The 144179-nt window shown below is 39.1% G+C and overlaps 1 protein-coding gene across 2 annotated transcripts; it reads left to right on the top strand.

Moving 5' to 3' along the window:
- The first annotated feature begins 27490 nt into the window (after positions 1–27490).
- GNAL (G protein subunit alpha L) lies at positions 27491–142974 on the top strand. Of its 2 annotated transcripts, none has more exons than XM_026699404.2 (12): positions 27491–28167; positions 92690–92762; positions 93479–93533; positions 93652–93771; positions 123761–123858; positions 137403–137457; positions 137924–137997; positions 139014–139072; positions 139304–139424; positions 139895–140025; positions 140697–140764; positions 141395–142974. In XM_026699404.2, exons 1-12 carry the CDS (start codon positions 27612–27614, stop codon positions 141539–141541), a joined length of 1557 nt encoding a protein of 518 aa, XP_026555189.1. In that variant the 5' UTR covers positions 27491–27611; the 3' UTR covers positions 141542–142974. The 2 variants fall into 2 exon arrangements, with proteins under 2 accessions (XP_026555189.1, XP_026555190.1); XM_026699405.2 differs by lacking the exon at positions 27491–28167 and adding an exon at positions 91923–92398.
- The last annotated feature ends 1205 nt before the right edge of the window (positions 142975–144179 follow it).

The following is a 144179-nucleotide window of genomic DNA, read 5'->3' as shown; positions in this document are numbered from 1 at the left end:
TCACTTATAGAATATCTATAGTACTTTGGGGTGGGTTGGAACTTAAGTTAACTTTTAACTGAAAGCACAGATTCAGTGATTATCTGGACAAGTGCCTGAAGAAAATATTTTGCCATATTCTATATACAGTACTTACAACACAGACTACATGCTTCAAATTTTCAAGTAATTTACTTTTCCAATATTTATGATGTTCTTTTTGTCTAATGACAGAACACACCAGTAAAGTATCTGCTGTTGTTTTAGAATTGCTGTGACCTTGAGTTTTGATGATTGAAAGCAACATTTAAGATCAATAAAAGAGTGGATAGCCAGTTATTATAACTTAGAGAAGGTAATCAATATATCTTAAGTGAGGTCTCCATTTATCTGCTTTATTTAAAATACTAGTAAGAATACAAGCCTATAAAAAAACTCAAATAGAAATATACCTTGATGCATTGCATTAAACACGATGTTACGCAGAAAGAAGAAAGAAGTGTTTGTAACAAAACAGAGTTTCTAATTAATGCAATAAAATACTGTACTATAATGACAGAATCATTCAGTCAATAAAAGGAAATTCCTTGCTGGCTACATACGATCCTCTCATCCTAGACTTTTCCCCTTTGTTTTCTAAATTAATAAGCGATACTTTTATAAAGAGAAAAGATTCACCTTGTATTTTACACTATGTCCTCTTTTTGTAACTACTACTGATGCGTTGCAGGTCCCACTGCCGGGATGAATTAGTCAGCTGACGACCTGCACCCAGGCACACTGTCCGGGCGGGCTCCTCTTAGTGGCAAAGATGACAGCGACACAAAGGTTTCTTTTGGTGAGAGGAAGCCCAGATAGTACTACGCACCTCTCTTTTATTGTGCAGCAAGCAGGGGGGAGGTTATGTTACACATGAGGAAGTTAGACAGGAATAGGGAATATTGCCATATATGGCTACACCTTATGCTATAGCCAACTCACGTTTTACACGTTGCTGTTCCATAGTGTCGCCCTATATGTGTATTGTATGTGTATTGGGTTTTCTGTGTACGTGACTTCCTACTGATGTGTCATGATATTGCAACATCTCCTCTGTTTTTTATTATTTTGAGACCTCTCTATTCTTATGCTGCAAGATCTAGTCCTCCTCCGAGTCCAAGTCCTGCCGGCATATTAGAATGCGAGGGCCGTCTCCTTTTTCTGGGTATTCATCTTCGTTCTCCTCCGAGTCCGAAGTGAATGCCAGTAGAGACCTTTTTTCTGCTGGAGTGTTGATCTCGGACCTTATTCTTACAAGCATGTTTATGTTGGTAATCTCAGTATCAATAATGGCCAGTCGTTTTTTGAGGAATTGCATTATTTTCCCAAATACACAAGGGCCCATGGCGCACAGCAATAGGAGCAATATTAATGGTCTGGCAATTGAGGAAAGAAGTGTTGTGAGCCATGGGGAGAAATTAAACATATTATGGAACCAAGTGTTACCTGCTTCCCTTTCCTTTTTGCGTATTTCCAGCCGCTCTTTTAGTTTATCTAATGAATCTTGTACTAGGCCGGTATGATCGGCATAGAAACAACATTCTTCTTTTAATGCTACACATAGCCCTCCTTCTTTTAAAAACAACAGATCAAGGCCCCTTCTATTTTGCAAAACAACTTCTGATAAGGATGTAAGAGATGTTTTAAGGTGAGAAATAGACTGTTCGAGAAGTTCGAGATCTTTGTCTATATCAGCACGCAAAGTATTGGTATTGATTATTACTAACTGCTAGACCGGCAATTCCCGTAGCAGCACCTGTAGCTCCTAGTCCTAGTAATACAGCAAGGGTAAGGGTGGTGACTACCTCTCTCTTAGGGCGAGCAAAATTGGTGTTATCCTGCAGAAAGGTTTGGCCGGAGTGGTAAGTTATTTTTGGGACTATCGAAACGAGAACACAGTAACCATTCCTTTGAGTGATGGTGGGGCCGTGAGCAAAAGCGGTGAGGCCAGTGTCACAGGCCCACCATGAATTGTTGTCCAGAACAAAATACAAGTTCTGAAAAACAGTAGTGAAATTCCCACCGGTATTCCAAAGTGCCCTTGAAGTACCATTGAGCCATAAGTAATTCTGGTTACAATGATGACTTGTGGTGTTAGGTACATTTCCCAGGCAGTATCCTGTCCCTATAATGTTACCAATGGTTTGAGTACCTTGTGACCAACAACAAGATGAAGGTGAGTTTTGGGCAGTGAAATTGGTGGTGCTACCAACGGCCTCATAGTAAGGGGGGCCTGCGTTAAGACACAGCCAACAATCATTGGTAATTGCAGGGTTGCTGGCATTGAGGAGGAGGTAACTAGAGTTTATCAACCCTAGCAAAGGTTGGGGAACTGTATGGCCTGGATGATATTCTACCAGGGATATGTTTCTATTGGGACCTACTTGGATAGCTGGCCACTCAATGACGAGTTTTATGGTAAAGGTATTGCCATAGTCGTACCCATCAGCATAGATCCGGATTCCCCAGGTAAGACCTGCCTCCCACCGTGTAGTCAGCCTTTTCCCTCCCACTGAAAACAAAATATACATGGGATTACATGGAGTCCATGTGCCCCCTGAGGGGCAAATAGCCTGATGCCAAGAACCATTTTGGAAGGCAAAGATATAATCATCTTTGATTGGTGGCGACCAGGAGATAGAACCGGTGGAGAGACATGACCAAGCGGCACAGAAGGCGTCTGCGGGGCCTCCGCAAACGCGAATATTCTCGCGAGTCTGCTTATGTCCGGGGCAAATATAAAATTGATAGCGATGGACGAATCCCGGAGAAGGTGTGGGTATCTCGGTTGTGCTGGTGTAGGCGGTGAGGCCTACCAATATCTGTCCGACGTCAGCTTTGAGGGTAGGCCACCAGGTATATGGGTGAGTGATGTTGCTGATGGAAAATAAGACACGATCGTAGGCATCATATATTGTCCAAGTTTGTTTCACTGGATGGTGTAGATTGAGGGGATTTGCAGGCAACGTTTGTAGGAAAAAGGAAGAAAATAATGCAGTGAAGAAGAGGAGGCAGTTATTCATCATGGAGCTTCAGCCAGTGGAGATCCAGAGGGTCTGCGTTGGGTTGTGGCTGATCAGGTGGGGAGGTGTGGCAAGGGCGCACACAGCGACCAGGAATCCAGAGAACTTTTTCAGGTAACTGAATTGCAGCGTAGCCTCGCCCCCCAGGTGATAAGTTCAGCAGGACCCTTCCAAGCTGGATCTGGGAGTTGCCTGTAATAGACAAGTGGTCTTGCAGTGGGGAGAGAGGGTTTAGTGAAATGACGAGACACAGCAGACGAGGGAGGGTTTCCAGTGAGGTTAAAGAAATTAAGAGTATACAAACAGACATTTAACAGATTTTGCAGTGTTGGGAGGTTGGGGGGGCTAATCCCTTTTGACCCCGTGTACCGATCAAGGGCTTGTTTAAGCGTTTGGTTTGCCCTTTCTACAATAGCTTGACCTTGGCTATTGAAAGGGATTCCAAATTTGTGGTTAATGGACCAATGATGGCAAAACTCCGAAAAGGCGGAGCTTGTGTAGGCAGGTCCATTATCCATTTTTAGTATTTTTGGACATCCCAACACTGAAAAGGTTCGAATACAGTGGTTGATTACCTGTTTTGCATTTTCGCCCCTTTGGGGCGTGGCCAATATGAATCCTGAATAAGTATCAATGGTAACATGAAGATATTTCCATGGGGCAAAAGGAGGGTATTGAGTAACATCCATTTGCCACGTATCACATGCCTGAAGTCCCCTGGGGTTAACCCCTTGAGGGATAGCTTTCGCTTGGAGACTGCATGTGGGGCATTGTTGGATGATAGCAATTGCTTCAGCCATGGTAATGCCAAATTGTTTGACCAGAGCCTTTTTATTTTGGTGAAAATAAGCATGGCTTTCTCCTGCCGTTAAGGGGGCAGGTTGTGTTTGAGCAGCAAAAACCTGTTGGCAAGCAGTATCGGCTCTGACATTTCCCTCGGAGAGGTAACCCGGAAGGTGCTGGTGGCTCCGAATGTGAGCAATAAAAAAGGATGTTGACGAGCAGTAATGAGCTGCTGTAAGCAAGAGAACAGTTTTAAAAGGGAAGTCTCCACGGAGGGGGAAAGATAAGAGCCATATATGTGAAATACTACTTGAGTGACATACAAGCTGTCAGAGATAAGATTGATTGGGATGTGAGGAAATTTTTCCAAGGCTAAGATGACGGCCACTAATTCTGCTTTTTGGGCTGAGGTCTGAAGAGTTGTACGACAGGAATGCCATTGGCCATCTTCCAGCCAAGTACAGGCACCAATGGTCTTGGAACCATCAGTAAAGATGGTCAAAGCTTCAGAGAGAGGTTGTGTGGAGAGGGGTGAAGGAAAAGTGATGGGTACGGTCTTTATAATTTGAATGCGAGGATCAGCTGGCAAATGACACGATACTGATCCAACCCAATCAGCTAATGCGTATTGGAGATCCTCTGAATTTTGAAAGAGCTGTTCCCAAGTATGTAGTTTGAGAGGAACATATACAGTGCTGGGTTCTATACCCATGAGGGCTTCAATAGTCAGGGTGGAGTTAGGAATAATCTGTGAAGGGAGTTAGGAATAATCTGTGAAGGGACAGGAAATCCCTGCTGTGAAGGGACAGGAAATGCTACTGTCAGAGGAAGGGTGACGACAGATCCAGGATCCTCATAGACAATGGATTCGGATAGAAGGACTGGCAAGGAAGTAGGTACAGCCTTTGGAGTGGGGCTAGCTGTTGGCCCCGAAACTAGTTTTCTAGCTGTTGCTGAGCCGGGCGGGGATTGGTGCGGCACTGGCTGGCCCAATGGAAACCGTTGCGGCAGCGCGGGCACACAGTTTTTGGTTTGGAACCGGGGGGCTGGCCACGCCCATGAGGGGCGCCGCCGCCACCCGGAGCACAACACTGTGAATGAAAATGGCCAGGCTTCCCGCAATTATAACAATTTCCCTTCAGGCGAGAGGTGGACAAAGCAAGAGTAGAAGAAAGAACTGAAGCTAAAGCCGCAGTGCGGTGAGATTCCGTGCCTACTTCCTGGCACGCGCAAATATAATCTGCAAGATTTTGAGTTGGCAAGGCTTGAAGGGGCTTGAGAATTTTCTGACAGTCCACATTAGCATTAGCAACGGCTAAACACATGAGAAGTTCGCTCTGAGCGGCAATATTATCCACCTGCCTGCTAATGGCATCTGTGAGACGATCAATAAAGGAGATATAGGGTTCAGAGGGCCCTTGAAGGATAGAAGTAAAGGAGTGGGTAGGTTGCGAGGTGTTAGGGAGCCGCTTGAAGGCGTTTAGCGCAGCTTCCCTCATAATTGGTACCCCCCCCCCGTTCCCATAGTGATCTCTTGCGTGGGGTTTTGCACCATACCTTGGCATAAGAGATGATCAAGAGTAACTCCTGCTGGTAGACCGGCTGCAGCAGCAGCGTTAATACTGAGGCGAAATTCATTGTGCCAGGTGGCAAGCGAAGCGGGAGAGAGAAGCATAGAAGCAATAGCTTTCCACTCTGAAGCAAGAACCAGATGATGCGTAGAAATGTTGGCTAAAAGTTGGCGGGTATACGGGGAGTCGATGCCATACTTAGAAGCAGCAGTTTTTAATTCTTTTAACAAAGTCCACTCCAATGGGGTATAATGAGGGACAGGATTACCCCCAGCAGCGGGGGTTTGAAGAATCATAGGGAAACAAGAAAGATCATCCGCAGATAGCTTTCCTTCCGCCAAAGCCGATTGAAAGGCATTACGGACAGGAGGATCTGTCGCCGCGGCAGAAGGAGGCAACGGAGAAGAGGGGTTCAGAGAAGAGTCAAGGGGTGGGGTGGAGTAGGGTGGAGGTGCCGAGGCAGTAACAGGACAGAGTTCAGCGGAAGGTGGGTCTGAGGAAGACTGGATAGAATCATCGGGAAAGAGAATATTAAGGGCGGCCATAACGGCACGCCAAGAACAAATAATCTGAGCGGAGCCCTGGGTGGTTCATGCATCCATTTCCCCATCCGTTCCCAAGAGGAACGTTTAAGAGTGCCTTCCGCGGGATACGCGGGGCAGTGTTGTTGGACATAACTCAAAAAATCATCCAAATACTTTTTTGACAGAGGATATACATTTGTGCCGTTAGCCTTCTGCAAATAATTTGCCTTCTTCACTAAAGCGAGAAGTTCATCCCTATGCTTGAGTTGAACTTGAGAAAGTGAGGAGCCCATACTTACGATGCACGAGCCTATTCCAGGTGCGTAGTACAGGAGTGAAGGAAGCGCATTCCTAGACAAGAATCACGCTTTGTCGGGGACGTATCGTTGAGACGATCACGTCGGGGTCACCAGTTGATGCGTTGCGGGTCCCACTGCCGGGATGAATTAGTCAGCTGACGACCTGCACCCAGGCAGACTGTCCGGGCGGGCTCCTCTTAGTGGCAAAGATGACAGCGACACAAAGGTTTCTTTTGGTGAGAGGAAGCCCAGATAGTACTACGCACCTCTCTTTTATTGTGCAGCAAGCAGGGGGGAGGTTATGTTACACATGAGGAAGTTAGACAGGAATAGGGAATATTGCCATATATGGCTACACCTTATGCTATAGCCAACTCACGTTTTACACGTTGCTGTTCCATAGTGTCGCCCTATATGTGTATTGTATGTGTATTGGGTTTTCTGTGTATGTGACTTCCTACTGATGTGTCATGATATTGCAACATACTACAGGTAACTGTAGCACTCATTTAACAACCATTCAAAGTTACAATAGCACTGAAAAATGCAATCTACAACCAGTCCTCATACTTACAATTGTTACAGCATCCCTATGATCAAGTGACCAACATTTGGGCACTTGACTACCAGTATGTATTTATAATTATTGCAGCATCCTGGGGTCATGTGATCTTCCTAGATGGCCTCCAATTAGCAAAGTTAGTGTGGAAGCTGTATTTGCATAATGACTGCATGATTCGCTTAACAACTGATGTGAGACATTTAAAACCATGGCAAAAAGTTGTAAAATCAGGTGCAACTCACTTAACAACTGCCTTACTTGGTAACCGACATTCTGGTACCAATGATGGCCATAAGTTGAGGACCACCTATATGGAAGAGATTGTTTCATTTATGGAAGTTCTTATTTGCCACCTTCTGGCATGAGAGAGAGTGAGAAAGAGAGCAGGGAGGTGCTTTTGCAAGCTGTGAGGGCTATAATTCTTCACCTTGGTTATTATCTTTAATAATGCTGAAATAAGGGTAAGAATAGTAATACATAACCACCACTATAAAATAATGTGGTTAAGCCTGGATTCACAACTTAACTTCTGCTGCTGACGTCAATCTTTCTCTGCTCAGATTTCAATGAGGACTGGAGGTTAAGCATCAATTTTATTCAAAAGTATCTTTGGAGCCAGACTTTTTCAGAACTTATCATACACATTATGTAAATGGGAGGATTTGTCATTTAATTGTTGCTTGGTCAGCCTTTTTCAAAAATTCAGGTCCTAATTGTTACATTCAACATTTCAAGACTCACCACACTAATATTAAACAAGTATCTCAGCTTGTGAAAATTATTTCTTTGCACCACACGTACAGCCAGTTTTCATGAAAGTTTACTATATTTGAACTGCAGCACGTTTATAAATTTCCAATATGTACACTACATCTTACTATATAGGAAAATGTAAAAGAATGAGTTTACAACCTTCATATAGTAGCTCAAATAAATAATGCATTATAGGCTATCTCAAATACCTGGAAAGCAATTTGTCTTACTTGAATGTTGAATGTCTATAGAAGCTTTTAGATCCGTTAATGCATTAATCTTTAATTAGCTGAAAAATGTTATGTTGAGAGAGTTACAGATGTATAATTCACATGCAACAGCATGATGGCATAACCATGATATATTGATTTGGGTCCTGGATTGAACTTGCAGAGAAGTAGAATATAAAAGTTAACCACAATAAGGACAATTCAGCAAATATAGGCCTGAACACTCAAGTGATCTAGCTCAAAAGTACAACTCTAATGGAGCTTGCCCATTAGGGTCAAAGGTCGAAACAAAGTTAAATAGATTGCCTCAAGTAATAACCAACCCTCCCTGTTCTCCCTAGTGCATTCATTAAATGTGCATTGGTCATTATGAGGGGATGGGGGGACATTCTGGGAGGCTTAATGCAAACACTAACCCACCTGCCTCAGGCCTCCCTCACCCTTAGATAGGTGGCCGTGGCACAGCTTGCCAGCAAGAAACAATGGAGAAGGAAAACACTGGGCACACCTGCCTTTCCCAATTTTGCCTCTGTCCTTCCTCCTGCCAAAGTGCCCTGCCTTTCTGGGACAAAAAAAAAAGAACCAGTTTTTTTAGGAGCCTTTTGAAGCTTTCTCTGCTAATCAGCTGTCCATGGGGAGGCTGCAAAGCTCTCCTGCCTCTCTAGGCTTTGCATAAAAGGCAGCTTCAGGATGAAGTTCCCAAACCTTTCCCTTCCTTAACGCCCCACTCCTTCCCTTAGAAAGTAAAATTTCTTCAGTTAAAAAAAACAAACACAAAAAAGCTAGGAGGGATGGGCTTCTTGATTTTCCCATCCCACCACAATTAGATGCTAAAACTAAATTCTCCTTCTCCCCTTCAAATGATATCCTTTTTAAAAACCTTTCATTGACTGCAGGCTGAAGAGCAGAGGAACCAAACAAGCAAGGAAAGAGCATCTTTCTGCAACTGTTTTACCCTGAAATTTTTAAAAAAAGTCATCTCTAAAAGTTGTGCCACAAAATGGAGGATGCTAAGTCTTTGCAAGCCTTAGCTGTCCATTTGACTGCCTCTAAAGTGCAGCTAGGATTTAAAGGCTAGAGTCGCTAGACTGTATATTTCCCTCTACAGACCATTCATTTAAATGGATGAAAGTTTAAAACTATGAGCTTTACCTATTGGATTTCAAAATGGAATAGAATGGAATTTTACTGTAGTGAAGTATGCATTCTAATTCATTCTAACTATTTAGAATAAGTTATTATGGCAAAGAATATATCTTTTTCATTTCTCTTGTATATTTCCACTACTTGTTTGTACAATGCAATACATAATGTCACAATGTCAGAATCAATTACCTATATTTATAGAAAGAAATAGTGGGTGGGTTGTAAAATTGATATCCCCACCCTAAACATTTACTATAATCCTTAGAATTTGGGAAAAGTTCTTCAATTAATAGAGTTGAATAAGGTATAAATTAAATTAATCTCTATTAAGTTATTATGGAGCTAAATGTACTGATTTTTTTCTCAGGGCACATTGCTCCCCATCTAATATTAAATTATAATCCCTTAACAGGGATGGGATACAACAGGGTTAACTACCGGTTTGGGATTTATGAGGTTCCCTGCCCACTGTGAGCCGCGCACTTGTAAATCGTCATTAGCATGCTGAGTGCCAAGAAGCAGCCTTTGAAACAGCCCTCTTTTCTTGTTTTTTTGACTGCAGCTGTGCCTCTTTTGGCAGCTGAAGTTGAAAAATCAGGAAATAAAGATCAGGTAAGAGCCCGGGTGCCCCCCCCCCCAAAAAAAACGTCTGGTTCTATGTCTGCTGCTCTTCAGAGCTACCAGTTCTACAGAGGTGGACAGAACTGGTAGAAACCCACCCCTGCTTAACAAACTAGATACATGAATGTCAAAGTTCTCAGCGTATATGAGATTGAACCTTTTTACAGATAAAATGTTATGAGTGTTACAGCCTTAAGGTTTTTTATCCTACCTTTATTATTGTTCATAAATAATTTAAGGTAGTGAACATACTTCATTCCTTCTCTTCTTTTCCTTACAGACTCACTGCGAAGTGAGTTTGACTGAGAGAAAGTGACTGGCCCAAAATCACCCAGGGCTTTCATGTATAAAAGGGATTTAAAACTCAAGTTTCCTTCTCTCTAGCCTGGTGCCTTATGCATTAGAACAGACTTCACTAGAAAATTTGTAGTTTTTATGTTTTTAGAGCATAAAAAAAACAGTGTATGCATCAACTGTAATCTTGAACAAAATTTATTGAGTATACGATTATATAAATCATTTGCATGAATAATACAAACTTGGAGCTATTAACATATCTGCATTTTGGTATAATCTGTTTGGAAGTGAATGTTAACCAGTACTAATTAAATTCTTAATATTGAACCCAGTGTGCTTTCTTTTATGTCAAGCCATTTGAAAAATATGTTTTTCTTGTGCACAAACTTTGGTGCAGTATGTTTTACAAGGTCTTTCTCAAGACCTTTGAATGACCTACTGAAGTTAATATGCTACAGCCGGTTTCTATGTTCTCATATTTTAACATGAGACACTGCTATCTCATGCATTGAAATTAGCAGAACAATACTGCTCCCAAACGGAGAAGAATATTTTAAGCTCTATTTTATTACTTAAAATTTGCATACAAAACAACCCTGTGTTTTATCTTCTATTAGGCTCACCAGCCCTTGGTACTGCTACAAATGGGACAGGGCCTTTTTGTTCAATCTAGTAAGCAAGTAAGACTGTTTTAGTCAGTATGAAGCCAGTTTTTTGAAAAAAAACCTACACACTAGAGAAACTTTTTCCTACCTCCAAACAGATTGACTAGAACATTTTTTGATATTTCCTTTTAGCTGACCAAGATTCTTTGCACTGAGAAGAATATTTTTAATAAGCTGAGTACAGTAAAAGTATCTCACTTTTGATAGGATTTTCTTAAGCCAATTAGATTAAAGTTGCCATAAAACCATGACCAGCTTAAATATGAGCAGTAAATGCAGTTGGAGCCTTAAACATGATAAGTTGTTTAAGGAAAAATCTTAACCTAAATACTTAAAAATAAAACCAACTGTAAAGCATTATTTCTTTTAATGATTGTATCAGTGGTGGGTTTCAAATTTTTTTACTACCAGTTCTGTGGGCATGGCTTCGTGGGCGTGGCAGGGGAAGGATATTGTAAAATCTCCATTCCCTTCTGTTATATCGGGGAGGACCGTTCAAGAACGGAGGCAAGACTCAGATAGTAACTAAAACTCTTTATTTGTGACTTCAGATCTGAGCAACTAACCCCAGCCGCAGCAGCCCCTTATATAGGGCTGGCTGCGGCTAGGCAGCCAATGAAGGCAATTTGAGTTTGCCGCTCTTGGCAGGGCCAATCACGGCAGCCCGTTTACTGGCCAATCGCATCAGTCTATGGCGACCAATCACGATCGTCTTTCAGCGGGCCAATCAGATTTGCAGGCTACGAGCCTGCTAGTCCGGAACACCTTCCCATTCCTAAGGGAAGGTTACTGCAAAATCCCATTCTCTCCCCACCCCACTAACCTGCTTTCCAGCTCCGTTCTCCTGCGCAGAGCAACAAAAGAAGATCCAGCTGATCAGCTGGGACTTGGGAAGCAGATAATAGATGTAAGTGGGGCCAGTCAGAGGTGGTATTTGCCAGTTCTCCAAACTACACAAAATTTCCGCTACTGGTTCTCCAGCACTGGTCAGAACCTGCTGAATACCACCTCTGGATTGTATGGGCTTGAACATTACAGAGCAATGTATAATACTTTAAATTGTGCATGTGTATTTGCAATCAAAAAGTTTTCTACGAATACTACTTTCAATATTTCAAATATTTAGATAGCTAAATAGGTAAATCTGTAGATTTCAGTTCATTTCATTTCAGTGCATAGTTTTGTCTCATTTGGAATAAAAGATTTTGCAAATGTCTGAAACCTGGAAGTCTCTATATATTGTACTGTAGAAAGATGCAGTTCTGAATTTATTGGGAAGAACTTTTTTTCTCTGGAGCTCTGTTGGCATTGGGACAAGATAAGCCAGTTTAATATTAAAAAGAAAAAGATCCTTTATGTAAAAACAGGGAATAGCAAAGTGCCCCCAACAACAACAGTATATCTAACAAGATTTCTAGATGAGCTAACAATTGCCAAATATTGAAGAGCTTCTCATTTCTCCAATTTAATATTTTTTTCATCAGCAATTCTCAAAGTATGTATAGAAAGATCTACTACTGAGAAATATTCTGCCCATGGGCTCTGGAGCCATTAAATCTTTTGAACTACTCCCGGTAATATTGCAATTTCAGTAGAGATCTTTATTGGAATCTGTTATTTTCCAATATTCTGTCCACATAGGATTAATCCTATGTTTCTCCTATTAGATAAAATCCCAAAATAACATAAACAGATTAATAAATTTGCATTAGTAACATTCTAAACATGGCTCTACTGTAGTTAGTAAAAACACAGATAAAGAAAAAAACAACACAGCATCACAATTTCTTTTTGTTCTACTTCTCACTCTCAATTACATAAAATCTGAGCTATTAAGTCAAACTAGATAAAGACTATACCCATGTATCTATATATCTTTTTAACAACCTTTTCTTAGTGAAGTATTAGACTATATAAAACTTAAACAAATGCTTGTGTTAGAAGTGGATTTACACAACACTATTATGTATGATCCCAAAATTTGTAGAATTTATAGAATTAGTAATTAATTTTAATCTTATAGTTTTTTAACTTGGATTTCAGTACGATATTACTGATTTTATATTTCTGTTGAAACCTCGAGTTCGTCAAAGATCATAATAAATATTTGAGATTGAAGCAGTCTAACTCAGTTGAAAAGCTTCCCTGCGGGGAAAAAAAGAGGAGGAAAGTTTCAGTTTTACAGAAGTTGGAATCATAACTTATTGGATTATAAAAGCTCAGGTTTGAGTGACAAATGAAGTGCTGCAATAATATTTTTATGGAAGGTCAAACATTTACATAAACAACTGTAACTAAATTCCCAGAAATTTTCAGAGGCAGAAATACAGACGAAATGAAAAAAAGAGAAGCTGTTTATTTGATAAAGAATCAATCCTTTATGCCACTAGCCACAGCAGATGGAAATTCAAGAAGTTGCAATCCACTACATCTGGAGGTCAGCAAGTTTCCCTCAATTTATTTTAATACAGAATTTATTTTATGTTACGTTATTATTTAAGGCTGCCCAAATCCAAATGCTTGGGATTCATGAAACACAGTTTAAATAAAAGGAGTTCATTCATTGTAAACCATTTGTGCAGATATGAAAAACGGCTATTGCAAATCTGAAACAATGCTTCAAATGCAGTGATAGGAATGCTTCTGGGGCATTGTGTTTCTGCTATATAATCCTGTTGCTTCAGGTACTTCATTGGTTGCTATTGTATTTTCAAGGACAATTCAAGGTGCTGGTATCAGCTGTAAAGCCCATCAAGTTTGCAGATGGGATATCTGCAAGACTGCCTTTCTGAGATAGGCCAAATGGACAGAAAACCATCCTAAGGGAGGGAGAAGTGGACATCCTATCTGGGTGCTCTTCTCCTTTGGGACAGCTCCTCTCCTCCCACTCAGCAAAACTAATCCTCATTTCTCTGCCTTCCTATCATCTTCTGAAGACCTATTTCAGAAGGTTTCTGGAGACAATTTGATGTCAGTGCTGTTAGTGAATCGTTCCTAATTTTGTTGATTGACTGCATGTTGTTGCTATATAACAAAATTGTATTCTTATAAAAATACAGGTTAATTATTGACTCCTGTAAATAAACAGAAATTGGAATTAGAGTCAGCAGAATTAGACTGCAATATTGCATGCATTCTAACCACTGCTCACTCATGGCTCTAAGTAGCAGCCCCAATGAGAAGAGGAAATGCCAGCCAGTGCTAGAACTCAAATCTAAGCTGGACAGCCATTTATCTGAAATGGTATAGGGTCTCTTGCTCAAGGAGTGGGTTGGACTAAAAGATCTCCAAGGTCCCTTCCAATTCTATTATCCTATGCTCTGTGGTCTAAACTGCTAAATAGCAGACTGAAACCTAAACTGCCAGTGTTTTCAGAAATGCTACTTCTTCAACACAGAGGGACAATTAGTTCAGCAGTTTCAAGGCATCACTGACATGATTATACCAAAAAGAGGAATATAGACTTGTTAGGTGCTGAGGGACAAGAGTTGACCTGCCTCATGGTCTTGACCCATCCCACAGACAGGGGCTTCACTTGAATTGAAATGGAAGCGCACTGCTGAGGGAAGAACAGTTAGCCAAGACTGCATTGAAATCTGAGCATTGTGAAGCCAATCGGGGCAAAAATCTTGGGGTCACAGTAAATGTTGACTTTCTGGTAGCTATGAAAAAGGCAAATTCTACACGCATATCTTTAGGAACAGGGCTTAAAAAATAAAATTGCAAACACTGTAATGCCCTTATAAAAATATCCAGTATGTCTTTGTTCTTTGTACAATTTTAGACACACATATTTGCAGAACAGATAAAACAGAGCTGGAAGAATTGCAAAAAAGAGATGATGGACTTAACAAACCATTCAAATATCTGTTATAAGAAAGACCTCAAATATTTGGGAATCTTTAACTTAGAAAAACCATAACCAAGAGGAAACATAACTGAGATAAAGGCATGGATAGAATGCATACATATTTCTTAAAACACTAGGTTCTTGATTGAGGGGACTTTGCAGTATTTTAAAAAATACTGGAGCACCAAGGCTACAGTACAAAATTTGTTTTTCCAAAGGAATTATATAGTCAGTAAATCTCAATAAGCAAGTATTGTTATTATTCCCATTTAACAATTTTTCTAATAACTGTTTCTAACATGAATAAACTGCAAAAGAAAGGTATATGCGCATTTGAGGGAAAGACACTCTGCAGTGGTTTACAGTATGCAGCAAGAATTAATTCTGGTGATTTAAAGGCCAACAGCTCCATCTTAAGGTCCAAATAATTATAGTTTGCTTTTAATAATGTTCAGGGATGTTTATGGAGATTCTCAGTCATCCAGATCACGGTTGTCCCAAAGGTGCTTTTTCAAGAAGCAACTGGATTTCTTGTTTTTCTTTGAAGATGCTTTTCTTCAAAGATGCTTTTCATCCAGAAGCTTCTTTAGCTCTGACTGGATAGTGAGGAATTCAAGGATTTATATTTCTTCAGACAGCTGGTCATTTGCATTCTTTTAGAGAGTCGCTGTGGCCCCTTGAAGGTTTATCTGTGTCTTCAGGATTACAGAGTAGTGCAAATGGGTGTGGAGTCTTCTTAGAATTGCTAAAAGGACTGTGTTATAGATGGAGATAGATTATGTCATATCCCTCCCACTCTGTTGAGAGAAGGCTGTTCAGTTTTGACATGGATGGGCTCTTTGACCCCTCTTTCAAACCAGCAGTCCTCTCTGTCCAAAATGGGACGTTGCTGTCTTCAAAAGAATGGCCTTTATCTTTTAAATGCAGGTGGACTGCTGAATCTTGTCCTGATGAGTTTGTTCTCCTATGTTGTGTCATGCGTTTATGAAATAGCTATATATGTCTCACCGCATTGTATTGCATATAGACTGCTCAGTTTGTGTCTGGGTGTTTTATCCTTGGGTTGGACAAGCTTCTGCCTTGATGTATTCTTGGGTTTAAAGTGTACACATAAGTTGTGTTGGCTGAAGGTCCTCCTGAGCTTTTCATGTTCAGAAATCTTAAAACTGTTTTAATCTTTGCCTGATGTTACTTACCTCCTTTTCTCTCAAATTACTGGTAAAAACAAACAAATAAATAGCCGACCCATGATGTGAATAATGCTTTGATAGCTGATAATTTGATGGATACAGATATATATACAGTTCTATAGAGATTCAGATATAAAGGCAATGCATAATCCATGTGAAATATCAGTCAGAGATGCCTCAAAGTAGATAATGTCTTTTCCTGTACTACTGCAGCTGCCCTTTTGGACCCCAAGAAAATAGATTTTGGTTTAGGTGTTCCTGATAGGTGCTACATGTACACTCACATATACTGTACTATGAATCATATTCTGCCCTATGAATCTAAATTGTGCAACCAGAAAAGATATCACTTTGCTTTTCAGTCAGCACAAACCAGTCAAAACCATTAAGACAGCCCTTCTTCAACCAAACATAGTATAACCTATCCTTCTGGCAACCATTGCAAGCCTTTTCACTCTAGCCAACATCAGAAATTGTTAAATATCTTCAACTGGGTTCTGGAAAAGGCAATGAATCCATGTCAGATCCTATAACACATGTCTTACTGATGTTCCAGTGAACATTAGGCCATAATTAGCAGAGATTATGGCTTGAATGATAATAGTGGAAAGGTCTAATCAAATATAGAAGCTGATAGATTTGCTCATCAAACATTTTTATGCTTTTATTACTTCCACAAAATCTTTTGCTGATGGTCGTTTTCCAAGCAGTTTTAGACATTTTTATCCAGGTCAAAAGATAAACTTCAGTTAAGTCTTGGTAGTACACAATTACACTTCTCAAGGCACTTGTAGATAAAAATGACCACTAACTCATAAGCCACTTTCATTTATTAAAAGTATCAGGGCCATTATTGTTCCATTCACTTAGAAAAACTTCAGTTGTAATGATAGTTCAATCTCTCCGCAAAGTTGGTACTCTGTAATTGTGGAACTTGTAAAATTTGCAGCCTCTTTTGATTCAAGAAATTGTATGGGTAGGTCCCATTTACTGACTATTCATTCAGCTATTGCTGAATTTATGATGTGTGATGACCCATAGTCTCTCAAAATAACCCAAAACCCAAAACATATATTAAAGTCCAATAAAGCCTTCAACTTAAGTTCACTGTTTTATTAGGCATAGTTTAAAGTCACAAAAGTAAATAATGAGGCAAACAGAAAACCAAAACAAACCACATTGATGAGAGTTCTGAAGCAAGCCGAGATAACTAATCATAAACTCCAGAAAAATAACCGAGAAAAATCCATGGGAAGAACACCAGCAAAGACAAACCTCTTTCAAGGTAAACACTAATTGACTCCAGCAATTCTAACTACCTGCAAACCACAAGGAGGATCATGGTAATCTCCTCTTCAGTAGACTTCACTTTTCCCTGATCCTCTCCTCACTGTGTGACCTAGGATGGATAGGGGATGGGCCTGGATCCTCCTCTGACTGCTCAGCCAGCCTCTGCCCTTCCCCAGCCTCCTCCACCACCTCTGGAGCCACACTCCCACTCCCTGTTGGCTGTTCCTCCTCTTCCTCAGAGTCAGACTCCACCAGGGGCATGACACTATGATGCTGAAAATAGAGACTTATAGCCAGTCCTCAAAACTTCAGCCATTATAGTACATGTTCACATGATCATAATTTGTGGCTTGGCAACTGGCATGCCTTTTACAAAGCTTACCTGATTGCCATTTGCAACTTTCACAGCTGACTTCCAACAAGCAAAATCAGTAGGGAAGCTGGCGGGAAGTCACAAGTCACATGACATCATGCTTCACCACCATGGAACTTAGTAACAGAATTGCTGGTCCTTAATACAGTCATTAAGAGAGGACTACCTGCACCTAAGAAATCTTTCTTATAATCAAGCACAAATGATTTACTTTCAGAAGGGAGCAAGACTTAGATCAGCGGTCGCCAACTGGTGGGCCACGAGAAAATTTTGGTGGGCCATGGAGAAATCTTACCCCCAGCATACCTCCACAAAGCAATTAATCCAGGCTGCGCAGAAACACAAGGTTGCTCAGCCCACATGGCCCGTGGGAACCCTCCCTGCCCACTCACTCCTTACCCAGCAAACTTGTCTGTTAAGTTGCTATTTTTCCTTTTTCCAACCATCATCTGTTCTGCTGTGCCGGGACATTTAGATTAAGTAGGAAGCAGGAAAAGGTTGGATTTCTTGCTTTCTAGCTAAGCACAGCTGAACCTCCCTTAGGACTGAAGGTTTGCTTACAAGCAAATTCAGTGCAGACTCACGGCAAACAAATTTGAGAGACTGAGCTAGCTGATGGCAGATAGATAGATTACTGAATGATTCTGTGAGCAACTCAGTCTGCCTGCTTTGCCTGATTTGGGGTAAAAGTTGCTCTTTTTTTATAAAAAAAAATTCAATATTTACATGCATGGTGTGTTGTGCGTTAATTTTATGAGTTTGCTTGCCAGCAAATTTTATGTGACAGACTGAGCTAGCCAATGGCAGATAGATAGATCTCTGAATGAATCTGTGATTCTGTGAGCAACTCAATCTGCCTGCTTTGCCTGATTTTGGGTAAAAGTTGCTCTTTTTTATAAAAAAAATCAAAATTCAGAACCGGTTAGTGGTCCCTGGGATCTAAAATTATGAGTTTGGTGGTCCCTGAGGTCCAAAAGGTTGGCGATCCCTGGCTTAGATCATGCTGCTACAACTTCCATTTGGACTTTTTGCTGTCCCTGCAGATTCCCTTGTTTAGGATTTTCATTTCCAAAACAGCCAAAACATTTGTATGTAATCATTCTTTTTGTTTTTGATGTTAAAAGATGATTGAGGCTTGTACATGAACAGAAAAAACAAATATATCCCAAACATCTCAGTTGTCCTAGAATGCTCATTAACTATAACTGGGAATGAAAGCGGAATGAATTATCTTGAAAGGTATCGTGACTTATTGAAACATTACTTAAGTGTATACTGCCTAGCAGTAGCACGTGGCAGATCCAATTTCTTCTCCCTTGTTCTGTAGCTGAAAACTGGGTCTAGTCATTCCATAACAATAAAATGTGAGGAAAGCAGTGGCTGAAACCAAACCCACCTCCCCGACAAAGTAAATCTCAACATGCTCCACAAATACAGAGTACCAACTTGGGGGGAAAATGAGTAGAAAAGTAGCGGCTTCCTCACTCTAGCAGCAGGAGACCTCTCTGGTGCAATATTTTGTTGCAAGCCTCACTGTAATGATATATCTATTATGCAAGCTTGATAGTTGAATAGCTAAGGCCATTATATACCTGCCACTAAATATCTGAATGGAAAATATGAGATGATGCAGACAAACTATAAATATTAAAAGCACTATTGTTAAGTTCACCTGTTATTAGGCAAAATATGGTGCCTGTCTCTAGTAACTAGATATGACTATCCTGGAACAGTAGCAGAATTAATCATGTCATGTTAATTATTGCATTTTCATTGTCAGGAGGAGTTCTTGTAAGATTTTCTGACTCAAGTGCCAGAATAACTGTACTAGCTTTTGGTTGTACCTTCATCTGGTGGCAAGTCAGTAAAAATATCAACCCAGTGTGCAGCTACTAGAGAAGGGAAGGCAAATTCTGTGCTAAGACTTAATGGACAATAATACAACCAAGACAGTAATATTCCAAAATAAATTTATGATGTGTCTTTAAATATTATATAGACTTCTAGTCATATTTCAGAAGGCTGTTGTTTATCTGGAATTATACAGAAAAGGGCAAGCAAATGACGGTGGGGAACGGTAGGGAGAAATCTGAATCACTGGTACCCACTTTTAATTTTAAAGCAACACTCATTTTTTTCCAATGAGGTTTCAATTTTATATATCTACCTCTATATCTATACACATACACACACACACATATTCAGCATTCAGGTTAAATAAATATGAGGGGAGAATTAACAGCATTATCTCATCGCTTTGCCAACTTGGAAACAGTCTGTTTCACCATTTTCTATCTATACTGGGGATACCTGCCCTGCATATATAGGTTTTGCATGAGGACAATGAGATTTTCTGGGATTCGTGTTTTTCTAAGCACATTCCATGCTTGACCTAATCCACATCACTGAAGGTCTTTCTATTATCAATGAAGCATATATGGACTTCAGTTTCTATATTCTTTTGGCCAATACCTAGTGTGCCGCAACAATAATATCTCGTGCACCTTGGCCCTTTTCAAAAGCCAGTTTGAACATTCGCCATCTCTTTTGCCATACATGGCTCCAATTTGCATCGGAGGATCCTAAATATTATTTTGCTAGCATGTGAAATTAAGGATATTGTACAATACTTGGCACACTGTCTTAAGTATCCTTGTTTGTTAATATAGATTGACCTCTTCCAATTGATTGGGCATTGGTTGTGATCCAGATTGGGAGAATGTGATTGTCTTGTAGCTTAGTACTGTTGATGCTATATCTTTATATGGTACTTATTATAAAAGCAATGCCATTCTTTGTTTTTCGTGTCCTGAGTAAGAATCAGTGTGACCTTATGACTGAAAGCTATTACCATATAGTAAATCAAAAGATTACATTGAGGCAGCTTCACATATAACTTTCAGCAGAAGTTTCTATAAACAATAGCTGTAGAAACCTAAATCAATGCAGTGACTGACATAATCAATATATAAAAGACTTAGAGGAAGACAAATGAAATGTTCAACTCTTTTATAGGACAAATAAGCATACTAATATCAAATGATATAACCAATCAAACAGAATGGTGCAAGGACTAACATTTGTTCAGATAATTGTTTGACTAATCATATTAAGGGTTTATTTAATATGGCTTATTATGTCCAGTAGCTTTCCATCCATCTAATCATACTTTCCATACATTTTCAAGAATTCCCCAATTAAACCTAAGTATCAATCTTTCATCCCTTGAAAACCAACCCCCAAATTCTTGATTATGCTTGCTTGTGCTTCCCAACAGCAAGGCTTTGTAGATCGGATGGAGTACTTTAATGGAAAGATACTCCTTCAGTCCAAATACCAGAGCCACAAAGCAGTTTGATTTTGGGTATGTCAAGCGTGACCTAGCTTAAATAGCAAAAATGTCCATTATTGAAGATCAAGCAATTCTCCCAGACAAAATAAGTTTAGCAATCTTTTTGTATCTGAGACATCTAAACAGCAAAGCATGAAGATAATGGACACACATTTCTTTTTCATTACAATACTCTGCTACTGTCTTCTTGAACTGTGGTGATACAGAGACACTGGGGGCCTAATCCCTGTTGTAACTGCTGATGTTTTATAAAGCACAATGCTAAGGAATAGATTGGTCTCTGTATATTGGAGAATTGCCACATTGTTTGTAGAAAAAATAAAAGTAATGGCAAGTGTAATAAGTACAGAACTAAAATCAACTCCCACATCTATATTTGGAACTCATTAAGGAGAGTTGTAATAGAATAATGTTCACTAATCCATAAACGGAATTCCCATGAAATGTTTCCTGTTTTTGTTGGCTCTATTCCCTGGGCCCTGGTTCTGATCTCAAAAAGAATGAGCCATGTGACAAATGTAACTAAACTTTTACCAGCAAATACCGGAAGCCAGCCTTCATTTGAGAAAGATGGCCTTTCTAAAACCCAAATAATTTACTTCCACATCCTATAAAGTAACAGATACAATAAAGCCTCTAAATTGCATTCCCCAATTACAGAAATCGGAACAGAAAAGATGCTAACGGCTAAACAAAGTCATAGGGATATCATTCCTTCCTTGGCTTTGTACAGTACCTTGGTTTTGTGGGCAGTGAGGCTGACATTCGCATACAACTGGTTTCCTGAGACAATTACACAGATGCTAGCAGTTTTATTCCAACTATTAATATGAATGGGGATTTTGCATAAGTGCCCTTTTCCCAATTACCCATCATCAAATTCTTATTGGTTTGCTCTAAATGCTACAGAGAATTCTCACATTTTGGGGTTGATGGCCACTCATTGTAAGCACTCTCCCAAAAAGTCTTTATATGTAAACATATCCATAAGAGTTGGAACCACAGTGTTTAGAGAGCTCAAACTCACATAAAGGCCTTGATGTGTATGCAAAGGCTCCCTACCACGTTTATATTGTATCCATGGAAACTAGCTCTTCGGTGATATGCATGATTTGGAGAAGAGGATGTCTGCTCATTGTTCTTTCCATGTTGAATACTTCTCCACCATAACATTATACTGTGAGAAGATACGAAGAAGACCTGACTGTGTATAGATATTTTCTACTTTCTGTCACTGTGTCACACTTCACCACTGCTGGGAAACAAATTTCACTTTTCCTAAAATCCTAATTTTCTATGTACATGTGCATAGAAAATCAGTTTTCTGATGAATGGAACCATTTAAGACAAAACAAAAATATGACCTTGCAGTGTCCAGCTGACATAGCAGAAGGGCAGGAAGTAACCTCAGATTTACTATATTGCAGTATGTAATTACCTAATGAATATGTATGCATGCATCATTTCCCCCTCCTTTCTGAAATGTATAAATGACCACAATTCAGCCCATAATTTCTGCTGCTAAGCAAGGTAGTTGTTAAGAGAGTTGTGCTTCATTTTACAACCTATTTGCCACAGTTGTTAAGTGAATCACTGCAGTTATTAAATGAATAATGCAGTTGTTAAGCAAATCTGGCTTCCCCATTGACTTTGCTTGTTGGGGGCCAGGTGAGGTGGTTATAAGAAATGATCACATGTCCCCAGGACAGTGTGTTTGTTATGAATGCATGTCACTTGCCAAGCACCCTAATTTGGATCATGTGACCATGGGGAAGCTGCAGCACTTGTAAATGTGAGAACTGGTCATAGTCTCCTCCAAATCAAACCTGATTCCAGATGAGTTCATTAACACTTCCAAACAGTTCCTATGGCCGCAATGTCCTGTGATTACTGCTGCCTTCTTCCAGATTGTTATCCAATATGTCAGCCTAGTCTAGAATCCATTATTAGCCAGACCCAACTCTGGTTAACTTTTCAAACTCTTGTTACAATGGGTTAAGTACTGACATGGCTGCAAATAGGCTTCATATGTTTTGCCTCAAAACTCATTTTTAATATCTGACCTAAGATGTAAACTTTATAAGAATAAGCCTACAGAGGTTTTTTTTAAATATTATTTCTGGTCAAGGATAATTTGAAGAAAATGAAGAACCTGTAAAAGGCATGAGACTTTAACCAGAAAATGATTTTTATTTTACTGATTTACCAAGATAGATTTCTAATTTTCAGAGCCCACTAGGTGACAAAGGGCTCATCATACTCCCTTTATCAATCCAACCTACTTAATATATAGTGATAAATTGAAAAGATAGAGTATATATACTATGTAACTTCCAGTTTAGTGAAGGAAGATATAAATCCAATGAACAAATTAAATATATGATGTTCAATCTGCTAATTTCCTCTGAATTATATTTCTGATTTGTTTGAACAGATCATGTGTTTCATAATTTTAAAAAGATCTGTCCAAAATACCTTTATTTGGAGTTAAACCTCATACATTTATGTACATTTTATAGGGAGTGTGTTTAAAATGGCAGTCTAAAAAATTAGGAATGTTAGTGTACATTGTTAACATTAATCAATAGTAACTTATTTTTTTAAAAAATGGGATTATTTTGTAAAAATATATTCTGATTTTAAGAAGAATGGGCAAAAATTTCCAGGAAGTCAAACAAAGATATGGTTCGTGCGGAACAGGCATTTTTTAGCTATAAAATAAGTTGGGCAGTAGAAGGAATCATGAAAAAACACATCACCAAACATTCAAGTAACTGCAAAAATATATAGGTTTTGCAGGTAGTCCTAGACTTACAACCATTCTTTTAGTGACCAAAGTTACAATGGCACTGAAAAAAATGACTTGTGACCTGTTTTCACACTTACGACCATTGCAGCATCCCCAATGGTCACATGATCAAAATTCGCTTGGCAATTGACATATATTTATGACAATTGCACTCTTCTGGGATTGTGTGATCACTGTCTGTAACCTTCCCAGTCGTCCTTTGATAACCAATATCAACGAGGGAAACTATTGTAAGATTCACTTAACAACAGCAGTGATTCACAACAACTGTAGCTAAAAATCATAAAATGGGCAAAATACACTTAACAATTGCCTTGCTTAGCAATGGGAAAAAATAGAAAAAATAATAAAAAATAAAGTTGACAGAAGCAGTATTTTTACTAACCTGCTTTAACAAATAAACAAGCTCAAGTTTTAATTAAACCTTTTATAGTTGGACTGTAAAGAATTTATAGGAAACATGTAGTTATAAAATAGCAATTAAAACAAGTCAACTGAGTAAAATCACTGTTATGTACTGTTAGTCTTTGAGGATTGCAGAATTTTTCTTTCAATCAAGCGTGCATGATATAAATTTCCACTTCAGCACAAATTCAATATTAGTGTAAAGTTTATCCTCTTTTAATTTAAGTAATTCATCTGAAAAAACAATCTAGACCTGAAACTTTTGAGGGAAATTTTGCACTAGTCTTTATATTTACTGGAGCACACAGCAATAATTCACAATTAAGTAAAACAAATTGTGCATTGAAATATATTGCTTTATTGGGTCAGAGTAAATAAATCTGATTCTTCTGAGAAAAATATGGGAGGAAATATGTCTTCTCCAGAAAAAATAATCAAATATAAAATCTGGGTGGGCTTAATGGTATGTTGATACATTCATATGTTATGCATGCATACCTATAATTCACACAACAAATGAGTGTATTTCATGTATATGATAAAAACTTCCATAAATATCCCTTAAATCTGAGATGCCCAAACATGCCAGGAGATATATGCCTGGATCCCTGCCTCACCTCTTTAAGAAAAGTAGTTTTTAATAATTGGAAGTTGGTCTGCTACATAGCAAAGTAATAGTGCCAACATGGTTTCTTTATTTCTAAGACCATCCAAATAGCCCAGGTGAATTCTGTTAGAAATTATAAATATTGATGTATTTGGAAGTATGTGCATTTGTCCAAAGGGCAAAAACAAACAAAAGAACATTTTAAAGAGTGAGCTGGCCTGCTGGGTGACTTTTAGTGCAGTTTCTCAGTTTTGACAATTTTAAGATGGGAGGACTCCAATTATCCAATTACAGAACCCACACACACACAATTTAAAATGGCTAAAGTTGAGTAACAATGTTCTAGTATATCAGTGCTTCATAACTGGTTGTGTCTCAAGAAAAACATTTGCTGAGAAATGTCCCACGGGTTGAAGGAGATATTATGGATGAAAAGGAAACTAAATGCTGGATCTGAACCACTTAAAATTTTTCTGGAGAAAAACAGATCTTGAGATCACCCATACATACACCTGACAGCTGTTTTTTGTCTGAATATATGGCAGAAACTGATGTTTTTGCAGTCTCTTGCAAATAGCTGAGAATCACAAGTTTCACCAAGCTTGTAGCCAGTAATGGAGCCTTTAATGGACTTGAAGGTTAGACCAAATCTCATATTTTGATCAATATGGAGTTTACCTGTTGTTTTTTTGAAGGTGGGGCGGGTGTTACTGCTTGTTTAAAACCTTCAGTCTGTTCTGGTCCTATTTGCTGGGTAGTTTTTCTTCAATTTTCTAAGAAAGATGGTTTTAAATTTTAATATTTTCTTTAATATACGCAAAAGAAAGATTACAATGTTGATTTTAGACAGTTTTTAAACAGTTAAAGGGTTTAGATGGACTTTTCTATAGTTAAATAAGGACTTTGGAGTTATTTAAAAGAATTTAATTTTTAATTTAAATTAAGAATCTAATTAAAGAATACGTTCCTGTGGAAAATGTCTATGAAAACAACTGATAAGACGACTTTGAAGGTTAGATACTAGAGGGCAATAGAAGACAAAAATATCAATGGCTACCTTAAGGGAGATCTAAGATGAAAGGGGCAAAGATATAATCATAAAGTTACCTGTTATTATAGAATTGGAAGTCATTGTTATATAAAATTTCAACTGAAAAAAATAAAATTGATTTGAATGTGGATTTTTAAATGATTGTCAATAAGAAAGAGATGGAAGTAATATGAAACTGAATGATGATTTAAATATTACAAAATACATGCAAATATTAAACCAGAAGAACGATGTAATTTCCCTACAAGAGATTTAGCAAAAGACTTGCTTAAGTTTCAAATATTTCATAAGAACGAGCAAGAATATGAACTGATGTGGATTACTTTCTTTTATTGGAATTACAAACAGTGCTTGTCAAAAATATCAATGATTCTGAGAAGGGACAAAGACAATACAAGAAAGCAGATGTTAGTTTTTTGGGGGAACTAAATATTATTGGGAGGAAAAAATACAAAACCGTATTTTTGGTAACATTTAATGGATTTTTGTTGATTAGGATTGCATGAGGAAGTGTTCAAGATTTTGCTTATTTGAAGAGAGGAAACAGAATAGATAGCAAATGGAGAAGTTTGAATAGAAAGGCAGATATAAATTAATAGGAGGGATTCAAATTGGGTTAGTAGATATAATTTGTAAAAGTTACATTGTTATTTCTGACAACCCTTAATGAATATTTGCTAATTAAGATGGAGAGATGAGGCTTTACAGGTTGGTTTATAGAGAATGGAGTGAGGATATAGGTTGAAGATATGCTTGGCTTTAGTTTTAGAGATAGCAATAATTTTTTTTCCCACTTTGATCCATGTTGAGATGGAAGGTGGGGTTTCTTTTCTTTTTTCTCCTTCTTCTGGATGTTTTTATTTCTAAGCTTTTTACTTTTATTTTTTTAATATATTTTTATTTTATGTAGATATTATTTGTATGATGTACTCTTCAATAACATTAATAAAAAATATTCGTTACATCTCCTTTATTAATTGGTGAATCAGTGAGTCCTATCTGAATTTCCTAAGTGACCAATCAAACCCAAACTATCATAGTCCATGGTCTTAAAATCTGTCAGTGTTCATGTCTGACTTTGATTGACACTTATTTAACATTACTTGAATAAGCACTATTAGAAGAGAAAACATAAACTGAGAATGACTTATTTGTTTATACATAGTACTGTTGATCAAAGCTAGAACAGTACCTAGGGTTCATCACTTCTACCACTAAAAGATCTTTACTGAAAATATTTAAAAGCTGGCAGCACTTGCAAAAATTCACACCAAGTATCATTTTTTACGTTCCTGGAATCTATGAAAGAAGTATAATATTAGCAGTTCTAAATCAGTATTAGACTATCTATAAATTGATTGAGAATTCTGGGCGTGCTAATTGTATATACATGAAAGACAACGGGTGAGAAAATCATGGGGGGGGGAACCGTAGGAAATACTTTGTTGGGGGGGAGGAATAAGATTAAGCAATTCACAGGTCTCATTTGATAAAAGGAAGTAAAGGGGCAACATTGTAAATCTGTTTATTCTTCCTATGATTTGTTGGCTGGGAAGGGCCACAGAGTGGAATAATTGCCTATGAAAGGGGCAGCCTTTAAGCGTGGAAGAAAGGCAAGGTTGTCCGCCTCTGCGACTATCTCATGGAGCCAACTGCTTTCTATATAGATAACAGCTCCGTCTCTGCGGGATAACACCATTTGGCCTACTAGTTTCGCGTGCCCGCGCGTTTTGTGTGTGTGTGCGTGTGTGTCTACACGCGTGAAGGACCACCCTTCCTTGAACGAGAGCTCTGCGCGCGAGTTAACTACGCACATGTGTACACATCAGGTCTCCCCTCCAATTCTACCGTAGCTTTTAGCTACGCGTTGGATACGCACCGGCGTATTTACGGTAAGGTGGAGTGGACCCGACGGTGGCTTCGTGTCAGGTGATCTGAGACGAGGAACTACCACTGCCGCCGCCCAACCAAGACCGCCGCAGCCGCTCCTGCTCTTGTCCGGAGGAGAGGAGAGGAAAATGCAAAATGGCCCAGCAGAAGCTGCAGCGGGCTTATGAGGAGGGGCTGCCAGGCGCACCCCCACCCGCCCGGCCCTGACGCGCGGGGACAACGCTAACCGTTGAGTCCCTCCTTTCCCGCCGCTAGTCCAGACGTGCGCCCACTTCCTTCGCTCCCCGAAGGGCCATCCAGACATGGGGCTCTGCTACAGCCTGCGTCCGCGGCTCTTTGGCGAACCTGGCACAGCAGCAGCAGCAGCAGGCGGCGGCTCCATCTCCAGCGCTGCTGCCACGACCACCTCGGAGACAGAACAACAGCCATCGCCCACGGCAGAACCCTCGGCCCGGCCGCCGCCGCCGCTCCTGCCCGGAGCCCAGACCGGGAGAACCAAAGGCAGAAGCGCAGCGAAAGGAAGCGGCAGCAACAGCATCAGCGGCGAGAGTGAAGGAGCCGCTGGAAAGCCGCGCGCCGGGGAGGCGGACGGGCCGCTCCTGCTCCTGCAGAACGGAGAAGGGAACGGGGCGGCTCCCCGGGAGAAAGAACGGGAATCGCCGCAGGGGCCGCCGGCATTTCAGGCCAAGCCCGCAGCTGGCAAACAACAGCCTCTGGCGCTGCAGAGACCCTGGGAGAAGGGGCGCTTGGAGGAGCGGGAGGCGGAGAAGGAAGCGAGGCGAGTTAGCAAGAGCATTGACCGGGCGCTCAAGGAACAGAAGCGGGAATACAAGCAAACGCATCGCCTGCTGCTGTTGGGTACGTACTACCCCCGCCTTGCCTCGCTTAGCGCACAGGTGGCGCTGGCTGCTTCCAAAGATGACACATGACAGTGTAAAAAATAAAATCAGCGGGTGGCTGAATTGGGGGGGGGGGTGATTTGCTTTGTGATAGGATGGTATTTAAACCCAAATTGCCTGCTCTGGCGCGGTCCACACTTTGAACAAAGCACGTTGCTTGCCATGCCTCGCCGAGTCGAAACTGCATTCTCGGGATTCATGCAGTTCTTCAATCATGTAATCTTCCAGCCTTGTCCCCCCCACTTATTGTGTATTATTTCCGGGTCTCCAGTTTCTTTCCCCTCCAAATGACCTGATGCTTTTATTTCTGTCCGGCTAGAAAAATGGTATTATAGGATGAACCTGTAGGTGTCCTAACCCAGTAGCACAAGAGAAAAGATGTTCCAGTATAAAGGTCACCATAGCTCATATACTTTTATGTTAACAATCCAAGATTGTAAGCGTAAAGGTATATGAGCTATGACGAGTTTTTCATCAGAAATGTACAGAATCCCTGTGTTGTCATTTTGAGAATATGAACAGATCTGATTGTTAATAAGAACAGGGTTGTTTTTAAGTGTAATATCTTAAATATATTTTTCATCACAATTGGTGATGCCCCTTTGAGAAAAGGTGTTATGCGTTTATCAGGATAACTGAACCATGGAAATGTTAATATATTAATGGAATAAATAAGAAAAATAATACTCCTATTTATTGTAGAAACGTGAGGAATTGATGAGCCTAAAAGAACTCAAACTAAGATTTAAACCAAATCTGTCCAGTGTTTTGGACCTCATCCCCTAAAAGGACTTTGTACTACAGGGGGATGAAAATGTAGCCCTTGTCTACAACTCATTAAGGCAGCCATATTTTTCCTTCAGGTTCACTTAACAGCTGTCACAACCTAAAAAGAGAAATACTGGTAAAGGTAATTCAGTATTCTTTGTTAATTGGTTCTGAGAGGCACAATGAAATACCAAAAGCTGAGTACTAAACAAAATTTTCCCATAAAGAATAATGAGTCACAAGGAAGCCGACACTGACAAGTTCTAACTTGTGCATCAAGTACCAAACAAACAATGAGTACTGGGACAGAGCATTTTTGCATCAAAATGCTCTGAGTACTAAATTTGATGAGTTTCAAAGTAGTTGACTACCAAGATATCACTGTGGTTGCTTAAAGAGCACCGTACTAAAGGTACAATGCTTGCAGTGCTGTACATTCCAAAGCATTTTTTCCAAATTATTTCCAAAGAACTAAGCAGCCCTTATTATAGCAGATTTTTTACATAATATATTTAAAGTGATATAAAGCATTTAAAAGCATTATAGAGGACTGGAGAATCCATGTATGTCCAATTGTTTTAATAATCCTCAGGTTAAAACAGGGGTGTCAAACTCACAACCCTCAGGCTGTATGCATCATATGCTGGCCCTGCCCCCGCCTGTTTTAGCGAAGAGGAAAAAAAGTACTGATACGTCACGTGATGATGCCATGATGCTGTGAGTTTGACACCCCTGGGTTAAACTATGTAATCAATCAGTTCAAATCATTTGAATACTTAGCAGTTGAAAATAGTTTTCTAGTACTGCTTTTGAGAGGAATCGTTCCTTTCAGGGCATCAAATGGCTATCATTGGTTTGCTTCCTACGAGCAATTTGCAACTCCCACAAAATTGACAAGAAACCTGACCTACTTGGAGATGCCTCCTCCTTTTCCTCCTCCTAGTCCTCCTTTTATGTGTTGTAATTACATAATAGGCAAAGACGTTTTTTTAATGAGGACTTTCATCAAAGTAGTAAGGGTAAAAGAGACTTAATTTTCTGAGTATAGAAATCATCCAGTATTTTAAAGTTATAAAGGTAAGCTATTTTTCTATAATTAGTTTGCTGATACATTTTAATTAATAATTAAACTCTCTAGGAAGCTCATTATGCATGCTGCTTTTACAGCATGAATGCTACAGGGACAGTTAAATGAAGCATCTGATTTCCCTGAAGAAATAATCTGCAATCACATGTGTTTGATTTGTTCATTTTAAGTATAGTGAATCAGTGGCTGTGCATTCCAAAATAAGATCAGATCAGACATCTTTCATACTCATTACTCTAATGAAAAATACTTAAAATTACATATCATTTTTTGTTCTCCAAAATTCCATCATATGTCTAAAAGAAATAAACGAATTAAAATACTTTTAATTTGTTATGGTGCAGAACCATAATTGTTTCTAAATAACGGTCTCTGTGACTCGCTGGACATAATCCTGCATTATTGGGGGCAGTAAGGGAGCAAATAGAATCCTTACAGCAGATTTTGGAGTGACAGTGACAATTTCAAATGCAATTTTCAACACAAGTGAAAGATATTAAAAATGGAGACAATAGCTGCTTTGGATAAATAGTGAAGTACGTGACAGAGCCAGGAGTGTCAAACACGTGGTATCACAGTGGCATCATGTGACTTATCGGGACTTTCTTCCCCTTTGCTAAACTGGGCAGGGGCGGGGCCAACATGTGATGCATAAGTCCCGTGGGCCACAAGTTTGACACCCCTGTGATAGAGCTAGCAAGGAGGAATTGAACTGAAGTAAATAGTTGGAGAGGTAAAGAGCTGTTCGCGTGTGTAATTAAGAGTTGCCCCAAGGTAACTAACCAAATCTAATTCTAAAAGCGAATGACTCCTTAAGATTGTGGGGGGAGAACACCTCCTAAGTGAGTATTGAAACAAGACTGCAGTCAGTCATCAGTAAAATACATCTCATAAGCTGGAGCAAAAGTATGTGTTAAATTGTCTCTTCAGAACTCATGTGTTTATCTGAAGTGTGGGTCCTCTTCCACACAGGGATTCTGCTATGAAGGCCATCTAAGACAATTAATAAATGCTATTATACTATGCTGTCATCTGCTGCTCTTTACTCCTTGTACTCTGTCATGAGATTTGTGTGGCTATGGTCAGAAGGACCAGTCATTTTAAAAATGGAAGATTTAGAGGCCAGAATTGGGAAATAGTGGGGAGGTTCACTGAGGAATGGATTCAGTTCAGAGGTGGTATTCAACAGGTTCTGACCAGTTCTGGAGTAGAGGAAATTTTGGGTAGTTCAGAGAGCCAGCAAATACTGACTCTGACTGGAGTTTTTACAGTATCCTTCCCCTGCCACACCCACCAAGCCACATCCACAGAACTGGTAGTAAAAAAATTTGAATCCCACCACTGATTCAGTTGAATATGGTAATCCTTAGGTGTGAAATGCAATACTGTAAAATAGATGTTGACATCTACTCACGCTCCAAGACTCCTATTAACTCTCCATTATGGATTCAAATCCTCCAAATCTGTGTCAAAGGATTGAGGGGGACCTCTGGAGGAGGCTTTGAGGGTATGAAAACTTACAAGGAGAAAGGTAGATTGTTTTTCTTCTTCTCTGGGTACATAGTTGGCTTCCATTCTCATAAGTATGCCATTGGATTCTACCCTAGTTGATGTTACTTTAAGATTGCTCTGGAATGTGATTGTGCTCATTGCTTTATTGCTCTGGATTGTGTGTCTGGGTGGAGCCATTTTAATTTCTTAAGGTAGGTATTTGGGGAACGGAATTCACTATTAGCTTAGATGATGATCTGAAAGAATAGCAGTACATACAGTGTAAAGAATGTTTTACATTTTTAAATGTCTATGGTCATGGTTGTCCCAAAGATGTTTTTTCAACTGGACTTTCTGGTATTTCTTCTTTTCTTTGAAGACGTTTCTCTTCTCTACCAAGAATCTTGTTCAGCTCTGACTAGATAGTGGGGAATGATTTTTAGATAGTAGAATAAGGATTATTTTATACTTTGTCTGATAAATTATCCAATGAAGAAAAATTGAGGGAGAACAGTATGAGGTATTTAAGTCCACACAGCATAAAGTGCATTGCCTTTGGATCATATCTATAGTTAGCCATTCATTTACTCTGGGAATAGTCCTCTCCCTTCACTGGGTGCCTCTGTAAACACTCTTGCCAAAGTTGAATCTTGTAAATTTTAATTAAACTTTTCCAGGAAAGGAGCTACCTTCTAAAGCCTACCTACAGTTTGCTTACATTATTTCATGAATTTTATTTCCATGGATAGATACATATTTTAACTAACAATTTAAATAAATATAAAACAAACATTTATCTGTTCACTTGTTGCCTTAAACACATTATTTTGCACAAAATATGTACAGATTTAACTAATTTCTAAAAAAAAATCAGTTCCGAGAAAATAATTAAACTACATGCTAATCCTGCATTGTTTTTCTGTTGTTTACAAAGAAATGTATTTTACTTAGAGTATGACATAGATTATTCTTAAAAACTGTTGTGAATTAAAGTATGCAACCTATTCTTACAGGTGTTAACGATATCGTGGGATAGTACGTATCTCATTGACTTCCTCATGTTCACGTAGTAAAAAAGGAAAATGCTCAGTGAACATAATTAACTTGAAAAAACTGTAATCTCTCAAGTACATTTTATTCTAAAAAGAAACCAAACTGTACATTTTTGCAAGCAATTTTTGCATGTGTGTTTTATGATAATTTGCTGGAATTCCAATTTCATATTGTAGGACTTATGTTAAGTCAGTCGATCAGTCCCAAGAAGAGATGCAAGGCAGTGACTGGTTTAAGCTCTTTTTATTAAGTTGAATCTGGCCGCCGGCTGAGTGTGCGGCGGCTTATATTGAACTGGTGCCGGGCGTCGCGGCCAATGACAGCTCGGCCAATCGCGGTTGCTTCGTAACGGTCAATCAGTGCCGCGCACTCGACCAATCCAGTTGCTGTGCGTATAGCCAATCAGATGTGCAGGTTTACAAGAATGCAAATATATATACAGAACACCCCTCCCCTCTTGGTTCGGTCCTACATGACGTAGTCCCATAAGTAGGCGGGGCTCCGTACTTGCCTACTGGACCTGCACAGGTTAGTTGTCTCTTGGCCGCCGGCCGGTTCGGTCGGCGTCTGTGTTGCTCTCTGCCTCGTCGATGGAACCGCCTGGAAGGGTGAGTCGGGCCTCTCGCCGCAGCTCCCTCCTGGTCTACCTGGGCTGGTCGAGCTGCTGGCTTCGCTGCTCCTGCTTGGGCTCCCCGGGCTGGTCGAGCTGGCTTAGCTGCTTCTTCCAGGTGAGGCTATGAGTGGGTCGTCTCCTGGTGCTTCAGTTGGTGAGTATTCCTGGTTTCTTTTTTGCTGGGGTTGTTTGTTTTGTTTTTCAGGGTTTTCCCTCCCCTCTTGGTTGGTGCTTTGGTGTTCCCGCTCTGCTCCTGGTTCTCTATTTCTGTGCGATTGCGTGTTGGTTGTATTTCCCGCTGTCGTTCTCGATCTTAGCTGATCGATGTGTTGTTTCCATGCTCGCCCGTTGTTCGTTAGTAACCGGTACGAGCGGGGACCCGTTACCAGGGTTATCGTTGCCGGTATCCAGAGTGGGTCCCCTGTGAAGTTCTTTGCATATACCGCGTCTCCTGGTATGAACGTTCGGTGCTTGCTGGAGGAGCCGGAGGGTTTTTCTGGGTTGTATGTGGGGTGCAGCCGGTCAAGTGGTGATCGCAGTTTTCTCCCCATAAGCAGCTCTGCTGGGCTCTTGTTCGTTGTTGTGTTCGGGGTTATGTGTTGTATGAATAGCATCCTGTTGATTTTGTCCTGTATTTCCCCGGTTTCGATTGTGGCTGAGGATGGCCTCGACGCCGAAAGGTGATGCATCACATGTTACTGTTAGTGGTAGTGTCTCACTGTAATGGATGAGAACAGTGTCTGATGTGAGTAGGTCTTTTGTTCGGTTGAATGCGTTTTCCTCTCGCCTTCCCCAGTTCCAGGTGGCTGTCTTGTCGAGCAGTCTATGCAGCGGTTCCGCCGCGGTTGCCTTTTGGGGCAGGAAAACATTATAGAAGTTAATCAACCCCAAAAACGCCTGCAATTTGGTTTTATTTCTTGGTCTAGGGGCTTCCTTGATGGCCCTGATTTTTTTTTCTGTTGGGTGGATCCCGTGCTGGTCTAGGAGGTACCCTAGGAACTCGACTCTTTCTGTGCGCAGCTGGCATTTCTCTTTCTTGACTTTTAGCCCTGCGTCTTTGAACCTTTGAAGCACCTCCCTCAGGCGACTTTCCAGTTGTTTTTGGTCAGCCGCTGACACCAACACATCGTCAAAATAGGGCACTACCCCCTTGATGCCTTGGAGTAGCATCTCCATTAAACTTTGGAAAACCCCTGGGGCTACGCTGACTCTGAACTGGAGCCTCTTGCAGCGGAAGGCCCTGCGGTGGGTGACTATGGTCTGTGCCTCTGCGGTTTCCTCGTTGACCAGCAGTTGCTGATAAGCTTGTGCCAGGTCGAGTTTGGCGAAAATCTTGCCTCCCCCCAGTGAGTGCAGAAGGTGCTGTACCACTGGGACGGGGTAAGCGCTTTGTTGCAGCACGCGGTTGAGGGTGGCCTTATAGTCACCACAAATTCTCACTGACCCGTCTGATTTTACCAGGGTGACTATGGGGGTCTCCCACCTGGCATGGTCCGTTGGCTCGAGTACTCCTTGTTTGATGAGCTTATTTAATTGCTCATCGATCTTGGGTCTGAGTGCAAAGGGTACTCGCCGGGGTTTGAGGCGGATTGGGGCAATGCTAGGGTCTAGGTTGAAGGTTATCGGGGGCCCTCGGTACTTGCCTAGGCTGCCATCGAAAACCTCCTGGAAGTCCTTTGCAAGCTGCTCCTCCCAGTCCGTCTCGGCGATATGGTTGGTGCCCGTCACCTCTATGCCCAGTGGCGCGAACCATTGTAGTCCCAAGAGGCTAGGGCGGTCCTTCTCCACGATGGTTAAGGGGAGTATCTCGGTGCGCCCCTTGAAAGTAATTTTAAAAGGTCCGATTCCTACCACGGGGATGCGGTTCCCCTGGTAGTCCTTGAGGATGAGTTTCTGGCTCTCCAGCTTGCGCCGATGGATGGTTGGCACCAAACGCTTGATTTCCCACCATGCAACCATGGAGAGGTAGGATCCGGAATCCACCTCCATTTTGCATGGTCGGTCTTCAATGCCCACCTCCACTTGGACCTTCTGGCCATCCCAGTTTGAAGAATGGCCGATAACGACCGTCTGGTGGGTTTCTTCTCGTTGGGCCTCGTTGAAATGCCTGTTTCTTCCTTCCCGGCTCCATCAGCTCTCGGTGTTTTGGTCTCTGTTCCTCGGGGGGGTGCCGTCTCATCTCCGCAGGCTGCTGTCTCAACGCTGGGGGCTGTGGTTCCATTTGAACTGGCACACTTTGGCGATGTGGCCCCGTTTCTTGCAGTGCCGGCATATTGCGTCAGGGAAACGGCATTCCGACAATGGATGATCGCCGGCGCATTGGAACCTCGACTTTCGGCTTCGCCGCTCACATCGGTCTCGTTCCGTCTGGAGCTGGTGGATGTCTTCCTCTTTGTCCTCGGAGTCGGTGAGGGAGTCAAGATCGCCGTGTTGTGTGGAGGTGGTTGCTCGGCGGCTGGTCTCGGTCTGCCTCTGGGGGGTCGGGGTCATCTCAGCTGTTGCGGGGTGATCCGTGGTGCTCGTTTGCCGCATTTGGACCGCCAATTTCCTTGTTGCCTCCGCTGCTGTGGCCTCGGCGAGGGCGTTGGTGAGGGATATGTCACCCCTCGCCATGAGCTGGCTTTGTAGGATGGGGTCTTTGAGGCTGAGGACGACAAGGCCTCGCAGGGCTTCGTCCAGGTCGGTGAACACGCACAGGCCCCCGAGGTCCTGTAGATCAGCCGTGAAGTCGCTGATGCTCTCACCCTCCTTCTGATCCCGCCGGTAGAAATCGTGCCGGCAGATGAGGGTGGGCACAGCGGGTGTGTAGTGGCTTCGCAGTAAAGGCTCGAGGTCAGCCCAGTCCATCGCCTTTACGTCGAGGGGCTTGGCGAGGGCCTTCGCCATCTTGAACACTGCGGGCCCGCAGTGGGTCAGGAATACGGCCCTCTTCTTCTGCCCATTTGTGTCTTTCAAGTTGCTGCTTTCTAAGAACATGAGGAATCTATCGATGTAGGATTCCCAGTCCTCGGCAGCTTGGTTGAAGGGTGCGGGTGGCGCGGTGCTGCTGGCCATGTTGCCGGTCGCCTTTCCGTGTGCCACGTGCGATGTGGGTCTTGCTTCAGTATCCCACCTTCGTCACCAGTGTTAAGTCAATCGATCGGTCCCAAGAAGAGACACAAGGCAGTGACTGGTTTATGCTCTTTTTATTAAGTTGAATCTGGCCTCCGGCTGAGTGTGCGGTGGTTTATATTGAACTGGTGCCGGGCGTCGCGCGGTTGCTTCGTAATGGCCAATCAGTGCCACGCGCTCGACCAATCCGGTTGCTGTGTGTATAGCCAATCAGATGTGCAGGTTTACAAGAATGCAAAGATATATATAGAACATATTATTTAGGCCAGATCTAATTTCTGTTCTCAGCGTACTCGTTTCTTCTACCTGGTAGTACAATATTTGAAATTTTCTTGATTCCGAGCTGGCAGACCTTATTTCTGCCATGCTCCTTGGCTGGAGGATGCTTAGCTACAATAAAGCCTCAAACTTAGCAAATCCTGACATAAGTTTCATTGTAGGAACAGGATGAATTGAAAAACACCCAACCCACACTACAGTTTAGTGCAGCGGTCTCCAATCAGTGGGCTGCAGCCCACTGGTGGGCCATGAGAAAATTTTGGTGGACCACAGAGAAATCTCACCCCCAGAGCACCCCCCCAAAGCAATTAATCCAGGCTGTGCAGAAACACAAGGCTGCACCACCCACATGGCCCGCGGGAACCCTCCCCACTGACTCACTCCTTACCCGGTAAACTTGCCTGTTAAATTGCTATTTTTCCTTTTTCTGACCATCTTCTGTTCTGCTGTGCTGGGAGATTTACATTAGCTAGGAAGCAGGAAATGGTTGGATTTCTTGCTTTCTAGCTAGTTTTTAGACCTTCGGCTCAGCACCTCCCTTAGGACTGAAGGTTTGCTTGCAAGCAAATTCAGTGCAGACTCACAGCAAGCTAATTTGAGAGACTGAGCTAGCCGATGGCAGATAGATAGATTACTGAATGATTCTGTGAGCAACTCAAGCTGCTTGCTTTGCCTGATTTTGGGTAAAAGTTGCTCTTTTTTAAAAATAAAAAATTCAATATTTACATGCATGTTGTGTTGTGAGTTAATTTTATGAATTTGCTTGCAAGCAAGTTTTATGTGACAGACTGAGCTAGCCAATGGCAGATAGATAGATCTCTGAATGAATCTGTGATTCTGTGAGCAACTCAATCTGCCTGCCTGCTTTGCCTGATTTTGGGTAAAACTTGCTCTTTTTTTATAAAAAATTCAATATTTATATAAATATTTATAATATTTACATACAAGCCATGCCCAGCCAGTCCCATGATCACCAAACCACACCCACAAATTAGGCCACGCCCACAGAACCTGTTAGTGGTCCCTGAGATCTAAAAATGAGTTTGGTGGTCCTTGAAATCCAAAAGGTTGGCGACCCCTGGTTTAGTGACATGACTAAACCAATCAAAATTGCCTCATTTTTGAAGACATAATCTAAACTTCATCTTATAATTGTTTGTTATATTCTGAGAAATCTGGGAGTCATGGGGCTTTGGCAGAAATAAATTGCATTACACATAAAATAATAGAGTGGAATCTTCAATTTTCTGCCCTGAGATGTATTTATAACTTTAGAAATATATTGCAGAAGGCTACTCGTAGCCATTTCATCTATAAAATACATACAGGGCACATAACTAATAAAATAGTATCATTTAGCTGAATCTTATCTGCCATCACTTATAGTACCTATCCTGAAAGGTTATTTCAGTTACTCCTTTTTATCATTTCATTCTCCTTTTTTCTAGGCAAGCGTGTAGACATTAAAAGTAAGTTATATTACCCTTTTTTTTAAAAAAAAAAGAATTCTTATGTGGCCATTTGGGAGTAAAGATGATGCTGAAGGTTGGCCAGTTTTGTTCTAATGTAGGAGGTTATGTGGTGTCAAAAACCTGACAAACATGAGGGGAAATGGGCACTTATAAATCCATTCTTTATATTGTACTGGTAGTACAATAATATTTTGACAATAATATTTTAAAAGGAACTTGCCAGTCATGTGACAACTTTATCCATAAGTATGCAATAAATACTAGTCAAAATGCCAGATAACACTTAAAGTTCCTGAAGATATCACGTAATTTTACATAGCCTTCTTGCTCTAGAACATGGGTGTCCAATTCACCACATCACGTTGCCATCACATTTTCCCATTAGCAGAGCTGGGATGGGCATGGCCTGCTCATGACACATCAAGCCTGCGGGCCACCAATTTGACACCCCTACTCTAGAATGAAGATGGCCTTCTAAGCTTTTTCAGAGGACATGTCAAGGTGCCGCTGCCTGTATTTCATCATTTCCTGGCTGCGGAGAAAGTCTGAGGCTGTCTTTAGGTGCCTGTTCTAGATGTTGTGGTTTTGGTCTTATTCTTTCTACCGATGTTAAATGTAGACATTGCAAGATCCACTGGGGCAAAAAATATGATTTGAAACAATATATATGTCAACTCATAAAATGTTTCTATGATCTTTTAGAGTTGCCAACAGAAAGGGAGAGAGGAGCAATGTGGCAGCTTGCAAACCGAAACTGTATTCTATAAATGTTTTCAAAGATAATAACTAGGTGACCGAAGTTTCTGCCACGCAAAATTCTAACTGGAGACATGATTGATGATTCTTGGCTATGGATGTGTCCCATTGGAGAATATAAATTACGATATACCCAAGGGGTGGGGGAAAACTAGGGTTAAGGATAACAATGAATGATATGTCTCAGAGTTGGCTACACCCAGGCAGTGCCGGACCTTTTAATTCCCAATAAAGCCTTTTGAAGTTTTGGAAGTTTGGCTTGAGGCACATAATTTAAATGGGGTTAAGTGCCAGAATCCTGACAACTAGCCGACTCTGATAATATCCTGACAATATTATGTTAGCAGACTTGTGGCTCCAATTTGTTTCAGTAGAACCATTTCCACCTAGTCCCTGACCTGTTCTAGTCTTCTGTGAGGACTATAATCACTTATGAGTTGATATGATTGTCATCTGGTTAACCTAAAGCAGCAATGGTGAACCTATGACACGTGTCAAAGTGACACACTATGATCCAGTCCACATGCAGCAAGCTATCAGGCTGCATGATTTCCTGAAGGCTTTGGAATAAGAGAGAGCAGAGCAAAGAAACAGGTAGCGGCTGTGTCCAGGAAAGTCTTTGCATGGCTTCATCTGGTGTGTCGGTTGCTTTCTTTTCTGATTCAGGGAACCCTTCAATGCTGCAGTGGGACTGCCCTTGAAAGACCACCCAGAAGATTTGTTTGGTACAGAATGCAGCAGTGTAGGCAGAGATGGTCACACTTTATTATGTCCATGCAGCACTTCTGCTCTGCAAACTGTTTGCTAGTTAGTTATGATTCCTGGTCATTACTTATAGAACTTCTAAATGGTAATAGGGGTCCACTTACATGAGTGCATTACTCTCATAGTATTTCCTCTGCCAATTCAATTTTTCAGGATCGCCATGCTTTTAATTAAACAATCCCATTTATTAGGACCTCAAAATCCAGAGATCTCCTAGATGGCAACGGGCTGAGACTGCTGAAGTTAGGCAGTTTTGCCAGGAGCCTGGTATCCAAGAAGGTGACAGCAGCAAGCATGCACACATGCATGGCCCGCAACTGGCAGAAGGCTTCAACTGCTCGAGCCTGGCAGCTAGGTAGGCAGTGGGAACATGTATGCATGCATGAACCCTGGCTAGCAGCAGGCTGAGACTAAAGTGGGGTAGGCCTGCCAGAAGCCCAGTGGCCAGGAGGGTAGTAGCTAGGTGTCAGTGGCGAGCCCATCGCCAACTGTGGTATGGGGTTTGAACCAGGCTGGTGGAAACAAGCCCTAGAAAGGGGAAGCAAGGTGAACAAGATGAAGGTTACCTGGCAGCAGCTGTAGCAGGTATGCATTGGTGGAAGAGAGTAGCCTCTTCTTCTTGGTCAGCACTATTCAGGGTACCAAAAGGTCAGAGTTGATGGAGAGATGGGTTTGGGTAGTTGAAATGGGGACAGTTTGTGCAAGGTAGGAAACATGATTTTGGGATACTGCACTGGTCATAAATGTGAGAACTGATCATAAGTGCATTTTCAGCACTGTCAGAACTTCAAATGGTCACTGAGGACTGCCTGGATGTGCTATGTCAGGCCTGTCAAACTGGTGGCCTGTGGGTAAAGAACATCCTGATAGGGCATGATACGGTCTGCGATGCGATTGGGTTTGACACCCCTGTGCTATATAATACAAATATCTGGAGTTAGGCTTTTGGAGGGGTATGAAAAAGGATGTCTGCTGAAATAATTTAGTGAAAGAGAATGTGAGTGAGGAAAGATACATATTTGGGAATTCATTGTTGCACAACTGAGGATGAAAGATGTCTATAGTGAGAAAAATAGGGCTTCTAAAAGGTAGTTTCATCAAGAAAATGGTGAAAGAATTTGGGAGGAAACTGAAGTGAAGGAACACAGAATACAGAATTTTAGAAATATGTATGAGAAATATAGTAATATGTCAAAGAACTGAATTAAATAGAACATAGACTCACATGGCTGGAAGGGACCTCAGAGGTCTTCTAGTCCAGGGATTGCCAACCTTTTGGACCTCAGGGACCAACAAACTCATAATTTTAAATCCCAGGAAACACTAACCGGTTCTGTGGGCATGGCCTAATTTGTGGGTGTGGCTTGGTGATCATGTGACTGGCTGGGCATGGCTTGTACGTAAATATTGTAAATATTTATATAAATATTGATTTTTTTATTTAAAAAAGAGCAACTTTTACCCAAAATCAGGCAAAGCAGGCAGGCAGATTAAGTTGCTCACAGAATCACAGATTCATTCAGAAATCTATCTATCTGCCATTGGCTAGCTGAGTCTGTCACATAAAATTTGCTTTCAAGCGAACTCACAAAATTAACTCACAACATACCATGTATGTAAATGTTGAACTTTTTATTTAAAAAAATCAACTTTTACCCCAAATCAGGCAAAGCAGACAGGCAGATTGAGTTGCTCACAGAATCATTCAATGATCTATCTATCTGCCATCGGCTAGCTCAGCCTCTCAAATTTGCTTGCTGTGAGTCGCCACTAAATAACAGAACCTTCAGTCCTAAGGGAGGTTCGGCTGTGCTTAAAAGCAGAGCTGAAGATCTAAAGACTAGCTAGAAAGCAAGAAATCCAACCATTTCCTGCTTCTTAGCTAATCTAAATCTCCTGGCACAACAGAACAGATGATGGTTGAAAAAGGAAAAATAGCAATTTAGCAGGCAAGTTTGCCAGGTAAGGAGTGAGTGGACGGGGAGGGTTCCCGCGGGCCATGTGGGCTGCGCAGCCTTGTGTTTTTGCGCACTTGGATTAATTGCTTTGGGGGGTGCTCTGGGGGTGAGATTTCTCTGTGGCCCACCAAAATTTTCTCATGGCCCACCAGTGCGCCATGGCCCACCGGTTGGTGACCACTGTTCTAGTCCAATCCTCTACTCCAGTGGTTCTCAACCTGTGGGTCACAACCCCTTTGGGGGTTGAACAACCCTTTCACAGGGGTCGCCTAAGACGGGGTCCCCAACCACCGGTCCCTGGACCGGTACCAGTCCGTGGAACAATTTCTACCGGGCCGCCGGTTTGCTGGGCGCCGCCATCTTGTTTTGATGAAAAAGTGCTTCTGGTGAGCTTTTCCGGGTAGAAAGCGGCGTTTGGGTGCTGAAAGAATCCTTGCGCCTTAGTTTCATCGAGGGGGGGGGCGGCTTCGAACAAAACTAAGGTGCGAGGATTCTTTCAGCACGCATGGCAAGGAGAGCCGAGCGACTGTGGATACGGTTGGTCAGACAGATATATTAGTATCCAAGATAAATTTCATGTAAGGAAATGATATAGATTGGGACAATGTTGAAAAATAGTCATTATCAATGTATTCATGCTGCAAAACAACCTGTCTAATATTAAGTACATTAATATCCTGCCTTTCCCACAGGAAATCAAGGCAAATTACATTGGGCTCTCCTTCCATTTTATCCCCGCCAAAACACCAAGGTGGAAGACTGATTTAAGATAAAGTGATTAGCCCAAAATCATATCAGTAACCTAGTCTAACAGCTTAACTTTAAGCTTTAAAGTAGCCTTGAAAAACCTCCTAAGTTTTTTTCACATTGGTTAGGGGGTAGATTGTAATAATTTGTTATATCTACTCAAAGTCCTGCATGAAATTTATTAGTTGTCTAGAGCTATAAGCCACATTTTAATTAACATTCCTTTAAATGTTTTTGTGCCTTTAAACTGTTAACGTTTTAAAATTTATTAGGAAGCAATAAAATGGGCTGCACACACTTTTTGAAATGACTAAAATCAGTTTCTGTACCCATGGTGATAAAGCTTGAATAGTTATCCCCAGTTACTTCTTTTCATTTTTAACAACAACCCCCAGCCATTTCATTATAAAAATGGAAAGAACAAAATTAGAGTGCAGTGCAATCATCTACATGCCAACACAGAAAAAAGCCACACCAAACTCAGTGTTTTTTACTCCCACAAAAATAAAAATAGGGTTAAAAGAAAATAAATTAATTTAAGTCTCCCCTTGCTGGAACAGAATATTATTTTTAGGATTATTAAAAAGAGGTAATCATCTGAAATTAATTTTTACTTTCATTGTGTTGCTTCACACTTTGCTTTTCAGAAACAATAAAATGATGTAAGGACCCGGCCATTAACATTTCTGACAGCTTTTGCTAAACATGATATACTTATAATGAAAGCTATCCAAAGATAGGGAGTGGGGTGGAATTATTTATTTACAGATTAACAGTGCTGGAAGGGACCTTGTAGGTCATCTAACCCAACCCCCCGCCCAAACAGGAGACCCTACACCATTTCTGACAGATTGCTGTCCAGTCTCTTCTTGAAAGTCTCAAGTAATGGGACTACCACAACTTCTGAGGGCAAGCTGTTCCATTGGCTGATTGTTCTCACTGTCAGAAAAATTATCCTTATTTCCAGGTTGAATCTCTCCTTGTTCAGTTTCCATCCATTATTCTTTATCTGGCCTTCAGTTGCTTTGGAGATTGACCCCCTCCTCTCTGTGGCAGCCACTCAAATATTGGGACACTGCTATTATGTCTCCCCTGGTCCTTCTCTTCATTAAATTAGCCATGCCCAATTCCTATAACTGTTCATCATAGGTTTTAGTCTCCAGTCCCCTAATCATCCTGGGTGCTCTTCTGTGCACTCTTTCTAGAGTCTCGACTCTCAATATCTTTTTTATAGTGTAGTGACCAAAACTGGATGCAGTACTCTAGGTGTGGTCTTATTAAGGCTTTATAGAGTGGTGTTAGTATCTCACTTGATCTTGATTGTATCCATCTGTTAATACAATTTAGGATTGCGTTGGCTTTTTTGGCCGCCGCCGCACATTTATTTAATGTTTTTCTGTCCTCCTGCAATCAACACCACCTCAGTGGTTTATATAGAATACAAAATCAATTAAACTATCCAGGGTGCAAACTTCCATCAAAACAATAAAATAGCATCACTAAAAATAAGAATACAAACAAAAGAAATGACATGATCAGGGGAAGTCTCTCTGAAACAGTTCCATCTTTATTATTTTCCAAAATATTAACAAAGAGGATTATCGTAGTTTGATCTCTGCTCAGCACTCCTATTTAAAAGGAGTACTTTCTCACTTCAATCCCCAGAATCTGCTGAAAATGTGGAAAATGATGTTCACATGTTCAGGTTCCACTTTATTTCTGCTTGTAGCTAATTATGAATTCCAGCACCACTGAAAGTCATCTCTTTCGTGTGCATACGCAGAGACGTGTGGCACACAGGGGAATGGTGTGCGCATTCACAGAGACACATGGCACATGGGGATCGCAAGTGCATGTGCAGAGACATGCAGCACGGGGTCACGCGCGCATGTGCAGGGGGCATGGGGGGCTCCCGCATGCATTGTCTTCTGGGTGCCCGCACGTGAACACAATTTTTGGCACAGGATCCCAAAAGGGTTAGCCACCAGTTTGTATATAGGGAGATGAGAAGTGGAGAAAGCACACAGCCTGGGGGGAGGGAGGGGCTGTGCTTCACCTGATGCTTCCTGTCTGTTAGAAAGCTTATGATCTACTTATAAGTGTGTTCAGGTACTGCTAGCTAGTTTGGTTAAGTTAGAAGAATGTCTGGAATGATGGTATTGAATGCTGAACTGAAGCCTACAAAGAGGACCCTTGTGTAGGTATTTGGAGATTCAAGGTGTTGTACGATGTCATGCGGAGCTATATTAACAGCAGCATCTATCAATCTACTTGCTCAATATGTAAACTGCATGGGATCTAACAGAGGATCCGTGATGGTGTTCATGTGGGACAACACTAGCCTTTCAAAGGTTTTCATAACTACAGATGTTAGAGCAACTGGTCTGTAGTCATTCAGTTCCCTAATGGAGGGCTTCTTTGGCACTGGGATGATAGTAGAGCATTTGAAGCAAGAAGGAACATAGCACATCACTAGTGATTTATTGAAGATTTGGGTGAAGATGGGGGCCAATTGGTCAGCACAGACTTTTAATCAAGAAGGAATTATTGTGTCTGGCCCTGGTGCTTTTCCTGGCTTTTGTCTGTGAAATAGATCTTGCACTTCTTTTTCTGTGATCACCAGCAAAAGAATTTTATTATGTCTAATTAGATATACTCCAAAGAATTCTCCCCTCCCACTTTCCCAGGCTCACTTGTGGCAGCGTGGGAGCATCGGATCTCAATATGGCATCCAAACCTGACACAGAGGTTGTGAACCCAGTGGATTGGGGCCAGTTGTAGGAGGCTTGGCTGTTGTTGGTGTGTTTGAGATGGGGGTTGTAGAGATAGGTGGCTGTAGTTTCCTTTCAAACCTGCAGTAAAACACATTCAGGTCATCTGTTGATTGGGGGAAGAAGGCTTGCTGTAACATCCATGTTTTCAATACCACAGTATGCATTAATATATCTGTAAGATGCATGGGGAGTTTACCATTTATATGTATTTGCATGATGCATGAAAAGCATTTTTGAACGCTACCAAATAAAACAGTTTAATCTATGATATTAAGCTAGTTTGCTTATATTGTATGCATTTAGTTTGCTTCATTAATTAGATCCTGATGGTGGCAGCACTTGTTAAGATACTTATATTCCCACTTGGATAAATGCTAATGTAATGTTCTATTACTCAGAAATGTAGATAAACTAAAAATCCTCCAAATGTGAATAAGGGTACTTTTCTTTTCTTTTTTTGAACCATTACTGTCACCCTGAAGATTTAATTAGAATTTCTAGCTAAGGAGGTATAATGTGAGCACTAAAATATGTTATGTAATATTAGCATAACCTTGGAGTTTTGATCCATAAAACCACATTCATTTTTGTTTTTGTTTTTTTTAAGAATTGTAGTTGCGAAGGTAAGAAACAATATTTTTGAATGCAGACTATTTGATGAACTAAGTAAACATAAGATTAGCTATGAAAACAGCCATGAGGCCTATTTTTTACCAAATGTTTGTCCAGGAAAGCTTAAGATACCTGGATAGCGAAAGTGCAGGACAGATACATATGTCCTGCGTGCTAGACAAATAAGCCAGTTGGGCATCTTTAAAATGGTATTTCCTTTAATACTCTTTCAGTTTAAGAAGAAGAAAAAGAGGCAGTCCGTCATGGAATTAGATCCCAACCTGTTAGGAATTTTAAAATTTAATTAAATTGTATTTATATAATATAATTTATTGCCAAGTAATACAGATCTTTTATTATAGGTATCAAATGTCATCCTTTGTACTACTTAGTAACTTATCTGCAATTTTGTGTTAACTACACTTGCTGGACACTTTTCAAAGGGAACCTCCATATAAAACATGCCACAGCAGTGAAGACAAGGTGTGACCAAAACACAGGTAATTATTGCCAAATCCATGCAGCTGAGGAACAGTCACTGCCCATTAATTGCATTTGTGAAAATACACCCTTTGCCACAGCCACCACCTATACATCACATAAAAAATAAACAGAGAGCACTCCCAAACTGTTTCCTTGCTCTTTTATGAGGAGTGCAACCATTCCAGAACAGAATCTCAGTTCCCAAGTCTATTTTTTATTGTTGAAGAGCATTTCCATTTTATTTGGATTTGATTTCAGGCTGTTCTCCGTCATCCAAGAAGGATCAAACCTAGGTAAATTTTACAGGTGCTGGTTGCTTCCTTAGAGATGAATGATACGGAGCAGAAGAACTTGGTGTCATATTAATAGGATCCTATTCTAAGGTTCTAATTGACTTTTATGTTTCTGTAAATTTTGATCAATCTTGAGTGGCAAGATAGAACTATCAAAGGTTGCTTTGCTGTGCGTTCATCAATAGATTGGGATTACTGCAAAATAGAACTGTGCTGTGCTATCCTATTTTAAATTTGGTTTGTATTCAAAACATTTTTTTATTTTTTTATTTTTTATTTTTATTAATTTTATTAAACAAAATTAAAAATAATAGGTACAGCAAAACTCATCTTGCACCCAATCTGCCTGCCACAAATCTGCAATGATGCTAGTAGATAGACCCTTGAAGCTGGCATGTTATTCCCAGCATTCCTGGGAACTCCCAGGATTCAGGTCTTCACTGAGGTTTATCCTTGGAGAGATACTGAGAACTTGTAGAGTTGCATGAAATCTATGTCTAAGTGCTTTTTGCTACTCTTATTTGTATTATATTATAATCATATTAAAATAGCAATAAAATACATGTTATAACTAATTAACTAACACATTATAATAGCGTAATATGAGGCAAACAGCATTTCTGTATTTTGTCATCATAACTTCTCTAAGTAACCATAACCTTTTGAGAAAGAATTTACTATGAATGATAAATCAATCTTAAAACTAAGGAACATATTAGAAACCAATGATATACCTACTTAATATACTGTGATGTACTGCATAAGCTTGAGGAAAGGGGATGTGCCCGACTAATCAGCAGTTATTGAAATAATTACTTGCAATTATTGTTGCCCAGGGCGAAACACCAAATATTGAAAGCATCTTACCCCCAACAATCTGGGTCATTCTTTTACTGACCTCTGAAGGATGGAAGGCTGAGTCAACCTTGAGCCTGTCAAGACTGAATTCCTGGCAGTGGGCAGAGTCAACCTGCAGTACTGCAATCTAACCACTGTGCCACCACAGCTCTTATAGGTTTATCCTTGTTCAGTTCTCTAATTTAATGTTTTACATTTTAATATAATTTTTGTTTTACTCCATAATGTAGTCCTATTTCCCTGAAGGTAAATGTAGCAAAGCACTTTTCCCCTTATATCATGTAATACTGTTGCTGTAAAAGTCGAGGTAATTCAGGTATTATTTAACAGATTTAACAGATAATCAGAATTGGAAGGGACCTTGTAGGTCATCTAGTCCAACCCCCTGCCCAAGCGGGAGATCCTACACCATTTTTACCAGTTGCTCCAGTGGTTACAGTCAGAAGTTCAGTTCATCTCGTCTGGAGCTAGAGATGATTGATTTGGAAATAATTTGGAGCTTCACCTCTTTTTCATAAGCTATAAATAAGGTTAACTACCTTTGTTTTAATAATTTCCCTTTGGATACATTATTAAAATTGTTTCTTTATTCAACAATACTGTGCAAACACCAGTGTAGTGCTTAACAATCTGTTACAATACACATTCATTTGGTTTTTCAAGAATGCAGCCGATATTTAAACAGAGATGTTGCATGATAGATAGTTGCATTTATTTTATTAAAATAATATTTGTGCTGATGTGATTTTGTATAGTCTTCAATATAAATAGATTATTTTTACTATCAAGGTTTTTTATAGATAAATATTATTAATAAAAAGTGGCAAGAATTGGGCTGTATAAAAAGAGCACCTAGAGTTTTTCAGTATATTTTAGTCCTTGTAAACAAATTTCTGGCAGTTGATTTCTAAAAAAGATTAATAGTTTAATATGGCTTTTTGACCTGACTCCCCTTATCAACACCATTTTCTCTCATCTAAGTTTGTCTATCCACATGTAAAATTTCAGAATCCAGTCCAAAATTCTACATTTGGAATCTACTCAGCTGTAGATAAACATCTCTTCATAGCATCACAATATTGTCATAAGACCAAAATTGTACAAACACCGATGATATAGGAGTTACTTGGAGAAAACTTATCAATTCTTTCAGAATTGGTACAGTGTTGTGATTCACATTCTCAATTTATTTATTTGAAATTCTCCTTTTTCTTTCTAGGGGAGCTGAAAACCATTTAAAATTGGATAATGAAAACAATTCTGAATAAAAATTAAAAAAACATAAAAATATCAAAATTTAAAGAAAATTCACTTTAAAAAACAGAAATGCAAAATAAAACCAATCTAAAACATAGCTACAAATGAGTGTGTGGACAAGCAGATATTCGGTTGTTTTCTGAAGAAAGACAGTATTGAGCCAAGTTTCCCTAGAAAGAGAAAGATTCATGTTTGATGTGCTGCCAAAAAAAAAAAAATCTACTCGCCGCTGCACTGCGATCTAAATCCAACAATGGAAACATAAGCTGGGCTTCCCTAGATGATCTGAGTGCATGAGTTGTATGATGTTGGGCAAAAACATTTTTTAGATACAGTAATTGAGACATATAACATTAAACAGATGGATGTGAATCTTAAATTGGGTTATAAGCAACCAGTACAATACTTTCAGGATTCATTGTTAAAATATACCACTTATTATTCCAATCAGAATTGTACCCTTCTAGCACCTTGTCCAAAGTTTGACAATATTTTTAAGAGCTGCACACCTTCCTATAAATAATTCATCCAAAAGGTAAGATCATCAGTACATGCTGAAATCTTTTAAAATTTCTATATATTATTCTAATGAAAAGCCTATGAGAGAATGCCCAGGTACCTGTGAATCTCATTTGTTGAAAGGTATCTCAGCTTTTTAAAAACGTCTTCCTTAGTTTTGGAAATTCCAAAGCTATTGTACATGTCCCGATTCTCTCCTTAACCCTAGACTAAAGACATGCTAAATGATAACACTATTTAACACAATGTTTTATTTAAAAACAAATATATGTATTGTGCACTGTATTGACTTTTCGTGTTCTGTATCATGTTAATTTCCAGCATACTCTGTTGATATTCCTATCAATTACAGTAGTTTTAGGTTCTTTTTCTCTTTTGTGTATTTGTTTCCAGAGTTATTTTTCCCAATACTGAATCAGGTATTTTGTAGTCAGCGCAGTATAATGCCATCTTTTCTTTAGAGAACTTTCTGATTTCAGATTAAACAGTGTACTCCATTGTAAAGCAAAGATCTCAAAGTAATGGAAGTGCATTGTTGTGCAAGACAGATGCTGCTGCTATTCCGTTGCTGGGTAACAGGTGCTTGGTTACATAGTTGATGATAGTCATACATTCTCTATCTCTTTCTCTCTCTCTCCCTGTCTCTTTCACCATTTCATTTCTAGTATGTAAGATTTATGAATATAATTGACATGATCTCAGTGGCAATTTGCAGGCCTATAATCATTTTAAAACTCAGACTTTGCTCAGGTTAAATGTAGCTAGCTGTAAGTGATAATAGTCTGAGAGCTTTTGCTATTGCACTGTTGACACTATGTTGGTATAAATTTAAAGCAAGTAAAAGCAAGAAAGAGAGCAATCCTTTTTTCTCCTATCCCCTATGTTTCAAATTGCAGTAAGGAGAAAAATAAGATAGTTCAAATAAAATTTCATTCATTTTTATTATAGAATATAGACAAGATATATTTTATTATAGAATATAGACAACATATTTATTGTAGAATATGTTCAAGCAAAAATATGCATGCATTCATTAATTTAACTTTTACTTTCACTCAATTGCATTTTAAGACTTTTCAGAGTATAGCTTAAGATGTAGTCAGAATTAGAGATGATAGTATGTTTGATAATTAGGAAGCACATGCCAAGTAGAGTTCCCAAAATAGAACAAGTGTGATTGTTTTCATTTACTTCGGTTACATTAGTACATAATCTAAATATTGATATATTAAATATTTACTGTTACAACAATACTTCACTGCTTGATCAGCTGGCCAAGAATGTGCACATTCCTTTGCCTTGGGTGTTCATTTTTTGTTATATGAAATCAGAATGAACATGTATTTGTTTATAATTTTGATGATTAGTTTGACTACTTTTAATGACTTTTATAGCTACATTTCGTGTACGTGCAGTTTTATGCTTGTGCAGTGACATTTTCTTGTAAATCCTGACCTCCTTGGTACTCTTCAGTTAATAGATAGTTGCAATTTGGAGTCAGCACATACACACACAAACAAACATTTTTGTGTTCTTAACCACTCTTTTTTATTCTTTCCTTATTGTATTAATTGATAAACTGATATTCATTGATAAATGTATTTCCATTAATTACACTTAGAATATTTTTTCCAATTATGGATTAATTTGTTAGAGATTCATAAAAAAGGCTCACAGTTCAGACCACAGTGTACAGTAAGTAGGAACAAAGCTAAGTAATTGTAGCATCATACACATGGGATAAATATTGAAGATAAAATAACATCTAATTAAGAAAATAAAATGTTTTTTCTGATGTATAAAAATATAGCCTATCAGTCTGCCTTGCTATATGTTGCTTTAGCTTTAACTAATCAATAGACAAACTTTAGGGTCATTTTTTCTCCTACACATAATATAGGCTCGTGCCATTTAGTGTCTCCTCACAACTCTCGGAGGACCCCAATGAAGCTGTCACCTCTTCTCCATCCACACTGCGACGAGAGTCCAGGAATGGGTATGACTCCTCCCTTTGATGTCATTGAGCTCAGTCTGCCACTATATAAAAAGCCAGCCCCTAGCTGGCTCCCCAGCTTTTGACTCGGCTTCTTGTCACAAGATCTAGTGTCTCTGGATAGGAAAAAGAAAAAAAAAAAGCTAAAATAACAGCTAAATCAGCAGAAAGAAGAGATAAAAGCTTCGACACAGCTCCCGGGGCTGTGGTTGAGCTGTGGAGAGCAGGGATCTGTTCCACAAAGAGAGTGGGGATCTGTTTTCCTGCAGCGTTGAGACTTCAGCGCTGCCCTTCTTTGAAGCTGCAAGCTCAGGGAGCACTCTGCGAGCTTCCCACGCAGTTTCCCCGGCGCTTTTCAAACAACTGCTCCACACCTGGTTTTTAGAGCTCAGTTTCACTGCCTCAGCTGACAGCAAGATAAGTGGTTTTTGATCGCTCAGGGCCTGTAGAGAGCTTGAAGAGCAAGTGAAGCAGCGAAGCCTTTTGGGGGCCAGCGCATGTGGTAGTCGGCCATTTTGAGTAGCAATTGGCCATTTTGTTTATAGGAGTGACCATTACTGGGGCCTCACAGCTGCACCTGCTTGCCTGGCCCACGCAACAGGCGACACTCTCACAGGAGAACGTTCCCTCCTCGTCAGGAACAACGGCCAGAGGCTGCAAACAGATAACAGCGAACTTCCAGTAAACGGCTCTTGCGAGTGGGAGGAGGTCGTTCATTCCAACGCTCTAAGTGAATGCCCTTTCTCCCTCCCATTGGAGGTTGTTTGGCCTTCTTCACCTCCAGATGGGAGGAGTTGACATCAGATGCCTGGGTGCTCAGAATGGTGAGGTCAGGTCTCGGACTTGAGTTCCTCTCCCCAACCCCACAACTTTTTGTTTGCTGTCCATTATCTCAGGACAATTCCAAGCGGGCTCTTATGGAATCGACCATCCAACACCTTGTGGCCATACAACCAGTTCCAGAAGATCAACGAGGGGTAGGCTTCTACTCTTGGCTCTTTGTGATCCCAAAAGTCTTGGGGGTGGTGAGCCATTCTCGACTTTTTGAACAGATTTATCCCATACAGGTGTTTTAAGATGCAAACCTTGCATTCAATTCTAGAGAGTGTTCGGGAGGGCAACCTCTTCTCTTCCATTGACCTCACAGAGGCATTCCTCCATGTTCCTATCTGGCCTCATCACTGCCAGTTTCTTCGTTTCTGTTACCAGACTATGCATTTCCAGTAAAGGGCACTGCCATTTGGGCTTTCATCGGTCCTCAGGGTCTTTACCAAGATCTTGGCAGCTTTGAGCAATTCTGTGAGGGTCCAGTGTTAACTGGATGATATCCTGATTCAGTCGACATTGATTCGCTCTGCCCATCGCGACCTCCACACATTGCAGTTCCTGCAGGACCATGGTTTTTCTATCAACTTCAAGAAGAGCCATCTCTTTCCAATGACCAGGCTTCATCTCGGTGCAATCATCGATACATCTCTCTGAGGTTTTTCTCTCCCTGGATCGCGGAGAGAGCCTCAATGATTTAATCGTCCAGATTCAACGGCAGCACAAGGTCACCTTGTCTCACCTGTCCAAGCTCCTCAGGAAAATGATTTCCTGCATTGGCATCGTCCCATGGGCCCACCTCCATGCCCAAGCTCTTCAATGTTCTCCCTCGAGCTGCTCGGATCATCCAGAGAGTGGGAGGTGCTCCAGTCTGCGTCTGTGTAGGCTGAGCTTAATTATTGAGGAACGCTCCGCCCTCTGTCACGTGGTCCCTTGTAGCGTTCCCCAGTTTATGCTCAGCCTTCGCAGAGTTAGGCTGTGTGTTTTGATTGTGCTTCCCACTCTTGGCTGATTCAAGCAGGATAATATTTCAGTTACAGGTTTGATTTCAGTTATTATTTCCTTAGCCTCTGCGCATCTGTGGGGGTCTTGAGACTTAGGGGTGTGCGTTTTCGCCCCCAGGGGGCTGAGCGGGCGGCTTAGCAGTGCTTAGCGCTAACACCCCCCCCACACTCTGCTGTTTATTTTCTTTCCGTTCCTGCCTTGCTGTCCTTGTGCCTCTCTAGAGGTCCGGAGCCTTTTTATTCTGGTTTTTCCCCCACTAACGCCAATCACCCAGACAGAGGCGATTTCAGCACCCGCCCTGAGCCACCCGCTTCATTTTTTTGCTTTCGATTTCCAGGCGGCCGCCGTTTTGGGCGCCGCCTCGTGGCCGGGCGACATTTTACAGGCCTCCTATTGCTGCGACGTTCTGCTGGCCCTAGACTTAGGCTCCCAGGCCTAGTAGGGTTGATCTCTCTATCTCCCTCTCCCAGAAGGAAAAAAAGCTGTCCTTTACTTATTATTTGTTGGTGTAAGTGTTGGCTCCCGCAGCAGAACTCAGGGCGGGGAATTAGAAAAGCAGCCACTCCCTCCCTGAGGGGGGGCAAGCTGCCTGAGGCCTTGTATTGCTGCCGTTGATTTGGCTGATTGGCTTCTCTTCCTTTTACCAACTGCCAGGTTGTTATTCAGTCTAATAAAGAATATCTTCATATTTCCTTACATTGGTAATCCAATCTCATTCAATGGCATTTATTCTCTCTCAGATTTGCTTAGAGACTTAGCTTCCATCACTGTCCCTGCAGTGTGTTTTCCTGGATCCTTATCCCGGTGGGATATAATTGTACATTAAAAGTCTATATCTGTGGCAGTTTTTTTAAAAAATTTTTTTCCTTTTTTGGTCATATTTTCAGATTATTCATTGCAAATTCCAAAAGGGGGCGCGGGCCAGTTTCTGGATACCCGGCCTTATCCAGGTCGTATCCTAGGCGTGCCAACCGCCTGTACACATATGTATATTTATATATATTCATATTGATACTTCTGTTGTTTCACCATGGCAGATGATAACCCTAACTCCCGCCATTCTTTGAAGGCGAAATCTAAGTCCCATCATGTGCGCAGACAGGCTAAGGAAACCTCCCAGGAGACTTCTAAGGCCTCTCAAAGGGATGCCTTAAGGCGTCATAAGGCACTAGAGAGGGAGTTCGATAGGCGCTCTAGGTGACTCAACCATCACCTCCAGCCGCCCTTCTACTTCCAGGCACCCCCCAGTTTGTTCCCTCTCTCCAGGCATAGCTCATCCCAGGAGTCTCACGCCCCTAGACCAGCTACCAGCCGGATGCCTGAAGCAACCTTCACTCCCACGGCCTCTGGCCTAAGACAGGAGGACCCGCCCACGATCGAGATGCCTGAGTACATGAGAACTTGGATGGAGCAGGCTATTCGACAGGGGATAGCTCAAGGCATGAAGCAGATGGCCGGATCAAGCCTTCCTCAGACGGCTCCCGCGCAAGAGCCGGTGCCAACTAGGTCCATGCCCACCCTGGACCCTGCTCCTGGTCAGGTACCCTCCCGGGGGGCCAGCCCTCTTCCAGAAAGGGAACCAGAGGAGGGAATGGAAATTTTAGACCAATACAGGGAGGAGGACCTTGAATGGGGATCCACCTTCCATGGGGAACCCTTTTCAGATTTAGACCCAATGGAAGCAGAGTTGTCGGATGACGAGGGCCTTACCCCCGACCAGCCTTCCTTTGTGGGGTTATTCAAGCCCCACATGTTCAAGTCCATCTTGTTCAAGGCCAAGAACACCTTGGGCCTGGCCACTCAACTTCCCCCTGTCCCCCTCTCCGCTGGGGAGGAACCAGAGGACGCAATGTTCAAGCAGCCCGTGGTGGCCGAGGATGTGATTCCCGCTCCTCCCATTTTCCACGATCTGGTTTCCAACCAACTGGGTTTTACGGGGGCTCCTCCGGCCCCATCCACACAGGATAAGAGGTTCTTTAACCTCGAACCGAGTTTCTGCTCCCTCCTCAATACCCCGGAGGTGGACGAGCCCGTTGTTGGTCTCGCCTCTTCCTCCTCCCCGAGTGATCCCCTGGAGGCCCTCAAACCCGAGGATAGGAGGTCTGAATTGGCCTTGTGTCGGGCTTATCTAGCCGACACCTGGGCAATTAGATCGGCCACCGCAGCCTCCTTCTTTACCAGGTCCTCTATCCGGTGGCTCCGTCAACTGAAATCCCACATCCCTCCATCCAATATATGGGCGCTTCAGGACATAGCCAAAATCACAGCGGTGGCAGAGTTCTCAGCTGACGCCACGTACCATTCGGTTAAATTCACTTCTTGGGTGTTAGCGTCCCAGGTCACTGCCCGCCGCCTGCTCTGGCTCAAACCATGGCAGGCGGACGTGAAGAACAAGGTCAAGCTGGCCTCCACCCCGATTAAAGGGGAGAAGCTCTTTGGGCCGGCCCTGGACCCTCTCTTGGCCAAAACTAGGGGAAAGAAGAAATTCCTTCCTCCTCTTTTTCCTCCTCTTTTTCGGAGGCCTGACTCCCGAGCCCCTCAGTCCTTTCGAAGAGGATTCTCCTGGTCCTTCTACCAGTCCCCCTTCCCCCCCAGGTACCCGAGACCTCCCTCGTATAGAGCATCATATTCCCAGGATCGTTCCGACTCAAGCGATCGAAATAGGAGGGGTGGAGGATTTAAGTGTCCCTTCAGGGATTCCGGGGGGGAGACCCTTCCGGCACTCCAAATGAATCCTGTCTCTTTCCCCCCCATTGGTGGTCGGCTGAGACATTTCGCCGACCTGTGGGATTCTACCACTTCCGACAAATGGGTCAGGGACTCCATCAGGTTTGGACTCGCTCTGGAGTTCAACTCTCAACCTCCCGAGTTCTTCATGTCATCTCCCCCCTCTAGGGACCCCTCCAAATGCAAATTAATGGATTCGGCCATCCATCACTTACTCTCCATCCAGGCCATCCAGCCAGGCATACCTCCACATCCCAATTCGGACTTCCCACTCTAAATTCCTTAGATTCTGTTACAATCACCATCATTTCCAGTATGTGGCCCTTCCCTTTGGATTAGCCTCCGCTCCCAGAGTTTTCACTAAGATCCTCGCGGCCCTGGCAGCTCGCTTAAGGGACTGCCCGGTCCATCTCCACTGCTATCTGGATGATATCCTCATCCTGTCCCATTCACAATCCCAAGCAGTGCTGGACACCAAGCTACCCTCTCCGCCGTCCACGCCCATGGTTTCCTGGTCAACCAAAAAAAAGAGCCAACTGGTCCCTTCTACCCGAATTGCCCACTTGGGGGCCATCATTGACACGGTGCAGGAAAAAGTGTTCCTTTCTCCGGAAAGTCTCCAGGGTATTCGAAATTCAATTCAGGTTATTCGACGATCAAAGAGGGCTTCTCTATTAGAATTGTCTAAATTACTGGGAAAAATGGTTTCATGCATCTCTACTATTCCTTGGGCCCGTCTTCATACCAGGTCCCTGCAGTGGCTCCTGCTTCCGTTTCAAAGGTCCGACAGAAGCAATTCAAAATCCTCCATCAAGGTACCTCCAAAGGTCCTCTCGTCTCTCCTCTGGTGGACCAACCCTGCCATCAACAGGGGTCATCTCTTCAAAGATCCCCAGCGTCTCGTCATCACCACAGACGCCAGCCTGAGCGGCTGGGGCGCTCACATCCAGTCCCTTACAGCACAGGGCAAATGGTCCCATGCAGAGCGGGCCTGCAGCATAAACTGGCTGGAGCTCCACGCCATCCACCTGGCCCTGTGCCACTTCCTGCCTCAGGTACGCGGGCGGCACGTCCTTATTCTCACGGACAACGTTACCGCCAAGGCCCATGTCAATAGCCAAGGCGGGACCCAGTCTATTCGGTTGATGAGAGAGGCCGAGAGACTCTGCCGTTGGGCAGAGCGTCACCTACTCTCGATCAAAGCAGAACACATTTCGGGGGACTCAAACACCCGAGCGGACTGGTTAAGCAGGGCCACCGTGGACCAGTCCAAGTGGCGCATTCATCCATCCCTTTTCAGGGAGGCGACCATGATCTTCGGTCTCCCGTTAGTGGACCTCTTTGCATCCCCCCGCAACACCCAGCTCCCTCGGTTCTTCTCCAGATTCCCTTCCCCCGGGGCCGAGAATCATGACGCACTTCGCTGTCCGTGGCCCCCGGGACTCCTGTACGCCTTCCCCCCCGTTTGCTTTACTTCCCAGAGTCATTCAGAAACTGAGCCAGGAGAAGGCAGATCTGATTTTAGTGGCCCCCTATTGGCCCAGGCGACCATGGTTTGCGGACCTCCGCAACCTTTCGGTGTCTCCCCCGTGGAGAATCCCTCTGGACAGGATCTCCCTGTCTCAGGGGCCCATTCAACATCCGGAGACCCAATGGCTCCAACTAACGGTGTGGAGGTTGAGCAGGAAAAGTTGAGGAAGGAGAATTTATCTGACCAGGTCATTAACACGATCCTGGCCGCCAGACGGCCTTCAACCAATCGGATATACGATGCCACTTGGGTCAGCTTCTGCGGGTGGTGCCATTCATCCATGGTCAACCCGCTCTCGCCTTCGGTGGCCCAGATTCTGAATTTTCTCCAGGATGGGCTCAAAAAAGGTCTCTCACCTAATACCCTGAGACACCAGGTAGCGGCCCTCTCAACCGTCGTCTCTGGCGACAATCTGGGTCCCCTCTCTCACCATCCCCGTATCAGGGCCTTCCTAAGGGGGGCTACTAACCTCCATCCCCCTGTTGTGCACCGGTACCCCACTTGGGACCTTAACAAGGTCCTGGTGGCCCTCACCAAACCTCCTTTCGAGCGTATTAGAGAATCCTCTCTCCAAATTTTGACCTTTAAGGCAGTATTCCTGGTGGCAATTACCTCGGCTCGCCGAATTTCGGAGATTGCTGCACTTTTGGTGAGAAAGGACCTCTGTCTCTTCCATTCCGATCGGGTGGTCCTACGCCCCGACCCAACCTTCTTGCCCAAGGTCAATTCAGCCTTCCACAGGGCTCAGGAGCTTACACTCCCGAACTTTTGTCCCAATCCTTCGCGGGAAAGGGAGAAACGATGGCACACCCTAGATGTGAGGTGGGCCCTCCGCATATACATTAACCACACACAACCCTTTAGAAGGTCAGAGTCTTTATTTCTCTCCTTCCAGCCCAAGTCCTTAGGCCACAAGGTGTCCCCTTCCACCATCGGGCAATGGATCAGAGCCACCATCGCCAAGGCTTATTCGTCTCAGGCCTTGCCAGTTCCCAGTGGGGTTACGGCGCATTCCACCAGGAGTGTGGCCACCTCTGCGGCCTGGGCCACCCAGGCTCCAATCTCAGACATTTGTCGGGCCGCCACCTGGGCTTCCCCCTCCCCTTTCATTAGGCACTATAAGATTGACATCTTTGCGTCAGCTGAGGCCTCATTTGGTAGACGAGTCCTCCAGCGGGTCATCGAGGACCCAGGGGAGCCTCCACCCCAGACGGATTCCCTCCCGTAGGACAGCCAAGCTTTGGTATGTCCCACTCTCTGGATGATCCGAGCAGCTCGAGGGAGAATGGGCGTTGGTCTTACCTGACACGCCATTTCTAGTCAAGCTGCGAGGATCATCCAGCCCCACCCTTTTTTACTTTTTTCCGTCTGGGGGAACCTTGTTTCAGCCAATGATACTTTAAGTCTAGTTAGATGAGAGTTAGACGACTTTCCTCCTCTCTCGACTTCGCATAAACTGGGGAACGCTACAAGGGACCACGTGACAGAGGGCGGAGCGTTCCTCAATAATTAAGCTCAGCTTACACAGATGCAGACTGGAGCACCTCCCACTCTCTGGATGATCCTCGCAGCTCGACTAGAAATGGCGTGTCAGGTAAGACCAACGCCCATTTTCTTCTGCCTTTTCAATGGGCAGGAACGAGCCACACTTCCATCAGGGTCCAGGTACCGCCACAGATCTTTCGCTCCTTCTGATGGTGGCAGTCTCCAGCTGTCCTGAAAGGTCATCCGTTCAAGGAACTGAACAGAATCCTACTCACCACAGATGCCAGTCTTCAGGGCTGGGGAGCCCATCTAGCAGGCGAGATAGCCCAGGGACGTTGGTCTCAGGTAGAGAGGGCCTGCCTCATAAATTGGCTAGAACTCTGAAACAGCCCTGAAACATTTCTGGTGCCACATGTTAGTCATGACAGACAATGTGGCCACCAAGGCATGTGTAAACAGACAGGGGGACCAGGTCCAGGGCGTTGATGAGGAAAGCAGAACGCCTGGGGCGGTGGGCAGAGAGACACCTTTCCATCAGGGCAGACCACATCTCGGGGGTCGACAACACCCAGGCTGACTGGCTGAGTTGGTCCAAGGTCAATCAATTGGAGTGGAGTCTCCATCTATCCTTGTTCCTAGATCTGTCTTGCAGGTTCGGTCCACCTGCAGCAGACCTCTTCGCTACTCCCCAAAATGCACAGGTAAGCAGGTTCTTCACCAGATTTCCAACCCAGGGAGCCGAGGGGACTAACGCACTTCAGAGCAGATGGCCCCCAGGTCTCCTCTATGCCTTCCCCCTCTTCCCGTCATTCAGAAGATGTTGGAGGAAAAGGCAGAGCTAATACTCCTGGCACCTCATTGGCCCTGGAAAGCCTGGTTCACCAATCTGGTGAATCTGTCTGTAGCCTAGTCATGGAGGATCCTGACTAACAGGATCTTGCTCCACCAGGGAGTCTTGTTCCACCTGGACTCTCAGTGGTTCCACTTGACCATATGGTGCTTGAGCAGCAACATCTGAGGGATTCTAATCTCCCTGACAGAGTGACAGAGACCATCCAGGCTTCCCTTAAGTCTTCTACCACTCGCATCTATGATGCCACTTGGAAGGTCTTCGGTAATTGATGTTCTAAGACAGCTCGAGATCCTCTTGGCATCTGTTGCAGAGGTGTTAATGTTCCTTCAAGATGGGTTAGATCAAGGTCTCGCACCTAACACTCTCCACTGTCAGGTGGTGATCCTATCATCTGTATTGTCCTGGGAAAATTACCCCTCCTTCAGTTCGCAGGTTTTTGAAGGGGGCTTCTAATCTGCCCCCCACAATGCACAGATATCCCACCTGGGACCTAACTAAAGTTTTGCAAGCTGTTACGGGACCTCCGTTTGAACCTCTCCAATCTGTGTTGCTTCAATTTTTGACCATCAAGGTAGTTTTTGTAGTGACCATTACATCAGCCAGGAACTGAACTAGTGGCTCTGTCAGTTAGACAAGACTTGTGTATCTTTTATGAGAACAGGGTGGTTCTAAGGCTAGATCCTACCTTTGTGCTTAAAATAAATACTTGGTTTCATCAGGCACAAGACATAGTGGTATCAGATTTCTGTCCCAAGCCTCCCCATGAGTTGGAGCATAAGTGGCATACATTGGATGTAAGGAGGGCCCTACATATTTACATCAAACGTATGGCGGCCTTTTGGAGAACTGAAGCCATGTTTGTGACCTTCCAACCAACTTCCTTGGGGAACAAGGCTTCTTTCTGTAGATACCATAGATAGATGGATCAGGACATGTATTTCCAAGGCCTACCAGACCTTGTCCCTTCCGGTGCCCAAGAAACTAACAGCCCACTCCACCAGAAGTGCTGCAACTTCGGCCACATGGGCCATTCAGGCCTCTCTGGAGGAGATCTGCAAGGGCAGCTACGTGGGTGTCTCTGTCGCCATTTATACAGCATTATCGCCTGGATTCCTTTGCCTCTGCTGAAGCAGCATTTGGATGAAGAGTGCTTCACAATCGGAGTGTGTGGACCAGATGATGGCCCTCCTGTGGACATGAAGGCTTTGGTATATCCCATTCCTGGACTCCCGTTGCAGCATGGATGAGAATGGGCATTGGTATAATTACCTGAGAATACTCTTTCTATCTACGCTGCAAGAGAATCCAGCCCCACCCTAATGCGTCTGGTCTGGGTGGGGTGTGTGTGAATTAATTTCATTATTTTTCTTCCAGAGACATGTTACATCTGTCAAGCATCTTCGCTTAAAAGCTGGGGAGTCAGCTAGGGGCTGGCTTTTTATATAGTGGCAGACTCAGCTCAATGACATCAGAAGGAGGAGTCATATCCATTAGCGTAGATTGAAAGGGCGTACTCAGGTTATTATACCAACACCCATTTCTGAACTGCAAAACCGCCTGCCACTTTGCTGGGAGAGAGGCAATAAGAGAGCAGCAGAAAACTGTATCCCTGTTCCAGAGTGTCCCAAGGGCCCCCTCCTTCCATAGAAGAAATAGGCTCACCTGTTGACTACTAGTGACCCCAGCCCAGCCCTACCTTGCCAGCAGTCATCTCAGTCACTCCCTTGGTCTTCCCATGCTGGCCACCACCATTAAAAGATTTCAGATTTTGGTCTCCGTTCCAAAGCAGCCAATGGCTACTCGCCCTCAGGCCTTGATGCCAGCCGATTGGGCACAGGGGCCTGAGAGAGGCGAGAAAGAGGATGTGTCAGAAGGCGTGGTATTGAATCAGTCTCAACTTTGCTAAATTTCAATTTCACAGAAATTATAGGTCTTGCATTTGGGATTCTATTTAGTAAGTTAGCTTATTTGAGAGCAAGTTGATTCAAAAAATGTTGCTCTGCAATAATCATTTTACCCAACCAAAGGTTACAAAGTATCAAACAGACACAAATGCTTTAGTGTAGTAAGTATATAGATAACAAATGCGTAGTTAAATATTTTTCCAAGTTTTTTCTTCTTCATTTGAGGAAAAGCTCTTGCTTTCAGGGTTTGCTTGTTCCCAAGGAAAAATAACATTTTAAGGAGATTTGTGCAGTCCATGAGGAGGCGGAAAAATGTCTGTATCTGTCTTTAATCATACATGACACTGCTCATCTGTGGCCTCTGATTTCCCATGCACTAATTAAATCCCAAAGAAAGATTTTGTGAGGGAAGTCTTCCCACAGAACTGCTTCATATAAGGAGCAAAAGTAATCAGGGAAGCTGATAGAGATGTATAACAGAAAAGGAAGAATCCTTCAAGAATTGGAGGATAGATTTAGGATAACATTAATAAGCTCAAAGTTAATCTCAAAGCTTATTTCTCTGAGCGCTTCTATTCTATAAAGAACCCATCTAGGCATGCAGAAAAAGTTATAATGAAGATGCCCCATCTTGGAGACCAGTAGTACTTATCATTATTCTTTTTTTAAATAAAAAAAATTATTAAAGTTTTTCAAAACACATAAAAACTAATAAAGCGCAGCAGTAATGAGAGAAATAAGAAGAAAAGCAAAAGTGCAGAAAAAAGAACCAAAAAGAAAAATAGAAAGAAGATTTCAGTTGCAACAAATATGATAAGTACCTTTACAAAATTCTCTCTTACACTGTTCATTAACCAAGTTTGCATAGCCACCCATCTTACAAAAAGTGACTCTGAGTGGTATACCATAAAATGACAGATATAAACACTACAAATATAAAGAGATAAAAATCCATATTTAATTGATAAATATTATAAAAACAAATAATACAAACCTTAGAGAAAGGAAAAAAAATGGCCACCAACAGAGCCATTGAACCATGTCGGTGATTCTCTGGGAGCCCCAATCCTAATAATAGATCCAGGTTTTGAGGAACTTCTGGAATATAAAAAGGGATGGAGCTAATCTAATCTTTGGGGAAGGGGAGAAGGGATATTCCAAAAAGTGAGAGCCACAGCAGAGAAGGCATGTCTTCTGGGATCCACCAAGTGTAGCTTCCAATCTAATGGTACCTGCAGCATGCCAGATCTAATAGGGTGGACTAATGGGGTAACTGGGGAGAGGCAGTCCTTCAGATACTCGGTCTCATCCTCTGAAAGTCTTTAAAAGTTAAAAGCAGCATCCTGATTTGTTCCCAGAAACAAACTGGCAACCAATGCATCTTGCAGAAAAAAATGTATAACGTATTGTTCTGGAAGTGCACATAACTGACTGCACCGCTGCATTCTGTACCATCTGAAGTTTCCAGGTACTCTTCAAGGACAGGCCCACGTAGAACATATTGCAGTAGTCCAATCTGAGGGTGATTAGTGCCTGAGTGACTGTAAGCATACCCTGGCTACATACAGGTGTTAGAGAGGAGAGGAGAAAGCATCTAACCCAGCTGCACATCACATTGTAAAAACCAAGAGCAGGATAAGCTTTGTAGGATAAGCAGGATAAGCATGTAGGATAAGCTTTTTCTGCGGTCACCCTTAAAGTGTCATGCTCTGGCTGAGGAATCATCCTCAGATAAGGAAGGTTACCATGACAAGTTAGGGAGCCAAGTAAAGAAAGCTCAAACTGAGACAACACATATGCTCCAACTGAACAGTGAACCCTGGTTCAACTGACTCAGATTTCACCAAATATTCAGTTGGATGCAGGCTGGGCATTTTACTTGTTCATTTATTCAAGAAAATGCCTGTACAATGCTGGAACAATTCTATGTGATCGGCCAATCTTCTGTCCTTGCACCATTTTTTAAATAGGACACTTTGGACACTTCAGCCTTGCCTGACAGTTCTGTTTGCTTGCCTCTTGTACTTTGGTTTTCAATGACAGATCCAATTTCTTGTGAATGTGGACTCTGTGTATGTGGGAATGGAAGTGAGCAGGAAGAGCCATAGAATGGACAATCACCATAGTCCACAGAAGGAGAGGAGTATATGGAAAGCAATTCAAAAGAAATCTATCCAGAGAGGGAAAATACTTTTCACACATGAAGATCCTGTTAATGTAGCAGTTGTGCTCCTTGACTGGAGTACCTCAAAGGGCTAAGACCCTATCTTAAGCCTTTGATTTTGCCTGATGGTTTTATTATTTGAATTGCTTGAATTGTTTCTAGCCTCCAGCTAGAACAGCAATTCCCAACCTTTGTAGCTTGTCAGCCTGGCAGGGAGGAGAGGGAGAGAGGAACCAGGCTGCACGAGTGGCAGGCCAGCACACACACACACACATGCAGCTCAACTTGTGCAAGTTTTGGGCTAGTTTACATGCACATGCGGCCGCAGCTCAAATTGCACAAATTGACCTGCATGTGCACTGGCCTGCAACTTGCATGGCCCGAATGTGAATAGGCCACAGCCCGATTGTGGGCTACAGTCTGGGGGTTGGGGACCTCTGAACTAAAAGGCCAGATCATAGGATGTGAAGTACATTTCCTTGAGAGTACTGTTTGGTCTGCACTCTGTCCTTAGATCTGACAGACAAGATGCTAGGCATTAAGTTTCTCCCATCAGAGCATCCAGAAGTGGGAAGGTGCTTCAGTCTCTTCTGGAAAGACTGGGCTTAAAACTCCAGGATGCTCCTCCTCCTCCACGGGACACCTCCTCAGCGTCCCCCAGTTTTAGCTCAGCCTTCGTGGTAAGAGGTTGTGCACTCCCTGACTGGAACGGTTTCTGATTTAGCTAGTCAAGATTCAGGTTTGCTCTTGGGTTAATTCGGCCTGCAAATTTTTCCCCTATTAATCTGGCAATTTCAAGGCTTGTGGCTCTATTAGGTTATCCCCCCAATCAGTTGAGAGCAGCTCTTTGTGACTGACGGAGACTGCCACTTCGCAGGCAGTCTGAGACGGCCGCTTCAGGCAATTAGCCTATCTAATTCCCCGATCGTCTTATCTTTGCGATCTTGCTGGAACGCTCGCAGCCGTAGCTCACTTCTCCTTACAGGATCATTTGTCTGACATTTTAGAGAGTCAGCAGCAACGGCTCATTACACTGCTCAGGCATTTAACATCGGAGATTCTGCCTTCCTGCCATTTTAAACGGCTGGCTTCAAGTTCGCGCCTAAATATTACAGGCGCCATTCCCCGCTGGATTCCCTTCTTGGGGACCGGGGCGAGTACTTTCCCACTCCACTTTTCTGGGATTATTTCTCTCTTAGCCTGCTGGCGTTGGATAAGCAGGCTAGTCCTTAAACGGGATGTTTTTTTTCCCTCTTGCAATTGCTTTTGAATTGTTACATTGGAGCGAAGCCTCAAGTGCCATTTCAAACAGCGGGACGTTTTTGACAGGAAAGGATCCATCCAGGACCTGTATAGCTGGTTTCCCTTGTTGGGGACCAGGGATCCTGAATATTTCTTGCTTGGAGCGCTTGGGGGGGTTCCTTTGCTGGGGACCCTTAGATACTGTTTTTCCATATATACGGGCTTACATATAGATGTAGGCATATGTATATATGTGTGTGTTTGTATATAGAGATATATATATATATATAGACTTACACTCCCGGAGAAGCGCTCTACTTTCAACCACATGGGTAGGCATCACCCCTAAGTACAAATATTAATAACAATAATAACAACAACAACAATAATAATAATAATATTTTTTTAAAAAAAAATTAAGTTAGAGACACGAGATTCAGTACTCCACAATGGAAGGTGACAACGTCTTCCGCTCCAAGCCAAATAAGTCCCAAGATAAGTCAGTGGGCCCCAAAAAGGCCTCTAAGGCGGTGGATAAGGATGCCCATAGATGGCACCAAGCCTTGGAAAGGCAGTTGCGGAAACGGGCCAGGGAGGCGGACAAGATGGCTATGACACAACAATTGGATCAGGGCCCAAGTACATTGTTGGGGCCCTTGGACTTATCCACCCAGCCTAGACAGGCTATTTCTGGACAGCCTCCCATAGGCATATCTCCTCCAATGAGCACTGCCCGGTGAATCCCAGAGGCAACCTTTACCCCTACAGCCGCCAGTTTAAGACAGGAGGAGGGATTACCTGAGACTATTCCCATCGAAATGAGGCAGTGATGGAGATGGCCATACAAAGGGGCATTGCGGCTGGAGTTCAGCAATCCATCCGGACCAGACACTTTTCGGCTACTTTGGAAGTGGGATCCCTGTCTGCTCAATCCTTTGCGCATATGGGACATCATCAAACTAAGGCATTCCCCAATATCCCTGACATACCAGTCCAGCATCTTCAGGAAGAGGTGGAATTAAATGACCAGGATGTACCCATGGAGGTGGGGTTGATCCATCAGATGGACTTGGGGTTGTCAGAGGCTGACCCACTAGAACGAGGAATGTTGGATGATGAAGGCCTCATTCCGGACCAACCTACCTTTTCTGGCCTTTTTCATCTGCACCTCTTTAAATCTTTACTGTTCAAAGCAAAGAACACTGCTAAACTAGGCACATCAAGCCCTCATCCATTGTCAACAGGGTCTCAGGATGAATCCGAGGATCTAATATTCTCACAACCGGCTAATGAGGCAGAAACTATTCATGTCCCTCGTATGTTTGCTGAATTAGTACAAAATCAGTGGGCATCAACAGCATCCTACCCAGCCCCAACAGGGTGCGATAAACGATATTATAATTTGACACCAGAGTTTTCAAGTTTTCTCAAAACGCCAGAGGTGGATGAGCCCATTGTGGCACTGCCCTCTTCTTCAACCTTTCCCAACAAGGATGAGGAAGCCCTGAGACCGGAGGAAAAGAGAGCAGAGTTGGCACTCCATAGGGCACATGTTTCTGACGCCTGGGCCATTAGGGCAGCTACAGCTGCGTCCTTTTTTTTTTTTACACGGTCCTCCCTACGATGGCTCTTCCACTTGAGGGGTATATTGCTGGCGTCAAATGTCAGAGCCCACCAGGACATTGCTAAGATTATTGCAGCGGCAGAATTCTCCGTCGACGCCACATTTAATGCAGTCAAATTCTCGTCTAGAGCCATAGCATCTCACGTATCAGCATGGAAACTGCTATGGCTCAGACATTGGCAGGCGGATACCAAACATAAATGCAAGCATCAGCCCCAATATCGTGGGATAAATTATTTGGCAGTGTCTTGGAGCCCCTGCCTATTGAGAATAGAAACAAGAAAGAAGTGCTTCCCCCTCTTTTTCAGAGGTCTGAAAACAGAACGCCCCAGTCGTTTCAAAGGGGTTCCTTTCAGCCCTACTATCAAGGCCCATACGTTCCCAGATCGCACAGAACATCAGGCTACAGACCCAGTTTTAGACAGGATAGGTCGAATCTTCTGACAGAGGTCAGCGGGGAGGCCAAAACAGAAGAAACCCCAGAGGTACCGGAGGTCAATTTTTTCATCGCCCCAAGTGAGTCCTTGACAGCAGCTCCCATTGGAGGGAGGCTAAAATTGTTTGCTGATCAATGGGACAGATCCACCTCTGATGCGTGGGTCAGGGACTCTGTTAGTTTTGGTTTGGTGCTAGAGTTTCAATCCTCCCCTCCGAACTTTTTCATTAGGAGCCCTAGGTCCACGGACCCCATTAAGAGAGTGTTGATGCAGGAGGCTATCAATCATCTTCTGCATATTCGGACCATTAGAGAAGCCCCATCTAAACAACAGGGTCAAGGCTGTTACTCTCTATTATTTGTGGTCCCAAAGAGTTCGGGGGGCTGGAGGGCAGTTCTGGACCTCAAACGTCTGAACAGATCATTGGTTTATCGAAAATTCAAAATGACTACTCTCCAATCCATTCTGCTCAGCATCAGAGAGAATGATATCCTGACCTCTACAGATCTGACAGAGGCTTATTTACATATACCAATAAGACCTGCTCACTACAAATATCTTAGATTTTGCTATTGTGATCGGCACTACGAATATATCACCCTACCATTCAGTCTGGCTCCCTAGGACTTTTACCAAGGTCCTAGCGGCTTTGGCTGCCTCCCTCAGGATCAAATCTATTCATTTACAATGTTATCTGGATGATATTTTAATTTTGTCATCTTCCAGACATCAAGCAAATTTGGATACGAAGATTACTCTGGAGACCCTTCAAGGTCATGGCTTTTCCATAAATTGGGATAAAAGCCATTTGATCCCTTCAACTAGGTTAGTTCATTTAGGGGCAGTGATAGATACCGTGGAGGGCAAGATTTTTCTCTCTCAGGACAGGTTGAATAGTATCCAGTCTTTGGCCAGAGAGATCGGAGCCTTAAAGAGGGTTTCCCTGGCAGTTCTCTCTCAACTGTTAGGGAAACTGATTTGTTGTATTTCAATTGTGCTTTGGGCTTGATTCCATTCTAGAGATCTGCAATGGTTCCTGCTACCTTTCCAGCAATCTGGAAGAGCCACTTCCAACGTCCAGATAAAGGTACCCCACAATGTTCTCCGATCGCTCTGCTGGTGATCGGAAAACATGATAAACAAGGGGTCTCCTTTCAAGGAACCTTGAAGGGCAACAATCACAACCGATGCCAGCCTGGTAGGATGGGGAGCTCACTTCCAATCCCACACTGCACAGGGAAGTTGGACTATTTCTGAACAATCACAAAGCATCAGCCTGTTGGAGCTGCGGGCAGTTCATCTGGTGTTACGCAGTTTTCTACCCCTTTTCCAATCATGCCACGTTCTGGTCTTGACAGACAATATCACAACCAAGGCCCATGTAAACAGACAGGGGAGTACCCACTCCAAACTTCTGATGCTGGAGACGGCAAGATTGTTCAAGTGGGCCGAGGCCAATCTGTTTTCGCTCAAGGCAGAGCAGGGGCCTTAAACACACAAGTAGACTGGCTCAGCAGAACCACAATAGATCAGACAGAGTGGCGCCTACACCCGTCTTTCTTTCAGGAAGCAGTGCGGAGGTTGGGCAACCGGTGATCGATCTATTTGCCTCTCCCCTCAACGCCTAATTGCCCCAGTATATTTCAAGGTACCTGACTCAGGGGGAAGAGGCCGTCAATGCCTTGTGATGTCACTGGCCTCCCGGACTTCTATATGCATTTCCTCCACTCCCTGTAATACCCAGGTTGATCCAGAAGTTATTGGAGGAACGAGCAGAATTGATATTGGTCGCCCCTTATTGGCCCAGGCAAATGTGGTTCGCGGACTTACAGGACCTGTCGAGAGAACAACCTTGGAAAATTCCACCGTCAAGGGTTTCCCTCTCGCAAGGGTCGGTACTTCACCTGGACCCACAATGGCTCAGCCTAGCCATATGGAGGTTGAGCGGAGCCTTTTAAGGACCCAACAGATTTCAGAGGATGCCATTGCCACCATACAAGCATCCAGACAGTCCTCTACAAATTGTATATACGAGGCCACGTGGTCCGCTTTCTGTCGCTGGTGCTGGGGGCCTAAGATCGACCCAACTGCCCCATCAATAGGATAATTATTGGACTTTTTACAGGAGGGGTTGGCCAAGGGCCTATCTCCAAATACTTTATACAGACAGGTGGCAGCCTTAGCCTCGATGATATCCTGGGGTGACCTTCGTTCCATAGCGCACCATCCACATGTCCGCAGCTTTCTTAAGGGTGCTGCAAACTTATGACCTCCTGTAATTCACTGCTATCCCACTTGGGAGCTCAACAAGCTTTTAACTGCACTTACAACTGGCCCGTTCGAGCCTTTAAGAACCGCTAGTCTCAAATTCCTGACATATAAGGTGGTCTTCTTAATTGTGATCACATCAGCAAGGAGGATTTCCGAGTTGGCAGCATTGTTGATGAGAAAGGACCTGTACATGTTTCATGCGGACAGAGCGGTTCTCAGATTGGATCCATCATTCATCCCTAAAGTAAATTCAGCCTTCCACAGAGTGCAGGAGTTGGTGCTTCCAAATTTTTATCCGAAACCATCTCATAGACTGGAGCATCAATGGCATCGACTTGACGTTCGAAGGGTGTTAAGCATCTATCTAGACCTCACGGCAGCATTTCGAAAATCTGAGGCTCTATTCCTATCCTTCAACCCATCCACTTTAGGACAAAGGGTGTCATCGACGACCATTGGTAGATGGTTGAGAGCCACCATAGCTAAGTTACAAATGCCAGTCCATCTCAGTTCCTAAGGGCATTACAGCCCACTCAACAAGGAGTGCGGCAACATCAGCACAAGGGCCACTCGGGCTTCCATAGACGAAATCTGCAGAGCGGCGACTTGGGCTTCGCCATCGCCCTTTGTCAGAAATTATAAAATTGATGTCTACGCCTCAGCGGACGCTTCATTTGGCAGAAGAGTCCTGCAGAGGGTCCATGGAGTTTAGGAATGGATTTTGATCCAGATGGAGTCCCTCCCTAAGGACAGGCCAAGCTTTGGTATGTCCCACTTCTGGATGCTCTGAACAGCTCATGGGAGAAAGGGCATTGGTACTTACCTGATATGCCCGTTCTCTGTGAGCTGTGAAGATCATTCAGCCCCACCCATTTCTTTCCGTCTGGTGGGGTTCCGTTCTGGTCAGGGATCTAGATCAGGTGATGAATCCCAGACTTTGGCACTCAGTCTTCGCAAAACTGGGGGACGCTGAGGAGGTGTCCCATGGAGGAGGAGGAGCGTCCCTGAGTTTTAAGCCCAGCCTCTCCAGAAGGGACTGAAGCACCTTCCCACTTCTGGATGCTTTTCACAGCTCACAGAGAACGGGTGTATCAGGTAATCACCAACGCCCTTTTTAATTTCATTGAAATCATTTTCCAGTTTTCATTTTGCAGTGTATATTTTAATTATTAGCTATTTTGAATATTTGATTGAATAGAAAAACAATGAAAATAAAATCTAGTAATGTAAAGAATAGACTATTATGTGCTCCATGTGAACAGATGTTACATCTTCTCTGTGTTTAGCATTACCTAAATACTTGTTTTTCTAGCTTATAAAAGCTGTGACAGGGTTTTTTATTTTTCAATCAGGTGGGCACATTTGGAATTTTGAGACAGCTATGATGGATATAGTCAGTCACAAGACCTTCATTTCTCAGAAAAACAAATCTAATGAGGCTAAGTGTCAAGCAGCTTATCTAATTACTTGAATATTTGAATCTAAATTCTCTCCATTTATCCCAATACTCTCCCAAACACATGCTGTAACAAACAATATTTCCACTAAAAAATGTCCACTTCTTCTCTTATTTCTTCATCTTTTCTAGGTTGTTTTTTTCCTCATTTTCACTGTCAGTTCTCTTTTCCTAACCACTTCTGTCTTTAACTTTGTCCATGTCATCTTGCTCTCCTCATCCTAGTCTTGGTCTCCCTACTTCCTGTTCCCATTTCTTCAAGCCTGTCCAAACCCTCAAAATTGGCAGCAATAATCAACTCCAGGTATCCCATTTGTTCCTATTGTTGATTGAGCCATCTCTTTGTCAAACAGTTGGGAACAGTTCAAAGCAAAATATTGTCAGCAATTATTTTGCATTATCTGAATGCCTGTTGATCCATCTGGGGACCAAGACAATCCCAAGAACAGAAAGAACGTTTGAGACATGGACTTTACTTCTAAAGCTCATTTTAGAATACTTTTTTTAAAAAGTAAAACCCACAGAGATTAGCAGGGTGCTTCTCAGAAACAAGGGGGAAATGTTTTTGCAGCTGCAGCACCATATAGCTCTTAATTATTTAAAGTTGTTATCATTACATTCTTCTATATTTGTTCCTCATGCTGGAATCACAAGATGAACAAATAATTATATATTTTTTTTAAAAAAATTATTTATTGTATTACTGTTAACAGCAGTGGTATACAAGGAACATTTATATGGTGCAAGTTTATTAATGACTGGATTAGTGCTTGTTTTTTCTGCCACCAATTTTGTAGTACCAATTAATAAGAAAGTTGCTAAACAGTTCATAAAGAGGTGATTGTGCATCCAATTCTTAATCTCAGAAATCTTTCAATTAGAGAAGGGAAAGCAGCACCTTTTAATAAAATCATAACATCTGGGAGGGAGGAAGAACTGTATGTGCAATGCTGAGCTGTGTTGTAAGAAAAGTGAAGTCCTGGTACTAAAAGCCAAAAAAACAACAACACCCCCCTCCCCACTACCCATGCTTTCATTACTTACAGTTTGCGGAGCATGTTGACTCAGAGAAAGTCTTCAGACAATTTGTTTGTTGTGCTTCCATCATCACGGGTCTATTAGATCATTTTAATTGAAAAAAACCTACTTTGTTATGCTGGCATCTTTCCAGTAATTGTTCATGCTAGTGCCAAAACCCCCTCTTTTCCTGTAACAGAAATGTCTACTGGATTCTATTGTTGGAATGGATCAGATATAACAGGTTATATCTGTTAACCTTAGACCTGTATACTTCCAGGGTTTGATTCTGGAATCAGATCCTTTGCAAGTCAGGAGTAAAGCATACTTTTATATTAAATGAAATCACTTTATCAGGTTTTTTTAGAACTTATACAGGAAGTTTAAATAGTTTCTTCAGAATTGGGGGTAGTTGTTAAAAGTCTTGCAGTTCAGTTCCTTTCCATTTACTGTAGTCAGAGAATTAGGAAATTCTGTTTTGTTAGGAAGTTTTTAAAAACAAATTCAGGCAGTATTTTTTTTTTCTTGTATTCATATTATTTAGTTTGCATTTATCCTTTGTTAAAGACTTCTCTAACAGAGAAAATGATCTTTATGGGTATGTGTGTGTGTGGAACCCAGGAAGTTTAATTGCCCTAGCAAGAAGAAACAAATCCCTTAAAAGATCAGATTTCTCTCAAGTTCAATTTTCCCATTTTGACTACTGTTAAAATAGAGTGCTAATGTTTTTATGTCGTTCTGAAGAATTACCCCTTTGTTAGTGATTATTTTTTAATTCAAGTTTTATTTAATCCCAAAAGATTAAATAAAGTTTTGATTTTAATGGGTAAAAATATTTCAGAAATATTATTTTTGTATAAATTTCATTTAGTCCCATCCTGACATGATGAGAAATGATTTTAAGTTAACATTTGCAAGTGTATCAGAAACATAACCATGTAATACAATCTGGAAATCAAATAATTGAATTACTACCTAAGATAGGATTTATTGTATGAATTTCAGTTTGTTCTCTTTCTTTCCCTTCTCTTTCTTCCCTATACAATTAAAAAGTTCTGTGGACAACTACTTGCTCTGTGCAGGAGTCCAAATTATAACATTCCCAACATATGCTTATGTGCCCAACATCTCTGTGGGTAATTGGCCTGCCAAAATTCTCCCCTGAAGATTTTGTCTATTAGATTTACCTGTTGCTTTCATTTGAGAATCTCTTAGACAGAAAGTGCTATGTAAAGGCTTAAAGCCAGCCTCGACTTAACAACCATTAGTGACTAAAGTTGCAATGGCACTGAAGGAAGTAACTTATGATTGGTTTTCACCCTTACGACCTTTGCAGCATCCCTGTTGAGGTAATTCCCCGTTAGGAGAATGAGTGCATACAGGGAGACGTATTGAGAGTAGTGTTTGAATAATACACACACAGCACGCAGATACACTGAACTGTAAATGTAGGTTCTTACTTTCAATAGCAAAGTTCAAACACAGTCCAAAGTCATTCACAGGTAAGGCAGTCAGTGTTCAATTCAGGGATAATCCAATAACAAAGTCCAGTATCAAAAAACAGTTCAGTAACAGACTTACATCAAATCCAGGAATAACAGTTAATTAGAAGGAACGCCAATGCTCTCCAACAGAAGGAAAAAGAGACTCAGACTAAGACAACCCAGGTTTCTGGCTCCATCTTATGGCTGTTTGAGAAACCACACCCAATTACACTTTTAATATTCCCTTAAAGAGTCAGGATTAAAATGTCTATCCTGGTTTATATATTTCCAACCCAAATAACTGTTCGGTGACTTATATTCCTAACAATGCCCATGGTTCATGATCAAAATTTGGGTTCTTAGCAACCTGACTGTATTTATGACAGTTGCAATGTTCTAAAGTCATGTGATCACTATTTGTAAACTTCTCAGTTGGCTTCCAACAAGAAAAAAATCAATGGGGCAAAACCAGATTCACGTAACAACCACAGTAATTTGCTTAACAACTGGCAAAAAAGGTCATAAATATGGATGACAGGACTCCGACATGCACCCCATTCAAGTCATAAGTCTCTAGTCACATCTAAAAAATATTGATTTATTAGGAGTTAGCATGTCGGTGTTTCCTGGTTGCAGCAGACTCTGACACATCATTCACTTCACCCTTGACCCTGGTCTTCCCCCCCCATGTATATTTTCCAATGAGACACAACCATATCCAAGAATCATGCTCTCCAGTAATAATTTTGCATGCCAGAAGCTTCAGTTGCCAAAGCGATTATCTCAGGCATTTAAGGAATGCGCTGCTTTCCCCCCCTCCCTTTCTGCTGACAACTAAAAAGACCAAAGAAGTATTCTTTAGTTGACACTGGGCACAACTCACTTAACTGACTTGCTTAGCAACAGAAATTTTGGGCCAATTGTGGTCGTAAGTCAAGGACTACCTGTGCCATAACAATCATCTGCCTAGGAGGGATTCCATACAAAATTGTTATTTTCTATGATGGAAGACGTATTGGATGAAGGCTATTGGGCAAGTATGGTGCCCTGTTTCCTGACATTATTGGTATGCCACATGGATAGTGCTGATCTCCTCTGATCAATTGCAGATATGATAGAAGAGCTTATCTAACAATTCCTGAATTAAGCGCAGTAAATAGCAGATATGCCTCTAAAATGGCAAAAACTTGTACAAAATGAGGAAGTGGTGACTAATCATTCTTCCGTGAGAACATGGAAAATGGAAATGAATTGGGAGCAAAGTTAATAATTGTTCCTACTTCCTTGCTTTTTAAAGAAAAGCCTGCATTTCTATAAACAGACCTCTGTCTCAAGTTGTGTGAATTAAAGAATAAAGTTAAGTAGATACGTTAAAAAAAATTCTGCTGGATTAAAAAAAATAGTTACAAAAGTTAAAATGCTGTAATTTGTCATAATGTATACCACAAAGCTGTATGCAAGTATGGAATGTTTGCATATTTACACAGTTCACAACCAGCTGCAATACAGTGTAATATAGTCCTTTATACAACTCTATTGTTTGGTATTCAAATAGGAAAATAAGCATATTGTATTTAAGCTATTTGTAATGTACTTTTTTCATTGTATATAATTCCTAGGGCCTAGAATAGAGAAATACGCATGAAGTAGTGGTAGGGAAACATTGGAGCATAATGAAAATGCATATAGATAATGAATCACTTGAACACTATCATCAAACATGTATTTAAAAAATTAAAAATATAAAAAAGTGTAGGCACTAGTTTAAGAAAAAAATAATGCTTTAAAATTAGCTACTCTGTAGAGAGATGATATCCTTTTTTGTTTGAATTCTAGAGATTAGAATATAAAATAGTTGCATTGCTTTTAAAGATGAATATTTTATACATAAGTTTAGCAATGTATTCCAGAAAAAAGAATATGCATTGGAGAAGTTTTAAAACATTTATCTTATCATAGTTTTCTTATAATGAGAACAATGCTATACAAATACTTGCTTTTGGGCATTTGAAACAAAACATTATGAAAGGAATGGGAAATATTAGAAGAGGAGGTTTGGGACTCAAAAAACAGTGAGAATGATAAAGTATAGATTTAATTTCCATATTCCAGAAAAATGATTGGAAGAATTCTTAAGAAGTAACCTAGGATAAAGTTATATTTAAGTGTATTAACTATATTACATCTGTGCATATATACATATGTACAATTGTTATGGTTGCCTTTTTTTTTTTACAAATTAAATAGTTTTCTCCGTGGCCACATAAAATGTTGACGTTGAGAATACATTTTTGAGGTGGTCTAATGGTTAACCTGAAACTTTGGATGGTTTCTTTCTATCTGGGGGCCTTAGTTCATGCTTCCCTGGTATTTGGTGAGCTAAATCTATATAGTAATAGGATTATCACAAGAATGTATAGATTTTTCTCCCCTTTACATTACTGTATATTCAGATTGGTTATTATAAATGGGAAAAGTCAAAAGTGCCTCAATAAAAATTATAACATTTACACATACATGCACTTACAGTTAAATTTAAGACTAAATTAAAATCTTTCCCAGCTTGAATTTTTTTTAATTCATAAATTTTTTTAAATGTAATACGTTGAAATTTAAGACTGGGAAAAATACCTCTTATCCATGAAATTGTCTGGATGCCTTTGAGGCAATATTTTCATCAAAGGCCAAAGAGTTATTTTAATTTGAACACTAAATATAAAATCAATTTAGCCAGATTTTGTAGGATTATTCAGGTACATTACATTCTTTGGTTTTTGCCACAAAGCAAAAGTTAAACTATAGATTTTGATTGTCATATTTTTACAGCTAGGGAGAGCAGTCATTTTCAGCATCCCTGGCACAACGAACACTTAAAATGTCCCTCTGTTCAATCCATAGTTGTATTTTGAGATTGATTTCAAGCTGTTCCAGATATCATAATCTCTTAGTTAGAGTAATGTATACTGCCCTGAGTTGCTCTGTGAGCGAGATGGGCAGTCTCCAGATTTGATAAATAAATAAATGAAAGAAAGAAAGAATGAGAAGAACTATGCTGGTGTTTCATTTTTGTAGCGTTTAATTGCAATTGGCCTAAAGGATGTTCTCAGGTAATTATACCAACGCCCATTTCTTTGGAGGGCTGAAAGGGAGCCCCCTTGTGGAGTACTGTGAAGTCGTTACCATGGCAAGTTCACTGTACTGTACAGTAGAAGCCATTTTAAGGCACACACATACCCCGAGGGGTGTTAGGGATGTCTTAGCCCCACAGTATTTTTTTCCAGAAGGGAAGTCATCTGTTTGCCACATTTGGTTGAAATTGCTCGAGGCGTTCCAGAGTTATGTTGGAACATACACACACACACACACACACACACACACACACACATCCATTTATATATATATATAGATTGTTTATAATGATGACATTTGAATTAGTGGAAGGGCTTGAAAAAGAATATTTTAGAGTTAAGTCAGTAGGTTACAGAATAGCAAATGCAATTCATTGTGATGTTGATTCGAATCATGCATATTCTACATACTTGCATTACCAGGCTCAAAGCTCATGTAGTAAAGAATATCATAGACAGCAAGAATATCATACACAGATTTGTCACCTATTCATAAGGAATCACACAGTTGGAAAAGAGGAAGAAAGGGATAACTAAAAAGTGAACAATGGACTTCTTTCCCTGTAATTGCAGGTAAAAAAGTACCATTATTACAAGTCGGGACAGTTTACTGAAGGGGTAAAGAAAATTTTCTCCTGGTAATAGAACAATTCAAGAAGCTAATAAGAAAATAGGAATCAGTAACTGTACATGTGATTTTAGAGGAAGTGAGGGTTTTTAAATTTCTTTTAGTCACGATTCAAGGTGGGATATGGGTCAAAAAAGCAATGATTATTCTGGTGGATGATTATAATCAGAATTTGAATCGAGACGTCACGCCTGTGTTCTAGATCATACCTGTGTTCTAGATGTCTGCCATCTGCCATGGCATCTTTCTGGATCTCCTGCAGAGGTTGGAGGTATCATTTTGTGGTGGTTTCACTCGTCTGACAGGCAGCTCCATTCAGGAATTGTTGGGGGAAGCGATTCAGTCTGTGTTTACTCAATGTGCTTACATCATGTTACTCAGCATCTATATGAAATCATTAGGAGAGGTCCTCTTACAGGTTGGGGTAAGGTATCATCACTATTTGGATGCTACTCCATTATATATTGCCAATCTGCATCAGGCTGGAGATGTACATGAAGACTTAAGTCAATGCCTGAAGACCATGAGAGACCAGTTTGACCACTCCAAAGAAAGAATTACAAAAAATTTTATGTTCGTTTTCTTAATAATTAGGGTGAGATTGTTTTTGTATTTTTATCCTTATGACAATAAATATTTTATACCAAAGCAAGGAGAATAAATCTGGATTAACTTTTTTTCTGTGTTTATCCCATACTTAGGATGAATTCACCTCTTATAGGTTGTGCATAGCAGTTTTTTTATTAAACCAAAGTTATTTATGCAAACCATCTGCAAGTCTTCCTCCTCCTTCAATAGAAATAAACTAGCCATTGAAATGGTATTATCCAGCCAATAATTCAAGTTAGATATCTGTCTTGATAATATACTTTGAAATTTGGTATTGCCGGTCTACTTTGTTCTTGCAAGTCTTGTGAAATCTTAAACTTAATCCTCTGGTTTTTATTTGATAATATAAAGTTAGATATTTGTCTCTGCTGCTCAGTTAATATCTTATTTTCTGTTCTTACTTGAATTTTTGAAAGAGGAAGTTAAAATTGGTAAAAATAGTCATTTTTACCACTACTGTTTTGTGGATAGTTTTAGTTATTTCCCTTTTGAAATCTGCCATTATTTTTTCCAGTCTATATTTTTACTTAAATAAATGCCCTAAACTTTTTAATAGTAGAGTTAAACCCTCTCATTTGTTTTTCTTCTTCAGATCCATTCCATGTAACTATTTGTGTCTTTTCTTATTAATACAGTATACATACTTGTTTTATTAATACAATGTCCTGATTTTTTGGTTGTTGAAATAAAATATGAAACATTGAAAAAAGAAACTTCTTCACATAATATATAAACTTGAGAAATGTTTTGTGGAAAATGTGGAATGTTTTGTATATCCTTATGATTCATGCATTCCAATAGGGAATCTATTTTGAAAATTATATGATTCTTTTTGTGTGTATGTGTGTGTTTGTGTATGTGTGTGTATGTATATATGTATATATATGTGTGTGTGTATATTTGTTTTCTTAAGTTTTTGCGGGTACTTACATGAATGGTATTCAGCTTTGTTCGGGTATTTTCCCATGTCATTATAGTTGTGCTTTTAAAGTTGTAGCAATGTTTCGGCAGAATCTCATCTACCCTCATCAGGCTTCTGTATTGTGTTCGTCTGCGAGTCAGACTTTTACAGTTGTTTCTGTTTTAAATCTGGGGCTAGTCAACTGCTGTGCCAGAATGGTTTTTTCTTCATCCTGATTGGTTGGGAGTCTTGGTCTGTATTGGAGTTTGCTGTGTTCTGCTTGATTGGTGTTTCTAATATCTTCTGTCTGTTTTGTGGCTTTTTTTGTGTCTTGATTGGCTGGCAACATTGTGTTCCTGTATTGGAGGCTTTTAGTGCAGCTTGGCTCCGAGTAAATGGATGGCTATCATTTGTTAGGAAGCTAGGTTTCATCTGGGTGCCTAGTTGGGGTGTGTTTGAGCTGGAGGTATCAGGGGGAATCTGTTTGTGCCCAGGTGTTTGCCTGGCTAGTGGTGTGGAGATTTTTTTTGTTTGTGAGTGCATGCTCCCAAATAATTGACAGTCTGGTGGAATCATCTCTTCTATTCATGCTTTCAGGTCTTTTTTCAATCTCTATGGCTTCTCTGAAAACTCTGTGGCTGGGGTTTTCTATAGTGGCTAGGGTTTTGGTGCCATTGAAGTTGATGCTATGACCTGGGGCTTTCATGTGTTAGACTAGTGAGGAAGTGTGTTCCAGCTTTTTTACTACATACATATATACATACATACATACATACATATATAGTATTCAGCTTTGTTCGGGTATTTTCCCACGTCATTATAGTTGTGCTTTTAAAGTTGTAGCAACGTTTCGGCAGAATTTCATCTGCCATCAGGATTCTGTATAGTGTTACATTTACTCGGAGCCAAGCCGCACTAAAAGCCTCCAATACAGGAAACACAATGTTGCCAGCCAATCAAGACAAAAAATGCTACAAAACAGACAGAAGATATTAGGAACACCAATCAAGCAGAACACAGCAAACTCCAAGACCAATAAACACAGACCAAGACTTCCAACCAATCAGGATGAAGAAAAAACCATTCTGGTACAGCAGTAGGCTAGCACCAAATTTAAAACAGAAACGGCTGTGAAAGTCTGACTCACAGACGAACACTATACAGAAGCCTGATGATGGCAGGTGAGATTCTGCCGAAACATTGCTACAACTTTAAAAGCACAACTATAATGACGTGGGAAAATACCCGAACAAAACTGAATACCACACACACACACACACACACACACACATATTCGTAGATTTTCATGGGTTCAGCTATGCAGGCCTTGGCGTGTTCGGATCTTTTCCTGTGTAAGATTAGCATCTTGGCAACATTTCTATGAGGTCCCACTTGTCATCCTCAGGCTGGTGCTTTCGGCTTCGTGCCACTGCAAGCAGGCACGAAGCCGAAAGTACCAGCCTGAAGATGACAAGTGGGACCTCGTAGAAACGTTGCCAAAATGCTCTCAATCTTGCATGGGAAAAGACCCAAACATGCCAAGATCTGTGTGTGTGTGTGTGTGTGTGTGTGTGTGTGTGTGTGTGTGTGTTTCAGTTGACTCTAACATTCTGTGACCTAATAGAAATAATTTTGCTGGGATTATATTTCAATACAGGTAGTCCTCGATTTATGACCACAGTTGAGCCCAACATTTTTGTGTTAAGTGAGACTTTTGTTTGCCCCATTTTATAACATTTCTTGGCACAGTTGATAAGTGAATCACTGCAGTTGATAAGTTAGTAACCAAGTTAAGTGAATCTGGCTTCTTCATTGTCAGAAAGTCTCAAAAGGTGATCACATGACCTTGGGACACAGCAGCAGTCATAAATATGAACCATTTGCTAAGCATCTGAATTTGATCACATGATCATGGGGATGCTGCAAAGGTCATAACTGTGAAAAAGGGTCAGAAGTCACATTTTTCAATGACTTTGAATAGTCACTAAATAAACTGTTATAAGTCGAGGACTACCTGTACTGCTTTGAATTTGTGCTTATGTTATCTAGCTACCTTATATGTTTTAAGATTCTTTTTCACTTTTCTAAGTATTGAGGACTTCTCCAGTAACTTTTTTCTTTGTTTTATATGTTCAGAATATTTAAGCTTTAGTCTAATTATTAGTGTTTCCAGTAGTATTAATGTTTTTGTTCTTCTTACAATCCAGATGAGTTTCTACTGTATTCTTTACCCCAACTCAAATACATTTTTCCTTCATCCAGCCTTGCAGACGACACCAAGCTAGGGGGAATAGCCAACATTTAGAAAATAGGCTCATGATCCAGAGACTGCAACTTCATCCAAAGCAGGTTGAAATTCAAGATCCATGTCCAGTTGTTTTGTGCCTTTTGTTTTCTTGGGTCTATACCGTTTTGTGTACTGCGTAATGTTGCCTATCCAAAAGGCAATGAATGATAGGTGTGTGTGTGTGTGTGTGTGTGTGTGTGTGTAAAATGTCTGCTGGAAGGCATTCTGAAGTTGCTGACCAATATCTACATGTCAGAAATATGTTTTTAGCAAGATACCACTGTTCTGCACTTTGAGGTAAGTAGCAGTTATTCAGATAAGAAAATTGAATATTCCTATTACCAATCACAAAAGTATTTCCTTGCATTTTTCACATTTAGAGTCGTCATATAAAAACAATGGCAGGTGGAAGCCAAAAAAGTAAAGATGGTGTGTCTGTGTGATCAAAGGTCCACTTCTTTTTAAAATACATATGATACATGTATTTGGCTGGACTTTGAATGGAGAAACTTACTCTTTAGAACTCTTCCCCTCCCAAACACCACCACCACCCCTGCCTTTATGTTTTAGAAGGATTGAAATGATATGAGCATGTTATTATGTACTATGAATGTCCAATAGCTAATAGGAAGGGAAATGTTATCCTTTCAAAGGCAGGTGGATTCTAGCGCCCTGTAATTTATGAGGTGTTCCTGTGTGCTAATTCCAAAATGGTCCTTGAAGACAGTAAATAAGATTTGCTGCTCATTAACAGGACAAATAGATTTGCCTTATGATGCAAACATAAATCACTGGACTTCATAATAATAGCTGCCTGTGGGTGGGGGAACCTTTAGCTCTGACACACTCCTCTTACCAAGGTTAACCATTGGTTTTGTTCTAGACAGTAATGAGTGTAAATCTAGTGCTTTGCTTACTCATTAGGTCAACCTGAATACTAGCTTGTTTGGTCTTGCTTTTCCTTTGCCTCTTTATTTGTCCTTTGACATCGGTTCTTCTTTTGTTTTGATCTCTGGTCCACCCATCTTCCAATTTGTCTTGTGAAACTATTTTTCATCCAATTCCTATCAGGGTTAATTCCCACATCTAGTTTTGATGCCATCTTAAGTCATATTTGATGCTGTGAATGCCAAATCTATGAGAGTAATATTTTGAAAAACATTTGAAAAAAATTTATCAGTGGCAAGGAGAATGACTACTTCGCCCAGTTGTCCTGGGTCAGGAAACAATTAGTTGTTAGCTTGCTTATCTTAGATGGAGTTTGTTCACTTATTTTAATTTCCTTGTCAGACTGATTGCACTTTCATTGTGATGACTGGTTGACAGGAAACAAATCCAGAATCATTAATATTATAATTTTGATTCTACCTTCCTGGCTCTGTCTTAAGATCTCCCAGAGAGTGTATCAAGCAAAGGCCAAATGTATAAATGAATTGAATCCAGTTAAATCCAGGATAATCAGGTTCAGTGAGGAAGACTTGGAGTTGTTTGGCAACCACTTGTTCAAGTCTCTTGCCCACAAAGGGAATATTAACAATCTGATAGTCGTTTAGTCTTCTGGGTCCATAAAATGATTCTTCAAAATCATAGATGAAAAGAAAGAATAGTTATGTATTCATATTATGCAGGGAACTAATATGCATTTTGTATTACATGTATTAGTTACCTAATTTAATAAATTTTAAATTAATTACATGTCCTCATCATTTCTTGATTAGATTCCTAGAGTGTGTTCTACATTGGGTTGATTTTTGAACATCTGGAAATTTTGAATGTGCAAATACAGCAGCCTTATTACTGGTGGGCATTATCAGAAAAGAGCACCCATTTGTGCCTCAGACCTTACATTGGTTACCAGTAGATTAATAAGCATAATTCAGAGTCTGGGTTTTGACATATAAAGTTGAATATAACTTGGTGTTTAAGAACCTCCATGATTGCCTTCTACTTGAATCAGCCCATTCAATAAATTGGCAGAAGCTTTTGATCTAAACCTACACTTGTGAAGTAATAAATTGGAAGCCAGGAGGTAATAATTTTAGTTGCTGCCTCAGTCCTGTGGAAAATACTCCTTTTAGAATTATGATTTCCTCCATCATTTCTAATGTTCAGGATTTTCTTACTGAAATTGGAACATGTCTGAAGAGGGTTGGATTGAATGGTTTGGTCTCATCTTTATTTTACCTCAAAAAGGTTTTTTATTGATTTGTTTGTTTGATATTAGTTTATTTGGTTGTGCTGTAATGTTTTAATTATTTTTCATTATCATGAAAAATGACAATGTCCAATTTCAGGGTGAGCAAACATACCAGCTTAATTTATGAGTGGTTTACTGATGAATAGTACTGCAGTCAATTACAAAGGGAGTAGAGAGCCTGCTGTGCAAATGCATACATATGAACTTCAGAAAATACAGGGAAGTGGAGTCTTGTCTGATAAAAGGGCACAACATTGGTAATGTAGACATTCAGTCCAGAAGCATGCAATACGCAAGGGTCGGCCACCTTTTGGATCTCAGGGACCACCTAACTCATAATTTTAAATCCCATGGACCACTAATATGAATTTTGACTGATGGTGGCTTGCTGACATTGGAGGGAGGGAGGGGGAGAGAGAGAGAGAGAGGGAGGGAGAGAGATCTGATCTAACTTCGGATGACTGGTGGTGATGTTCTCTGTCTGTCTGTCTGTCTGTCTCTCTCTCTCTCTCTCTCTCTCTCTCACACACACACACACACACACACACACACAGTCCAAGGCAACCTCATTCCTAATCTGCTTTTCAGCTCTGTTCTCAGGGGGAGAGAGAGAGAGAGATGGTATTTTGTGATCGGTAGGAAAACGGGGTGGGGGATTTTCCTGCAGACTTTTTTGGCGATTTTCCCAGGGTCTGTGTCTACAGAGACCCTGGGAAAATCCCCCCAAAAGTCTGCAGGAAAATTCCCTATCCCATTTTCCTACCAATCAATTGTTCTTTTTTTTGGGGAGGGGGTTGCAGGATACCATTTCCAGCTCCATTTTCAGAGGGAGAGAAAGATACTTTTGGTTTCATGGAAGGGAAGCAGCAGAAGTCTTTCTTTCTCTCCCCCCAAACGCCGACAGAAATGAGTCTTTGCTGGCACAGCCTCTTGGAGCAGGATGCCTTGCAGGGTCCCAAAGAGTCATTTCTGGCGGAGTTTGGGGGAGAGAAAGATTTGTGCTGCTTTCTTTGTGTGCAGCCAAAAGAAGAAGAAAAAAGAAGCAGCCTGGTGGCCAGGCAAGTCCCCCCCCGCCCTTTCCCCCTCCCCTCACTATTGTGTTGTTCCGACGCAAGTCTTGTGTTCCCGTGGGCCATGAGGGTGGCACAGCTTTGTGTTCCCGTGCAGCCTGGATTAATTGCTTTGGGGGTGCTCTAGGGGTGACATTTCTCTGCAGATCACCAAAATTTTCTCGCAGATCACCACTGGGGCATGGCCCGCCGGTTGGAGACCACTGTGCTATAAGGACAGGGGTCCCCGACCTTGACTCGTTTAAGACTTGTCGACTTCAACTTCCAGAATTCCTCAGCCAGATTTGCTGGCTGAGGAATTCTGAGAATTGAAGTCCACTAGTCTTAAAGTTGCCAAGGTTGGAGACCCCGCTATAGGAGGCAAATGGGGTATCAGAGAAATGGGCATTGCAGCAGCAGAGAGGCATAGCTCACAAAAATACAGTAGTCAAACACCAAAGAAGTTAATCAGCCTGTTGAAGTTGAAAGGATGAGAATTAAGGAACAGTGCATTGGATACTTTCACTCCACGTAGACATAATTCCATTGAGGACTACCCAGTGAGTGCACTTGGTCAGCCAATAGAGAATCCATCAAGTGGTACTACTGAATATCTCATATTGCTCTATCTAACCAAGAAGGAGGTTGCAGTCAACTTTGTCAAGTGTCTTGCTGAAGTCCGATGTATTATGTCCACAGCAATTCGCTGGTTCACTAATTTAGCTACTTTGTCAAAAAAGGCAATAAGGTTTGTCTGGCATGACCTGTTTATAACAAAGCCATGATTGTATCTATTAATCACCATATTTGTTTCTAGGTGCTCACAAATGCTCGTTTTTCCCATGATTTCCCCAGATATTGATATCAAGCTGATTGGCTTATAATTTCCTCAAGGTTCTGTCTCGGTCCCAGTAATCTTCAACATCTTCATAAATGATCTAGGCAAGAGAATAGAAGGGGAACTCCTCAAATTTGTAGTCACCAGGCTGGGGGGAATAGCTAATCCTTTGGAAGCATAAGTGCACCATCGTGCCTCCCGTCCCTGTCCTATTGTCCCCATTTATTCATACCTATTTCCTGTATTCTTACTCATGTATATACTTATACCTATTATCTTGTAAGCGATTGACAAATCAAATAAATGAATATAAAATAAAAATAAATAAATAAAGATAGGCTCAAGATCCAGAAGGATCTTGACAGACGAGGATTGGGCTCTATCCAATAAGATGCAAATCCTGTAGTGAGAAGAATAAGGTCCTGCACTTAAGCAAGAAAAACCAAATGCATAGGTATAGAATAGGTGATATTTGGCTCATCAGTAGTAACTGTGACAGGGATCTAGGTATCCTAGTGGACCACCATTTAAGTATGGGCCAACAGTGTGCTGCAATAGCCTAAAAAGCCAGTGCAGTCTTAAACTGCATCAACAGAGGGATAGCATCAAGACAACCACAAGTAGTACCACCACTTTACATTGCCCTGGTAAGACCACACTTGGAATACTGCATCCAGTTCTAGTCGTCATGATCCAAACATATGTTGAGATCCATAAAGTGTGCAGAGAAGAGCAAAAAAATAATAATGATAAGGGGCCTGGGACCTACGGTAAATCATGACAAATGGTTGACCTAAGTATGTCTACCCTATCGAAAAGAAGGATCAGGGGAGACCCAATAATTCTCCTATGAGCTGCTCAGAGCATCCAGTAGTGGGAGGTGCTTCAGTCTCTGCATTGTTAGGCTGAGCTTGAATTGAGGAACGCTCCTCCTCCTCCACGTGACTCCTCCGTAGCGTTCCCCATTTTTAGCTTAGCCTCGTGCAGAACAGGCAGTGCTTTAGCTTGCTCCTTGGCTGAAACATGACTTCGATTCAAAGACTCCCAATTTGATCCTTCTTCAGGTTTGATTCGCTTAATTCTCTCCTTAGCCTCTGCACAATTGTTACTCAGTCAAATTATTCTAACTTGGGGAAGATGCCGTTGCGCCCCCAAGGAGGGCAGTGGGAGGCTCCGTAGCAGCTCCGCGCGACCTCCCCATAGCCGGAAAATCTGCCTCTGCCTCCTTAACAGCTGCAGCATTTGCTCTTGTTTTTTTCTGGTAATTTTCTGTTCCAGCAGCTTGTTCTTCTTGCTGAGAGTCGTATCACTGTCCCCCGAACGCCGTTTACATTTAATCAGGATATTCTCTCCCTTCTCTGACCGTCTCCATTCTTGGAGCTTTCGGTTTCAATTTCCTGAAGGGAGGAGGCCGCTGAGTGGAATGAAGGCTATTCATTACTGGTGGACGCCATTTTGAATTTCAAAAAAAAAAAAAATGTGGCGTAGGCCTTCTCTATTTAGTTTTACTGCACTGTGGGTAGAATTGACTCGAAATAGCAGGATTCCCCTGGATCCTCAGAGTCTGTTAACCTCCTTCTCTGGCAATTAGTATTCAGGGTTACTTCTCTTCATTGAATATTGTTGGCTTAATCCCCACAGCTATCCTCAGCGGCACAGCAGCAGGTACCCAGGCTGTGTCAGCCTGTGCAAGTAAGCTGCTGTAGGCCCATTTTCAAGGCCTAAGGCATGTCGAAATTTGGCTGATTGGTTTTCTTTCTCTCAAAAATTTGTTGCAAGAATTTTGTGGGGGTTTTTGGAGCAATAACGCAACAATTATACCAGCTTCATTGTGGTATCAATTGTTATCATAATAATATTAGTATTAATTCGCAATAATAATACTAATAATTATAATAATATTAACAATAATTGTGATATTAATAATAACATACTTTGTACAGTATAATATTGTAATTTATTACATTATTATCACTGAGATATGACACCCACTGTATATGGTTATATATATAAATCTTCATAGATTCATATAGCCATCAAAAAAAAAAATAAATAACAAAAACGGGGACGTTAAGTATTTATCAGGGCAACCGTCTTGACTCAGACTGGACCCTGGGCATGCCAACTGCCTAATATTGTTTATTTCTATCATATTACTACAATATATAATTTATAAGAATGGCAGATGGTAACACCTCCAAAGGCCCTTCATTGAAGGCAAAAGCCAAAACCCATCACTTGCGCAAGCAGGCTAAGGAGACCTCCAAAGCCTCCCAAAGGGATGCCTTAAGGCGCCACAAGGCCCTACAAAAAGAATTTGACAAGCACGGCAGGGAAGCCCTCCCGGTGCCTCAGGCTTTACCATCCTCCAGTCCATCTACCCCTGCTCAATCCCCTCCTCTAGATCTTCCCATTTCTCCCAGGCGCAGTTTGCCCTCGCAAGGACAACGAGCTCCGATTCCCAGATCACCAGCCAGAAGGGCTCCAGAAGCCACCTTCACCCCAACAACCACTGGCCTTCGCCAAGACGGTTCCCTCATTGAGGAAGTTCCAGAGAGAGTAAGGACCTGGATGGAGTTGGCCATCCACCAAGGGATTGCAGATGGACTCCACCAAGTAACAAGGTCCAGTCATTATCCGGTGGCTCCTGACCTCGAGTCTCAGTCACTAAGATCCCTGCCCAGGTCAGACCACCCCCAGGTATACTTGCAGAGGGAGACCCCCTTTCAGACCCGGGAAGAGGAGGAGGAGGAGGAGGGAGAAATGGGCCAGTTCATGGTGACAGATGAACTCGACATGGGGTTTATGCGGGATAGCGAGCCCCTATCAGAGGCGGACCCCCTGGAAGGGGAAATGTCAGAGGACGAGGGGCTTATCCTGGACCAGCCCGCCTTCGCGGGTTTATTCAGACCACACCTATTTAAATCACTGCTATTCAAGGCCAAGAACATCTCAGGCCTAAGTCCCCAATCACCAGGCGACGCTCCTCCTCCCTCAACGGAGGGTCCAGCGGACCTCATCCTGTAGTTGAGGCCCAGTTCATACCGGTCCCACCCATTTTCTCTGATTTAGTGCAAAAGCGGCTGGCCTCTACAGCAGTACACCCCGCCCCCTCTGGTCACGATAAAAAGTTCTTTAATTTAGACTCAGGATTTTCAAAGTTGCTGAGTACCCCGGAGGTAGATGAGCCCATGGTGGGCTTAGCATCCTCCCTAACTCCAACTGAGGCGCTAGAGGCTCTAAAGCCTGAGGAAAAGCGGGCCGAGTTAGCCCTGCGCAGGGCTCACCAGTCAGACGCATGGGCCATCAGATCGGCTACGGCCGCATCTTTTTTCTCAAGAGCAACACGTCCCCTCGACTAACATCAGGGCACACCAGGACATCACGAAGATTACAGCTGCTGCCGAGTTTTCCGCTGATGCCACTTACCACTCAGTCAAGTTTTCCTCCCGGGCAATCACATCACACGTCACTGCACGCCGCTTACTTTGGCTGAGACACTGGCAGGCAGATTTTAAAAATAAAGCAAAACTAGCCTCTTCCCCCCTCGTGGGAGATAAGCTGTTTGGCCCCTCCCTGGACCCCTTACTTATGGAGACCCGCAGCAAGAAAAAATTTCTTCCTTCCCTTTTACGAAAATCAGATTTCAGAACCCACCAGCCCTTTCGGAGGGGCTCCTTTCGGCCCTTCTATCATGCTCCCTTCTACCCCAGGTATCAGAGGCCCCCTTCCTTCAGATCCGGTCAACCCCAGGATAGAGCTGATTCAGGGGACAGAAGTAGAAGGGGCAGCCAATACAAGAGGCCTTTTCGAGGAACAGGAAGCAGACCTTTCTGACGACCAAGATAGGTCAAGGGAGACTTCCCATTGGCGGTCACCTTAAGTTGTTTGCGAGTCAATGGGACTCTTCTACTTCTGACACTTGGGTCAGAGACACCGTTAGATTTGGTCTTGCCCTTGAGTTTCACACCACTCCCCCAAATTTCCTTATGTCGTGCCCCCCCTCCAGAGACCCGACGAAGCGTAATCTAATGGATTCTGCTATCCAACACCTTCCGAACATAAAAGCCATCCAACCAGTGCCGCATGAACAAAGAGGGCGGGGTTTTTACTCTCATCTCTTCGTTGTTCCAAAACACTCAGGGGGGTGGAGAGCAATTTTGGATCTAAAAAGACTTAACCACTTTCTAATTTATCGTAAATTCAAAATGCATTCTCTACAATCTATATTGCTGGGCATCAGACATGGGGATGTGCTCACGTCCATTGACCTGACGGAGGCGTACTTACATATCACTATTCGGCCTCTCATTCCAAATTTCTGAGGTTCTGTTACAACAATCACCACTTTGAATACGTGACCCTTCCCTTTAGACTAGCCTCTGCCCCCAGAACCTCTACCAAGGTCCTCACAGCACTCGCTGCCCACCTCAGGAATATCCCCGTTCGTCTTCAGTGTTACCTGGGGAACATTCTAATCCTGTCCCCCTCCAATCCCCAAGCAGCGAGGGACACCCAGGCCACCTTAGCTTCTCTTCAGGAGCATGGTTTTCTCATAAATTGGAAAAAGAGTCAATTATCTCCATCAACTCGAATAACTCACTTGGGGGCAGTCATCGACACATTGGAAGGCAAAGTCTTATCTGTCTTCAGATAGACTACTTAGCATCAAAAAATCCGTTCGGGAGATTAGGCACTCTAGAAGGGTGTCCTTACTAGATCTCTCTAAACCATTAGGAAAAATGATATCATGCATTTCTATTATTCCCTGGGCCCGTCTACACTCTAGATTCCTCCAGTGGTTCCTGCTTCCATACCAGAGATCCGGCAGAAGCAACTCCAAATGCATGGTCAGGGCAACTCGGCTTTCCATAAAGCACAGGAGCTCATCCTTCCAAACTTCTGTCCCAGGCCTTCACAGGAGAGGGAAAGGCAATGGCACAAGCTTAATGTTAGGCGTGCTCTGCGAATATACATCAAGCGCACTCAATCCTTCAGAAAATCTGAAGCTTTATTTGTTTCCTTCCAGCCCAAGACACACAGTCACAAGGTGTCTCCATCTACCATAGGCCGTTGGATAAGGGCAACAATAGCTAGATCACATCAGGCTCAAGCCCTGCAAGTGCCTAGAGGCATAACTGCTCACTCAACTATGAGTGCAGCGACCTCGGCAGCTTGGGCCACTCAAACACCTATAACTGACATTTGCCGGGCGGCGAGTTGGGCCTCCCCATCACCTTTTATTAGACACTACAAAATTGTGGTGTTTGCCTCCGTGGAGGCCTCATTCGGCAAACGGGTTCTGCAATGGGTTCTTAGGGACCCTGAGGAGATTCCGAACCAGATGATGTCCCTCCCGTAGGACAAGCCAAGCTTTGGTATGTCCCACTACTGGATTCTCTGAGCAGCTCATAGGAGAAGGGGCATTGGTTCTTACCTGATACGCCCGTTCTCTTTGAGCTGCGAAGAGCATCGGGCGTATCAGGTAAGAACCAACGCCCCCTCTCTTCTAGTTGTTGAGGGGCTGTTGCAAAGAAGAGGGGATTGATTTATTATTTATCTAGGGCACCAGAAGTGAGGACAAAAGGTAATAAGTGGAAGCTTGTCAAAGAGAGATCCAACCTAGAAGTAAGGAGACATTTTCTGACAGGAAAATAATCCAGGAAATAGCTTTCCTCCTGGAGTTGTGGGTACTCCATCATTGGAGGTTTTCAAAAAACAGACGGACAACCATTTGGTATAAGACTCCTGCCTTGAGCAGCGTCTTGGACTAGAAGATCTTCAAGGTCCCTGCCAACCATATGATTCTATGATTTCTATGAACATGTACATAAGAATCCAAGGTTGTCAAGACATTTCCAGTGGAGAGGCAATTACTGGCAGATGTTCTTATTCAGTTATGGGCATTGCATTTTTGCTTCTTGAGGAGCCAAGTAGTTTGTCTTTGTATGATTCTCCAAAGTTGCCAATGTATCCTGTACCGGGCACCCTCCTCACTTTGACTGCTGCTCCTGATCTGCTGAGTCAACTTCCATTGGTGCATTGACAACCAGTTTCTAAGAGTGGCAACTCCTCTGAGATTCAGAGACTGAGGATCCTGATCCAGCGAGTTACCAGTCTTAGAATCCTTATGGGTGAGAGGAATTTGTAATTTATTAATACAAATTATAATAATGGTGGTTGTTATGGAGTCCATAAAAGTCAATTTTGTTATAGGTTATATTTATAATATAACCTAAGGTTGTAAAGAGCAGTTAAGATCTATAGTATAACTTTGTCTTTATGTGAATTTGTTGTCATATTCTGGAAGATCTTACTATTTGATATTATCACAATCAACACCCATATTCTCATTCCCTCCCTCCCTCCCAATAGTAAAGATACAATTACAGTTTTCATTCTGACATTGCTACAGTAGTAATGAGCATAAAAATGAAATTATTTTACGTTTTTTAATCTAAGAATTTACATCCACTGCAGCACATTAACATTTGTCAGTAATCTCTTTGACTTGGGTGCTTAGAAATCTCATGCAGTCACATATCACCTTTTAACATCATATATCATCTCCTGAAACATGAGAAGACAGAGGAAGCAACTATAAAAGTGTTGCTGTTTCTAGAAAGACCAACATCTAAAGATTGTAAATGTATAATCTGTAGTTATAGCTGGGTTTACCTTTTGCACGATGGACTTTAATATTTGGAGAGCATGAATCTTAACTAGAACCACATGCCAGCAGAAGCACATTTTAAAATAACCACAATATGCATGATTCAGTATGGATTTTTAAAACAGTAATTCAGCTACCCTCAGTTGTTTTTCCAATTCCCACTATCCCTTTTAAGGATTTGTTGTAAAGTCCAACCAACAGATCATGCAACCCAGCTCATGCAATCAAAACAGATCATGCAACCCAGCTCTCTTCCCTCCTCCTTTCCTTTCTGTCTTCATTTTGCAGTATTGTATTTCTACTATTTCCTGGTCTCACAGAAAGAGGCAGTGCTGAGTTAGAAAGACAAAAATAGACCTTTACAGAGAAATATAGGGATCGTAAAAGAGAGAGGGAGAGAGAGAGAGAGAGAGTGTGTGTGTGTGTGTGTGTGTGTGTGTGTATGCGCGTATCCGAGTCTGTGTGTGTGTGTGTGTGTGTGTGTGTGTCTGCGTGTACGCGCATGCTGGTGAGAGGAAGACAGCATTAGGCTGATTTCCAGGAGGAGCCTTCTCTCTTTTCACTGTGTGTTAGGCATTTTGTACAGATTTTCGTTCTGTTAAAAAACACTTACCTCTTCCGGAAGTTTTTTATATCTCTTTGGGGGAGGAAAAAGAAACCAACTGTGATCAGAAAACGGCCAGAAACCATTTTATTTGAACAACTGGTGGGAAGAAAAAGGAGAGATACCATCACAGGGATATAAATATCTTCTGATAAAAAAATATTTGTTTGAATAGAATTATATATCGGTAGTGCAGCCTGACTTTCCACCCTGAGGGAGAGCGATGGGGTGTTTGGGCAACAGCAAAACAGAAGATCAGCGTATTGATGAGAAAGCGCAGCGAGAAGCCAACAAAAAAATAGAGAAGCAGTTGCAGAAAGAGCGACTAGCTTATAAAGCCACACACCGTTTGCTTCTGCTGGGTAAGAAGAATGGTTTTTGCAGGCGGGAGGGGGGGGAAGAAGAGGGTGCAGTAGTGCAGTTAGTTTTACCGGGGAGACAGATATAGAAAAACTGCTATTTATGTATAAGAGAAGATGAGATGGAAATAATGCAGTCCTGTTTTATTAACCAGAGTGGGTGTAAAATGGAGAGATTGACTAAAGTATATGTAACAATATTTTGGGAGGAGAGAGATGCTTTCAACCTGTGTTTTCCCATTTTCTCCTCTCCCCAATGTTATTTACATCATGCATTTTTCTCATCTTTTTCAGGGGCTGGTGAATCAGGAAAAAGCACTATTGTCAAGCAGATGAGGATCTTGCATGTAAATGGATTTAATTCAGAGTAAGAATTATTAATATGTATTGGGAGGGAAATTAAAAAAAAAATCCAAATAGGCCATTTGGAACTCATTAGCCCAAAGAGAAGAACTGATATTTGTACACATTTTGTCGGTGTTTCCATTAGACGATAAGCATGGACTTTACAATGACGCATATATATTCCAAGAATCATGAATTTGTATTCTTCCTCTCCCCCCCACACACACTCAAAATCTGGTCTTTCTCCCGTATTTTACATTGTTGTTACTGCAGTGCTTAATAGGCCCTTGTGTAACAACAACATGGTGACTACTTACAACAAATACTAATTATTGACTATATGCATAATTAGATATATCATCTGTTCATCTGAAATAACTATTACAGAAAAATGTAAATGTTTATCTTAAAATAAACATGGTTTATTGTCAGTAATATTTATCTCAGAATTTTTTAGAATTTAATAATAATTTAGATATGATTTAACTTCTAGAACTGAAGTCATAGAACAAGATGAAATATTTGTGTCTTACAAAAATTATTTCATATTTGATTATTTGACTTGCAAACTTATCATGTGCCATTAATCATTTATTTTAGCTAACTCATATGCCAAATTGTCTGTCAGGATATGAGTATAGTGATTAGGGAAAATAGTTTTTTGCATGGCAAATTATTACTTGGTGAACATTTCAGAAATAACTGGAGTAACCAATTGATTTTTGCTGTTATACACAGAGAAAAGAAACAAAAAATTCTGGATATTCGGAAAAATGTAAAAGATGCAATTGTGGTAAGAATATTTATTTTTATTTTTATATACATATTTAGCAATTGGGTAAAACAAATTGCCAGTTAAGGCTAAATGAACTTCTATCAGTATTTAATATGTCCTGTTATTTTTTTCCTAGACTATAGTTTCAGCAATGAGCACTTTAATACCTCCAGTTCCATTAGCTAATCAAGAAAACCAATTTCGAGCGGATTACATCAAAAGCATAGCTCCACTTTCTGACTTTGACTACACCCAGGTAACATTTATTTTTCTTTCTCCTTCTCAATTCTCAAAAAGAATAGGGGTGCCTTATTTTCCATTTGTGGGGCTTGGACTTTGTGATAAAATTATAATTAAATTATTTGGTATTGCAATAAGGAAAAAGAAGCTATTCTGATATAATGCTGCATTTTACTTTCCCAAAATATTTAAAATGAGTATAATGTAAATAACAAGTATACAAAACTGTATCAGTTTTCAGTTTTGTGGTTTATAAAATTTGAGACTGGTTTTAACTTAGTGTACAATGTAGGTGAAAATTGGTAATGCATTTTTATCAGAAAGATTATACTGCTTGTAGAAACTCCATTTCATCCTTATGAAAACTTTGATCCAATATTTTGATTTAGTTTGTGCTAGCCATTCATATAAACCACTGTACAGCTTGTAATAATTTATTTAGACCAGAGGTTACTTGCATATATTATTCTGAGATACACAAATGTTAAAAATTTTCATCTCACTCCTTTCTTTTAGTCACCTCCATCTATCGGTCTCCATGGGGAAGTCTGCTATATAATTATAGATAATGCATAAGGCAAGAGGAATTGATGATAAAAAGAATACCATATGGAATTCAGAGTATACAAGATTTTACCCTTAGAAATCAGAGGGAGATCATAGACTCTTAGTAGGAATATGTCTTCAAATATTTTTTAGAGTATAGGAAAAGGCATTATACAGAAGGTGAAACGGCATAAGAATGAAGATTTTCTGGTTCCTATGCCCTGTTCCCACTTCTGTTGTGTACTATAATACCATATACATGATTGTTTCCTTTTTATTTTGCATAATGAAAGAGAATAGAAAGGAACAGCTACTTCCTATTTCTTCATTGATGTCCTGCAGCCAATAAAATTATTGAATGATTGACAGAAATTTAAGATTGTTTGATTGCGCTCACAGCTGGCAAATAGTAGTAAAATGTTCTTTTCTTTGTTGCTCTTATTATGTTCCAAATATAATCTGGAAAAAAATACATCCAGGATTACTACTAGTATTGATCAAAATGAATTATGAGGATTCATTTATAATAATGTATAATTTTATGTGTTTCCTTTCTTCTAATATAAATAACTATGTCATTATGTTGTCACTAACTATGAAACCTGAATTTTTAAAATCTATTTCTCCTGGTTTTGGGGGGGATATTATTGGGTTTATTACTAGCTTTATTAAGAATCACAATATGTTGGTATGACTATCTCTGGTTTAGGTTTGTGATGTGGCAGAGCTAGTCTGTTTTTAAATAAATACAGTTTAGATGTTACGTATTTGCATTAAATGCAACTATTCAGAAAACATTCATATAGCTTGATTGTCACTTTAAATAATTTATTAAGAATAATAAACTTTTGTTTTAAGATAGCTAATAGTTAACTACATAACTTTTAAAGTTTCAGTGTTGTACCAACTTGGGAAAAGCTATCACTGAATTCAGTGTGATTTTCTTTTAGTACCAGTAATATAGAATTGTCTTTGTGGTATGCACAGCTCCCTTACAAATGTAAATATGTTCGTTGTATCTATTTGATCGAACAATGTTTTTCTCCTGTCCTTTTATTTATTAAAGTTGCTAAATGATATGTGGACTTCACCATGTCATTCTTGTAAAGAGGCAGGTTGGGAATGTCCCTGTCAAATATATTGAGCATTCAAATATTGCTACATCAGAAAATGATAGATTTGGTTTAAATCTAATAATAGGAAAGTTGCTATAAAGTGAACTTGTTGGTTTTCTAACTTGGAAAAATCAACTAAACAGATTTAGTGGACCTCTTTTGGATTGAAGAAACATGGAAGTCCTTCTCAAAGAGTAATATGGCAAAGCATTTCTAAAAATACTCAAGTATAATAATATAGTAGCCTGCTATTAAAAGCAGAGGCATCCACAGGTGGTGGCTCAAAAAAGTCAAGATATGACTACATCATTAAAGCCCCACCTTTTTTTCTTGTGTGTTATACTCATTGCATACATATGAAAAGAGACAGAGCTTTGATTGCGCAGTTATATCTGCCATCTTGACTTTTTTGACCCATACTGAGGGCGCCCTGATTAAAAGAGGGAATAGTCATATTGTCAGCCCCTTGACTCAACTAACAATCTTAGATTCTTAGCCAATATACATTACATATAAACATCGGCTAATATGTTTGGGAAGGAATTCCAGAATATCTTATCTGCTTCTAATGCAGAATAACTTTTGTTTGATGCTAACTAGAATGTAGACAGTTGTAATTTAAATGGGATAAATTCATCCATTCTGTTGAACAACATCCTCAGCTTAGGTTTAAAGCCGTGGTATCATTGATACAATGAACTTCCATTTTGAATCCTTCATTTTAGATCTGTAGATCTAAAAGATCATGTCAGATTAGTAGTGGAGGTGTGGAGGTGGTAATATTACATTAATAAACTGGTTCTCCTTAGGGACCAAACATCTTTCATGATGGAGTCCCTTCATTTTATTCTTACAACAGGTTTATAAGGTAGACTACCTCAAAGCCAAGCTGGCTACACCAAAGTCAAATGCACGTTGAAACCATTACTGAACCTTAATCATTATTCAACATTAGTATTGTGCATAGGTACAACCTTTTTGTATTTTAAGTGAAATGTGTTTGTATAGGCACAAATATGTATAAACTATGAGGAATCAGATTTGAATTTCTATACCAGGAAGGAATATATATATTTCCTTTGGTTATATAATTGTGCTGTCTGAATGCATGTCCAATGGGAGAAGAGAAAAATCTGTATCTTTGTTTACGGAACCTCTGAATGCAATTAGATTTTCCCCCTACTAACTTATTATATAAGTCTGCCATTATATAAATACAGATAAGATTTCAATCATAATTGAAATTATATCTAATTTAAATCAGTTAAATTTAATTTAAATATGGTAAGGATCAGGCTGTAAGAATAATTATTTGAAAATGAAGCTCTCCTCAATCATCAAAATGTATTGGATATAGATTCAGATTGTGTTACTAAGAAAACATTCATGTTAACATATAGAGAATTTCTATTCTAATAACAGTAGTTTATAATAGTAAACTGCAGTAATTCTGACATCAGCAATGGAGTTAGCATTTCTTTATTGCTGCTGTGCGTTCACTTTATCAGATTATTATTCTGTACTTTGATGCTCATTGCTTTTTATTTTGAAGTTGTTAGTGAAGATGTCTGAATGTATTGAAAGGGTGTTCTAATATGTTTTGATACCATAATTATAATTTCAAATTTCATTATGTATGCATGTGTACGTGTGTGTTTTCTGTGGTATAAATCTTTAATTTTGCAAGTAAGTAGTTTTTATGCTATACACAGCTCAGAGTCACATTGCTTAACTTGGGTGCCTTATCAATTTTATCAATAATTCAGTGTGTTATGATATACAAAAATTAACAAAGAAAATTGTATGAACTATAGATTACAATACATGAGTTATGGTAGACTTGGATGGAGGCTGCCATTATTGAAGTCTTAGATTTTTTGGGGGAAGCTTTTGATATTGTTGGTAGCATACCTTCTGGCCTGCTTGCAGAAATCAGGAATTGAAGACATAGTATTGTAGTGGGTAGGTCCAGGTGGTGGTATAGTTTAGGGAGGTTAAACCAAAGGTACTTTATTATAGGATGCCTATTTTATTCAGTATCTACATGAGAGCACTGAGTCATCTGTTGGTTTCAGGTGAGGTGTAATAATTATACAATATGCAATACCTCATTTGCATATCTCCATGCTTAGCCTATTGGGAAATATGATGGAAGTCATGACCCAATGTTTGAAGGCTATCAAGCTCTGAATGGAGAAAAACAGACTCCAATTCAACTTAAACTAGCAAAGTGTTATTGATTCCAAGGCTGACTGATTCCAATATTAATCAACCTTGGATCTTGATAAGATTGTCTTTCCTCAGAAAGAGCAGGCTCACAAACTGAGAGTCTACCTGGACTCAGCTCCCACTCAGAGAGTTTGTAGAGGCTGTGACTAGGAAGACCTTTAGACAGGTTTTGCTGGTATGGCTGTTTTAGTCTTACAATAGGAACAGATTGGTTTGAGATAGTCATTCATACCCTTGTCATTTAGATATTAAATTACTGTAACTTATTCTGTGTAGGCTGTCCTTGAAGACCACTTGGAAACTAGTCTAGAACAGGGGTGTCAAACACATGGCGGCACAGTGTCATCATGTGATGTATCAGGACTTTTCTCCCCTACACTAAACTGGGTGTGGCCAGCAAGTGACATATCCAGCCCATGGGCTGTGAGTTTGACAGTCCTGGTCTAGAAAATGGCAGCACGTACACCTCATCTGCAAGACCTACAGTGATTACCAGTAATTTTCCAAGTGCAATTCAGGGTTCAGGTCACTCAGGGCTGGTTATCTTAGAGATTACCTTTCTCCAAGTGTTTCTGTCTACCATAAAACACCATACAACATACTGAAAAACTAGGATAGCTTGTTAAGGGTCCAAACCTATCAGGAGATATGGCATAAGGAGTGTGTGTGATTATGAGCATTCTTTTCTAGCTATTCCCCTGATTTGGAATAGCTTCTCCTCTTGGATGAGTATGGCTCCCACCCTCATGAGTTCCAGAAGTAGATGAAAACGTGGCTTTTCTGGAATGGTTAATTAAAATTAATACTGACAAGTTAAACATATATATTTAAAATAATGGTAATCATTTTAATGTAGCAATCATTTGAAAATAATTAGAAAGGGTTTACAGTTTCAGTTAATTATATTGATTTGTATGGTGTTTTATATGTATGTTCTGTAAGTCAACTAGAGTCCAATTGGTTATACTCTGATCTCAAACACAGATTGGAGAAGAGTGCCTCAGCCATAATTAAGCACCTAATTAAAACTATGAATATAGTGCTTGATTTCAAATATAAAAAATCACTATAGGAAATTCAAATTACAAGTCTTCTAGTATCTACATTACAGAAAGGAAATAGAGGAAGTATATATAAGACCAACGTTTCAACAATATAATGTTGAACATTGGGTAGTATATCTGCTAATAGACCTGCAACTCTCCTGTGTGAATATTCCATCAAGCAAATTCAATTGGGATAAGTTTGTATTACATCATATTGAGTCACACTTTTAGTAGTATTAAATTTCTATCCCTATGACTCTACATAGCTTTGATTTGCAGATTTACCCACCACATTTTTCATTTCTTTCATCTTCCTTTTCCCCTCCAAATTTTTCTATTCTTACATTCTAAAATCTCTGCTTCTGCAAAGAGAGCTGAAGCTGTCAACATGTGGAGCATATCTATAATCTTTTGATTTTTGGAGAGCCTGAATGCAGTAAAAGTGCACTGGTTTGTTGCCTAGCAGCAACTATGCATATCCATACACAGGTGCTTCTGAAAGTGGGAGAGGAGTGGGAAGAAGAGGAGGAAAAAGAACTGCAAGATCAGGAGGGACTTCCTCTGTTTTTTGTTTCATAATACCAGTCTTTTTCCTAAGTGTGCTGCCTTGAATATTTACTTTTGAAAAATGGGAAAAGTAGAAACATGAACCTTTCTCTGAGGAATCTCTTAGCAATGACATTAATGGATCAGGTTTACTTTCTTAATCTCTGCTCTCCATCTCTGGAGTCTGATTCTTCCAGGAGGATGACAGTGCCCCAATCTATTATTTGAAACTAGCTAGGGATAATGTTAAATTGTTTTTTCCAGATGGTAACATTTGGCTCATAAAAATTGATTCTGGGTCAGTTCCTGGTGGGGCCTAGGTCTGATTCCTATTCATAAGGTTACCATATCTAGACTTCACAAATTCGGACAACCAGTAGATGATACCTTACAGAAAAATCAAAGTTTTGTGGCCATATAGTAGTGGAAATTTTTGTAGCCTTAATTTGATAGTCCTTTCTAAAAAATTAATGGCTTGTTGTGTTATGCATATAGAGGTACCTTTCAACTTCTTATGTCTGTAGACCACTTTTCCAATTTCTTTGGGCTGAGTTGTTGCCTCAAGAACAAAAAATGCTGCTCAAAAAGCACTGAGAGTCACCTAAAAATTATGCCCATCCTCAATGGTTGTTTCCCTAAAAATTTCCTTTTTTATAGCAATAGTAAGTAGATCAAAGTTAATGAATATGTTAGTGCAGGCAAAGAGTATTTAAAGGTAATTCTTCTGAAGAGAGTCAAATGCTCTGGAAGATTGAATCCAGTACACCTGTATTATCTGGTTTACCTCCTTCGAAAGCATTCTTCAGCTTCAGATAACAAATTAAATCATTTGCTCTCTAGAGCAATTAACTCACCCCACCATTTTCTAAGTCTTACAGGCTGTCACAAAGAAAGCATTCATATCTGGCTCCTGGAGATAGAGAGCAGGGCAATGAAAAAATGAAGAACAAAGATGGTGTGTGTGTGTGTGTGTAAATCTAATGCCAACTATGGTAATATAAAGTAAGAAAAAGAAATTGAAGAAAGCTAAAGATTCAAGAAAGAAAAAAGGAAAGAAAAAAGACACAAAGAAATAGCTCCCAATCTTCTTTACGGTAGTACAATTATAAATTCTTAGCCTATGGTTACAACGTAATTCTCTTCTGTGTAATCATCAAAACCATATTTTTTAAAAGTTCTTTTTTGTTTGCTTGCTTGTCTTACACAAAAAATACATGTGGTTTCCAGTCAGTAACAAATGTAAATACTATCTTTGATCAAAGAAGTTCATTTAGCCATCTCAGCAATTTCCATCATATTCACCAACCATTCCTCCATTGTGGGTAGCGCCAAATTTTCCCATCTTTGTGCATATAGTAATCACAATAGCAAGAGCCAGTTTGCTCTAGTGATTAAGACACCAGGCTAGAAACAGGCTGTAAGCGCTAGTCCTGTGTTAGGCATAGAAACCAATTGGTTGACTGTGGGTCAGTCACTCTCTTTCGGCCCAACTCACACCACAAACTTGTGGTTGTGGGAAAATAGGAGGAGCAAGTACTACTAGGTATGTTTGCCACTTTGAATTATTATAAAAAAATAAAAGTGGGATAAAATTATAATTAATAAATTATATATTCATTTTTAAAAGCCTCTGAATATGTAAATGTTTGTGCATCCAGAATTTTCTACTTTTTTACACTTTCATCAAACTTGTTATACACATTAGCAACAAAAATGTGAAGCTTCTTTATATTATATATTCTAGACAATTTATCTGTGACATATACCAGTGATGGCTAACCTTTTCAGCACCAAGTTCCCAAAGCACGCACGTGCGCATCTCCAAAATGCAATACGCATGCGTCCCCTGCACATGCACCCCACCCCCGCCCATGCAGGCACATCCCCTGCATGTCCCTGCCACTGCACATGCGCGACAGAGACCCGAAGACCATCTGGCCGGTGGGAAGCATGGCACATAAGCAGTGGAGCTGAGGTGGGGCGACGGCTCATGTGCCCACAGAGTTCTGCGTGCCACCTCTGGCACACGTGCCACAGGTTCGCCATCACAGACATATACCAATAGTACATTATTTTATACGTTCTCTTTTATAAGAAATGGATGGTCTAGTGGACAATAGATCTTTTAAAAATGGACAATAATTATTTCAAATATGAAGTTAATTTTATAAGCAGGAAGAAAGATACTGAAGATTTAAGAGGTGACAGAGTTATGGCACAGTGAAACATTGGCCCTAAAAGCAGTTGAGGGAAGAGAAGAAAAGGAAGGTGATGGGGAGCAGAAGTGACATATATATTGTACAGATTTTGTTTTATCAAAAGCCAGGAATAGCCATATGTTCCCAGTTTCTGTTCTGTGGTTTTAAAGATTTTTATGTATATGGAATGCTTAATGTCTAAAAGTGCTATATAAAGTTAGTTTAGAATACTGGTGAGTTTCATATTTCCTGACTTCCAAACTCAAAGGACAATATATGAGGTCTACATTAAGAGGGGAATAGTGTCTAAATCATAGGAAGTACAAGTAGTGTTCAACATGCAACCGCAGTTGAGCCTAAAAATTTCTATTGCGAAGTGAGACCGTTGTTAAGCAAACCCTGCCCCATTTTATGACTTTTCTTGCCACAGTTGTTAAGTGAATCTGGCTTCCCCATTGATTTTACTTGTCAAAAGGTTGCAAAAGGTGATTGCATGACCCCAGTACACTGCAACCATCCTAATTATGAGTCAGTTGCCAAGCGTCTGAATTTTGATTACATGACAATGAGAATGCTGCAACGGTCATAAGTGTGGAAAAAAGTTGTAAGTCACTTTTTTCAGTGCCATTGAAACTTCTAACAGTCACTAAATTAACTGTTGTAAATCAGGGGCTACCTGTAATTGTTCCATTTTATTTTGCACAGGTTAGACCTATGCTCCAGTATGGTATTCAGTTGTGGGTACCATTCAGATAAATTAGAACAAGAGGAGTGTGCCAAGGATGATCTGGGTAGATAGAAGTTAATTTCTAGGGAGTCATAAGCAAAGAAAATTAGAAATGTCTGCCTTCCACAAGAGAAAATGCAAGATAGCTGAACTATATTACACAAAAGAAAATCAGAAACGAGTCTTTTTCATACTGATGTGCTGAACATGAAGCAGTGAATAGGAAGCCTGGTTGCAGCTGACTGATAGAGGGAAAAATAACAGTAAGAGCAGTTCAGTGGTTAAAAAAAATATTCAGAGTAGTTATAGGTGTGTTAATTGCTTATATTCAAGCAGAGTAGCTATATCTCAGGACTGCTTTAATTTGGATTCATGCACTTAGCAGTTGATTGAACTCGATGGTATCTCTGATCTCTTCTACTTTATATCATATCTCATCACTTCTCCATTGGCCAGGAAAGCAAATATTGCTATATCCAATCGGTGTTTGAGATATACTGTATGTTGACAGTTTCTCTGCAGCTTCTTGGAAGACTAGGTAGGCAATAAAGGTTGGCTGGACTTAGTGTTTCAAAAACATGATTGTGTGTAATGAATGTAATCTGTATGATTATGAATCTATTTGGGTTAAATTTAACTATTGAACATTTAGTTGACTGAGTCAATTAATCCCTTTTTTGGGTGTTTCCATAACCCCTTCCCTAATGAAACATACTCCAGAAATAAACTTAACCTGGAATTTCTTTGGCTGGTTATTTTAACTTTTGGTCCATTGTTAGAGCTGTTAGAAAAATAATCACAGTTGATGCACAATATTGAAAAACATAAAACTTTCAAATTCTTTTTTTAAAGGATAAACATTCACTGTAAAGTTAACAATTCAAAACTAGCAATATTTTGCTGATTCAGTATTGACCATGAACAGTATAAAGAAAAAAATCAGGAGGAATATATCAAAATAAAACTATGACATATACCCCCTCTAGTTTTTAATGTTTTTTTTTTAATGTGGGATTTTTATATGAAAACTTCTTCGCTCAGCTAGAAGATAACTACACAGCAAAATGCTAGCTTTTGTTGCTAACCGTGGCATAGTGGAGGAAAAATAGTTAGAAATCAGTAAGACTTTTTCATTGCTCAAATTTTTTTTACAAAAGCGCAGTATGTTACTGGTTACACAGTTAATATTGCTTTGTTAAAATTTCTGTAATGTAAAATTATCTTCCCGATGTTGCTATGAACCACCTTTTCCTTTTTTGCAGTAAGTACTTTTCTGTGATTTTGTGTGTTGCTGGGTAAAGCCTGTTTCTCCATTGGTAGTTGTTGCAAAGCAACTGTTCATGTCAACAACTTGTTCTGGATTTCTTCCTCATGTGCCCTCGGTTCTCTACCATGGTAACATTGTTAGGGCTCTTCCACTTGAATCCTAGTGTAGCAGCTGGGGAGCACTATTGTTTAATAAATGGTGTTCACTAGAGAAACAGTGACGATATCAGCTCCTAATACATTTACATGGGAATTTTCAAGTACACAGTGCTCTTTTATTTTAAGGCTAAACAGGTCTCATTATTCCCCAGGCAGAAGATTGCCTGTCATCAACATGTAGAGTTTCCAGAGAAGGGTAAGATAGAAGTGAAATATATATCACAGGTTGTTGTTTTTTTCTATTTAAGCTCAAACTGGATTTATTTATTTATACCATTTATAACATATTATAACTATTCTAGGCAGCTTCCAATCTTTTTAGAACATAAACATAAGAACATAAAAACCATATAGAATAGAATTCTTTATTGGCCAAGTGTGGTTGGACAAACAAGGAATTTGTCTTGGTGAAAATACTCTCAGTATACATAAAAGAAAAGATACATTCATCAAGAATCATAAGGTACAATACTTAATGATAGTTATAGGGTACAATAAGCAATCAAATCATACTAGGAAACAGTCAATATAAATTGTAAGGATACAAGCGACCAAGTTACAGTCATACAGTCACAAGTGGGAGGGGATGGGTGATAAGGATGAGAAGATTAACAGTAATAGTAGTGCAGACTTTGTAATAGTTGAAGAGTGTTGAAGGAATTATTTGTTTATTAAACTGTATTAAAACTGTAAAACTAAGTGCATCAAAAACATCAAAGGGACAATCATCTACAGAGATTCTCAATCATCCAGAACACGGTTGGCCCAAAGGTTCGTTTCAAAAGGCAACTAGACTTCCTTGGTTTTTTTTCTTTGAAACTGTTTTATTTCTCATCCAAGAAGCTTCTTCAATTCAAAAAGCACCTTTTCAATTCAAAAAGCACATTTGGGACAAAGGGATGATCAGGAACTGAAAGCAAGAAATCTTGATACAATTAAACCTTGATTTGATTCAAATGTTGTATGATACTGGCTAATTCAAAAGTTTTGGGGGTCATAAAAAAAGGTTTCTAGGTTGTCTTTGAAACCCTAACAGTTGGAATATATAAAACCATTTCTATACAAGTAGACTTCAACCTATGACCATTCATTTAACAACCAAACAAAGTTAACAACAGTGCTGAAGAAAGTGACTTGTGACCTGTCTTCAAACTTATGACTATCACAGTGCCCTCCAGTCACTTGATACAAATCAGATGCTTGGCAACCGGCACTTATTTATGATGGTTTCAACATATTGGGTTCGCGTGATCACCAGAGGCTTCTGACAAAGTCAACAGGGGAAGCTAATTTTGCTTCAACAGTTGTGTGATTCGCCTGACAGCTATAGTGATTCCTTTAATGACCTTGGCAAAAGAGGTCATAAAATTGGGTGTGATTCACTTAATGACCACATCCCTTAGTGAAGTTCAAGTCCCAAATGTGGTTGTAAGTTGAGGACTACCTGTATTTGCCAGTAATCTTCCTAGCAAAGGTTATCTTTAAAATCCAACAAGTTTCCAAAGAGATTAATTAAAGAGCATCCTACAGCAAGATAGCACTTTAGACTTCGGTGAATTATAACTGTCAACAATTCCAATCAGCCAGAAAACGGCTTAGTAGGGGTCAGCAAACGGATCCAGCCTGCTGCCTGTTTTTGTATAGCCCACAAGCTAGAAATGGAAGGGCATGCAAGCAAAAGGCAGAACACCAGGCCTCAGCTGAGTTCCTGAATGAAGAGTGGGACCAGGATGTCCTGGGTGGTAGCCTATCAGCAGGCTTAATCTTGGCAGCCCAATATAGTCCAATGGCTGCCATGTCCCTTGGCAGTGCTTGCAAGCTCTCCCCATGGAAGTAAAGGAACAGTAGGATCTGGCCCATTATAGAAATAGTTTGCTGACTCCTAGCTTATGAAACCACGGGCAATTCTCACCTGGTAGTCATTGAGAATTGAACATGGAAAACAGGATTTTCTTGATCGTGCTTGCCTTGCTGTGGATTTATTTCTATTAGAGAGTCACTCTTCTTCTTGGTGTATGAATGTGCCTTAGTGACCTGGTTGACCAAAGCTATCCAAATAAAAGTAACAATTGGGGAGCTCCAAACTTCAAATTTAGTGCCATGCTAGTAGTTTAAGATGGATTACAGACAGTGAAGCCACTCTGTGGAAGGAACAGGATTTCCAGATGATGTGCACAGATAATCTTGAATTGATGCAAATAAAAACAAGAAATATATAAAAGATCACACAGTAACAAACTGTACATGTAGTCCTTGATAACTGAGCCCAAAATTTATGTTGCCAAGCAAGGCAGTTGTTAAGTGAATTGCTCCCCACTTTATGAGCTTTTTGCCACATTTATTAAGTGAATTACTACAATTGTTAAGTGAATCATGCCAAAACTGGCTTTCCCCATTAGCTTTGCTTGTTGGAAGTTGGCTGGGGAGATTGTAAATGGTACTCACACGATATCACAAATAGACCCCAGTTGCGAAGCACCCAAATTTTGGTCAAGTCACCATGGGGATGCTGCAACGGTCATAAATGTGAAAACTAACCATTGTTTTCAGTATCATTGTAACTTCGTCACTAAACAAATGGTTGTAAGTCGACTTCTTGTATTGCTTAATGAGAGATAGGTCATATAGTTTGTGAGATTTAATATATTAATGAAACAAAAAATATTTTGAGACTTTTACTTCACAATGACTCAGTCCAATTTATTGGTTTGAGCATCTTCACATAGTCTATATTAAAAGAACGGCAGAAACAAGGATATTTCAAGATTTAGTTGAATTTGAAAAATCTTACAACATTCAGAAGGTTTTCTGGAGCTTATTTGTAATTAGAGATGAAACAAGACTCAGAAACTGTGCAAGTTAGATTGTATGATTAAATGGTTGCAGAATTTATATCCTGTAGTGGATTTGCAACTATGAGAATTTCAATGGAAGAAAAATATTAAATTCACACTGTATGTTTTACTAAGAAAAAATGACATAAAATGTTCTGTCATTAGTATATTATCCCAATCCTAATCACTAAAATGGATAAGTCATTTTCTAAAAATGACTAGAAGTGTAAGGATAAGGTCAGATCACTTTTTTCAAGTATGGCGGTTATGCTGTGAAGCTTAACAAATTTGGAAAGTGATTCATCTCAGAATGAAACAAATCTTGAAAGTAGAATTTACTTTTCAACCTTTAATATTCCTGCTAAATTTTACTGAACAGTATATTCCCACAGTACCACCGAATTAGCTCTGTGTATCATAAATGCTGTGATGATATTTTCTGCCTCCTAATTACAAATGAAGTTTGATCTCTTCAATGGAAGAATAACTATTGTTGGAATGTGATTCTATGACCATAATAGTTTCATATTTTAAAATAAATCTGATTTAATTTAATTGAAATAGGAAACAATTTCTAAATTACAATTTAATACAGATTCATTTTATAATTAACATTTTGACATTTATATTGGGTCTAGTTTACAATAATTATGAATTTTCAGATTTTTAGAATGATGTAATCAGTTATTTACAATTAATGATATATAGAAAAATTATAGTTTCTATAATACGTGTAAACGCCTTGATTTCTAACTTTGTTCTTTTTCTTTGTTTATATTTTTCCCTTAAAATTGTCAATAAAAATATGTTTGAAACAAATATTTTCTAAGGATATGCATAATAGATAGTATTTGCTTCATAACTTTATTTTATCCAAAACCAGCCAACTACCATAAGTAATCAACTTATAAGCATAATTGGGACCAGAACTGCTGTTATTAAGCAAGGTGAATGTTGAGTCACCTGATTTTATGACCTTGTTTCTTTGCTATAGTGGTTAAGCAAATTATTGAAGTTGTTAAGTGAAGCATGAAGCCATTAAATAAATCTGGCTTTTCCCATCAACTTTGTCAGAAGCCAGCTGGTAAATTGCAACAATTGTAAATGTGAGAACAACTGTATTTCTTTTCTATCTGAATCATTGGATAATTTCAATAGAGTATACAAAATTTACAAAAATAATAATAATGGGAATCTAATATTTTTGGGAAAATTGAAAACAAGTATCATTTGCATCATCATGGCACACCCTAGACCCTTTGTTATATGGAGGTAGTGTCACAGTGCACAAGAAGGGTGGAGATTGTACTGTGATGGTACAATGCTCATTTTTTCATATGGCATAGTCCTCCAATGTCTCCAATATAACAGAAAAAAAAACCTCCACAAAAATCCCTTCTTATAATTAGAACTAGTTTGATAAATTGGGGGCGGGTGTACATTTCCACTGCTTCCTCATTCATTTTTGTTTACAAAAGATTTATCATACACTTGTAGCTAAATTTAGTTTTTGCTATTTATATTTTTATAAAGTAATGAATGGATTTTTGTTCCTTATTAAAAAAGAAGGGATACAGTATTATCAATCTTACACAGAATCGAAATGGGATTTTATGAATAGTAATTCCCACAAACAGGAACCTTTGTCCAATGTGATATCATCAGCTCCCAGTCAAGGAGTTATCAGGTGATGGCAAAACTTTCCATCCATGAGGTTATTGGATGCAGTTATTGCAACTTTGATGATGTAAAAAGGACAACTCTATTGACTTAGGATATAAAATTGACTCCGTATAATTTACCTGTTTTCAATATTTAGAGTATTGTTACCCACTGGTGAAATAATATGAACATGTTATCGATAATATGCACAGAGAAGAACAAATGTCAGAGTTATAATTGTAAACCCCCTTCCTTATTTAGTTAAAAACTCTCTGTCATGAAGAATTATAATAAACTTTGTGAATTTGCATGCATGCAGCTTTGGTTTGCACATTTGTTTTTATGGTTTAGGAAAGGTCAGTGTCACATATCTGCATTAGGTTGCAAGATCCTGAAAAATAATAAGCTTCATTTTAACATTTCATTAGATGTGACAATAATTTTCCCCATAGAATAGTTTGTTTTTCAAAACAAGCTCTTCAGGGAAGGAAGTTTAAAGCAGTTGGTAATTGTTCCTGTGGATACTAATGAACTTTGCCCAACACATAATATATTGTACTACTACTTGTTTAGAAACTTTTATTGTACCAGGCTTTCATGAAGCTTGAACAGAATCTGTGGCAGACTGACCATCGCTACTGTGGTGCTAGCAAACATGAATTGAATTTGATAAGCTACTTAGTATGAGCCTTAAATTATTAACCTAAGTTTGGGCAAAGTGAGAGAATGGAATACAATTTATATAATATATGACTTTAAGGGCCTTGAAACATGTTATGATAAAATAGATTATATAAATATGAATGTTATCTGGAACCTAAATCGTAAAATTTCTATATATTAATAACTAGTTGATACGAGTAAACTCAGTAATTTGAGTTATGAACTAAGTAATCATCAATAAACCAACAAGTTTAAGTGTGAAAAAACTGTCAGCACATTCACTACAAAAGTCTGAAGATTGGGAGCTTTCAGGTCTAAGGCCAAACATGCAGAAAACTCCACTCAGTTCATGATTGAATGGAGGATTCCATGGCTACAACCCAAGATAAGAGGTTCACCCATCCCTTTCAGGCATTTGTATGATTGCTGCCAGCAGCACCTATATGACATGCTCAAAGGGGGGTGCTTTAAAGAATCCCAAGTTAAACATGAATGCGATGCCACTGTTAAAAAGGCATTTGTTATCTTAGGACATTAACGAAAGAGTTAATAGAACGCAGCTCATGGGAAGTAATTGTTCCACTCTATTCTGCTGTGATTAGACCCTGCCTGAAATAGTATATCCAGTTCTAATCACCATAGCTGGAAAGGGAGAGTGACACATTAGAGTGAGTTCAAAGGAGGACTACCAGAATGATGGAGGACTAAAAATCAAGCCTTGTAAGGAAAGCTTGAAGGATATGGATAAATGGTTAGCAGTCTCCAAACATCTGAAGAACTGTCAGCTGGAGAAGCACAAGATCTGAACCAGTGGGCTAAAAGTACAAGATGATTCAGGTTAGATGTGGGGAAGAACTTCCTCTTTGTTGGAGATATCATGCAGTGGAACATGAAGTGCTGAGTTTGTCCTTTGCTGAAGATCTTTAAGCAAAGTCTGGACGGCCATCTGTCAGAATGATCCAGTGTATCTTGCGCTGAATAAGGGATTGGACTAGAATGATATGTAAAGCCCTTTGCAACTCTCTGACATTATTATTCTGTTAAGTTCCCAACTTTTTTATTGAATTTACTCATTTCCATAATACCATACTTGAGTTGCAACTGGTTGTATATTCCAGAGTACTATGTGAGAACTTTGAATTTAATCCTCTAAAATAATAGATTTTAACCCAGACGTCTTCAGTTATGCTAGCAATGACTGTCTTGTGCAACATTTAATCTTTGGACTCTGCTGTTCTCTCTGAATTTATAGCTTTGTAATTAAATGCGTAAGAGAAGTGAAAAAAATACTCTCTGGAAAATGTCTCACATTTTAGGGGAAAATAGTAGGAATGATTGAAGCTACTTGTTTTATTGCCTTAGATTCTTATTAGGTGGACAAACAGTGCTAAAAAGAGTGAATCAGATTTAGTCCATCTATTAAAACATTAACAGACTAACTAAAGCAGATAAAACAAAGAATAATTTTCCTGGATTATAGGAAGCATAGCAACTGGTTGTCAGTATATCACTAATTCAGAGTTATGTCCCCCACAGGCCTGGAAACTACATAAAAGTACCTCTGATTTAGAGATTCATCTAAACTGAGATTTTTCTAATACTGAAACTACAATTAGCATATTTTCAGTCAACAACTCTTGTAATAAAATAAAATCTTCCATATTCTGAGATTACTATCTTCTTGAAAAGCATTTTATGATAGGAAAAGGAGTTATAATTTGAAATTCAACCAGATAAACAGTTATGAATGACATTGGTATAAGAATGGTATAAAAACAAGCATTATAACATCAGATAATATAATTTCTTAACTTAGGCTGAATTTTGCACAATATTTTAGACAGCAATATCCAGGAAAGATTTGAAAATGTCATGTAAACCACTACACCCAAAATGTTATTAAAATTTGCCTTACTGTATCTTGAACTTTGTAATGAGTAGTATGAAAACAAGTAGAATGTAATTGTAAATGATTAGTTAAATAATTGTCCTGGCATCAGCCTCAGTCAAGTATGCACAAGTTTGTAGCTGGTTTGTGATATAAATTTTATGTCTAAAAAAGAAGGAGGCACATGTTCAGATTTTATTCAGTAAGACGATAGACTAATTAGGCCTACATCCTGATAAACTATCTTTGTGGTAATTTTTTGTTAAGCATTGGGATTTTTCAATGTGCGGTTTTTAATAAACTAACTGATTGGGTTATCTGGGATTCTCTTTAGCTAATGGACTCCAATTAAGTGGATGGGATGTTCTCTAGTAGGACTTCTGCCATTTATAGGTATAATTCATGTCCTTCCTTGCTCTAATATGGGGTCCAGGTATGTGTGATAACATGGATTGGGACGAAGCCATTGTCTCATTGTTTTTCATTGTTTTTCAAAAGGCAACTGGACTTTCTTCGTTTTTTTTTTCTCCTTGAAATGTTTAACTTTTTATCCAAGAAGCTTCTTTGCTTCTTTCAGCGTTTCTCTTTAAGATGGAATGACGCTGTCAGCTTTGAAAGATATTGTGGTATGTCGCCTCCTTAAAGGCTTCTCTTAAGTGTTTAATAATGATTGCACAGTCTCTACGCTGTGTCTTACAGTCTCTGCTCAATCCATCAAGGAAGACATAGACTAAGTCCATTTTGTAAAACAATGTCATCTAATAGGATCCCGCAGACTACTAAGATCCCTGATCTGGGGAACAGTACTCCTTTGAAATCTGAAAGGTTTCAACCCTATCTGCCTTCTGGAAAGCAGTGAAGCCCTGGCTTTTTCCCAGGTCTTAAGGTTGCTAGTGGAACCTTATGTGTGTATTAGTGTTATGAGTTGGTTCTTAAGGCCTCATGAAGTTATCTTTTAATTGCATTTTTTGGTCTTGTTTCATATTTTTAATATAATTAGTGTGAGTACTGTTAACCACCCAAAGCAACTTGTTTAAGATGCATAGCTATATCATTTTATAAATAAATAAGATCTTCCCTAGTGGGGATTCAGCTGAAGAACACTCCAAAGTCAGGTTTCAGGTTTGTGCATGGATGAAGGCAGCTGGCTGGTCTTATGAATTACTTTTGCAGGACCTTGTTAAAGGTAGAACACAAGTCTTGGTCCTGTTCAATCCTATCCAATAGGTCCATTTCAGATTCCTCCTGTTGAGGGGCTGTTGGAATTTGGATTAGATGAAGCAAGCTGAACATGAACACCAAGAAGATGGAGTTACTATTGATTCACTGTGGTTTTCTTTCAGTCTCCAGTTTTGCTCTTAAGTGAATGGCATAGCCCCTGAAGGAGCAGACCAGGTAACTACTCCCTAACTATTGCTAGAAGGCAACTGGATGTCCAGGAAGGCCTTCATCCAGTTTTGATTGGTGCCATATTTGCAAGCATTCTTGGAACTATAAGCTGCAATGACTCACAGTTATTACCCCATGATTTAACTTCTGCAGTGTGCTGTACATGAGACTGGCTTTGAAAACCACTCAGAAATTACATTGGTAGTGGTCTTTATATTGATTGGTTACTATGATGAAATTACATCTGTTGTGTAGGCCCTACACTGATGGATTTGGGGTAACATTTAAAGTGCTAGTTTTTACTAAAAAGCACCTAGGCATATTTAGGACTGCTGCTCCAATAAAGTTGACCTTTCTTGAGATCTTTCAAGAGAAACTGATGCTTGTGGTATAAAAATTTTGGGAAGGTGGAGGACCATGGGAGATTGAAGCCAGGAAATTCTGTTTTTCCATAATGGCACTTGTATTCTGGAATAGCCTCCCTTCACAAGCTAAGCTGTTATCCTTCATGATGGCTTCCTGAGAAATATTGAAAACTGAACTCTTCCATCAAGGAATGATTATGTATCATATGAAGTTAGATTTTATTAGTGTATTGGCATTGTGTATTATCTATATACTACTGTTATGTCTGTAATCTTTAACTAAGCAAAACAGTGGCAACAGTTTTTGAACCAACGTACCTCAAGTGGGTCTCCTGTGGAACTGACATTTGGCAAATCATTATGACCTAAAAATTATCATAAAGCATTTACGGTAGCATACAAAATGTCATAAACATTTCCTATAATCAACTTCTGATGTTTGACTGCTATATAGCTCATAGGCTACTTTAAAGGCAGTATCTTCCTAAATGTTTAAGAACTTTTCATTAGAAGCTCTGCCATGGTTGAAGGCATTGAAGAATCTGATCAGGAAGTATCTCCTCAACAATGGCCCAAGAAGTCATGGGCCATCAAGTTTATTATAGTTCTTCCTTTAATTCTGAAATTGTATATAGCACAGTATAGTATAGTGAAATGTAGGGTAGTGTAGTGTTTTGTATTATTTATATTGTAAATTAATACCTATGTCTTTGCTTCCATTTTTCATTCAATAGACTGTCATAGCTCTTTACAGTTTCCCAGAATGCTGAGGGTAGATGGATGATTTCCTTGATACATCATTCATTGTGAACAAAGCTAATCCTATCTATCTCAACTTGGACTGCAAAGTTAGAGCAGGGTATGGTGATTTATTTTTGGTAACCAGTTGTTTTGTTATTTGGACTTAGCTTGTGAATGTTGAAAATAATTATGGGATGTCTGGAAAGTGAGGAGTACTAGCTATTTGTTTGATATTTCCCCCTCCTGGCTTATCCAATATTGACTTGTCTTTCTCCTTGTGAAAGGGTTGCTTTTTATTTCTGCTTAAGTCCATTGTTAAAGAAACCTGCTTCCAACTCAAGAAGGTTGGGAAATTACCAGTGTGTCAAAATATATAGCTTCTGGATACGATAATCAAGAAAGCAGCAATTTTTTTTTCCTGAATCTGAATTGTATGAGAAAAGCAACACCAGCTTTTTACTTCTTTGTGGTGCCCTCCAATTTCCAGTGAGAATTTTCAGTGCCCTGAAATTCTGGGAGTAGAGTTCAACTCATACGGAGGACACCAAGTTAATGTAGACATATTCCAACAGAGTTTTCAGTCAGGAAATGGGGCTGCTGGAATTGAATTGAGGATCCATGCTGCAGTTTACATACTTCTGTCAGATATCAGGATGCAGGTACATGTAATGAAATATCTAACCATCTGTGGAATAGCAAAAGAGGAAAAATAATTGTTACCAAAGAGAGGTGTTTGATTATGTGACCATAGAAGTGCTGGGACAACAGTTGTAAGTCATTTGTTTCAGTCCTGTTGTAATTTGAATGATCTTAAATGAATGATTGTAAATCAAGAACTGCTTGTATATGACATGAGACAATTAAACACATATTTCTGCTCATTTAAATGCCTACTTACTATTTATGTGTAGATGTTTCCAGATTCAAAATAAGGAAACAGATGCTGTGGTTTAGACATCCTTTCTTAAGTCACTATTAACACTTCCTGTGGCAGAAATAAATAATAATGAACTAGCAAATATTTCTTGTAATCAGCTAAGGGCTTTTCTATTCTTGGACATTTTTTGTCACTCGCCTTGAATAACTTTTTACTTCAGAAATATTTTTGGGTGAATTGGCATGCCCCGCATGTTTGAAATGTCCTAATGGATTTTTAATAATATTTATAACTGCCTACCCTGAAAACCATTCCAAAATATCTTGTTGGTCTTGGTTGATTTCAAAATTTGTTTCAGATTGCCTTACTCAAATATTCAACTTCTTTTCATCTTCAATTTTGTCACTGCAGGATATTACTTTCTAGAATAGGTTAATTAATTAAAGCTATTATTCCTTCTACTCAGATCATATTTCATATGTCACTGGCTGTTACACACCAAGCATCATAGAGCAATCCTCACATTTAACAATTGGGAAATGTTCTTTTCTTCAAATGTTGCACTCTTTTTTATCCAAAAGTAACTTGTGTGCTTGCCCAGTTTTTGTTTCATCAGCTCAAAGCTTCAAAAACACAGCTTATCATGGTTTTCTTTTGCATACGTTAGATGATGGATTTTGTGATAAGATCAGATAAAAGACTTCTTTCTGACTAGTTCCCTATATAGCTTTTTGTTGTATAAGCAATATTATACCGTGAATCTGTGGAAAAATGTCAGTTAAACTTTTCAGCTAGTTGTTTGCAATGATCCATGGTTCTTTTTTGCCATTCTGAGAAGTTTTCAGGCAATTCTAGGAGAGATGTTTTTATTTTGGACTTGTGTCCCCCCCTCCTACACACACACACACTTTTTTTTCCAGATATTGCCTTGACTTCAGCAGTCGCACATAACTTTCTCAGTCGAAATTGCAGCCTGGAAGCGTTTTGAGATTTGTTTATAGCCTTTTCACGATTTGTTAGAGTGAGTTGTTTTCGTTTTTATATGCTCAAATGGCTTCTTAAGGAGTCCTGTTTGTTTAAAGTAAACAAAACAACACTCAAAGCCAGAGAACTCAAGGGGTCAGAGTATATGATCACCTGTGAAATTATCTTCTAGCTAAGGGTAGTGAATCACCTTTTTGAGTATTATTAATATTTTTCGAAGTGGCTAACTATCACTGGGAGAGTATTGTCTTATTTTGAATCTGTACATAATTGCATACAAATATTAAATATAACTTCAAATTTGCAGAATGATGGTATGTTGGTGTTTAGAGTTCTGCATGCAAATGCCTTTTGAATGTTTAGGGATGAAAAGAAAAAATACATGTTGAAATGAAATATAAAAAATCTGGCTTGGATATAAAGCTAGCATTTGCGTGGCTGGGGGACAGCCTTTTCATGGTTAGTGTTCCTGAGACATATCAGAAAGTACACAGTTGACCTTTTTGAACTGTATTTTGGGAGGAATTTTTGGTTTAAAAGTAAAAAAATGGAAAATTGCACTGTTGAATTGCTTTTCGTAAACTGACAGTGCAAACATAGGGTTTTAGGGGATAAAGAGATGAATAAGCAGTAATGCAACAATAGCACTGATTTCAAATCACACGAACCAACTATAATTCAAGTATGAAAAAGACAGTAGCACTAATTTGTTGAGGTAGGTAGGAGTGTGTTGTGTGCATTTATTAAAATATAAACCAATGCATAGAAAAAGGCTTTCTTAGATAGGGTGATACAAATTCCTTAACTGCTATTCATAGATTTTGATTTCCAAGCACTTTACAATCCTTGTTTTTTCTTCTATGCCATCATTCCAGGTTTTCAGGGCCCTTTTTTTATTATGGCGACCAAAACTGGACAGAATCCTAAGGCACTGCATACCTCCCTCCATGTGGACGCAGACCTGTTAAGGTCCACATACTAGCTATATTTATTCAGCCAGGTGTGATGATGGGACTATCTATCCCACAATGTTCTAGTTTATCAAAAAGGCGGCTGTAGTCTGCTTTATCAAATAACTCATTAAAGTTTGAGTCTACTATATGTATAGTATTCCTTGGTCCAGTAAGCTAGTAATTTTGTCAAAGAAAAGAATAAGATCTTAACAAAATCATGCTGGTTCCTGACATAACCATGTTTGTTTTTTAAGTGCTAACAAAACTTGATTGTCTTTTGCAAGATTTTCCAAGAAATTGATGTGAAGCTCATTGGTCTGTAGTTCCCTGTGTCCACTTTTTTCCTTTTTTAAAATACTGGCACGGGCTCTTCTCCACTCTTCTGGTATGTCTCCTATTCTCTAGGATTTCTCAAAAACTTCAGGAAATTTCTCTGACACCTGCTGGTTCATTTAACACCTTGAGATGTAATCCATCCCATCCAGGATGTCTTTATATAATGATGGAAACATTTTGGGTTACTTTGCTGTGTATTTTTGCCAAATTGTTTGAAAAGGTACACGCATTGTTGTGCTGCTGGATCCTTAGAAGGTCCTTAATCACAATAAAGACCTACTGATAAGCTGGGTCAATTTCAAATCACTTTCTGATTCTGTGGAAGCCCAACTTAATTATTTTCACTTATAATCTTTCTTGTCTGAGTGTCTCTGAATTTACAGGATGATCTAAATCTCGGGTGTCAAACTCATGGCATTACATTGTCATCACATGATGTTTCACGGCGTTTTTCTCTTTGCGGAGCTGGGATGAGCGTGGCCTGCACGTGATGCATCCAGCTCATGGGCCACCAGTTTGACACCCCTTCTCTAAATTTTCCAGCATACTTTTGCAATCATGTGGAAACATATTGCTATTATTTCTAAAAGAACAGTGTGAAAATAAATAATTTATAATGATGAAGAACATGATTGATTATACAGAATTATATAAACCAAACATATAAAAGTGTAGATAATTCATCATCTACATTAGGTAAATGAAGCATGATCAATACTGTTTCCCTGTTTCCCATTTTGTAGTTCATTTACTACCTAGCATTGGTTGTGACTATTATATTGAATTAAGTGGGTTTCATATAGGCAGAAGAATTGGAGAAGTAGCAAAAATTTAGAAATGCTAATCATAGCTGGTGACCAGAGAGAATTTCATCATTAATTCTTTTATTGAACTATTGTGCATGAAATATTGTTGAAAATGTATATAAAGTTGTTATTAAATATTACTAAGCAAATATTAAATGGCTTGCAGCAGTATCTTCACCAATGTAAATAATTTTATGTGAATGTTAGCTGTATTTTATCTAAAAAATAAAATGAAGTTCCAATCAAATTTGCTTATTGGAAAAAGAATGTAAAAGGTCTTAAAGTGAGTCTAATAAATTACCAAAAATGTTCTGAGTATTGTTTCTGAAAAAGCATTTAGTATACAGAATATTGTTTTATTGAGCATTTGGTATCATGGTGTAGAAAAATATTCTGTTAACTTTATAAAAGATTACATCATACAATTCTTTAGGAGCTGTGGAATATATCTGAAAGAAGATGAAATGGGTTACCAATTTTCTATATTAAACAATGTTTTCTACTAATAAAAAGTGCAATTAGATCCTCCAAAATCAATGCTGGATAATCAAATGAAATTAGAAAAATATTTCTCCTTGTTTCTGAAAATATGAAAAAATGTTTCTATGAAAGAAAATAACCCTTAGTAATTAGCAAAGTAATTGGATGATTATTGCATACCTAGAAATTATAGTAGAAAAAATATATTGCCGGTGACCAAGATTATTTTCTCCCAAGGGTCACTGTCTTAATTAAGTGTACACTAAAGCAGATGTACAGTGAGACTTTGAACATAATACTAAGCATGTCCCAAGGCTGCTAAGTTGGCTATTCCTAAATGGATTTTAATGACTGTTATGCCTTAGGCTTTGTGCTAATGAAGCTTTTGTTGTAAGTTGAAAAGAGAGAGAGAAGAGAGAAAGAGAGAGGGGGGGAGGGAGAGAGACTCTACCCTTGTGAGAGATTTATTTGTGTATTAGAGTCCTCTTTGTTTATCTTTGTTGCTAGTTTAGCACAACAAGCTGCTGTGTCCCTATAGCAAAATAATTTCCTTCTTTGAACAAATCCATGTACACAGCATGGCGAGATGCAAGTGTTAGAGCCATAAGGTATATTCAGTCTCCTCAACAAAATGTGATTATCATGGGACTAAGGTTGTTTATTTGAGCTCTCGGTGTACAGATTTTTATTTTACATTATGTTTAATGTTGTGTTAAGCAAATAATCTTGAGAGATAGCATTAACATTTAGAATGATTATTTATTTTTCTGATGAGAATGCCTAAACTGATGGCTTATCTTATCTCCTGTTTTAATGTTCATTCCATTCTGTTCATATTACCATATAATTTAGTCAAATTCCTATCCACACTAATACTGCAGATGTTTGAAACAATTGGATAAAGTTGAAATGTTAAAGCAGTTTTTTTTTTATTTTAAGCTATTCTCAGCTAAATAACTACAAAGAAAAAATTGAAGAAATAACACAAAATACTTGCATGATTCCACTTTCCTTAAAACTGTCAGTGATAGTTACCTTTGAAATTATTTCATAATTATTAAAATAAGTTCTACTGTTTATAAGAGTAAGTTTCTACATTTATCCCCCCTCCATTAATGCCAAGCAAGAGAGAGAAACTCCTACACGCATAACAACAATCTGTTTGTTTTGGATTATGGCACTTTTAAATAAAAAACAAAAAGTTAATTCCTGTGAATTGCGTGTAATGCTGTTTTTTTAGAAAGCTGGTGTAAACAGCCATACAAAGATACTAGCTTAATCAATTTTCCAGTCAGAGAGTAGAATATGATACTGTATAGCCAAAAATAGACTGCTAAAGAAAACCCTAGAGAGGATTAGAAAGACAGGTTCAAAACACAAATTTGACAAAGTGCATTCAAAAATTCTGCAAAATTGAACTTTAGGGTAATTTTTTAAATTATTGAAGAGAGAATATATTTCATGTGCCATTTTTTTAAAAAAAATTGAACCAACTTGCTCCTAGTTATGAGAATGAATTGTACTAGAGATATTTATAACTGCATCACTTCTTACAAAATTCCTGACTATATTCATTACTCGAGGATTCAACTTGAGACTGAAAAAGTTTAGTGGCAGTACTAAAATATATTTTCCAGCAAGTCTATATTAGGAAAATTCATGGCTCCATTTCCTCCACTATATTTATCAAACCTCTTAGTCCAGAGTTAAATAGTAGTTGGTTGCCATTGTCTACATGATTTGAGATAGTTTGTTGCATGAACTTAAGCTTATGAGAATCAATTAAAGAGCTGTTTCCAAACATTTGAATAGTTATCTTATAAATGATGGAACAAATGACTTTATGTTATAAGAAAAAAAAGATGTAAGACTAATCACTAGGAAGAATTTCCTGACGTTATGAGCTGTTCAATAGTGGAACAGAGTTTTTTTTAAAGGAAGTAAACCATGATTAGAGGTTTTTAAGTAGAACCTATCAATTCTTGCCCAGTAATGGATTTCCTGTACTGGCAAGGTGTTGGATTAAGTGATTTTCCAGCCTGATCATAAAATGTAATCCTGTGACTTCAGAAGTGTACATTTCTGAATAAAAAATAGACAGCATGCATCTTTCCTGGCAAAACTTCATGGGTTTTAAAAGTAAAAAAAATAAAAGCATTTCTAGAATTGCATTCCTTGATTCTAATACCAGTTTTTTGTTGCACTGATCATATTGTATTGATTTTCAAATATCCCCATCTGTCCCTATAAACCTGTGTGATCAGTTCCACCTCTTTATATAGTTTTTGTTGGGACATTCTTCTTCTGAATATTTTTACCTGCATTAAGTATTGATATCCTTCCTAAAACTGAAAGCTTTCTGTTCAAGCCTACTTCTGAACATATTATTTTCAGGTTTTCATACAGTATTGTGCTTTCAGTATATGTTTCCATCTATTCCAGCGATTTTTTTTTCCTTTTGGACACATTAAAAGTGATAATTTTGTGATAAATTGGGAATAGTTTCACCCCAAGACTTTTGACACCAGTGTTTAGGAAATCTCATGTTATGTTTCCTTATTTTACTCATTCTTCTCACATTGACAAGAGACACAGTAGCTTGGTGGTTAGGACACTGAGTATTAGACCATTAAAAGTTTACAGCTTGGCAGTTTGAGACCCAAGTTCCAAGAGATGTAATGAGCTCCTATCAGTTGTCAGTCTCAACTAGTGGGGTAAAACCAGCAGGTACACCTCTTTTTTTACCTTTTCTCACATCAACTGCTAGAGTATGTGGTAGAATCAATGCATTTTTATGTTCTTCATCTAACATATTTAATTCTCATAACCAGTTTTAAAGCAATTGCTGTCTCTGTTCCCTCAATCAATCAATCAGATGTTTATTGTCAATGTACAACATGTGTACAATGAAACTGAAATGAGTCTCCTTGGTGCTGGCCCTGCAAGTCTATCATATTAAACCTAATTGTGGTGTTTATGTTGCCTTCAGAAGTCTGACAGGCCACAAATAAAAGCTATTTTTCAGCCTATTCGTTCGGCTGGCTATGCTTCTATATCTCCTGCCCGATGGTAGGAGCGTAAAGACGTGCTGACCAGGTTGTAAATCATCCCTGAGGATTTTCCTCACTGCTGAGGCAGCGGGTCCTGGCTATCTCGTCCAATGGTGTCAATAAGCTGTGTTTCTTATTTTCGTGTATAGGCCTTTTAACTTTTTAACTCAACTTTTGCTATTTTTCTCAATAATTTTTCTTCTGTGCTTAGATTTCCACCTCAAAAAAACACACAAGTGCATTTCATGTAGTTAGTTTACATAATTTATCATCATCAAACTTTATTTGGTCGAAAATCAGCTTGTTATGTAACTTATAACTTCGTGATTTCATTCTAGTTCATTTTCACAATTGCATAATTGACATTTACAGGTCTTGGTGTCAGTTTACATAATTTACATAAATAAATTTACATAGATGGCATAAAATGTAAATTATGTAATTATACAAATTACATCTGTGTAAATTCAAATCTAAAAGATATTTGTTTTGAATGTATAAACATTTCCCTATTGTCTATTAAATCAAGATTGAGGACAAATGTATACAGCCTTGTCCCATTGATCAGAAAGTAAAATAAGCTTGTGGAAGAAGTTCTGTCTTCAAGCTAAATTATGGGGAAGAGTCCTTTGTGGTTGCTATGAAGCCCTAAAATTGGTAAAATGTCGTGGAAGATCTCAAAACCATGCTTCTAGCATTCTACTATAAACAAAGGATGCATTTTACTTTCTTTGCATCCTTATTGCCTAGCAGCTAAACTGATTGAAGGTTTATTGTTTTAGATATTCTACAAATTCAGGAAAATATAATTCCTGGACTTGTCCATCTGTGTGATACATCCTTATCCACCTTGTGTTATAATCCCGTTCCTGACAATGTTGCCCTTCATAAATGCTAAATGTGACCTCAGAGAACAAAATATTGCCCATCCTTGTATTAATTTTCAAGTCTACCTTTTTTTGTTTCATTTCTTGTTGTGCTTTATTTATAGATTTTCATTTGCAAACATTCTAAGTAGTTTAATGAAATTTAATTTCCCAGGCAGTTTAGTTATTGTTGTTTTATTTTGTGACAAGTCTTTTGTGATGTTGGCTCTATTCTGGTGTCATTTTTTATATATTGTATTTTTCAATATTTTTTTACCTTTAAAGTGCTTATATCTCTTTTTATTATTGTCATATTACATAAGAATTCAAAATTAAATTTAAGGGAATTAAACTTAACCCAAAGGTGCTTTTCAAAACACAATTAAACTGAATCAGAGTGCAAATGGGTGTGGAACCTTTTGGGGACTGCTGAGAGGACTGTATTGTAGACAGAGGATAGGTGATGTCACATCCCTCCCCCTTTGTTGAGAGAGGGCTGTTCAACTTTAATAGATTGCCTCTTTGACCCCTCTTTCAAACCACTGATCCTCTCTATCCAGGATGTGGACTTTGCTGTCTTCAAAAGAGTGGCCTTTGTCTTTCAGATGCAGATGGATTACTGAATCTTGTTCTGATGGGTTTTTTCTCCTATGTTGTGCCATGCATTTGTGAAGTTGTTCTTTTGTTTCACAATGTACAGATCTGCACATGTCTCACTGCATTGCACAGCATATATCACATTGCTCAGTTTGTGTTTTATCCTTGGAGTGGATAATTCTGCCTTATTCTTGGGTTTAAAGTGTGTAAATATTTTGTGTTGAAAAGCCTCCTGAGCTTTTCAGATATTCCTGCAACGTATAGAATGACAACGTTGCTTCGTTTGTTGTTTTCTTCTTTCCTTTCATTCCCCACCATTCAGCCAGAACTGAAGAAGCTTCTTGGATGAGAAGCGAAACGTCTTCAAGGAAAAAACCAAGAAAGTCCAATTACCTTTTGAAAAGCACCTTTGGGAGAACCATGACCTGGATGATTGAGAATCTCCATAGGCAGAATTAAACTTAAGTTAGTAAGAATTTGGGATTAAAGTTTCAAAGCAAATATATCATGGCATGTGGCAAACATTTAGAACTTTTTTTAAAAAAATCTGATACTGGAAATAAATAATTCCCTGAAATGTAACTGCGGTGATAAAGGTTTTAAAAACAAGGATCTAAAATTGTCACTTCATGCTGTTGAGATGAGCACTATATAAATAAAATAAATAAACAAATAAATAAAATTCCATTAAATTAAGAAAACTTTATCATCATTAACAATTTAAATTGTAAACTAATTAGGTACTTTAGATTTCCCTTAGAGTATTTTTTAAATTCAGTTTTAAATGTAATACTCTGATTTTAAATACTTATAAACAAATCTTTAATGAAACTTTTACTTCAATTAAGGCTTATTTGAAAATAGAACTATAACTTACATTAAGACACAGCTATCATTGTAATTAAAATTAATATACAATAAACTAACATTTGTAGCAGAATTTTGTGCTGGAAAAAGGCAGATTGTATTTTTACACAAAACTTTATAATATTTGTAAAAAATATAAACCGTCATCCAAATATTCTTTCATTATTATGTTCTTTTGTTTCACTATTTTCATTTTCTGTATATTTTTAAAAATATATGTCATATATGCTTTGAAGCAAGCAAAGTAATTTTGGAAGTGATAATATAGTAACATTCTTGGAGCCCCCTAAGCCAATGAATAATACTGTATATGAAAATAACATTTTTTTTTTTAACGGGCATTTATTTTCTCCCCGTTCTAACAACATTACACTTAAAATAGCATCTTACATTCTAATACCCATTCATGACTCAGGGAAAAGTTAAATTCTAACTGGGAATTGTGATACATCAAATCTATAATTAAAACAGTCTTTATCCAATTGAACTAGTAAAATCATCACTAAGTACATTACATTCTAAAGATTATGCATGAAATTCATAAAGTAATATCGCAGCAATTTAAAGTATCTCTCTATTTAAAACATAGATATACCTTATATAACTTTTAATAGAAATTAAAAAAAAAGTTTTCTTTTTTGAAATAAAAGTTAAAATAACATTTGAGAGGCAATATCCTAGAAGGCTCCTTTTAAAACTGCTACATGATTGTTTGCATAGAGTCTCGAAGTGCAAGTCCTGTTAAATGTTTTAACAATAGTGGAATGATTATTTAAATACTTTATAAAATATATTATTAAATTTCCAATTTTCAGGAATTCTTTGATCATGCAAAACACCTCTGGAATGATGAAGGAGTAAAGGCATGCTTTGAGAGATCAAATGAATATCAACTGATTGACTGTGCACAATAGTAAGTACCACTTCTAGGAAAATCCTTTTAAAATTGTGTTCTGTGTTTTATTACCGGAAGCCAGTGGAAATATGCATGAAGTGTTCCTGTGTCTGAGGTTCTGTCTTCAAAGACAAAAGAAAATAATTTCCATTGTAATTTTGTCTGGATCATTCATTGGACTAAAAAGTCTATTAACCTCCTTTGTTAATAATTAACATTACTGATACTAGCAGTATATAAATTGTAATGTGTTTTTGTTTACATAATATAGTTTCAATTTTCAGTTATAACATTCTTCAAAGTCCTTGCATTTAAATAAGATTGTATATGATTTGGTTTCTTTTCTTTCAGCTGATTTGAAATTTTAATTTGTATAGGTAGGCATGTTAGTTTATAAAAGAGAATTCATGATGGATAGAAAAATCTGCAGTCCATCACGATACTTTACTTTATCACATGTACTTTACACATCTAATAAAAACATGGATGGAAAAACATTTCCTTCTAAATAAGAAAATTAGGCAGTTTCATTTTATTGAACACTGGAAAATATCTAATACAACATATAATTCATATAATATAGTGCAACATCCAATCCTTCATCATCCAACTCCCCATCACCAAAACTAGGCAAACATGCTCAGGGGTGGGTTTCTACTTTTAGGGGGGAAATAACAAAAAATGTACAATAATGTAATTGCATAACGATGTACTTTCTTAAACTAATACTTTGTTGAACTTTTAGTTTCTCTTGTCTCAGAGATGAAAAACAAATACAAAAATTTCATTAAAAATAAATTTTCCATGATATTATTGTCATCACTTCTGTTGTTGCTAATTACTGCCAGAACTAGCTGATGTGGTTTAAACTAAAATAAACATAAACTAATGATTTATGCTTGTTTAAGTCTCATTGTTATGACTAAAATAATGGATTGTTTGCATAGCTGTATGAATACTTTTTAAGATACAGTATATTATCCCCTACTATTAATATTACTGTAAGGTAGTATACTTTCTTAAAATCTTAGATTCATTAGGATTATGCTGTTTTGTAGCTATTGTGAATACCAGAGATTTAAAATTGCTCACAGTTTCTAGGGGTATTGACTCTTCTCACTTGTTGCTCAACTGTTTAGTTAACAATCTATAGATGTACTGTAGGGATTAAAAAGATACAAGCATTTTAACACTTTCCATTTCCCTGCGTAATGGTGAAAAACATTATTTTGGCTTGGTTCTACCAATTTTCTGGAACTGTCTTTTTAATTTTTTATATTTAATATAACCAACCAGGGAGAGCTATTCTATGCCGAGGATTCATAAACTGCTCTAAAATCAGGATAATAGGAATACATCCTAATGCAGCTGTGCATATGCCTCTAAAAATGGCCCATCTTTTCTTTTTCCTTTTATCTCTTATTTAGATTAATCGATACAGATGATCTCTTATTCTGAGAATTTACATTCACCATTGAGAAAGTGATCCATGGTCTTGTATCTTCTTCCTCTTTGGAAAGAGGACAAAAGATTCACTCATTTTTCCTTATCTCTTGGTTAGCAACATCTATGGAAATTTTAAGCATGGTACAAAAGCTAAGAGGCCAGTAGTCTCTTAAATTATTTTTAAAACTATTGATCCAAAAATCTTGAAGCCTGGCTTTTTCTAAATTGTTTTGTTGTGTTTCAAGAAAATGTGCCTGTAACTTTGTGTTTGAAAAGATTATATGACATTTGCAAGCAAAGTGTAAGATCCAATCCAATGTTTTTACACTCCTAAGCACTGTAATTGTGATTAGAAACTCTTTATTACTTTATCCATATCATTAAAAGGCAGAGCTGTGAGAAACATTAATAAGCATTCTCTTTTTGTAAGTAACTGACAGTGTAGAACTCTAAAATAGCAAGGTGTACACCAAACAATTGGATTTGTAGAGGTAGTTGCTAGGCTATTGTCTATCAAGGTTTTTTTGACTAAAGAGAGTTTGAATGAGAGTTTAACTAAAGATGATTGAATTTTAAAGAGGAGCCATCTCCTTTTATTTATCCAATGCTGTTGGCTGGATTACTTTCACAATCTGAAAGTAATTTGCTTAAAACAGAAACCGATGTTTAGTGCTGGATTGCATACCCAGAAATGGAATAATAACATTTGAACTACAGTTAGAGGTACTTTTTAAGAAAGCCACACATGCTGCTATTGGAGCTATCTTATTTTTCTTCTTAAGCAACATGGACTCATGCAAAAAGCAACAAAAAATGTGTCAGCTCTCCCAGATAAACTAGAGCCAGGAAACCCAACTAAATCTACTTTATTATACTACATTAATAAAGCCTTTGAAGTTGAAGGTACAAATTTTCCACCTTCACTTTTAACTAGCTGATCAATTAGGGTAGTTGGTTAGTTTGTTTCTCTGACTGTTAAACGACTGCAGGCTCCTGCCTCTCTTATTTGAGAGTTCCTTAAGCAGCATCTCATTCCCTCATTACTCAAGGTCTCCATACATTACACCACAGAATGATACATCTAACAAAAAGAGATTGTGTTTTGGTCCTGTATCCCAATTTCTATCTCATAACTTTTCTGGCTTGACCCTTCCTCTGCAGATCCCTTGAGGGTCAGGGGCCCTTGAGAACAGATTGGTTTTCTTGGAGCCAGAGGGAGGAATTGCTGGAATTATATTTCCTCTTGCACAAAAAGAAGATTGTTCTCAGTTGTATAGAAAGCTTTACTTCTCCTTTATGGCCTCTGTGATTCACACTGTTGGGAATCTGCACCTGAGTAAAACTTATGAAAGAAAAAACTCAGCTGAATATTTTGGTTGGAACCCAGACCTATTTCTCCCAACAAAAAACCCTGTAAAATGGGCTGGGCTGACAAAGAATGACTGATCCAACCAGTCATGATTACGGCAGGACTAGAACTCATGGTTTCCTGATTTCTAGACTGGTGACTTAACCGTTAGACCAAACTGGTTCTTTGTGCTTATTGGATTCTCCCCCTCTCCAAAAAACTCTTGACTAGGATTAAGGATCTACTTTTGGAAGGAACATTTCTTTTTACTATAGTCAGATGATAGAGCAACATGCAAAAACTCAATTGTACAAATGTATTATACTGAGGCTAGATCTTGATCCCCACACCAGGGATATGGTCTTTATATTTGCCCCTTGAAGATATGCCAGCTCACAGCAAGTAAATTAAAGCAATTATTTCCTTGCACACCTTCCAGATCTTGCCTATCTTTAATCATAAAAATGGATTTATTCTATTGGAAACAAAATTCTTTGGTTTGAAGACATAATTATCCGTTTCTTAGCCCTTTTGGTCCAATCATTGTTTAGATCTATTGCAATCTCAGCAAGTACTTTCCTAATGTATCCTTACCCAGTTTGATATCAGCTTCAGACAGGATATTCTGCAAGGCACCTACCTATCTGAGTGTGCCAATGCAGTAGGAGCTCTGCTGTGGTGAAAGAGAATTTTCCATTGTTCCCAAAAGGCTTTGGAATATTTTCTATGTTTGAATGACTAGAGAGGCAGCCAGAAATGTCCCTGCTCTTTCTGTCAAACTTTCCTAAAATGTTTATTCTCTATATTTAATATGATATACTACGCATACTGTATCGCTTCAAGGATAACTCCTTAAAAGGCAACTTTCAACAATGTAATAGAAAGCATCACACAACCTGTAAAAAACAACAAAATTATATAAGCAACAGTTCAGCTAAAAGATAATCTCATAAATCATATCAGTACATCCACATTAATATTGATCATAAAAGGCCTGCTAAATAAATATTTTCTAAACAAAGTTGAATACCGACTGAGACAGAGATAAATTCTGGATCTCCTAAGGAGGGGGGATTCTGATATTTTTAACAGCTGCTGCAGAAAAACCTCCTTAATACTTTGCACATCTATATTTCAATCTCATTCAAAGAATATTGGGACAAATGTACCAAAGTGAAATGAAGAGAAAGCCTTTATAGTATCTAGTATAGTATCTAGTTTGGAACTGGAACAAATTCAAAAGTGGAAGGTAAATTTTATATTCCCAACTCTGAGATAAATAAAGTGATCTAGTAAGTGGTGTGTATGATTTTGAACATAGCATTCACCTTGCATAGCGCCCGTAAATATTTAATTTAAACTGAACAACAAAAAATAGCAAAATGAATATATAGACTGAATTAAAACTCATTATACATATAAATTCATAAATTGCTTGATTGTTTAACTATTAAATGGTGGGTTGTTTCCTTGCTTGCTTGGTTGAGTGCCATCCTGCAATTGAATCACCTTGCTGCTGTCCAAACTCTTAATCTTTTACCTTCCACTTTTGAATTTGTTCCAGTTCCATCCTTAAACAGCTAGATAATATTTCCAGTATCTGAAAACTAGATGCTATAAAGGCTTTCTCTTCATTTCACTTTGAGACTATTCACTGTAATGTCCATGCCAGGATCTTTGGACACATTAGCATGGTACACATTTAAGAACTTTATCTTGTACATCTGTATTTGAAAGTTACTAATGAAGACCAGATTCCATCATCATTACAGGTGCATTGTATTCTTGCATTGAATACTCGGTAAGCATATTTTAGAAAGCAATCACACAGCCACTCCTTTGATAATGGAAAGAAGGAGAAAGATAACCAGGCTGCATACCTTCTGCCATGAGAGCTAAAATCCAGTTGATTGATAAACTGAACAGCAACCTAATTTTGTCTGAAAAACTGCCAATTTAGATTTTGGATGACAAAACTTTTGCAGGTTTTTTTTTTTTATATGGGCTATCTATTTATTAACTTTTGAACTTCTGCTTTAGAAAAAGTTTTTTTTTTAATTTCTAATAACTGTCTATATAATTTGTATTATTTTAGCTAGCAATAAAGTATAACAGCTACAGGAAATGTTGTTGTGTTAAGTGCATGTTGTGTTTTAATACGAGTTTGCTGTGATATGATTTGCACTATATGTGACTGGTTTTGTTTTCAGTGTAGACTTCTACCAACTTTCATATCCTATAGCCTCCCCATTTCTATTCATTTCAAGCCGCAGAAAAGGGCATTGCAGGAAAAGGGAAGCTGTTTGTTTTTTTTTACTGCTCACTTTCAGTACCGTATAAGTTACTTCTACTTCTGAATTGTGCAGAAACAAGGTAGAAGAAAAGTTGTGAGACATCAGAAATCTCCTAATCCTTGCAATGCTCCTTCCTGCTGTTGCAATGCTGTTGGCATGGGAAGTAAAGAAAGCCAGTCCTTAAGCCCTGCAGCAGAAGGGCTAGTCTGCATAGCCACTGCATTAAAACCCTCAAGCAGTTTAATTTATAGCATTCAGTGTATTACAATAATACAATGTTGGTCCTATTTTTATATGCATTCTGAACAATGTATAGCAGATAAGAATCAAACAATTTAAGAATCATTTCAGAAGAGAGACAGAGAAAATGTGTTTAAAAATATATTAGAGATATCTTTAATGATTCCTGCTTTTGTGCCATAATCAGCTGCATTGCATCAACTAGCAGGAACTAATGTTTACCTTCTAGTATTACAAACTGGGTTTTTTTTCCTTTCCCTGCATATGAACATATGCCAAAAAATTTTGCAGTAGGAACATCAGAAAACCAGAATATTCCATGTGAACAGATATTTATTTTAATCTTAATACTGTGGGAGTCTGCTAAATTTGTTTTTTATGTGGCAGTACCACAGATATAAATCTTAATATTGTTTGCACAAGGACAAAGGTTAATGATTTGACTTAGAAACCAAAAATATCTTTTCGACTAAAATATGGTTCATATACTACTGCGTTTACCTGGCAGAAAGACAACCCTGAATGAAGACCGTTCCTACCAAAACAAATCTATATTACCTTGTCCTTAATATCAAAAATTTTCCCATTTCTAAGTTAAAGAATTTGAAAAACAAACCCTTATCTTCCTTCCATACAAATACAGTAAATACAGTTAAGAAAACTAACTTTCCTCAAAATCTAGACTGCTTATCAATACACACTTCATTTTTTAAGAGCATAATTTGGTCTTCTGAATGAGGTCTTAATTATATTTCTTCAAAACTATATTTTTATCAGAAAACTCCATAAATATCATCTATTTGTTATACTCCCGTAATTCCATTTTTCCCTCCTTTTTTTCTTACTTCTAACTATATGTCAAGGAATAAAATTCAGGTCAGCTATACAGTTCCTTACATTAATGCTAAGAATTACATCTTGAAAAAAAATTATGCAAGGTTTTGAAATCTGTATTTACCCAACCCTGTGGGAAATTTATAGCTTGGGGCACATATTATCTCTTCGGTCTTGTGTCTATAAATATTTTGTACATTATCTAATACTTAAAGAATGTCAAGCAACTGATAAATATGTATAAAAATATACGTCTGGTTACCATTTATATTCTCATGATTTCTAACCCTTTAAAACAAGCTGAACATGGTAATCATTTTGGTGCAAAGTATGTTCATTGCTTAAATAGCTTTAAAATCAGAATACTTTTGACTAGTAACTGCTGATATCACCAAAGGACAGGAAACATTGCTATTGTTGTAACAGTTTCTACACAGATGGGCCATTTAAGGATTGGAAGTACAGGTATGAAGTATTCAACTGTGAAGTGGACAAAGATGCTTCAGAGCTGGAGTGAGTACCAGCTTCTTAAAAGGAGCCACACATTTTCCTGGGCTTATATGGTTGTTGTGAGGATTTGGAGAACATACACAATTGAGTTAAGGAGGTAGCAACAGAGTGCAATCTTGGGTCACCAAGTCTTTAAACTCCCAACATATATTTCCTAAGCCTGTGCAGCAACTATGGTAGCCCAGAAAAAAACATGGCTCCAATAAAACCTTTTCTTGTTTTAGATCTAAATACTGCACACCACTTGTATGAATTTGGGGATCTCCTGGACTTGCAGATACTGCTCAGAGAACAGAAGGTTGCCCTGGCCTGAAGAGCCTTTTCACAATTGTGCATTTTTCTCAACAAGAGCGAGCCCCTTTCTCATGCCCTAGTCATCTCATAATAAACTCTACATGGGGCTGCCTTCTAAGACATCTAGATTCACTTAACAACCATGGTAATTAGCTGAACAAGTGCTGTAAAAAAGGGCGTAAAATCAAGTCAGTGATACCCCACTTTATGGTTGTCATGACTTACAACCGTAATGTGCATAAGTCAGAGATCACCTGTAATTGAATTCAATTGCCTACAAAATAAGGTACTGATTTAATAAAAATTGCCTCCCATTTGCATATATTAACATTTTCTATCTCATATATATGGCCCTTTCCAGGGGGGGGTCTGGTGGAGCTCGCAGGGACTTGGGAGAGCCCCTAACTAAGACTCTGTGGGGCTTGGAGAGCCCCCAATAACCTCAGAAAGACAAGAAGCAGGGGAAAGCTCTTAATAGGCTTAATTGAACTTCTGGGCATTCAGCCAAGAGCATTTCACACCTTGTAAAAATGTTGCAAGCTAGATAAACAATCCAGTCAGTGCTTGCAAGGGAGAGTCATTGAGAAAATCAGATAACATAGCCAGTAGCCTCTGAGGGGATTAATTCCCAAATAATAAGAATCACATAACTCACCAGAAACTCCACTAAGACTCCAACATCCCTCTCACAGTCACTGCTATTAAGCCTGTTTCACCCAATATTTTATTTAAGTTCTAAATGCAAATAATAGACAACTTTTTGGTATATATCTTTTTTTAGATAATTAGGGCAAAAAAGCAACATCGGGTTGGCCACATTCACTTAGTCACATGACCACCTAGCCACACCCACCTGGTCACATGAATACCTGATTACATGACCACCCAGCCACATGACTACCCAGCCAGTCATTAGGGCAGAGAGCCCATTACTAAAAAATTTGAAGCCCGCCCCTTTCCCCTTAGAAATGCACACCATTGAATACTCCTTTGAGCAGAAACAGCCAGAATAAGAAAAAAAAATAAGCTAAGGATGGGGTTTAAAGTGATATGAGAAGGGTAGTAAATAAGGAAAACAAAGCTTGGAAAAAATTAGGGGAAGGGAAGAAAAGAGACAAAAGTTATGTTAAGATATTACAAAATAGTTGAATTTAACCATGGAAGCAATAGGGATTAGCCACCCCATAAATTGGATGACAACAGCTAATAGCATTCTTAGATGCTTATTTTCAAAAGCATTTGTGCTATAGTTGTTTGTAGCCATTTGTTCCTTTTCAACAGTAATTATTTGAAGAAAATCCTCATCTTTCTAGCAGGTAAATAGAATAATGTCAACCAACTGGCATTTCTAAGTCTGATGTTTATATCTGTGAATAAAAATTTATGACTGCTTTCATACTGATCTTTCAGATGTCTTAGTACTATCTCCCTACATGATCCAAGCACATGGATCATGTTCCTATTTTGTTTAAATTACAAGCAAGAAAAATACACAGGAGAAGAAGCTTCCTAGAACACTTTCCCCAAACTTAGTAGCCACACTATTGACTGGGAATTATACAATTTGTAGGCCCAACACATTGAACGCTCATTTCCTCTGGTTGGGGGAAGACTACAAGCTGTCTTCATTTCACAATGATAATTGGAACTGGAAACTCTGTCACTAAGCGATGTGGTTGCAAACTGTTAACACTATGTGATTGCGCCCTAGTACAACATCATTTGCAGCAGTTCCGGTGCCATCCATTTCTCATTGACCTTGTTTCTCAGAAACCAGCAGTGAAGTCAAAAACGCTAATCATGTCATCACAGGACATTGCAACCATCAGAATTGCAAGCTGGTCACCAGGCGTCCAAATCGTGATCACGTGTCTCCAAAGATCCTGCAATGCCACTACTACAAGGATCCATCATAAGTTCCCTTCATTCAGTATGATCCTAACTTCAAACAGTTGCTGAATGAGTAGTCATTCATCCAGGACTACCTGTACTTTAGTACCTCTGTAGTCAGTCCAGAAAAAAAAACAGGCTTTCCTTGTTGCCAAATTGGGGACATGTCCTTATAGATGTGGCCATATATTAAGAGGCAAATGAGAGGGGGGGAGAAGGAGGGAGGGAGGGAGAAGGAGAGAGAGTGAGTTTCAAAGCATTCAAATTATGATTTAACAGGCAGGGAATTTTGGTGCAGTAAGTAACACCAACAGAAACTGAGAAAAGGCTCTGAAAATCAGGCATATTGTAGTGGTAATATCATGCCTGGGTATGATGATCGACAGCATATTTCTGATAGGGTGGGGGGCACTTTTACATGAAACAAATAATGGGCAGATTTAATAGAAATCCATGTGAGGAGGTTGATGTCTTCTAAAATAAAAATAAAAACTTGTGAAGGAATATATTAGTTTCCCTACATAGCTTTTCCTTAAGTCCTTTGCATAGTCCATCTTTTCCCTTTTTTCAACCATTGAAATTTGTTTTTAATAAAGAATTTCTTTCAGCAGATTCCACAAGGTTCTAGGTTTCTCCATATTTCTAAATGAATAACTACATAGGTTTGTAGATAGTACCTGCCAGTTAATGTAATCAAGTGATAAAATTTCAAAGTGAAGGCTATATACCCTGAAATTTCTATCTCTAAGCTATTTAAATATTAAATTTTAATGACCGTTTCAAAATGATGGTATTTTCTCAATTCATGGAACAAAATTAATGAAATATATAAACTTTGGGTCGCTTTCATACATTGGTTTGAAACAAAAAAAAAGGTTCAACAAAAACGGATCAATTTTTAAGTGGTTCTTGGGAAGCAAAATCCCTTTAAGGCCTCTGTTAACCTTGCCACTTCATGTGAACTGTTTGGAATACTGAATGATTCTAATCATTTGCCTACAGATTATGTCATCTATTATAGTTCCTGCAGTGTTCTCTGCCCTCTGCAGGCTGTTTCAGTCATAATCAAAAGGCAGTTAACAAAAGACTCACAGTATTTTAAACACATATTTTCTGAGTTTTTCTAGAGGCAAGTTAAGTTTTAAAAAAAGATCTGCCACTTAAAACAGGGTGTTGCTTATAAAAATTACTGTTGAGCTGTCAGTTGTCATCTATGATTTATATATAAAATATCTACAATTGTTCCAAGCTTCAAGCTAATTGAGTAAAAATTGTCATTAATATAGCATGTTTAAAAGTGCTGGAAATTGATGGATTTATCTCCATTTTTGGAAGATTGTCACATTTCTCTGAGATATTGAAGAAACTATTGGTGTACTTCATTCTAATTTGTCAAGAAAGATGGTCCAGCTTTAGCTATGTGATGTTCTATCTAGACAATAGCTCAGAAACTTCCGTTTTCCTGCCATTGAAGCCTGTTTTGTCCTAGCTGGTGGCAGAAAAACTGCTCTTGGATTTGCCTCTTGGTTTATACAACATTATTCTTCAAAAGCAATCAAGCAGTTAATATTTTGCAATCAATTTGCACTCAGTCCAAGAAAATAGAACAAGGAAGAAGGAAAACATAGAAAACTAAGAAACATCTAGCCTTTACCAAATCCTTCATATTGTTATGTAATGAGTTTCATAACAAAGGATATAGCCACTGCGAGACATAGTTCTGCTGCGAACTTCCTTTTAAAAATAATATTAAGAAAGCACTAACAATCTGAAGATATATTTACTAGCATTTGAATGTTGTGGTGTATATAACAACAGCTCCCAAAGAAGTAGTTGTTTAATAGTTCTTTTTAAAATTTCTTGAATGTAAAAAAGTTGCTAAGATACATATAATTTCAGAATCCAGAGTATTCATGTTGAATGCAGTGTGATCATTTTAGAAGAACAAAATAATTGACTACTCTACTCCTTCATTTCACAGAATGTAACCATTTATTTTATTTTTGAATGTGTGGATCAAAATCAATATTCTGAGTTGTCTGCCTACATAAGACAACAATTAGAGATAGCTTGTCAAAAAAAATGTCTGCTGTATTTCCTAGGCAACTTGGTTAAAGATACTTATAAATCTAAAGATAGATTATAATATCAGTAACCAAGAATACATTTCATTCTAGTTTTTAAATAATTAACAGTACTTAAGCCTTGTTTGGTTATTTGTTAAATTTGTTTGCCACCAATCTTGGTGCAAGACAACTCTACCTGGCTTACAACACTTAAATAAAACTCTCTCTCTCTGTCTGTCTCTCTCTCTGTCTCTCTCTCTCTCACACACACACACACACACTATCACATTAAAATTGCAATAAAATGCAAGTGATAACTAAAGAGAAAAGGGGTAGAATATATGGGGGGGAGGTGGCAACTGCTATTAGTCTATCAACCACCTCCAGTGTATTACTGTTTTGGGGGCCCAGATCTTCAGGCTGTTGCAAAAAGCAGGAGGGTGAGAGCCAATCTCATCTCGGGGCAAGATGTCCCTTTTCTGATTGTTATTTAGTATTTTAGAAATTACTTAAAGGGTTTTTTTTATATTAGTTTTAATATTTATGTTTTTATTTCTGATAATCCATACTGAAAATTTGCTTTTTAATAGGGAGAAATAAGATTTTAGAGATGAGTTTATACAACTGGGATGAAATATGGAATGAAGAGATGTTTGCTTTTATTTTACGATATAGTGGTAAATTCTTAGTGTTGATTATACTTTCTGGGGATAAAAAGGGAGTTTTTCTTTTTCTGCACTTTTTAATTTTGAATGTATTCTTCATTTGTATAATTTTATTAGTATAATATAATCTTTAAAAAAATATAGGAGAGTTTTTCTTGTTAGCACAAAATACAAAGGAATTACAATATCTGAGGGGCTGCCACAAAGAAGAGAGCGATTCTCCAAAGCACTTGAAGGCAGGACTAGAAGCAAGAGATGGAAAGTAATCAAGAAGAGAGCGAACCTTAGAACTAAGGAGAAATTTCCTGACAGTCAATTGGAACAACTTGCCTCCAAAAGTTGCAAGCACTCCAACACAGGAAGTTTTTAAGGAGAGATTAGACAATCATTTGTCTGAAATGGCATAGGGTCTCCCGTTTGAGAAGCGGGTTGGACTAAGAGACCTCCAGTCCTCTGGTCCCTTCCAACTCTGTTATTCTGTTTTGTTTTGTTTTTTTTAAGGAAAACACCAGAGGTACATGTGAAGAAGAGTTTCCCCTTTGGTAGAAAGGATTAATTCGTATATATCTACCATGAAAATTGTTTCAGAATAACGTTTTTCTAGATTTTATTCAACCCAGAAGCACCCCAGTGCTTCTGACTCAAGTGCAAAAACAAAAACAAAAAATTGTGTTGACTACGAATCTACTTTCTTTCCTTTTTTTTCTTTCCTGATGTCTTTTTAAAAATAACAGGTTGTAGAGATGGTATATCTGCATGAGATTATAAAAATAAAGATTGCCATGCTTGTAAGGAGGAGGGTCGTCTAACAGTTATAGTGAGCAACAGAATTTCTGTGAAACCCCCCCAAGGAAAAAAAATGGCACAAAGACGTCAAAGAATATTCAGAACCTGCCTGGCTTCTAGTGAAAAAGTGTATTTCATAGCAGAGCTTCAGATTGCTGGGCTTTACAAAATGGTGTCAGAAAGAGCAGTTCGAGTACTTCGACATTTTCATTGCTATTGAGTCTCAATGTGGCATGAAGGATGGTGTTTCTTCATTAGTGAATTTTTTTTCCTAACGTTTTCCCCACAAGTGCACTAATTGCTTTGTTTTTAATCAACTGAGTATTGGTCCATTGGTTGCAATAGGAATTAATCAATCAGCTTATCCAAACCTGAGATCATAGGCTAAGAAAGAATGACTGACCCAAATTCACCCAGCTTTCATATGAAAGGCAGGACTAGAGTTTATAATCCCCTTTTCTTCTAGCCTGATGTTTTAACCACTGGACCAGAGTAGACATGTTATTATCTAACAAGTGCCCCAAACATTCTGTCTAGGCAGTGTTCCAAATGTCTCTAAGAAACTGACATCTATTCCCAATTGTAATTGATTTTCATTTATTCTTCAAATACCTGGATGCTAAAATCCCCCCCACCCCAGCTTGTGACATGCTGTTAAACTGTTAATTTGATAAAATACTAGAACATTCTTTCCTGCTCAATGCTGTACTGTTCATTAAGTCTTATTATCCATCTTATTGCCATGGTAATAGTTTTTGCATACTTAGGTAAATCAGATTCACAGCTGATCCTACTAGTTTTTACATCTCCTCTAAGAAATTTATCACAGTACCACTTCCCTGATGGACGTATATCTTTTGTGAGAATAATATATTTCTCTAGAATCCCTAGATTAGAAAGTAAGAGTCATTCATAAAAATTTATCTGAATAGTATTTAAAAAAAAACATCAGCACCCAGGAAGGTATTGATTGGTTGCATCAACATAGATACATAATCTGTCAGTGTAAAAAAACTCTTTAGTATAACATATGTCAAGTAAAACTGTGTTTTTATTATTTATTATGTTTGTCTGTTTTGGCTGCAACCTTATTGCTCTTAATCTATAAAAATATGAATGGAGATGGAACTGCAGTTTTTGACGGTTTTCAATGTTGGGTTTTTATGGTTAAAAATGTGTTTTCTTTCAGCTTCCTAGAAAGACTAGACAGTGTCAGTCTGCCTGATTACACGCCCACAGATCAGGTGAGTAAAATGGAGTAACAAATGTGAACTAGTGTGAGAGCCAGCTTTAATAAATTATATGAATTCAAGCAGGCTTAACTTGGGAAATATGTTGAATTCAATGATCTTTTTATTCATTTATCCCAGCCATAGTTTAACAAGTCATATGTTGTTCCCTTATTGTGTGTCAAGTTGTTTTTAAAATTGAGGAAAGGTTTAAGAGGTTTGTGGAGTGGAATTTTGGGATGTAAAAAAAATCAGGTATTCTGTAAACAAAGAGTGAAATAATTCTGCTGGTGCCTATCACATTATAATTCAGTGTAATATTTAAATAAAGTCCAGAATTATGTTTGTTTTGAATTCATACAGTAATATGTGCTCACTGTGTTAGTTATATGAAGTTGTTGATATATCACGTTTCTTCGCAGGCCAAATATGCTGCATTAAAATGGAAAATTTCACAGACCCAATTGTTTTTCATTTCCAGGATCTCTTAAGATGCAGGGTTTTGACTTCTGGGATTTTTGAGACAAGATTCCAAGTAGACAAAGTAAATTTTCAGTAAGTAATAATGATCTTTAATTTGTGTCATGTTTTATAAAACAGTGGAAACGCAGACATAATTAACTTTTTTTAATTCCAAGGTTTTCTTTTAAGAAATTGCTCATTTATGGCATTCAGGGTAATAGATCAAGACAAGATGTCCAGGATGTTTCTAACATAGGACATTATTTAACATTTGCTAAGTATTTTTATTTGATGTATTAGTCTGTGGACCTTAAATTTAGTATAGAAGATTAGTATAGTACAGAACATTAATATAAAAACTAATGTTTCTATTAGTTCATATATAATGAGTTAAAGAACAGGAATGTATTAATTGATAGAGCCAATTTAATGGACAACTTTAAAATTTCACTAAATAAGAAAGCTCTTTCATAAATAATATAGTGCATACAGAATATTGTTACTATTATTCCTATTCTTTTGGCTGTAATAAGCTTTTTCTTACCTAATAATTTTAATATCAAAGCTGCCAGTTCATTTTTATGTAGAATATTCTCAAGGATAGTTACTTCTAAGGATTATATTATTATATATTAATAATTGTTGCTCATATCATTCTAATAAGATTGAATACATTGCAAAGTTTCTGAAATAGTTACTAAAATTGAAAAGCTCATCCAACCTTCCTTACACATGGAATCCCCTCTCTATAAGTTGGTTTGCCCAATTCTTTTTATTTAACTTTGAATATAGCTTTAGAATTGCTGTTACATTTGTACTCAGCCACACTAATCCCCCCTATTTTCAGCTGAGCAAATCAACACTAAATGGACACCTATTATTTAGTCTGCCCTTTCCTAAATTTGACCAAAACGTAGCCTTAGCCTATATTTTGGTCAAATGAGAGTTAACTAAAATTTGACAGCAGATATTACAAAAGAATGTTCCATTTTGCTTTCATGCAGTATTTATTGCATTTTCATTTCCGTTTGCAAAAGTAAGTGTACACTAAGCAAATGTGATTTTCTTTGTACATTCACAAAGAATAATAGCCTCTGGCTTTCCAACAGCATGTTTGATGTAGGTGGTCAGAGAGATGAAAGAAGAAAATGGATCCAATGCTTTAATGGTAAGAAATGTTTTCACATTCTGTATTTGTTCTGAATGCTTGTTGTTTATTTCTTAAAGTAAATATGTATTATTTTTTATTTATCGGGGCTTATTGTGTCATCCTTTATAAAATCTCATAGTTTTGTTTATATGTATAGTTACATTGCATTTATCATCATACGTGGGAAGCATAGGTGTTTCTGATTAAGTGTTACTCTTTATGTTCTATCTATGGTATGTTCTTCCTTAGATGTCACAGCTATTATCTTCGTTGTGGCCTGTAGCAGCTACAATATGGTCATAAGAGAAGACAACAACACAAACAGATTGCGCGAGTCCTTAGATCTCTTCAAAAGCATCTGGAACAATAGGCAAGATACCTGCATAAATCAGCTGCATTGGTTTGGTAAAAATGTATCTAGGATGGGTGGGGGATTTTTGTAAAAAATCTGTTAGAACAAATCAAGATGCCTATTCTGATTTTAATAATTGTTGCAATCTTCAGATTAGTACCTGGTTTTCGTAGCATCATTATAAACAGAGGCTGATGAGATGAGACTTAATGGACTTCCCATTCTAAAGCAGTTTGGACAATTGGCTCAATGTACAGTGATTGCATCAGTTTATATTTTTTTATGCCAATGATGTCTCAAAGAACATCAGTTACATCAATTCAGATTTAATAGATATTTGGTTCCAATGTATATCCCATAACTCCCAGTTGGTCTGAAAAAATATTTTCCTTCTCAGACGGCTGTTTTCTCTTAGAAAATATAAAAGTCAGCAGGTATATAGATGTTTAACTGTGTTGGATTCTGAATTAATTTTTGGCTCTTCACAGGTGGTTACGGACAATTTCTATCATTTTGTTTTTGAACAAACAAGACATGCTTGCTGAAAAAGTCTTGGCAGGGAAGTCTAAAATTGAAGATTATTTTCCCGAATTTACAAATTACACTGTACCTGAAGATGGTAAGTTTCTTAACTAAAGTCTTGTATGATTCAATGATTGTTTATGAGATGGATTAGTGATTAGATAACTTTTTCTGCATTACATTCTGTCCTTAAGCTGGTTTTCCAGTCGTATAAATCATTGACTCTACTCACCTTGTTGCTGGTCATTCTCCTCTCTTTGCTTCCATTTTCTTAGCATTAGAATCTTCTCCAGAGAGCTACATCTTCCCATAATTTATGCCTTATATTTCAATGATTAATGATTTGTTTGTTCACAATATTCTCAGGAGTATAGTCCAACATCACATTTCAAAAGTATCAAGACTCTGACCTGTTTCTTCAAAGCCCAACTTTTGTTTCCATTCACACACTGATTGTTCCTTTACACTTTTGTATATCAGAGTAGTATCATCACCCTAGCATGGATTATTGATCTTTCTTTCTCTAATATTATAATCACACTCATCTACTTTGAATGTAGCTTTCCTTAATATAGATGGCAGCAAATAGGTTGAATAAATAAGGGGAGGGTATTGTCCCTCTTCTTTGCCATCCTGTCCTAGACCCAGTCTGCTTCACTATATTCTGTCTATATTGTGGCTATTGGTTTTGCGTGAAAATAAAGACACTATGCACACATTTTTAAAATTTATATTGCATACATTTGAATAGATCTATGTTCATTACAGCAACACCAGATGCAGGAGAAGATCCCAAAGTTACAAGAGCAAAGTTTTTTATTCGGGATGAATTTTTAGTAAGTATTGGTGATTTTTTTAGACATTGTGTTAACTTATAAATTTGTTTGAATACAGTGTTTTATTTTTCTATAATTTTTCTTTAATTGTTATAAAAGCAATTCTATCTTGAAACCAGTCATCATTGAATTACAAACCATTATAGTCCATTTTTAACTCATCACATCTCTTTATAAGCTATGCAAAGCATGCAAAAAAAAAAAAGCAGCATGCTACCATAAAATCCTATTTTACTTACCCTCAACATCTTGATTGTGACCATTCATGAAACATTAGCTGCTCATATATTTTTCTGTGTGTTTTTTAGTTGTGAGTTGTAATAAGCTGCAGTGAAATAAACCTATAGTACTATATCACTTTATAGTGGAAAATCAGACTAAGCTTATCTGGTGAGTAGGTTGCAAATTTAACATATTCAGTTTACTGTCTGGTTAAGTTTTAGGCAAGTTGGGGGTTTTATCTTTGGAACATCCGGGCATTCCTTAAATAAATAGGCTTAATGCATAAATTTTTGACACATTAGCTTGAGTTGGTGCTACACTGACCAGTCTTCCCGCATCTTGTTGTCATTTCCCAGAAATGCTTTTATCCAACTTTGTTTTCAGCTACTTTTTCCTTATCTCTTACAGCGAATAAGTACAGCAACTGGAGATGGAAAGCATTATTGCTATCCACATTTCACATGTGCAGTTGACACAGAAAATATTCGAAGAGTGTTCAATGATTGTAGAGACATCATTCAGAGAATGCATCTTCGCCAGTATGAACTATTGTAATTAAGGACACCTTGGAGTCGGTGGTTTTAAGCATCTTTCTTTCTTGGCTTCCTCAGATGAAGTAGAGGAAGAGATATTAGATCCATCTGCCTCCTCAGTTCGTTTACTTTTATTAGACTTTCTAGTCAGCCCATGCTTTAGGGACAATATGTGTGTTTTATTTTTATATGCCACTTCTTTGTCATTCCACTGAAGTCTTTGGCTACCTCTGTTTCCTTTGGTTTTGTTTGTAAAATTTTGTTTATGTTTCATTAATTGGACATAGTCTGCTAATTTTTTTTCAGCAGACTTGTTAGTTCAAGCTGGTATCTGCTAGTTAGATGACACTGTGTCATACCTAGAATGTTTTTGGAGGGTTCCTTTTGTGTCATGACACTGAAGAGTACTTGAGAGAAAGAAAGGGAATAATGCACTTTGCTTCAGAATTAGAAAATACTGTTGGGGATGTATACATGCATGATGTAGCAGCACTATGATATTTATTACACTAAGTTTTTAACGAACTGAGTTGCAGGTCAACTGATGAAGTGACCTCCTCTTCTAAGCCATTGCTGGCCCAGGAATAGAGTAGGTAAGCAATTTTGGGAGGTTTGGAGCTAAGAGTCTCTCTACACCTCAGGCTTTTGAATTTAGAGCTACTTTTTCAGCCTATTGCATTTAGGCAGAAAATTCACCTTCACATACCATATTTCTTCTGTCCGCAAATGATTCAATTAATTTAGATCATTTTTGGACATCAGTCTTCTATGAAAATATAAATATATATATAATATATATATAATATATAATATATTTTTTTTGTTTTACTGCTGGTTTATTATATTGTACAGACTGTAAAGTGTAATATTATTTTGTACAATTTTATTGAAGAAAATACTTGTAGAAGATCTTTGTGCCTTGATTATGGCTGTACCTGTAAAATGAGCTAAGATGTAAGTATGTTTTTGATTGCGCTGTACAGCTTGATGTCAATTCTACCTACAGCAGTGACTGGAGGTTTGAAAAAAACTCTGTAGAGTTTAGGGTTTTTTTCTGATTTATATAAAACGTTCTTTAGTATAAAAATTATAAATTATGCAAATTTTAGTCATATTAACTTTCCAAGTAAGTAATTGCTGCTACTGTGGCAGCAATAGCCTTTCAGACTCAGCTTTAAAAAATGATTTAAGTGTCCAAATTGCAACCTGGTGTTAGTTTCATGGGAATATCTTGCTTTACCTTTAAAACTATGTTCAGTAATTCTTTGGTCATTCATAAACCGTTCACAATTACAGATTGTGAATGTGCAAAGGCACCATTAGATAAGTTTTTTTTTTCAATCTTTGTTGCAACAGCTGCTTTTATTGTGCAAATTGCAAGAAAGAAAAAGGTGTAATCCTTGTGTTTGGCCTAAGAGAATTACAAAATGACGTATTTATTTCTCTTAATAAACAGATCATAGAAAATGGTTTTATTTTAAATATTGTAGAATCATAATGTTTTTTTCAAACTTGAATAATTTATGCAAATGACATTCACAAAATAAGTTGTGGTACAGTTCAGCATAAAAGCAAGAATTGGTGTAGCAATAAGGCATGCCTTTCTCAGTAACTATGAGATTGTTTTATATTTTATACATAGGCATTATGTCAGAGTACAGTTTCCAGTGCCTGAGAAAATCTGTACGAGTATTTAAAATTTGTAGATGCAATAACAAATTCAAAACTTCATAGATTATAACACTTAGCTTTATCTTTGCCTTTTGCTATGAAGATAAATTACTCTTAAAATATTTTGATGGCATAATGTGAAACTATTTTTAAATTAGGAAGGCATGTTTATTGCATATATAACCCCAGATCACTTTTAGAAACTGAGAAACAATTTATCTCTGCAAAAGAATCAGGCTAGTAATCTGTCAAAATACTCTGATTTTAAAGCATTTTAGATCCACTCTGAAACTGGTACTTTGACATACTGTATTCAGTCATAACCTTGTTCTGTTTCCAAGATGATTGAAAGACGTTTATTTTGATATGATGAAGACATACCAGTCTAAAGATTCATATTTCCTCTACAAAGAAAGCAGTGAAAATGTAAACTACTGCCTGTTAAAAAAAGTGGATGGTTCTGTTATTGAAAGGAATGGGGTAGTTATTGTAATTCTATCCCTTCTTCTTTGTTTGCTGCAAATGTCACAGATTATATTCTATTGTTTGGACAATTTTAATCTAATGCCCTCCAAATGGATTTTGTTTACAACTTCCAGAACTCTTTCCAGCATGCCTGGAAATTTTGGGATCTGTTGTCTCAATTCTTAGATGGGCAACATAGCTGAGGAAGGCTAACCTAAACTCTTCTTTACAGAATAAAATTATATTTAAAGTTTATATAAGTAGATGAAGAAAACCAAGTTTATAAATTTCTGCAGCTTAATTTATAATGCTTCTTTAAGTTGCATACTTAAGCACTTTTTTAATGCTATTAATCAGATAGGATTTAAACATTTAGGAATGGAATGCAAAGTTTCTGGTAAGGTTTATTTTTCTTGGGGTAAAATAGTCAGTCATGCAAACTGAGTCATACCATAAAAACTCTGTGTGAATCTGAACAGTAGTTGTTTACATCTTATTCCAGGAGAAATGTTCAACCAAGCTTC

This window comes from Pseudonaja textilis, chromosome 3 (assembly GCF_049901715.1).
Source record: "Pseudonaja textilis isolate UNSWEBS1 chromosome 3, rPseTex1.2, whole genome shotgun sequence".
NCBI classification, from domain to species: Eukaryota; Metazoa; Chordata; class Lepidosauria; order Squamata; family Elapidae; genus Pseudonaja; species Pseudonaja textilis.
The sequence above is the reverse complement of the archived record's forward strand: the minus strand, read 5'-3'. Positions and strand labels throughout refer to the sequence as shown.

What these genes read in the sequence shown, in the direction of transcription:
- GNAL (XM_026699404.2), top strand. Translation starts at nt 27,612, where the DNA reads ATGGGGCTCTGCTACAGCCTGCGTCCGCGGCTCTTTGGCGAACCTGGC. An exon ending in CTGACTTTGACTACACCCAG is followed by an intron (nt 93,772 to 123,760) that starts GTAACATTTATT and finishes TCCAATTTTCAG; the next exon opens with GAATTCTTTGATCATGCAAA. An exon ending in AAAAGCATCTGGAACAATAG is followed by an intron (nt 139,425 to 139,894) that starts GCAAGATACCTG and finishes GGCTCTTCACAG; the next exon opens with GTGGTTACGGACAATTTCTA.